Source organism: Pseudophryne corroboree, unplaced genomic scaffold, assembly GCF_028390025.1.
Source record: "Pseudophryne corroboree isolate aPseCor3 unplaced genomic scaffold, aPseCor3.hap2 scaffold_937, whole genome shotgun sequence".
Classification (NCBI taxonomy): domain Eukaryota; kingdom Metazoa; phylum Chordata; class Amphibia; order Anura; family Myobatrachidae; genus Pseudophryne; species Pseudophryne corroboree.
Window position 1 is genome coordinate 130,654 of NW_026970517.1, and position 107,365 is coordinate 238,018.

Consider the following 107,365-nt stretch of genomic DNA (forward strand, 5'->3'; position numbering starts at 1 on the left):
GGTGTAGCCCCTCAAACACCATGCCCCCATCTCAGAAGTTCCCTATGGGAGAATTCCGTTTGTTCGATTCAGCCTTAATATAAGGGCACGACCGTGCCCTTATAATATATCACAAACATATATGATTCATACATATATCACACACACATACATGATACATACATGAGAAAGACCTGGGATGGTGATGAGGCCCGGGCCCCCTGCTGATGTTGCGTTGAGGAAGGCAGTGTTCCAGGGCGGATGCCAGTCAGGGAGAGCGCCGCGCAGCCCGGGAAAAATACTGCTGAGGAGCTACATCTGGAAGAGCCCCAGGGAGGGAGAGTGTCACATGCCCCATCCTGCGCGGCACACTCTGCAGGCCTGCACATGGGAAGGGAGGTCTCTGGCCACACATACTCACCCTGCTGCTGAAGCCCCGCTGCTGTCCTCATCAGCGCTCTCCAGCGGGGAGCGGGGCCAAGATGAACCTCAACCTGTGAGAACTATCTTCATGATCAAGAGATCTCATATGCAAGATAAGTATGTGTTGGGAAAGGGCTGGGGAGGGCGGCTGCTCGGGCACACCCTCGTCAAGTTAAGGAGATTTAACTGAGGAAGCACAAGGGAACTCTCGTCTGGGGACAACAACTGCAGGGAGACCACATCTTTTCAGATGAACATGGGAGGGCGGAAGGCTGCCTAATACTGAAGCACCCTCAGACATTAAACCATATGCAACAACTATTGCAAGCATTCCTGGGGGAAGGTCTGCAGCAGACGGATTTGCATTCGGTGATGTCATCCAAGCAGTGGGCCAAAGTTGGCTGGAACCCTCATCTGTATATGAAAAGAGAAAAGTGGCATGCGGGGCATGGCGGTCTTTTGCGGCGCTTGGATAACCCCAAGTTTGCATTAAACACCCCCACCCTCCTTCGGTGTGGGGCTCATGTTGGCCATGCCCAAGCCCCTGAAGCATTCAAGCTGATTTCTTGCAGCAGCTGGGCACTGTAACAGCTTCAGAGCTGCTCTACAAGACAAGTAAAAGGGTGTGGGCCCTGCAGCACCACCGGTAGTTTGCATACACACATATATAGGACAGCATCTCTTATATGCCCCAGGGTCAATAAAATAGTATCCTTGTCTAGGCTATCCATCCCCTCAGATAAGGCATTTGTCCATGCCGCTACAGCACTACACACCCAGGTCGACGCAATTGCCGGTCTGAGTAAGGTACCTGAATGTGTATAAATGGACTTCAGGGTAATCTCCTGTTTGCGGTCAGCACACTCTTTGAGGGTAGCCGTATCCTGGGACGGGAGGGCTACCTTCTTGGATAAGCGTGTTAATGCTTTGTCCACCCTAGGGGAGGATTCCCATCGTAACCTATCCGTTGATGGGAAAGGATACGCCATAAGAATCCTTTTGGAAATCTGCAGTCTTTTATCTGGAGATTTCCAAGCTTTTTCACATAACTCGTTCAGCTCGCGTGAGGGGGGAAAGGTTACCTCAGGCTTCTTTCCCTTGTACATATGTACCCTCTTGTCAGCGACAGGGGGTTACTCTGTGATGTGCAAAACATCTTTTATTGCCATAATCATAAATCGAATGGATTTTGCCAATTTTGGCTGTAACTTTGCATCATCGTAATCGACACTGGAGTCAGAATCCGTGTCGGTATCTGTGTCAACAAACTGGGATAGTGGGCGCTTATGAGACCCTGACAGTCCCTGCAACATAGGATCAGGCATGGGTTGAGACCCTGACTGTCCCAAAGCTTCTGCCTTGTCTAATCTTTTGTGCAATGAGTTTACACTAGCATTTAAAACATTCCACATATCCATCCAATCAGCTGTCGGCGGAGACACCACATTCATTTGCTCCCGCTCCTCTCTAATATAGCCTTCTTCCTCAGACATGTCGACACACGTGTACCGACACACCACACACACAGGGAATGCTTTTTCTGAAGACAGTTTCCCCACAAGGCCCTTTGGAGAGACAGAGAGGGAGTATGCCAGCACACACCCCAGCGCTATATAACCCAGGAATAAAACAGTAACTTAATGTTTGCCCAGTAGTGCTGCTGTATGTAATTTGCGAATTATGTGCCCCCCCCCCCTCTTTTCAACCCTCTTGTCTAACGTGGTATAAGCAGGGTAGAGTCCGGGGAGCTTCCTCTCAGCGGTGCTGTGGAGAAAAAATGGCGCTGGTGAGTGCTGAGGGAGAAGCCCCGCCCCCTCGGAGGCGGGCTTCTGTCCCGCTTAAACTGTAAAATTGGTGGGGGCTCATACATATATACAGTGCCCAGCTGTATATATGTTATATTTTTGCGAAAAAGGTTTATATTGCTGCCCAGGGCGCCCCCCCTGCGCCCTGCACCCTTACAGTGACCGGAGTATGTGAGGTGTATGGGAGCAAAGGCACACAGCTGCAGTGCTGTGCGTTACCTCAGTGAAGATCATGAAGTCTTCTGCCGCCTCTTAAGTCTTCTTTTCTTCTCATACTCACCCGGCTTCTATCTTCCGGCTCTGCGAGGGGGACGGAGGCGCGGCTCTGGGACGGACGGCGAGGGTGAGATCCTGCGTACCAATCCCTCTGGAGCTAATGGTGTCCAGTAGCCTAAGAAGCAGGACCTTGCAACTCAGAGAGTAGGGCTGCTTCTCTCCCCTCAGTCCCTCGATGAGGGAGTCTGTTGCCAGCAGTGCTCCCTGAAAATTAAAAACCTAACAAAATACTTTCTGTCAGAAAGCTCAGGAGAGCTCCTGAAAAGCACCCAGTCTCCACTGGGCACAGTATCAAACTGAGGTCTGGAGGAGGGGCATAGAGGGAGGAGCCAGTGCACACCCAGAACTAAAGTCTTTCTTAAAGTGCCCATGTCTCCTGCGGAGCCCGTCTATCCCCATGGTCCTTACGGAGTCCCCAGCATCCTCTAGGACTTTAGAGAAAATAGGATTTTAATACCTACTGGTAAATCCTTTTCTCTTAGTCCGTAGAGGATGCTGGGCACCCATCCCAGTGCGTACTGTGTCTGCAGTTATGAAATGGCCCTTAACTCCAGAACATTTATGTGGAGACAACTTTCCTGACTTGACCATCTTCCTTGGATGTTTTCCCCCTGTGTGACTGCTCCCCAGCCTCGGAGGGTTGCATCCGTGGTCCCTAGGATCCCGTCCTGGATCCCAAACCATCGCCCCTCTAGGTGGTGAGAACTGTGCAGCCACCAATGGAGTGAGATTCTGGTCTTGGAAGACAGGATTATCCTCCGGTGCATGTGTAGGTGGGATCCGGACCACTTGTCCAACAGGTCCCACTGGAACACTCTGGCATGGAGCCTGCCAAACTGAATGGCCTCGTAGGCCGCAACCATCTTCCCCAGCAACCGAATGCATTGATGGATTAACACTCTTGCTGGTTTCAGAATTTGTTTGACCAGACTCTGGATCTCCAGAGCCATTCCACTAGAAGAAAACCTCTTCTGTGTCCAGTATCACTCCCAAAAACAACAACCGCGTCATTAGGACCAACTGCGATTTTGGCAAGTTTAGGAGCCAACCATGTTGTTAAAGAACTGTCAGGGAGAGTAGATGTTTTGCACCAACTGGTACCTGGATCTCGCCTTTATCAGGAGATCATCCAAGTACTGGATAATTGTGACTCCTTGCTTGCGAAGGAGAACCATCATTTCCGCCATCACCCTGGTGAAAATCCTCGGAGCCGTGGACAGACCAAACGGCAACGTCTGAAATTGGTAATGACAATCCTGAATTGCAAACCTCAGGTAGCTTGATGCAGTGGCTAAATGGGAACATGTAAGTAGGCATCCTTTATGTCTACCAAAACCATGAAATCTCCTTTATCCCCCGGACTGGAGATCACTACCCTGAGAGATTCCATCTTGAAATTGAATTTCTTTAGGTAGAAATTAAGGGATTTCAGATTTAAGATTGGTCTGACTGAGCCGTCCGGCTTCGGGACCACGAAGAGGCTTGAATAAAAACCTTCTCCCTGCTGACTAAGGCTGATTTGAACAATCGGTGAGGGGGAACTTCTTGAAACCCCAGTTTGTACCCTTGGGACACTATTTGTAAAACCCACAAGTCCAGGTCCGAATGAATCCAGAACTGACTGAAGAGTTTTAGACGTGCCCCCCAGTGGCGGAACTAGCGAGCAATGGGCCCATGTGCGACAAAATGGCTTGGGCCCCCCCCCCATCCCATCCCATCCAAGTCCACCCCCTCACCCCTGGAGAGGATCTGGTGAGGGGGGCCTGCTCAGGGAAGTGGATACCTAGCAACAGTGCCGTAACTAGACATTTTAGCAGTGTGTGCAAGAAACGGCATTGGAGCCCCACCCCTGCATGCAAAACAGGGGCAGTGCGCGCCGTAGGCGCGCGCAAAAAAACATAGTGGCGTGGCTTCGTGGTTAAGGGGTGTGGCCACAAAATAATACCAATTCATAAAACGGTGCACAGTAGTCTCCATTATTCAAATTATGCCGCACAGTAGCACCACTACACCAGGTAGAGACCCTTTTACACCTTACGGCGGACAGATTCCTCTTTTTACACATTACAGCAGACAGCGTCCTCTTTTTACACATTACAGCAGACAGCGTCCCCTTTTTACACATTACGGCAGACAGCATCCCCCTTTTTTACACAACGGCAGACAACGTGCCCTTGTTACACATAGCGGCAGACAGCGTACATTTTTTTCACATAACGGCAGATAGCCTGCCCTTGTTACACATTACGGCAGACATCGTACACTTTTTACACATTACAGCAGACAGCTTGCCCTTGTTACACATTACAGCAGACAGCTTGCCCTTGTTACACATTATGGCAGACAGCGTGCCCTTGTTACACATAGCGGCAGACAGCGTACACTTTTTACACATAACGGCAGACAGCCTGCCCTTGTTAAACATAGCGGCAGACAGCGTACACTTTTTTCACATAACAGCAGTCAGCCTGCCCTTGTTACACATAATGGCAGACATCGTACACTTTTTACACATTACAGCAGACAGCTTGCCCTTGTTACACATTACAGCAGACAGCTTGCCCTTGTTACACATTATGGCAGACAGCGTGCCCTTGTTACACATTACGGCAGACAGCATCCCCCTTGTTACACATTACGGCAGGCAGATTCCCCCTTGTTACACATTGCGGCAAGCAGATTCCCCCTTTTTACACATTGCGGCAAGCAGCTTCCCCCTTTTTACACATTGCGGCAGGCAGATTCCCCCTTTTTACACATTGCGGCAGGCAGTCCCCCTTTTTACACATAGCTGCAGGCAGATTCCCCCTTTTTACACATAGCGGCAGGCAGATTCCCCCTTTTTACACATTGCGGCAGGCAGTCCCCCTTTTTACACATAGCTGCAGGCAGATTCCCCCTTTTAACACATAGCTGCAGGCAGATTCCCCCCTTTTACACATAGCTGCAGGCAGATTCCCCCTTTTTACACATAGCGGCAGGCAGATTCCCCCTTTTTACACATAGCGGCAGGCAGATTCCCCCTTTTTACACATAGCGGCAGGCAGATTCCCCCTTTTTACACATAGCGGCAGGCAGTCCCAACAAAGAAAGAAAGAGACGAAAGAAAGAAAGAAAGAAAGAAAGAAAGAAAGAAAGAAAGAAAGAAAGAAAGAAAGAAAGAAAGAAGAATTATACTTACCCTCTCCGCTGGCTCAGGCTCCTCGTGCAGCTTGACGATTCCCGGGCAGTAGAGAAGGAGGAGGAGGGAGGTGGAGGAGGGAGCCGCAGCAGCGCTGTGTTATTGGTGGAGGCGCTGCTGCTGCTGCCCCTCTGCTTCACTATAGGCTGTTCTCGGAAGACAGCCTATAGTGAAGCAGAGGGGCAGCAGCAGCGCCTCCACCAGTAACAAAGCGCTGCTGCGGCTCCTTCCTTCACCTCCCTCCTCCTCCTCCTCCCCCCCCGTGCCGCTGCTCCTCTCATCTCCAAGCGACCCTCCTCCCTCTTCGTGTGTTACAGAGGCGGCAGCGTGTCTGGTGCTGCGGCTGCTGCCCGTAGTGCCCTGGCCTGATCTGTTCGTTACGACGGGCGGGCGGGCGGCGGGAGTCGCAGGACGCAGACCCGACGGGAGCGCTGGTGTGCGGCTGCGGCATGATACAATGAGTCATTGTGACTCATTGTAATGCCGGCGGCTGTGGGCCCTTGAGTGCGGCGGGGCCCCAGTGCAATGCACTGCCTGCCCTGCCAGTAGTTCCGCCCCTGGTGCCCCCCACTGGTGTGGGCTCCTGCAAGAGAGCCCCAGCGTCATGCAGTGGATTTGGCAGAAGCAGAGGACTCTGCTCCTGCGATCTTGAAGAGGCTTCTTGGAGTCAGCATCAGCATTCCCTTGGTGAATCCACAATGCCCTCCTATCCGAGACTGCCATGAAATTGGCCCGTGAGCACTTGTGCCCGGTGTAGGATTTTTAAATATGTGTAGTTTACTGTATGCAAGGGTTTAAAACCTTTTAGGAACTGAGATCTAAGGTGTATTACATGTAGTTTAAAAAAAAACAAAAAAGGTTTATTTTATGGCAGTAGTTTCCAAACTGGGGTTCTTGCACTGGTAGCATAGTTTGGTGGTCCAGGACCAATTAAAATTATTTATACTTTATTAAATTGGCAAAACCATTCCCTCACAACATAACTGAACCTGAGGATGACATGCTATAAACACAATTTACTTAATTTTATATTTTTTTCTGAATTTCTCAATAAAAAAAACTTTGGCCTAGGGGTGCCGTGAAACAAATTTTGATACTATTTATTTATATAGTGCTCTTTCTCCAACAGGACTCAAGGCGCTTGAGATATGGCTTCTGGAACTGAACACAGGATTCTAAATGTGGCTGTACCAAGGACCTATACAGTGGCATTACAGGTTGAGTATCCCTTATCCAAAATGCTTGGGACCAGAGGAATTTTGGATATCGGATTTTTCTGTATTTTGGAATAATTGCATACCATAACGAGATATTATGGTGATGGGACCTAAATCTAAGCACAGAATGCATTTATGTTTCATATATACCATATACACACAGCCTGAAGGTCATTTTAGCCAATATTTTTTATAACTTTGTGCATTAAACAAAGTGTGTGTACATTCACAGAATTCATTTATGTGTCATATACACCTTATACACACAGTCTGAAGTTCATTTAATACAATATTTTTAATAACTTTTTGAGTATTAAACAAAGTTTGTGTACACTGAGCCATCAAAAAACAAAGGTTTCACTATCTCAGTCTCACTCAAAAAAGTCCGTATTTCGGAATATTCCGTATTTCGGAATATTTGGATATGGGATACTCAACCTGTATTACTTTTTTCTGCTACTGGTTCTTTACCTATGCAAACAAGCATCTGACTTGCCTTTCCTATTGCTTTGTTACATTGCTCACCTGAAATAGTAATACTTAGATAGCTTTCCTCTTGCCATTATAATGCCCTTAATATTATAGTTAGCCTTTGTATTTTTGAGACGTGTATGATTTTGCATTTTTTGGCATTAAATGTTGCCATGTTCTTGACCATTCCTCTAGTCCAGGGGCGGAACTGCCAGAGACAACGGAGTCAGTTGCCGCCGGGCTCCAGCCCTAAAGGGGCTTCCTCCATTGCCCTCCGGCTGTTACGTGCCCTTCCTACTAAATAGACAAAGGCGCTACCAGCAGGGTCTCGCAGTTTGTACATTCCATGCCGTAACACCCTTCTTTCCACCTTTTTCAAGACCCAGCCCAGCAGCCTCGCCGCTGCCACCACCGCTAGCTGCAGCACTGCCAGCGGTGGGGTGCCCCTGCTTCTTCTCACACCACAGATAGCTGGGCAGCACTGCAACTGCCTGCCTGATTGCTCCGCCCCCTTCCGGCTCCCAAGCACCTCTGCTGCCCAGTGATCCAGGAGCCTGCTGCTAGGAAGAAGTGGCCGAGCTTCAGCAAGCGAGTCTGGACACTGGCGGAGGAAGCCATGATAACCAGATAATGGGGAGTGGAGAGCCAGTTCCAAGGTAATACTTTATACAGCTGGTTGAGATCCTGGTCGGTGGATATGGATTCCAAGAAAACCCTGGAGGTGCTTCCTTTCAAGGGAGACACTCTCTTTGGAGAAGACCTCAATAAGATTGTAGTTGATCTGGCTACTGCTAAAACAGCTTGCCTACCTAGTATGACTCCTACCACGCAGAAGGCTAAAAGTACTTTCCCTTGGCCCTTTCATCCTCAAGGTAAAGCGTACCCAAGGTCAGGCATACCCAAAGCAAGCTCATGCTTCCAGACCTGCCAAGCCCAGACTGAAGCAAGCCTGGGCTGCCCATCAGCCTGCTTCCAAAACAGACAAGCCTGCCGCATGACGGTGCAGGCCTCCCTCTGGGGGATCCCAGGGTGGGGGGCCCGACTTCTAGGTTTGGCATAATTCTAAGCTAGAGAATTCTGTTTGGAGCTCACCTTGTACTTTGTGAAGAAATAATCAGCATTGTGGCTGAGCAGATACATGTAGTGTGTGGCTGCAAACTGCATGGATCTGCTGCGTTGTAATGCTGATACTTTTTTTTTCAAAGTACCAATAGCTTTATATAATGTTCACAATTTTTACGCAGGATCAAATAGCTCAATAGGTAGGGGGTTTGATTAGAATTCAACAGGTTATAGGTTTGAATCCTGGGTATGGTAGTTTGAGATGTGTTATTTAATAAAGTATGTTGTTCTGACTGCTGGCATCCTATCACCTGGGATATCATACTAAATAAATGGAGTTGATCAATTTTTTTTTAATTTTTTTTTAAACTAGGGACAATTTCCAGATACTTTTCTTTATAACTGAGATTGCCCCCTGGAACTTCACATCAGTTGACAACTATGCATGAGTGGGCAGTGCTTGCTCTGGATCTGCCCACCCATTTATGTGCCGTCATAAAAGAAAGCACAACTGACAGTTATCCTGGGCGTACACTACACAATTATCTGTTAGGCTATCTATCCAGTCTGGATGGATGGAATGAAAATCTGGTAATGTATAGGAGCAAATGTCAATTAACCATTTGCTCCCAAACACTAGAAAAGTGGTCAAAAATGGTCATTACACAAATTGGTTAAACCCAAAATTTAACCAATTTGTTTAGGGGACCATTTTTGTCCATTTTCTAGTGTTTGAGAGTAAATCGTTGATGGTCATTTGCTCACATAGATAACCGGATTTCTATTCCAACCAGCCAGTGTTGGAGATATGGTCTGCCAGATTACATAATGCATACCAGAGCCATAACTAGACTTTTTGGTGCCCTGTGACAGATAATTATATGCCCCCCCCCTCCCCATTTTTGCAATATGGACAAAAGGCGCATGCCTTGTGGGGAAGGGGCATAACAAGATTGGTCTCAGAGAAAGCACATGAGATATGAAGATATATCTAGTATACTTGACACTCAATGGTTTGTGGTATTGCCGGGGTGCCCTCCTTAAATGCATATACAGTCACACATGGCGTGTTTGTGCAAATGGCATATCAGCAGTCAGCACTAACTGGTGACATGCCATTTGTACAAGTAAGCCATGTGTGACTAATATATAAACATACTTTATTAAATAACACCTCAAACTATCATACCCAGGATTCAAACCTATAACCTGTTGAATTCTAATCAAATACCCTACCCATTGAGCTACTTGATCCTGCATCTATTCTAACCTCCAAAAACAGATTCAGTTGCATTTTCCAGCGTGTTTTGTTTGCGCCTTTGCAAATGTCTTACATCGACAAACTTATTTAGTACTATTTTGCAAATAGGGTTACATTGTCGCAACATTGTGTTCCCTAATTGCTTGATTTTTTTAAATGCAACAATTGATAAAGACACCTGATAATTGCTCTGTGGCGTCTTATTTTGTGTCTACTTCTTATCTACATTTAATTCCCTACCTCTAATCAAGGCATTTTTAAATGCTGGGGGCTGCCAGGACGTGAGGCCTACCTAGACTTTAGATCTGAATTTGAATGTACTTGTGAACTAACTTAATTTCCTACTTCTAAATTCATTCCTAAATTCACTACTTACATTAATCCTGTAGTTGGGCATTTTGAGCCTTCAATTGTGGGCATTGTTTTGTGTCCAGACCAGCAGCTGGTGGTGTGCATTTGCTGGAAAGGCATCGAAGACCTCCGATATGCTGCATCTCCTGATGTGTGTCTCCCTCAAGTGGCTGTCAGCAAATGCATGCTAGACACCCCATTCCAAGCTGATTGTGACATCACGGAACATGCATCATAGAACAGGCATGCTAGAATATGGGTCTTCAACCTGCGACCCTCCAGCTGCTGTGGAACTACATATACCAGCACGCCCTGCCTCAGTTTTAGCATACCTTAATAGCAAAACTGTGGCAGGGCATGCTGGGATGTGTAGTTTCACAGCAGCTGGAGGGCCACAGGATGAAGACCCATGTGCTAGAGCCAAGCCGCAGCTACATTGAATGCTAGCAAGCTGAATGTTTAAATCATTTTTGTTCCGCAGCATTCCAATGCGGAAGATTCCATGGAACCAGAGATTATTCCATTGAGAAGGACATGCTGCCTGGATGACTGCACTGTGCAAATTAAATCACGGAGCCAGTTGGCTTGTGGGTGGCTCTGGTGACTGGGTGGTTGGGTGGGCGGTGTGTCGGAGGTGAAGCACATGCAAATGTATGTGTATCATCCAGCTAGTGAGAGTGAAAACTCATGCAGGAGTGTGCCTGCTTGTCAGTGGGTTATGCACCTTGCCAGGCGTCAAATCTACATGGAGCAGCTGGAGGGGACAAGAGCAGGTTTGCAAAATATAGATAGAAGAGCATATATGCTGGCGCATTCTCCATGATTGTGTCAGCTTATGTTTTGGTGCACTGCACTTTCCTTCACTAAGTTTTAGCCATTTTGGTTAAACGCAAGTGTAGTGGCTTCTCGCCCTTTTGGCTGTGATCTTGTATCGTGGTTGAAGAGTCTGCTGGAGGGATTGTTTTCTTCATTGGCGAGAGACTGAAGATATTCCAGGATGGAAGGCTTGGGAACACTATCCGTTTTTCAGTTGTGGAAGAGTTGAAAGACCGGATTGGACTACATTCTATAGTAAAGGATATCTTTGTATTTATTAATCCTCCCTTTATATGTGTCTGTCTTTCAATAAAGCTTTGGGCTTGTGATTCCCTCACCCTCTTACACTCCACACCCATAGCCTTATTAACTGTTGTATTATTGTATTGTTTAAATGTATAGTGCAGTTCATGATTTATAGTGTAGGCTGGCCTGTGCTGTAGTTCTTGAACTGTACTATACCGACAGCATTTGTATTGTGTTTTGGCTGTGCTGCAACACGGTACTTATGTGTGTAATGTTTATGTATGTTTTTTTGCTTCTTTATGTCAATAAAGACTGCTTTTTCAATCCAATATCTGAAAACAATTAATGTTTATCTTTGATGGCAATAGAAGTGGTATGATATTTGCTGCTTTTGAAAGGCAATATCTGATATGTCCCCTATCTGGGAACCATATATTAAATGGCTTTTCTGAAAAGGGAGATGGGAGAAGAGCTTTCAGTACTTGTAGGACCGATGCTCATTTCCTATTCTAGCCTCCAAAAACAGATTCAGTTGCATTTTCCAGCGTGTTTTGGATGCGCCTTTGCAAATGTCTTACATCGACAAACTTATTTAGTACTATTTTGCAAATAGGGTTACATTGTTGCAACATTGTGTTCCCTAATTGCTTGATTTTTTAAATGCAACAATTGATAAAGACACCTGATAACTGCTCTGTGGAGTCTTATTTTGTGTCTACTTCTTATCTACATTTAATTCTCTACCTCTAATCAAGGCATTTTTAAATGCTGGGGGCTGCCAGGACGTGAGGCCTACCTAGACTTTAGATCTGAATTTGAATGTACTTGTGAACTAACTTAATTTCCTACTTCTAAATTCATTCCTAAATTCACTACTTACATGAATCCTGTAGTTGGGCATTTTGGGACTTCGATTGTGGGCATTGTTTTGTGTCCAGACCAGCAGCAGGTGGTGTGCATTTGCTGGAAAGGCATCGAAGACCTCCGATATGCTGCATCTCCTGATGTGTGTCTCCCTCAAGTGTCTGTCAGCAAATGCCTGCTAGACACCCCATTCCAAGCTGATTGTGACATCACGGTACATGCATCATAGAACAGGCATGCTAGAACATGGGTCTTCAACCTGCGACCCTCCAGCTGCTGTGGAACTACACATCCCAGCATGCCCTGCCTCAGTTTTAGCATACCTTAATAGCAAAACTGTGGCAGGGCATGCTGGGATGTGTAGTTTCACAGCAGCTGGAGGGCCACAGGATGAAGACCCATGTGCTAAAGCCAAGCCGCAGGTACATTGAATGCTAGCAAGCTGAATATTTAAATCCTTTTTGTTCCGCAGCATTCCAATGTGGAAGATTCCATGGAACCAGAGATCCTTCCATTGAGAAGGACATGCTGCCTGGATGACTACACTGTGCAAATTAAATCACGGAGCCAGTTGGTTTGTGGGTGGCTCTGGTGACTGGGTGGTTGGGTGGGTGGTGTGTCGGAGGTGGAGCACATGCAAATGATTGCGTATCATCCAGCTAGTGAGAGAGAAAACTCATGCAGGAGTGTGCCTGCTTGTCAGTGGGTTATGCACCTTGCCAGACGTCAAATCTACATAGAGCAGCTGGAGGGGACAAGAGCAGGTTTGCAAAATATAGATAGAAGAGCATATATGCTGGCACATTCTCCATGATTGTGACAGCTTATGTTTTGGTGCACTGCACTTTCCTCCACTAAGTTTTAGCCATTTTTGTTAAGCTCAAGTGTAGTTGCTTCTCTGCCTTTTGGCTGTGATCTTGTATCGTGGTTGAAGGGTCTGCTGGAGGGAGGGATTGTTTTCTTCATTGGCGAAAGACCAAAGATATTCCAGGATGGAAGGCTTGGGAACACTATCCGTTTTTCAGTTGTGGAAGAGCACAGAGGTCGGATTGGACTACATTCTATAGTAAAGGATACCTTTCTATTTATTGCCCCTCCCCTTATATGTGTCTGTGTTACAATAAAGCTTCGGTCTTGTGATTCCCTCACCCTCTTACACTCCACACACATAGCCTTATTAACTGTTGTATTATTGTATAGTTTAAATGTATAGTGCAGTTCATGATTTATAGTGTAGGCCATAGTTGCCAATTCAGTTTATAACAAGCGGAATTGGGCTTGTTTTTTCTTCTGGTTGCTTATTTTTTGGGGTGGTTGCTTGTTGCTTGTTTTTGGGCTTATAATTTTTTTTGCTGCTTGTTTTTGGGCTTCTTTTGTTTTTAGGTATCACTGATACCGACTTCCAGAGATAATTAGTCATTCATCCATATAACACAGATCCTCACACAGACATACTGTAGGTGAGACGTTGTGGATGAATAGAGTCTTAAAGAAATGATGAGTCATTCATTATGTCTATTGTTGCCGACTGCCGGTTGTGTGTATTCAGTAGGGCTAATTTGTTTTTAACAATGACAACAACAAAGACACTGACCAGACACACAACAGTGAAGCAATTTAGGACCACTTTATGTGGTATTCTTTATGTCAGATATGGTTTAAGACGCTTGGGTATTTGTTGCAAGGATTTTTAAACCAACTACCAATATGCTTCAGTGCTTCAACTCAGGAATATATAACATGGAAGCTTCTATAGACGATGGAGACAGCTCAGATGAATTTGCTTATATCCATTTTACATAAAACCTTTGTAATTCAGTGTGCTATGTACTTTACCTCGCAGTATGCCATCTGCAATGCACTTTACTTCACACAGTGTGCCATGCACTTTACCTCACACAGTGGGGGTCATTCCGAGTTCACTCGCTAGCTGCTTTTAGCAGCATTGCACACGCTAGACCGCCGCCCTCTGGGAGTGTATCTTCGCTTAGCAGAATTGCGAACGAAAGATTAGCAGAATTGCGAATAAATAATTATTTTCAGTTTCTGAGTAGCTCGAGACTTACTCCTACACTGCGATCAGCTCAGCCCGTTTCGTTCCTGGTTTGAAGTCACAAACACGCCCTGCGTTCGGACAGCCACTCCCCCGTTTCTCCAGACACTCCTGCGTTTTATCCTGCACACTCCCAGAAAACGGTAAATTTCCGCCCAGAAACACCCACTTCCTGTCAATCACACTCCGATCACTTCAATGATGAAAATTCTTCGTTCGGACGTGAGTAAATCTACTAAGTTTTGTTCTAAATTACTTAGCGCATGCGCACTGCGTACCATACGCATGCGCATTTTTGCCTTAATCGTTCCGTTGCAAAAATCGGCAACGAGCGAACAACTCGGAATGACCCCCAGTGTGCTATCTGCAATACACTATACTTCACACAGTGTGCCATGCACTTTACCTCACATAGTATGCCATCTGCAATGCACTTTACTTCACACAGTGTACCATGCACTTTACCTCACAGTGTGCCATCTGCAATGCACTTTACCTCTCAGTAATTCCTTTGTTATTTATTGAATTGAGTTACTATTTAATATTTATATATGCATTTATTATTTTGAATTGTCTTAATAATCTTTTGTTTTGTTACCTTGATTTGGCCTCTTAATTTATTTAATAGAAGTACAAAGTTGGATGTTGTAAGATTATTTGTTTTATCTTTCCATAGAATAAATATTTCACAGTGAATACAAATGACCACAGATACAGTATATACAGTTGGCAATTTTCACTTGAGATTTTTCTTTAGAGGAAACATGAAAGCATAGTATCTTAAATTCACAACTCTAACTATAATATTTATAAAAATTCCAGTATTCTTTAAAAGCCAGTTTTGTGCTGATAAATATCATTGTAAAGACCTTAAAGGCAGATTATATAAATAATTATATGTATTTTAATAAGACAAACAATAATGTCTGTTTATATATATATATATATATATATATATATATATAAAAAAACAACAACCTTGAGTTGGGCTTTTTTTGGGGCTTTTTAGGATTGGTTTGGGCTTGTTTTGGGCTTATTTTTCAGTCATCGGTTGCTTGTTTTCCATTTCAGAGTTGGCAACACTGGTGTAGGCTTGCCTGTGCTGTAGTTCTTGAACTGTACTATACCGACAGCATTTGTATTGTGTTTTGGCTGTGCTGCGTGTTGCACACAGTACTTATGTGTGTAATGTTTATGTATGTTTTTTTGCTTCTTTATGTCAATAAAGACTGCTTTTTCAATCCAATATCTGAAAACAATCAATGTTTATCTTTGATGGCAATAGAAGTGGTATGATATTTGCTGCTTTTGAAAGGCAATATCTGATATGTCCCCTATCTGGGAACCATATATTAAATGGCTTTTCAGAAAAGGAAGATGGTAGAAGAGCTTTCAGTACTCGTTGGACCGATGCACATTTCCTATTCTAGCCTCCAAAAACAGATTCAGTTGCATTTTCCAGTGTGTTTTAAATGCGCCTTTGCAAATGTCTTACATCGACAAACTTATTTAGTACTATTTTGCAAATAGGGTTACATTGTTGCAACATTGTGTTCCCTAATTGCTTGATTTTTTAAATGCAACAATTGATAAAGACACCTGATAACTGCTCTGTGGAGTCTTATTTTGCGTCTACTTCTTATCTACATTTAATTCCCTACCTCTAATCAAGGCATTTTTAAATGCTGGGGGCTGCCAGGACGTGAGGCCTACCTAGACTTTAGATCTGAATTTGAATGTACTTGTGTACTAACTTAATTTCCTACTTCTAAATTCATTCCTAAATTCACTACTTACATGAATCCTGTAGTTGGGCATTTTGGGACTTCGATTGTGGGCATTGTTTTGTGTCCAGACCAGCAGCAGGTGGTGTGCATTTGCTGGAAAGGCATCGAAGACCTCCGATATGCTGCATCTCCTGATGTGTGTCTCCCTCAAGTGGCTGTCAGCAAATGCCTGCTAGATACCCCATTCCAAGCTGATTGTGACTTCACGGAACATGCATCATAGAACAGGCATGCTAGAACATGGGTCTTCAACCTGCGACCCTCCAGCTGCTGTGGAACTACACATCCCAGCATGCCCTGCCTCAGTTTTAGCATACCTTAATAGCAAAACTGTGGCAGGGCATGCTGGGATGTGTAGTTTCACAGCAGCTGGAGGGCCACAGGATGAAGACCCATGTGCTAGAGCCAAGCCGCAGGTACATTGAATGCTAGCAAGCTGAATGTTTAAATCCTTTTTGTTCCGCAGCATTCCAATGCGGAAGATTCCATGGAACCAGAGATTATTCCATTGAGAAGGACATGCTGCCTGGATGACTGCACGGTGCAAATTAAGTTACGGAGCCAGTTGGCTTGTGGGTAGCTCTGGTGACTGGGTGGTTGGGTGGGCGGTGTGTCGGAGGTGGAGCACATGCAAATGAATGTGTATCATCCAGCTAGTGAGAGTGAAAACTCATGCAGGAGTGTGCCTGCTTGTCAGTGGGTTATGCACCTTGCCAGATGTCAAATCTACATGGAGCAGCTGGAGGGGACAAGAGCAGGTTTGCAAAATATAGATAGAAGAGCATATATGCTGGCGCATTCTCCATGATTGTGTCAGCTTATGTTTTGGTGCACTGCACTTTCCTCCACTAAGTTTTAGCTGTTTTGGTTAAACGCAAGTGTAGTTGCTTCTCGCCCTTTTGGCTGTGATCTTGTATCGTGGTTGAAGAGTCTGCTGGAGGGATTGTTTTCTTCATTGGCGAGAGACTGAAGATATTCCAGGATGGAAGGCTTGGGAACACTATCCGTTTTTAAGTTGTGGAAGAGTTGAAAGACCGGATTGGACTACATTCTATAGTAAAGGATATCTTTGTATTTATTAATCCTCCCTTTATATGTGTCTGTCTTTCAATAAAGCTTCGGGCTTGTGATTCCCTCACCCTCTTACACTCCACACCCATAGCCTTATTAACTGTTGTATTATTGTATTGTTTAAATGTATAGTGCAGTTCATGATTTATAGTGTAGGCTGGCCTGTGCTGTAGTTCTTGAACTGTACTATACCGACAGCATTTGTATTGTGTTTTATCTGTGCTGCAACACAGTACTTATGTGTGTAATGTTTATGTATGTTTTTTTGCTTCTTTATGTCAATAAAGACTGCTTTTTCAATCCAATATCTGAAAACAATCAATGTTTATCTTTGATGGCAATAGAAGTGGTATGATATTTGCTGTTTTGAAAGGCAATATCTGATATGTCCCCTATCTGGGAACCATATATTAAATGGCTTTTCAGAAAAGGGAGATGGTAGAAGAGCTTTCAGTACTTGTAGGACCGATGCACATTTCCTATTCTAGCCTCCAAAAACAGATTCAGTTGCATTTTCCAGCGTGTTTTGGATGCGCCTTTGCAAATGTCTTACATTGACAAACTTATTTAGTACTATTTTGCAAATAGGGTTACATTGTTGCAACATTGTGTTCCCTAATTGCTTGATTTTTTAAATGCAACAATTGATAAAGACACCTGATAACTGCTCTGTGGAGTCTTATTTTGTGTCTACTTTTTATCTACATTTAATTCTCTACCTCTAATCAAGGCATTTATAAGTGCTGGGGGCTGCCAGGACGTGAGGCCTACCTAGACTTTAGATCTGAATTTGAATGTACTTGTGAACTAACTTCATTTCCTACTTCTAAATTCATTCCTAAATTCACTACTTACATGAATCCTGTAGTTGGGCATTTTGGGACTTCGATTGTGGGCATTGTTTTGTGTCCAGACCAGCAGCAGGTGGTGTGCATTTGCTGGAAAGGCATCGAAGACCTCCGATATGCTGCATCTCCTGATGTGTGTCTCCCTCAAGTGGCTGTCAGCAAATGCCTGCTAGACACCCCATTCCAAGCTGATTGTGACACCACAGTACATGCATCATAGAACAGGCATGCTAGAACATGGGTCTTCAACCTGCGACCCTCCAGCTGCTGTGGAACTACACATCCCAGCATGCCCTGCCTCAGTTTTAGCATACCTTAATAGCAAAACTGTGGCAGGGCATGCTGGGATGTGTAGTTTCACAGCAGCTGGAGGGCAACAGGATGAAGACCCATGTGCTAAAGCCAAGCCGCAGGTACATTGAATGCTAGCAAGCTGAATATTTAAATCCTTTTTATTCCGCAGCATTCCAATGTGGAAGATTCCATGGAACCAGAGATCCTTCCATTGAGAAGGACATGCTGCCTGGATGACTACACTGTGCAAATTAAATCAAGGAGCCAGTTGGCTTGTGGGTGGCTCTGGTCACTGGGTGGTTGGGTGGGTGGTGTGTCGGAGGTGGAGCACATGCAAATGATTGTGTATCATCCAGCTAGTGAGAGAGAAAACTCATGCAGGAGTGTGCCTGCTTGTCAGTGGGTTATGCACCTTTCCAGACGTCAAATCTACATGGAGCAGCTGGAGAGGACAAGAGCAGGTTTGCAAAATATAGACAGAAGAGCTCTCCAGCCTAGTTTGCTGTCTGTTTCCACTTCTCTTTTCTTGAGCCGCTCCCTTCTATGCCCTTGCGCACTATCCTGACTTCTCCCATCTGCTTACTTTGTGCCTTCCAACGCACAATGCGAACTACAGGTAGTGCTGCAGGGCCCACACCCTTTTACTTGCCATACAGAGCAGCTCTGGAGCTGTTACAGTGCCCAGCTTCTGCAAGAAATCAGCTTGAATGCTTCAGGGGCTGGGGCATAGCCAACATGAGCCCCACACCGAAGGAGGGTGGAGGTGTTTAATGCGAACTAGGGGTCATCCAAGCGCCGCAAAAGGCCGCCATGCCCTGCACGCCCCTTTTCTCTTTTCATATGCAGACGAGGGTTGAAGCCAAATTTGACCCACTGCTTGGATGACATCACCATATGCAAATCCATCTGCTGCAGGCCTTCCCCCAGGAATGCTTGCACTAGTTGTTGCATTTGGTTTGTTGTTTGGGGGTGCTTCAGTATTAGGCAGCCTTCTGCCCTCCCATGTTCATCTGAAAATATGTGTTCTCCCTGCAGTTGTTGTCCCCAGATGAGAGTTCCCTTGTGCTGCCTCAGTTGAATCTTCTTTACTTGACAGAGATGTGCCTGAGCAGCGGCCCTCCCCAGCCCTATCCCAAATCATACTTATTTTGCATAGGAGATACCATGGTCATGAAGATCGTTCTCCCAGGGTGAGGTTCATTCATTGCATTCTGGGTATGCTGACCCCTGTGATTTCCCCAAATGTGGGAAACTTGACTGCATTATTTGTGGTAGTGGGGGACTGTGTTTGTGCTTTCCTCTGGTCAGCTCTGGTAAAAGTCAGATTTCTTTATCTCAGATCTTCCTCTAGCCTTGTTCTTCTTTCGAGAGTACCCTTGTGCTGCCTCAGTTGGATCTCCTTTACTTGACAGGGGGGTGCCCAAGCAGCGACCCTCCCCAGCTCTAGCCCAACTCCTACTTACCTGCCAGGTGAGATACTATGATCATGAAGGTGCTTCTCCCAGGGCAAGGCTCACCCATTGCACTCTGGGTGTGCTGCCCCTGTGATTTCCCCAAATATGGGAAACTTGACTGCATAATTTGTGTTTCCACTGGTCGGCTTTTATATAATTCAGATCTCTTTGTCTCAGGTCTCTCTCCAGCCTAGTTTGCAGTCTGTTTCCACTTCTTCTTTTTTTGAGCCCCTCCCTTCTATACCCTTGTGCACTATCCTGACTTCTCCTCCTGTCTGCTTACTTTGTGCCTTCCAATGCACAATGCAAACTACAGGTAGTGCTGCAGGGCCCACAAACTTTTACTTGCATTACAGAGCAGCTCTGGAGCTGTTACAGTGCCAAGCTGCTGCAAGAAATCAGCTTGAATGCTTCAGGGGCTGGGGCATTGCCAACATGAGCCCCACACCGAAGGAGGGTGGGGGTGTTTAATGCGAACTAAGGGTCATCCAAGCACCGCAAAAGGCCGCCATTCCCTGCATACCCCTTTTCTCTTTTCATATGCAGATGAGGGTTCCAGCCAACTTTGGCCCACTGCTTGGATGACATCACTGTATGCAAATCCGTCTTCTGCTGACCTTCCCCCAGGAATGCTTGCACTAGTTGTTGCATTTGGTTTGTTGTTTGGGGGTGCTTCAGTATTAGGCAGCCTTCTGCCCTCCCATGTTCATCTGAAAATATGTGTTCTCCCTGCAGTTGTTGTCCCCAGATGAGAGTTCCCTTGTGCTGCCTCAGTTGAATCTCCTTTACTTGACAGAGATGTGCCTGAGCAGCGGCCCTCCCCAGCCCTATCCCAAATCATACTTATTTTGCATAGGAGATATCATGGTAATGAAGACTGTTATCCCAGGGTGAGGTTCATTCATTGCATTTTGGGTATGCTGACCCCTGTGATTTCCCCAAATGTGGGAAACTCGACTTCATTATTTGTGGTAGTGGGGGACTGTGTTTGTGCTTTCCTCTGGTCAGCTCTGGTAAAAGTCAGATTTATTTGTCTCAGATCTTCCTCTAGCCTTGTTCTTCTTTCGAGAGTTCCCTTGTGCTGACTCACTTGGATCTCCTTCACTTGACAGGGAAGTGCCCGAGCAGTGACCCTACCCAGCTCTAGCCCAACTCCTACTTACCTGCCAGGTGAGATACTATGATCATGAAGGTGCTTCTCCCAGGGCAAGGCTCACCCATTGCACTCTGGGTGTGCTGCTCTTGCGATTTCCCCAAATGTGGGAAACTTGACTGCATAATTTGTGTTTCCCCTGGTCGGCTCTCGTATAATTCAGATCTCTTTGTCTCAGGTCTCTCTCCAGCCTAGTTTGCTGTCTGTTTCCACTTCTCTTTTCTTGAGCCGCTCCCTTCTATGCCCTTGCGCACTATTATGACCTCTCCTGTCTGCTTACTTTGTGCCTTCCAACGTCAATGCAAACTACAGGTAGTGCTGCAGGGCCCTCACCCTTTTACATGCTTTACAGAGCAGCTCTGGAGCTGTTACAGTGCCCAGCTGCTGCAAGAAATCAGCTTGAATGCTTCAGGGGCTGGGGCATAGCCAACATGAGCCCCACACCGAAGGAGGGTGGAGGTGTTTAATGTGAATTAGGGGTCATCCAAGCGCCGCAAAAGGCCGCCATGCCCAGCACATACCTTTTTTCTTTTCATATGCAGACGAGGGTTGAAGCCAACTTTGACCCACTGCTTGGATGACATCACCATATGCAAATCCATCTGCTGCAGGCCTTCCCCCAGGAATGCTTGCACTAGTTGTTGCATTTGGTTTATTGTTTGGGGGTGCTTCAGTATTAGGCAGCCTTCTGCCCTCCCATGTTCATCTGAAAATATGTGTTCTCCCTGCAGTTGTTGTCCCCAGATGAGAGTTCCCTTGTGCTGCCTCAGTTGAATCTCCTTTACTTGACAGAGATGTGCCTGAGCAGCGGCCCTCCCCAGCTCTATCCCAAATCATACTTATTTTGCATAGGAGATACCATGCTCATGAAGATTGTTCTCCCAGGTTGAGGTTCATTCATTGCATTCTGGGTATGCTGACCCCTGTGATTTCCCCAAATGTGGGAAACTTGACTGCATTATTTGTGGTAGTGGGGGACTGTGTTTGTGCTTTCCTCTGGTCAGCTCTGGTAAAAGTCAGATTTCTTTGTCTCAGATCTTCCTCTAGCCTTGTTCTTCTTTCGAGAGTTCCCTTGTGCTGCCTCAGTTGGATCTCCTTCACTTGACAGGGGGGTGCCCGAGCTGCGACCCTCCCCAGCTCTAGCCCAACTCCTACTTACCTGCCAGGTGAGATACTATGATCATGTAGGTGCTTCTCCCAGGGCAAGGCTCACCCATTGCACTCTGGGTGTGCTGCCCCTGTGATTTCCCCAAATGTGGGAAACTTGACTGCATAATTTGTGTTTCCCCTGGTCGGCTCTCGTATAATTCAGATCTCTTTGTCTCAGGTCTCTCTCCAGCCTAGTTTGCTGTCTGTTTCCACTTCTCTTTTCTTGAGCCGCTCCCTTCTATGCCCTTGCGCACTATTCTGACCTCTCCTGTCTGTATACTTTGTGCCTTCCAACGCACAATGCAAACTACAGGTAGTGCTGCAGAGCCCACACCCTTTTACATGCTTTACAGAGCAGCTCTGGAGCTGTTACAGTGCCCAGCTGCTGCAAGAAATCAGCTTGAATGCTTCAGGGGCTGGGGCATAGCCATCATGAGCCCCACACCGAAGGAGGGTGGAGATGTTTAATGCGAATTAGGGGTCATCCAAGCGCCGCAAAAGGCCGCCATTCCCTGCACATCCCTTTTTTCTTTTCATATGCAGACGAGGGTTGAAGCCAACTTTGACCCACTGCTTGGATGACATCACCATATGCAAATCCATCTGCTGCAGGCCTTCCCCAGGAATGCTTGCACTAGTTGTTGCATTTGGTTTGTTGTTTGGGGGTGCTTCAGTATTAGGCAGCCTTCTGCCCTCCCATGTTCATCTGAAAATATGTGTTCTCCCTGCAGTTGTTGTCCCAAGATGAGAGTTCCCTTGTGCTGCCTCAGTTGAATCGCCTTTACTTGACAGAGATGTGCCTGAGCAGCGGCCCTCCCCAGCCCTATCCCAAATCATACTTATTTTGCATAGGAGATACCATGGTCATGAAGATTGTTCTCCCATGGTGAGGTTCATTCATTGCATTCTGTTTATGCTGACCCCTGTGATTTCCCCAAATGTTGGAAACTCGACTGCATTATTTGTGGTAGTGGGGGGCTGTGTTTGTGCTTTCCTCTGGTCAGCTCTGGTAAAAGTCAGATTTCTTTGTCTCAGATCTTCCTCTAGCCTTGTTCTTCTTTCGAGAGTTCCCTTGTGCTGCCTCAGTTGGATCTCCTTCACTTGACAGGGGGGTGCCCGAGCAGCGACCCTCCCCAGCTCTAGCCCAACTCCTACTTACCTGCCAGGTGAGATCCTATGATCATGTAGGTGCTTCTCCCAGGGCAAGGCTCACCCATCGCACTCTGTGTGTGCTGCCCCTGTGATTTCCCCAAATGTGGGAAACTTGACTGCATAATTTGTGTTTCCCCTGGTCGGCTCTCGTATAATTCAGATGTATTTGTCTCAGGTCTCTCTCCAGCCTAGTTTGCTGTCTGTTTCCACTTCTCTTTTCTTGAGCCGCTCCCTTCTATGCCCTTGCGCACTATCCTGACTTCTCCCGTCTGCTAACTTTGTGCCTTCCAACGCACAATGCGAACTACAGGTAGTGCTGCAGGGCCCACACCCTTTTACTTGCCTTACAGAGCAGCTCTGGAGCTGTTACAGTGCCCAGCTGCTGCAAGAAATCAGCTTGAATGCTTCAGGGGCTGGGGCATAGCCAACATGAGCCCCACACCGAAGGAGGGTGGAGGTGTTTAATGCGAACTAGGGGTCATCCAAGCGCCGCAAAAGGCCGCCATGCCCTGCACGCCCCTCTTCTCTATTCATATGCAGATGAGTGTTGAAGCCAACTTTGACCCACTGCTTGGATGACATCACCATATGCAAATCCATCTGCTGCAGGCCTTCCCCCAGGAATGCTAGCACTAGTTGTTGCATTTGGTTTGTTGTTTGGGGGTGCTTCAGTATTAGGCAGCCTTCTGCCCTCCCATGTTCATCTGAAAATATGTGTTCTCCCTGCAGTTGTTGTCCCCCGATGAGAGTTCCCTTGTGCTGCCTCAGTTGAATCTCCTTTACTTGACAGAGATGTGCCTGAGCAGCGGCCCTCCCCAGCTCTATCCCAAATCATACTTATTTTGCATAGGAGATACCATGGTCATGAAGATTGTTTTCCCAGGGTGAGGTTCATTCATTGCATTCTGGGTATGCTGACCCCTGTGATTTCCCCAAATGTGGGAAACTGGACTGCATTATTTGTGGTAGTGAGGGACTGTGTTTGTGCTTTCCTCTGGTCAGCTCTGGTAAAAGTCAGATTTCTTTGTCTCAGATCTTCCTCTAGCCTTGTTCTTCTTTTGAGAGTTCCCTTGTGCTGCCTCAGTTGGATCTCCTTCACTTGACAGGGGGGTGCCCGAGCAGCGACCCTCCCCAGCTCTAGCCCAGCTCCTACTTACCTGCCAGGTGAGATACTATGATCATGAAGGTGCTTCTCCCAGGGCAAGGCTCACCCATTGCACTCTGGGTGTGCTACTCCTGCGGTTTCCCCAAATGTTGGACACTTGACTGCATAATTTGTGTTTCACCTGGTCGGCTCTCGTATAATTCAGATCTCTTTGTCTCAGGTCTCTCTCCAGCCTAATTTGCAGTCTGTTTCCACTTCTCTTTTCTTGAGTTGCTCCCTTCTATGCCCTTGCGCACTATCCTGACTTCTCCCGTCTGCTTACTTTGTGCCTTCCAACACACAATGCAAACTACAGGTAGTGCTGCAGGGCCCACACCCTTTTACTTGCCTTACAGAGCAGCTCTGGAGCTGTTACAGTGCCCAGCTGCTGCAAGAAATCAGCTTGAATGCTTCAGGGGCTGGGGCATAGCCATCATGAGCCCCACACCGAAGGAGGGTGGAGGTGTTTAATGCGAACTAGGGGTCATCCAAGCACCGCAAAAGGCCGCCATGCCCTGCATGCCAATTTTATCTTTTCATATGCAGACGAGGGTTGAAGCCAACTTTGACCCACTGTTTGGATGACATCACCATATGCAAATCCATATGCTGCAGGCCTTCCCCCAGGAATGCTTGCACTAGTTGTTGCATTTGGTTTGTTGTTTGGGGGTGCTTCAGTATTAGGCAGCCTTCTGCCCTCCCATGTTCATCTGAAAATATGTGTACCTCCTGCAGTTGTTGTCCCCAGATGAGAGTTCCCTTGTGCTGCCTCAGTTGAATCTCCTTTACTTGACAGAGATGTGCCTGAGCAGCGGCCCTCTCCAGCCCTATCCCAAATCATACTTATTTTGCATAGGAGATACCATGGTCATGAAGATTGTTCTCCCAGGGTGAGGTTCATTCATTGCATTCTGGGTATGCTGACCCCTGTTATTTTCCCAAATGTGGTAAACTTGACAGCATTATTTGTGGTAGTGGGGGACTGTGTTTGTGCTTTCCTCTGGTCAGCTCTGGTAAAAGTCAGATTTCTTTGTCTCAGATCTTCCTCTAGCCTTGTTCTTCTTTCGAGAGTTCCCTTGTGCTGCCTCAGTTGGATCTCCTTCACTTGACAGGGGGGTGCCCGAGCAGCGACCCTCCCCAGCTCTAGCCTACTTACCTGCTAGGTGAGATACTATGATCATGAAGGTGCTTCTCCCAGGGCAAGGCTCACCAATTGCACTCTGGGTGTGCTGCTCCTGCGATATCCCCAAATGTGGGAAACTTGACTGCATAATTTGTGTTTCCCCTGGTCGGCTCTCGTATAATTCAGATCTCTTTGTCTCATGTCTTTCTCCAGCCTAGTTTGCTGTCTGTTTACACTTCTCTTTTCTTGAGCCACTCCCTTCTATGCCCTTGCGCACTATCTTGACTTCTCCCGTCTGCTTACTTTGTGCCTTCCAACGCACAATGCGAACTACAGGTAGTGCTGCAGGGCCCACACCCTTTTAGTTGCCTTACAGAGCAGCTCTGGAGCTATTACAGTGCCCAGCTGCTGCAAGTAATCAGCTTTTTACACTTTCTCTTGGTTCTATATATATATTTTTTTATTTTTATTTTATTTTTTCCCCCTCCTTCTCCCAAAAGGCCCCCCTCCCTCCCCCCCCTCCCTGTTTTAAATTTTAAAATCTTTAAATATTTAAATCTTCGAATCCTTAAATTGTCTGTTTAATATTTATTTTTTCTTCAATTCTTTTTGTTGTTTAAACAGCAATGTAGTTATTCCAGGGGTTAAAATAATGAAATATAGAAATAATATTAACAAAAATTAAAGGTAAAAATGAATTGATAGAATGATCCCATTAAAAGTAAATAAATAATATGGATGTTAAGCTGAGCGGGTTGGATTCGAACATGGGACTAGCTGCATAGAGTGCATTTGATGTTTCCCCTGCGCCACAAGAACTGCTTTAGTAGTGGCATGGATTTATGTTACCCTAAAAGGTTTTATATAAGTAAATGGGGATCCTTAGTGCTGAGTCTCTGAATTATGTATATGTGATTATAGATATGAGGTATTGATTGAAAGATTATAGGTTAATCTGTATATAGATTATATATTTTCTGTTATTTTTTAAACCACCTTGTTGCTTATTTTATTATTATTTTTAATCACCATGTTGCTTATTTTTATATTATGAAATGCCTTTATATGTGCAATTGCAATTAGAAAGTTGTTCCATATGTGAGTCATTACATGTATGCATCCAATTAGTACATGTATGTATCCAATCAACTAATTAGTAATGCTATTGGTCCGGTGCATTTTAAAAAGAGCCTGCTAGGCTGCTGATGTATCCTCTGACGAAACCGCTCTTGGATAACAGCGGAGAAACGCGTAAGAAAGGTGATTACCGGACACTCTGATTGCTGAGATATAAGCCCGTTCATGAACGAGCTACATCACGGCGGACGTCTGATGTAAAGACAGCGGTGAAGGGGAAAAAGCAATTTGAGACCGAGCAAAAGGAGGTCTCTACCCCACGGCAGGGAGAAATATCCCGACCGCGAGTGCCAATAAGATCCAGCCACGGTTAACGGGGGTCGTAGCATACCGCTGTGTTTCACCAACCATCACAGCGCTCTCCCCCTGTTTTCTTTCATTACTCACGTGAGTTACATATGAACTTTAACTGCAGTAAATAATAAGAATTTACTTACCGATAATTCTATTTCTCATAGTCCGTAGTGGATGCTGGGGACTCCGTAAGGACCATGGGGAATAGCGGCTCCGCAGGAGACTGGGCACATCTAAAGAAAGCTTTAGGACTATGTGGTGTGCACTGGCTCCTCCCCCTATGACCCTCCTCCAAGCCTCAGTTAGGATACTTTGCCCGGACGAGCGTACACAATAAGGAAGGATTTTGAATCCCGGGTAAGACTCATACCAGCCACACCAATCACACCGTACAACCTGTGATCTGAACCCAGTTAACAGCATGATAACAGAGGAGCCTCTGAAAAGATGGCTCCCAACAATAATAACCCGATTTTTGTAACAATAACTATGTACAAGTATTGCAGACAATCCGCACTTGGGATGGGCGCCCAGCATCCACTACGGACTATGAGAAATAGAATTATCGGTAAGTAAATTCTTATTTTCTCTGACGTCCTAAGTGGATGCTGGGGACTCCGTAAGGACCATGGGGATTATACCAAAGCTCCCAAACGGGCGGGAGAGTGCGGATGACTCTGCAGCACCGAATGAGAGAACTCCAGGTCCTCCTCAGCCAGGGTATCAAATTTGTAGAATTTAGCAAACGTGTTTGCCCCTGACCAAGTAGCTGCTCGGCAAAGTTGTAAAGCCGAGACCCCTCGGGCAGCCGCCCAAGATGAGCCCACTTTCCTTGTGGAACGGGCTTTTACAGATTTTAGCTGTGGCAGGCCTGCCACAGAATGTGCAAGCTGAATTGTACTACAAATCCAACGAGCAATAGTCTGCTTAGAAGCAGGAGCACCCAGCTTGTTGGGTGCATACAGGATAAACAGCGAGTCAGATTTCCTGACTCCAGCCGTCCTGGAAACATATTTTCAGGGCCCTGACAACATCCAGCAACTTGGATTCCTCCAAGTCCCTAGTAGCCGCAGGCACCACAATAGGTTGGTTCAGGTGAAAACGCTGGAACCACCTTAGGGAGAAACTGAGGACGAGTCCTCAATTCCGCCCTGTCCGAATGGAAAATCAGATAAGGGCTTTTACAGGATAAAGCCGCCAATTCTGACACGCGCCTGGCCCAGGCCAGGGCCAACAGCATGACCACTTTCCATGTGAGATATTTTAACTCCACAGATTTAAGTGGTTCAAACCAATGTGACTTTTGGAACCCAAACTACATTGAGATCCCAAATTGCCACTGGAGGCACAAAAGGAGGCTGTATATGCAGTACCCCTTTTACAAACGTCTAAACTTCAGGGACTGAAGCTAGTTCTTTTTTGGAAGAAAATTGACAGGGCCGAAATCTGAACCTTAATGGACCCCAATTTCAGGCCCATAGACACTCCTGTTTGCAGGAAATGTAGGAATCGACCCAGTTGAATTTCCTCCATCGGGCCTTACTGGCCTCGCACTACGCAACATATTTTCGCCAATTGCGGTGATAATGTTTTTGCGGTTACATCCTTCCTGGCTTTAGATCAGGATATGGATGACTTCATCCGGAATGCCTTTTTTCCTTCAGGATCCGGTGTTCAACCGGCATGCCGTCAAACGCAGCCGCGGTAAGTCTTGGAACAGACAGGGTCCTTGCTGGAGCAGGTCCCTTCTTAGAGGTAGAGGCCACGGATCCTCCGTGAGCATCTCTTGAAGTTCCGGTTACCAAGTCCTTCTTGGCCAATCCGGAGCCACGAATATAGTGCTTTCTCCTCTCCATCTTATCAATCTCAGTACCTTGGGTATGAGAGGCAGAGGAGGGAACACATACACTGACTGGTACACCCACGGTGTTACCAGAGCGTCTACAACTATTGCCTGAGGGTCTCTTGACCTGGCGCAATACCTGTCGAGTTTTTTAATCATGTGGACGACTTCTGGGTGAAGTCCCCACTCTCCCGGGTGGAGGTCGTGCTGAGGAAGTCTGCTTCCCAGTTGTCCACTCCCGGAATGAATACTGTTGACAGTGCTATCACATGATTTTCCGCCCAGCGAAGAATCCCTGCAGCTTCTGCCATTGCCCTCCTGCTTCTTGTGCCACCCTGTCTGTTTACGTGGGTGACTGCCATGATGTTGTCCGACTGGATCAACACCGGCTGACCTTGAAGCAGAGGTCTTGCTAAGCTTAGAGCATTGTAAATGGCCCTTAGCTTCAGGATATTTATGTGAAGTGATGTATCCAGGCTTGACCCTAAGCCCTGGATATTCCTTCCCTGTGTGACTGCTCACCAGCCTCGCAGGCTGGCATCCGTGGTCACCAGGACCCAGTTCTGAATGCCGAATCTGCGGCCCTCTAGAAGATGAGCACTCTGCAACCACCACAGGATGGATACCCTTGTCCTTGGTGACAGGGTTATCCGCTGATGCATCTGAAAATGCGACCCGGACCATTTGTCCAGTAGGTTCCACTGGAAAGTTCTTGCGTGGAATCTAACGAATGGGATTGCTTCGTAGGAAGCCACCATTTTTACCCAGAACCCTTGTGCATTGATGCACTGAGACTTGGTTCGGTTTTAGGAGGTTCCTGACTAGCTCGGATAACTCCCTGGCTTTCTCTTCCGGGAGAAACACCTTTTTTCTGGACTGTGTCCAGGAACATCCCTAGGAAACAGAAGACAAGTCGTCGGAACCAGCTGCGATTTTGGAATATTGAGAATCCAATCGTGCTGCCGCAACACTACCTGAGATAGTGCTACACCGACTTCCAACTGTTCCCTGGATCTTACCCTTATCAGGGAATCGTCCAAGTAAGGGATAACTAAAATTCCCTTCCTTCGAAGGGATATCATTTCGGCCATTACCTTGGTAAAGACCCGGGGTGCCGTAGACCATCCCTACGGCAGCGTCTGAACTGATAGTGACAGTTCTGTACCATAACCTGAGGTACCCTTGGTGAGAAGGGTAAATTTTGACATGAAGGTAAGCATCCTTGATGTCCCGAGACATCATGTAGTCCCCTTCTTCCAGGTTCGCAATCACTGCTCTGAGTGACTCAATCTTGAATTTGAACCTCTGTATGTAAGTGTTCAAAGATTTTAGATTTTAGATTTAGAATCGGTCTCACCGAGCCGTCTGGCTTCGGTACCACAATAGTGTGGAATAATACCCCGTTCCCTGTTGCAGGAGGGGTACCTTGATTATCACCTGCTGGGAATACAGCTTGTGAATGGCTTCCAAAACTGCCTCCCTGTCAGAGGGAGACGTCGGTAAAGCCGACTTTTGGAAACGGCGAGGGGGAGACGTCTCGAATTCCAATATGTACCCTTGAGATATTACCTGAAGGATCCAGGGGTCTACTTGCGAGTGAGCCCACTGCGCACTGAAATTCATTGAGAACGGGCCCCCACCGTGCCTGAGCTTGTAAGGCCCTAGCGTCATACTGAGGGCTTGGCAGAGGCGGGAAAGGGTTTCTGTTCCTGGGAACTGGCTAATCTCTTCAGCCTTTTTCCTCTCCCTCTGTCACGAGCAGAAAAGAGGAACCTTTTGTCCGCTTGCCAACAAAGGACTGCGCCTGATAATACGGCGTCTTATTTTGAGAGGCGACCTGGGGTACAAACGTGGATTTCCCAGTTGTTGCCGTGGCCACCAGGTCTAAAATACCGACCCCAAATGTCCCCTTTCAAAGGCAATACTTCCAAATGCCGTTTGGAATCCGCATCACCTGACCATTTTACTGGTAGAATTGGACAACGCACTTATACTTGATGCCAGTCGGCAAATATTCCGCTGTGCATCATGCATATATAGAAATGCATCTTTTAAATGCTCTATAGGCAATAATATACTATCCTTATCTAGGATATCAATATTTCCAGTCAGGGAATCCGACCATGCCAACCCAGCACTGCACCTCCAGGCTGAGGCGATTGCTGGTCGCAGTATAACACCAGTATGTGTGTGAATACATTTTTGGATACCCTCCTGCTTTCTATCAGCAGGATCCTTAAGGGCGGCCATCTCATGAGAGGGTAGAGCCCTTGTTCTTACAAGCGTGTGAGCGCCTTATCCCCCCTAGGGGGTGTTTCCCAACGCACCCTAACCTCTGGCGGGAAAGGGTATACAGCCAATACTTTTTAAGAAATTATCAATTGTTATCGGGGGGAAACCCACGCATCATCACACACCTCATTTTATTTCTCAGATTCAGGAAAACTACAGGTAGTTTTTCCCTCACCGAACATAATACCCCTTTTTGGTGGTACTCGTATTATCAGAAATGTATAAAACATTTTCCATTGTCTCAATCATGTAACGTGTGGCCCTACTGGAAATCATGGTTGTCTCTTCACCGTCGACACAGGAGTCAGTATCCGTGTCGGCGTCTGTATCTGCCATCTGAGGTAACGGGCGCTTTAGAGCCCCTGACGGCCTATGAGACGTCTGGACAGGCACAAGCTGAGTAGCCGGCTGTCTCATGTCAACCACTGTTTTTTTTTTTGTTTTTTTATACAGAGCTGACACTGTCATGTAATTTTCAACAGTACATCCACTCAGGTGTCGACCCCCTAGGTGGTGACATCACTGTTACAGACACTCTGCTCCGTCTCCACATCATTTTTCTCCTCATACATGTCGACACAAACGTACCGACACACAGCACACACACAGTGAATGCTCTGATAGAGGACAGGACCCCACTAGCCCTTTGGGGAGACAGAGGGAGAGTATGCCAGCACACACCAGAGCGCTATATATATATATACAGGGATAACCTTATATAAGTGTTTTTCCCCTTATAGCTGCTGTATGTTTTAATACTGCGCCTAATTAGTGCCCCCCTCTCTTTTTTTAACCCTTTCTGTAGTGTAGTGACTGCAGGGAAGAGCCAGGGAGCTTCCGTCCAACTGAGCTGTGAGGGAAAATGGCGCCAGTGTGCTGAGGAGATAGTCTTCGCCCCCTTTTCGGCGGCCTTATCTCCCGTTTTTCTGTATATTCTGGCAGGGGTTAAATGCATCCATATAGCCCAGGAGCTATATGTGATGTATTTTTTGCCATGTAAGGTATTTTTATCATGTTTTATTGCGTCTCAGGGCGCCCCCCCCAGCGCCCTGCACCCTCAGTGACCGGAGTATGAAGTGTGCTGAGAGCAATGGCGCACAGCTGTGCGCTACCTTATTGAAGACAGGAACGTCTTCTGCCGCCGATTTTTCCGGACCTCTTCGCTCTTCTGGCTCTGTAAGGGGGCCGGCGGCGAGGCTCCGGGACCCATCCAGGCTGGGCCTGTGATCGTCCCTCTGGAGCTAATGTCCAGTAGCCAAGAAGCCCAATCCACTCTGCACGCAGGTGAGTTCGCTTCTTCTCCCCTTAGTCCCTCGATGCAGTGAGCCTGTTGCCAGCAGGTCTCACTGAAAATAACAAACCTAAACTAAAACTTTCACTAAGAAGCTCAGGAGAGCCCCTAGTGTGCACCCTTCTCGTCGGGCACAGAAATCTAACTGAGGCTTGGAGGAGGGTCATAGGGGGAGGAGCCAGTGCACACCACATAGTCCTAAAGCTTTCTTTAGATGTGCCCAGTCTCCTGCGGAGCCGCTATTCCCCATGGTCCTTACGGAGTCCCCAGCATCCACTTAGGACGTTAGAGAAAAGAGGCGTTGGTTACAACTGTTGCTGTTCATCCACAAGAAGGAATTTAATGTATCAATTACAATTGGAAAGTAACGTGTAACCCTGATTTAGGGTTTAAACAACACTTATACTGAGGTAGTTATAATATGGTGACTAAAATGGAGTATAAGCATATATATTATTCATATAAAAGTTAATGGATGTTGTAATACTGTATGCATGTTGTGAGGTAAATAATACAGTTCACATATATGTAATTGTATGTACATTGATGTAAATGTAGTGGTGAATACAATGAAGGCTTATTTTATGGTTTCACAGTGTATCTAAAGGGTTAATGTCCTTGTGCTCCTAACTGTCAATCACCTAGTGAGGTGATTGCCAGTGGGCGGGGCATCACCTCAGAGTGGGTCATGTGACTACTAGAGAGGAGTGGAGAGGTGCTGTGAGTGTAGCTGAGAGAGAGACTGCATATCCCTTGGTGAGAGGACATAGTTTTTTGCTGCTCCGGCCGTCGCCCGCATTAGAGCTGAGCGGTATACATTGCGGCGGCCGGAGGGGGCTTAGTGTGTGAAGCCAGAACAGGGCTTCCTTACTGTAAAGGTGGTGACAGCAGCATTGAGACTCAGAACTGTTCATAGAACCCAAGATCAGCGCTAGTCAACTCACCCAGCAGTATTGGAAGGGCACATCTGTGACAGGGACACAGAGAGGGTTCCTTCCTACCTATTACCGGCACAGACTCTGACAGCCACAACAAAGAAGCCAGGACCAGCAGCAGAGGCTCCATTCTGTGTGGCTGTAAGTGTAAGGGAGGAGTCGGGGGAGCATCCTGCAGCAGCATCACTAGATGGTAGAAGTGTGAGTGCATAATCCAGCCATTTATATTACCCCTACACTAAGCACAGCAAGCCATAGGTGACTATTGTACATAGTCAATTTCATATTGGGACTAAGTACTCCAGGGCTAGGCCGCAATAATGGCTATTAAGCAGGAGGATAGTAATGGGTCACAGTAGTCAGAGTGACCTATAATTACAGTTCCATGTATGGCTTAATCATAGTGCTAAGGAGAAGGTAGAAAGCACTGGGTATATATATGTAACAGGAGGAGTGGAGTGAAACTTGAACTGTTTAACGCTTCATAAATAGTTTTAAAACTCCCCCATATATCAGCATCACATCAGTCAAAGGAGAGCCAGAGACATTGTTCCGCAGCGCTAAATAGAAAGTAACACCCTAAAGCTGCCACCTAATGTGTGTATTTATGCCCCTGAATTAGCAGAATTAGAGTCAAGGACATTAAAGGTAGCCATACTACAGTGACATTGGATGGATGTTAAAGCCTCTTAGCCACAAAGGATTAGAATATCATCCCGATTCAAGGACTAGCTTGTGGCACTTTAATACAACTGTGTTATATGTATATTCGTGAACCCGTAAGAAGGACTGACACGTAAGAGACTATTAGTTATAAAGTTAAAGGATTTGAGCTCGCTGTGACTATGATAAGAGAAACCATCTCTTGCAGATATATTTAATATAGACTCATCCTAAGAGACAACAATAATTTGAGGCATACAGGAATCGAAAAGCTATATATGCTCTGAAATATAGAAAGCATCAGCTACTTCAAATGGACACAAGGACGCAGCATAACAAAGGTTTATCATACCAGCTTCTTAGGAGTTTAGTTTAATACTGGACAACTACAGTAACATTTTTACTGAGGAAAGGATACAGATTCCTTGGTAATCAACTGTTGATGTTACTATCTATGAGCTAAATAGATACTTTCTGTTATCTGCCAAGGAGGAACTATAAGTAACCTTATAGGAGAAAGTAATCGCTACCATAAGTAGACTGAGCCAAACATCTTTCTCTTTAACTGAAGGGAAAACTGATAGTTGATACTAAAACATAGTGTCAGACATTCTGTATTAACTGCTGTTATTTTTAGGAAGTTTATGGGCCCTTATAGTGCACTATCATATTAAGAGTACCCGGGTCACTCTAACACCTAAGGGTGTCTTGAAAAGAAAAAGGATTTGTTGTATTGCATGCAGGTACTGTGTATAGGCCTAATTGACAGGCTGTTAGCATGGATTAATGACTTAAAGGGGAATGTGTAATTGATGAAATGTTAATGTATACTTAATCCATTTGGTACTGGTCATTAAAGTGTTATACTTTCCATGTGTGTCTGGTCCGTCTGGAAGTTGATCTGAAGATCCTGGAAGAAAGAGACAGGTATATTAGATAATATATCTATGATATAAGGGAATCATCCCCTAAGGATAGAGATCAGGCTTACTCAAGCAAGCCTTAACGGTAGTTAAATACTACACATAGCTTGAGTGGAGGCACAGCTATTAGGTAACCATCCCTTAATAGAATACATAGACAGCTCTCGTTCAAGGTAATGAGGGTAGGGTTACATTTGGAGGCACCGCGTGAGATAGAAGTTACACTCAGGCCCTGTTACACCACAGGTGTCAGCTGCCATTAATTATTATTGATAAAGTCCTCACATCCCTAAAAATAAAATACAAATATGGGAAAGAAGCAAAGGAACAGGGAGAAGGTTGGACATAAAGCCATTGCTGTATCAGTTGGGAGAGTTGAAGCCATTAGAGAATGTAAAAGTATGGACAAACAAGAGTACCGTAAGGGACCAGGCTTAAAGGAAGAGGTGACATGCAAGTTTGTGGGAACTTTTGTAAATAACCTAGGTGTGAAAAATGAAAAAATATTAGATATCCCTGTAGAGTTGGAGAAGAGAAAGAAAAAATCAAAGGACAAGAAAGTCAAACTTGATCCCCACCTAAAGGATAGTGAGGGAGGTGTTAGTGACAACCTTGCTCATACTTTGGTCGCTAACATGGATTATGGAATGAAAGGAGATAAGAATGTTCTACCACTGAAAGAGAGAGTTCCAGGGGAAGTGAAGATAGATGTAGGTATACAGAGATTAGAAACTGTGCTAAAGCAAATAGCTGAGGATTATAAGAAACATGGACAATTAGTATTAGCTCTTCCAAAAGATCAACAGAAGGACCTGCTTTCCCGGTTTCCAACTTCCATTGAGGAACCAACAAGAAGAGATAGCCCAGTGGATCTACAGACCCCAATAGAGGTGATAAGACATATAGCACTGGACAGGTCTAAACATCAGTTGTTGGAGGTTCTAGATGAAACCCAATGGAAGCTAAAAGAAGAACAGATGTTTAACACCAAAATTGATGAGAGGAACAAAGAGCTTGAGAGAGAACTTTGGTTTATACAGAGAGAGATGGAAACCATGGCATCTGATGAAAGACAAACCAGAGTGGATCAGGAGCAACAAAAGTTGATAATGTACCAGCAGCAGGAAGACAATATTCATTCTCTGGAATCAAAAATAACTGAGTTGTCTGAATTATTGGAAGTGGGTAAAGAAACTGAAAAGGAGGATCATATTTGTCTGAATGAAATGAAAGAAAGACTGTCTCAGCTAGAATCTGAGAATAAAATACTCAAGGATGCCAACTTCCTAAACAACTGTCCTGAAGACCGTATCCATGAATTTTCTATGCGACCGGATACTAAGGACATAGCATTACAGACTGAGGTAGTGGATGGTATATTGCTGAGACAATCTTCTATGAATAAAGTTGATAGTAAAGGGACACAGTATATGTCTCTTAAAATGACTGGCACAGTAATATGGTTCCATGTGAAGAAAGGCTATGGCTTCATTAAAAGGCATGACACCGGAGAAGACATATTTGTACATTGGACATCCATAACGAAGAATAACCCCCTAAAACTGTTGTACAGTGTAGGAGATGGAGAGAAAGTAGAATTTGAAGTGTTGGAAGGGGAAAAGGGTGTACATGAAGCAAATGTGACTGGCATAGGTGGAGTACCAGTGAAAGGGAGTCGATTTGCTCCAAACCGACGAGGATCATACAGTTATTGTTATCAACCACGAGAAAAAGTGGTTGATGAAGGAAGTGCATATTCAGAACAAAGGCAAGGGAGAGATCCAGCTCCATGTCATCCTTCTACAACCTTACATTACCGACCTCTCTCGAGATTCAATGGTAGAGTAAATCAGTCCCAGGATCAAGAAACGGAAAATTCAGATGCTAAAGACTTGATAACTTTAGAAGCTTCGTCAGAGAAAGAAACTAGTCTCAGTGAAAATCGTAGTGAGGTACATGATAACTTTACCCTAGCACAATCTCTTAAATCTTCCATCCGAAGTCCAGTACTAAAAGAAGTCAATAAATCAGGTGTAGAAGAGCAAGGGAAACCAGCACGATCAGAGAACACTATCCCTGGGAGGCATGAAGGCTATGTAGTTCCATCCCTCCCTATTTGGCCAACAGTTAAAATGGTTGAGATGAGGTGGCTTGCTAATGGATGTGAATGAATATATACTATTTTAGCATAGTGAGTAAGGTAGATGGTGCATTGGCACCTAAAGATGTTAAACAGTGACAATGCACCAGGGGGAGAAATGTAACCCTGATTTAGGGTTTAAACAACACTTATACTGAGGTAGTTATAATATGGTGACTAAAATGGAGTATAAGCATATATATTATTCATATAAAAGTTAATGGATGTTGTAATACTGTATGCATGTTGTGAGGTAAATAATACAGTTCACATATATGTAATTGTATGTACATTGATGTAAATGTAGTGGTGAATACAATGAAGGCTTATTTTATGGTTTCACAGTGTATCTAAAGGGTTAATGTCCTTGTGCTCCTAACTGTCAATCACCTAGTGAGGTGATTGCCAGTGGGCGGGGCATCACCTCAGAGTGGGTCATGTGACTACTAGAGAGGAGTGGAGAGGTGCTGTGAGTGTAGCTGAGATAGAGACTGCATATCCCTTGGTGAGAGGACATAGTTTTTTGCTGCTCCGGCCGTCGCCCGCATTAGAGCTGAGCGGTATACATTGCGGCGGCCGGAGGGGGCTTAGTGTGTGAAGCCAGAACAGGGCTTCCTTACTGTAAAGGTGGTGACAGCAGCATTGAGACTCAGAACTGTTCATAGAACCCAAGATCAGCGCTAGTCAACTCACCCAGCAGTATTGGAAGGGCACATCTGTGACAGGGACACAGAGAGGGTTCCTTCCTACCTATTACCGGCACAGACTCTGACAGCCACAACAAAGAAGCCAGGACCAGCAGCAGAGGCTCCATTCTGTGTGGCTGTAAGTGTAAGGGAGGAGTCGGGGGAGCATCCGGCAGCAGCATCACTAGATGGTAGAAGTGTGAGTGCATAATCCAGCCATTTATATTACCCCTACACTAAGCACAGCAAGCCATAGGTGACTATTGTACATAGTCAATTTCATATTGGGACTAAGTACTCCAGGGCTAGGCCGCAATAATGGCTATTAAGCAGGAGGATAGTAATGGGTCACAGTAGTCAGAGTGACCTATAATTACAGTTCCATGTATGGCTTAATCATAGTGCTAAGGAGAAGGTAGAAAGCACTGGGTATATATATGTAACAGGAGGAGTGGAGTGAAACTTGAACTGTTTAACGCTTCATAAATAGTTTTAAAACTCCCCCATATATCAGCATCACATCAGTCAAAGGAGAGCCAGAGACATTGTTCCGCAGCGCTAAATAGAAAGTAACACCCTAAAGCTGCCACCTAATGTGTGTATTTATGCCCCTGAATTAGCAGAATTAGAGTCAAGGACATTAAAGGTAGCCATACTACAGTGACATTGGATGGATGTTAAAGCCTCTTAGCCACAAAGGATTAGAATATCATCCCGATTCAAGGACTAGCTTGTGGCACTTTAATACAACTGTGTTATATGTATATTCGTGAACCCGTAAGAAGGACTGACACGTAAGAGACTATTAGTTATAAAGTTAAAGGATTTGAGCTCGCTGTGACTATGATAAGAGAAACCATCTCTTGCAGATATATTTAATATAGACTCATCCTAAGAGACAACAATAATTTGAGGCATACAGGAATCGAAAAGCTATATATGCTCTGAAATATAGAAAGCATCAGCTACTTCAAATGGACACAAGGACGCAGCATAACAAAGGTTTATCATACCAGCTTCTTAGGAGTTTAGTTTAATACTGGACAACTACAGTAACATTTTTACTGAGGAAAGGATACAGATTCCTTGGTAATCAACTGTTGATGTTACTATCTATGAGCTAAATAGATACTTTCTGTTATCTGCCAAGGAGGAACTATAAGTAACCTTATAGGAGAAAGTAATCGCTACCATAAGTAGACTGAGCCAAACATCTTTCTCTTTAACTGAAGGGAGAACTGATAGTTGATACTAAAACATAGTGTCAGACATTCTGTATTAACTGCTGTTATTTTTAGGAAGTTTATGGGCCCTTATAGTGCACTATCATATTAAGAGTACCCGGGTCACTCTAACACCTAAGGGTGTCTTGAAAAGAAAAAGGATTTGTTGTATTGCATGCAGGTACTGTGTATAGGCCTAATTGACAGGGGGTTAGCATGGATTAATGACTTAAAGGGGAATGTGTAATTGATGAAATGTTAATGTATACTTAATCCATTTGGTACTGGTCATTAAAGTGTTATACTTTCCATGTGTGTCTGGTCCGTCTGGAAGTTGATCTGAAGATCCTGGAAGAAAGAGACAGGTATATTAGATAATATATCTATGATATAAGGGAATCATCCCCTAAGGATAGAGATCAGGCTTACTCAAGCAAGCCTTAACGGTAGTTAAATACTACACATAGCTTGAGTGGAGGCACAGCTATTAGGTAACCATCCCTTAATAGAATACATAGACAGCTCTCGTTCAAGGTAGGGTTACAAACGATTAAATTACAACAGCTGTATCCAGTAGGATTTTTTGGACCCTTTAATAAACATTCCGTTGTCATCAAGGGCAATATGAAATAGATCCTGATTACATTTAGATATGGATAGTGGTGCCTATATATGTTGACTCCATTGTATTTTATTGAATGTGGGTTTCTTCTGTCTATATATATTTTTTAAAAATAAGGAGCTTGTATATTTTATTTTTTGCGCTCCCTTGATAACAAGTGTGATTATCTTTAAAATTTGGTTTATTATTGGTAGAACAGTACTACCTATGGGAGCAGCATTTTATAATATATGGTGAAAATTAATAGATGTATAAAGATTAAATAAGCAACAAATTGGTGAAATAGATAAGTTTTGATAGGAGCACTGGGTTCTATATATATATATTGACATTTGGTTATATATATGTATAGACTTTATAAATTCTTGACAGAGATGTGCCTGAGCAGCGGCCCTCCCCAGCCCTATCCCAAATCATACTTATTTTGCATAGGAGATACCATGGTCATGAAGATTGTTCTCCCAGGGTGAGGTTCATTCATTGCATTCTGGGTATGCTGACCCCTGTGATTTCCCCAAATGTGGGAAACTCGACTGCATTATTTGTGGTAGTGGGGGACTGTGTTTGTGCTTTCCTCTGGTCAGCTCTGGTAAAAGTCAGATTTATTTGTCTCAGATCTTCCTCTAGCCTTGTTCTTCTTTCGAGAGTTTCCATGTGCTGCCTCAGTTGGATCTCCTTCACTTGACAGGGGGGTGCCCGAGCAGCGACCCTCCCCAGCTCTAGCCCAACTCCTACTTACCTGCCAGGTGAGATACTATGATCATGAAGATGCTTCTCCCAGGGCAAGGCTCACCCATTGCACTCTGGGTGTGCTGCTCCTGCGGTTTCCCCAAATGTTGGACACTTGACTGCATAATTTGTGTTTCCCCTGGTCGGCTCTCGTATAATTCAGATCTCTTTGTCTCAGGTCTCTCTCCAGCCTAGTTTGCTGTCTGTTTCCACTTCTCTTTTCTTGAGTTGCTCCCTTCTATGCCCTTGCGCATTATCCTGACTTCTCCCGTCTGCTTACTTTGTGCCTTCCAACGCACAATGCAAACTACAGGTAGTGCTGCAGGGCCCACACCCTTTTACTTGCCTTACAGAGCAGCTCTGGAGCTGTTACAGTGCCCAGCTGCTGCAAGAAATCAGCTTGAATGCTTCAGGGGCTGGGGCATAGCCCCACACCGAAGTAGGGTGGAGGTGTTTAATGCGAACTAGGGGTCATCCAAGCGCCGCAAAAGGCCGCCATGCCCTGCACGCCCCTTTTCTCTTTTCATATGCAGACGAGGGTTGAAGCCAACTTTGACCCACTGCTTGGATGACATCACCATATGCAAATCCATCTGCTGCAGGCCTTCCCCCAGGAATGCTTGCACTAGTTGTTGCATTTGGTTTGTTGTTTGGGGGTGCTTCAGTATTAGGCAGCCTTCTGCCCTCCCATGTTCATCTGAAAATATGTGTTCTCCCTGCAGTTGTTGTCCCCAGATGAGAGTTCCCTTGTGCTGCCTCAGTTGAATCTCCTTTACTTGACAGAGATGTGCCTTAGCAGCGGCCCTCCCCAGCCCTATCCTAAGTCATACTTATTTTGCATAGGAGATACCATGGTCATGAAGATTGTTCTCCCAGGGTGAGGTTCATTCATTGCATTCTGGGTATGCTGACCCCTATGATTTCCCCAAATGTGGGAAACTCGACTGCATTATTTGTGGTAGTGGGGGACTGTGTTTGTTCTTTCCTCTGGTCAGCTCTGGTAAAAGTCAGATTTATTTGTCTCAGATCTTCCTCTAGCCTTGTTCTTCTATCGAGAGTTTCCTTGTGCTGCCTCAGTTGGATCTACTTCACTTGACAGCCCGAGCAGCGACCCTCCCCAGAACTATCCCAAATCCTACTTACCTGCCAGGTGAGATACTATGATCATGAATGTGCTTCTCCCAGGGCAAGTCTCACCCATTGCACTCTGGGTGTGCTGCTCCTGCGATTTCCCCAAATGTGGGAAACTTGACTGCATAATTTGTGTTTCCCCTGGTCGGCTCTCGTATAATTCAGATCTCTTTGTCTCAGGTCTCTCTCCAGCCTAGTTTGCTGTCTATTTCCACTTCTTTTTTCTTGAGCCGCTCCCTTCTATGCCCTTGCGCACTATCCTGACTTCTCCCGTCTGCTTAATTTGTGCCTTCCAACGCACAATGCGAACTACAGGTAGTGCTGCAGGGCCCACGCCCTTTTACTTGCCTTACAGAGCAGCTCTGGAGCTGTTACAGTGCCTAGCTGCTGCAAGAAATCAGCTTGAATGCTTCAGGGGCTGGGGCATAGCCAACATGAGCCCCACACCGAAGGAGGGTGGATGTGTTTAATGCGAACTAGGGGTCATCCAATCGCCGCAAAAGGCCGCCATGCCCTGCACGCCCCTTTTCTCTTTTCATATGCAGACGAGGGTTGAAGCCAACTTTGACCCACTGCTTGGATGACATCACCATATGCAAATCCATCTGCTGCAGCCTTCCCCCAGGAATGCTTGCACTAGTTGTTGCATTTGGTTTGTTGTTTGGGGGTGCTTCAGTATTAGGCAGCCTTCTGCCCTCCCATGTTCATCTGAAAATATGTGTTCTCCCTGCAGTTGTTGTCCCCAGATGAGAGTTCCCTTGTGCTGCCTCAGTTGAATCTTCTTTACTTGACAGAGATGTGCCTGAGCAGCGGCCCTCCCCAGCCCTGTTAGGCCATCATCTACACGGCATAGCCCTGAATTTTCCAATGCGCAGCTCTTTGCAAAAGAGAGATATTGGCAAGGAAAAGCTGTCTTGTACCTTTGCATTTTTCTCCCAAACGAAGGACACTAGAACATTTTTTTTAAAGCCTCCTGTTAGGCCATCATCTACACGGCATAGCCCTGAATTTTCCAATGCGCAGCTCTTTGCAAAAGAGAGATATTGGCAAGGAAAAGCTGTCTTGTACCTTTGCATTTTTCTCCCAAACGAAGGACACTAGAATGAAAATTTTAAAGCCTCCTGTTAGTGCTTCATCTACACGGTATAGCCCTGAATTTTCCAATGCGTAGCTCTTTGCAAAAGAGAGATATTGGCAAGGAAAAGCTGTCTTGTACCTTTGCATTTTTCTCCCAAACGAAGGACACGGCTGTGGCTACCTCTGTGTCGGCACTCGGCAGCCCGTCCATAATTGTATATACCACCTAACCGTGGTTTTTTTTTCTTTCTTTATACATACATACTAGTTACGAGTATACTATCTCTTTATCAACCAGTCTATATATTAGCAGCAGACACAGTACAGTGCGGTAGTTCACGGCTGTGGCTACCTCTGTGTCGGCACTCGGCAGCCCGTCCATAATTGTATATACCACCTAACCGTGGTTTTTTTTTCTTTCTTTATACATACATACTAGTTACGAGTATACTATCTCTTTATCAACCAGTCTATATATTAGCAGCAGACACAGTACAGTGCGGTAGTTCACGGCTGTGGCTACCTCTGTGTCGGCACTCGGCAGCCCGTCCATAATTGTATATACCACCTAACCGTGGTTTTTTTTTCTTTCTTTATACATACATACTAGTTACGAGTATACTATCTCTTTATCAACCAGTCTATATATTAGCAGCAGACACAGTACAGTGCGGTAGTTCACGGCTGTGGCTACCTCTGTGTCGGCACTCGGCAGCCCGTCCATAATTGTATAAACCACCTAACCGTGGTTTTTTTTTCTTTCTTTATACATACATACTAGTTACGAGTATACTATCTCTTTATCAACCAGTCTATATATTAGCAGCAGACACAGTACAGTGCGGTAGTTCACGGCTGTGGCTACCTCTGTGTCGGCACTCGGCAGCCCGTCCATAATTGTATATACCACCTAACCGTGGTTTTTTTTTCTTTCTTTATACATACATACTAGTTACGAGTATACTATCTCTTTATCAACCAGTCTATATATTAGCAGCAGACACAGTACAGTGCGGTAGTTCACGGCTGTGGCTACCTCTGTGTCGGCACTCGGCAGCCCGTCCATAATTGTATATACCACCTAACCGTGGTTTTTTTTTCTTTCTTTATACATACATACTAGTTACGAGTATACTATCTCTTTATCAACCAGTCTATATATTAGCAGCAGACACAGTACAGTGCGGTAGTTCACGGCTGTGGCTACCTCTGTGTCGGCACTCGGCAGCCCGTCCATAATTGTATATACCACCTAACCGTGGTTTTTTTTTCTTTCTTTATACATACATACTAGTTACGAGTATACTATCTCTTTATCAACCAGTCTATATATTAGCAGCAGACACAGTACAGTGCGGTAGTTCACGGCTGTGGCTACCTCTGTGTCGGCACTCGGCAGCCCGTCCATAATTGTATATACCACCTAACCGTGGTTTTTTTTCTTTCTTTATACATACATACTAGTTACGAGTATACTATCTCTTTATCAACCAGTCTATATATTAGCAGCAGACACAGTACAGTGCGGTAGTTCACGGCTGTGGCTACCTCTGTGTCGGCACTCGGCAGCCCGTCCATAATTGTATACTAGTATCCAATCCATCCATCTCCATTGTTTACCTGAGGTGCCTTTTAGTTGTGCCTATTAAAATATGGAGAACAAAAATGTTGAGGTTCCAAAATTAGGGAAAGATCAAGATCCACTTCCACCTCGTGCTGAAGCTGCTGCCACTAGTCATGGCCGAGACGATGAAATGCCAGCAACGTCGTCTGCCAAGGCCGATGCCCAATGGCATAGTACAGAGCATGTCAAAACCAAAACACCAAATATCAGTAAAAAAAGGACTCCAAAACCTAAAATAAAATTGTCGGAGGAGAAGCGTAAACTTGCCAATATGCCATTTACCACTCGGAGTGGCAAGGAACGGCTGAGGCCCTGGCCTATGTTCATGGCTAGTGGTTCAGCTTCACATGAGGATGGAAGCACTCAGCCTCTCGCTAGAAAAATGAAAAGACTCAAGCTGGCAAAAGCAGCACAGCAAAGAACTGTGCATTCTTCGAAATCCCAAATCCACAAGGAGAGTCCAATTGTGTCGGTTGCGATGCCTGACCTTCCCAACACTGGACGTGAAGAGCATGCGCCTTCCACCATTTGCACGCCCCCTGCAAGTGCTGGAAGGAGCACCCGCAGTCCAGTTCCTGATAGTCAGATTGAAGATGTCAGTGTTGAAGTACACCTGGATGAGGAGGATATGGGTGTTGCTGGCGCTGGGGAGGAAATTGACCAGGAGGATTCTGATGGTGAGGTGGTTTGTTTAAGTCAGGCACCCGGGGAGACACCTGTTGTCCGTGGGAGTCATATGGCCGTTGACATGCCAGGTGAAAATACCAAAAAAATCAGCTCTTCGGTGTGGAGGTATTTCACCAGAAATGCGGACAACAGGTGTCAAGCCGTGTGTTCCCTTTGTCAAGCTGTAATAAGTAGGGGTAAGGACGTTAACCACCTCGGAACATCCTCCCTTATACGTCACCTGCAGCGCATTCATAATAAGTCAGTGACAAGTTCAAAAACTTTGGGTGACAGCGGAAGCAGTCCACTGACCAGTAAATCCCTTCCTCTTGTAACCAAGCTCACGCAAACCACCCCACCAACTCCCTCAGTGTCAATTTCCTCCTTCCCCAGGAATGCCAATAGTCCTGCAGGCCATGTCACTGGCAAGTCTGACGAGTCCTCTCCTGCCTGGGATTCCTCCGATGCATCCTTGCGTGTAACGCCTACTGCTGCTGGCGCTGCTGTTGTTGCCGCTGGGAGTCGATGGTCATCCCAGAGGGGAAGTCGTAAGCCCACTTGTACTACTTCCAGTAAGCAATTGACTGTTCAACAGTCCTTTGCGAGGAAGATGAAATATCACAGCAGTCATCCTACTGCAAAGCGGATAACTGAGTCCTTGACAACTATGTTGGTGTTAGACGTGCGTCCGGTATCCGCCGTTAGTTTACAGGGAACTAGACAATTTATTGAGGCAGTGTGCCCCCGTTACCAAATACCATCTAGGTTCCACTTCTCTAGGCAGGCGATACCGAGAATGTACACGGACGTCAGAAAAAGACTCACCAGTCTCCTAAAAAATGCAGTTGTACCCAATGTCCACTTAACCACGGACATGTGGACAAGTGGAGCAGGGCAGGGTCAGGACTATATGACTGTGACAGCCCACTGGGTAGATGTTTGGACTCCCGCCGCAAGAACAGCAGCGGCGGCACCAGTAGCAGCATCTCGCAAACGCCAACTCTTTCCTAGGCAGGCTACGCTTTGTATCACCGCTTTCCAGAATACGCACACAGCTGAAAACCTCTTACGGCAACTGAGGAAGATCATCGCGGAATGGCTTACCCCAATTGGACTCTCCTGTGGATTTGTGGCATCGGACAACGCCAGCAATATTGTGTGTGCATTAAATATGGGCAAATTCCAGCACGTCCCATGTTTTGCACATACCTTGAATTTGGTGGTGCAGAATTTTTTAAAAAACGACAGGGGCGTGCAAGAGATGCTGTCGGTGGCCAGAAAAATTGCGGGACACTTTCGGCGTACAGGCACCACGTACAGAAGACTGGAGCACCACCAAAAACTACTGAACCTGCCCTGCCATCATCTGAAGCAAGAAGTGGTAACGAGGTGGAATTCAACCCTCTATATGCTTCAGAGGTTGGAGGAGCAGCAAAAGGCCATTCAAGCCTATACAATTGAGCACGATATAGGAGATGGAATGCACCTGTCTCAAGTGCAGTGGAGAATGATTTCAACGTTGTGCAAGGTTCTGATGCCCTTTGAACTTGCCACACGTGAAGTCAGTTCAGACACTGCCAGCCTGAGTCAGGTCATTCCCCTCATCAGGCTTTTGCAGAAGAAGCTGGAGGCATTGAAGAAGGAGCTAAAAGGGAGCGATTCCGCTAGGCATGTGGGACTTGTGGATGCAGCCCTTAATTCGCTTAACAAGGATTCACGGGTGGTCAATCTGTTGAAATCAGAGCACTACATTTTGGCCACCGTGCTCGATCCTAGATTTAAAGCCTACCTTGGATCTCTCTTTCCGGCAGACACAGGTCTGCTGGGGTTGAAAGACCTGCTGGTGACAAAATTGTCAAGTCAAGCGGAACGCGACCTGTCAACATCTCCTCCTTCACATTCTCCCGCAACTGGGGGTGCGAGGAAAAGGCTCAGAATTCCGAGCCCACCCGCTGGCGGTGATGCAGGGCAGTCTGGAGTGACTGCTGATGCTGACATCTGGTCCGGACTGAAGGACCTGACAACGATTACGGACATGTCGTCTACTGTCACTGCATATGATTCTCTCAACATTGATAGAATGGTGGAGGATTATATGAGTGACCGCATCCAAGTAGGCACGTCACACAGTCCGTACTTATACTGGCAGGAAAAAGAGGCAATTTGGAGGCCCTTGCACAAACTGGCTTTATTCTACCTAAGTTGCCCTCCCACAAGTGTGTACTCCGAAAGAGTGTTTAGTGCCGCCGCTCACCTTGTCAGCAATCGGCGTACGAGGTTACATCCAGAAAATGTGGAGAAGATGATGTTCATTAAAATGAATTATAATCAATTCCTCCGCGGAGACATTGACCAGCAGCAATTGCCTCCACAAAGTACACAGGGAGCTGAGATGGTGGATTCCAGTGGGGACGAATTGATAATCTGTGAGGAGGGGGATGTACACGGTGATATATCGGAGGGTGAAGATGAGGTGGACATCTTGCCTCTGTAGAGCCAGTTTGTGCAAGGAGAGATTAATTGCTTCTTTTTTGGGGGGGGTCCAAACCAACCCGTCATATCAGTCACAGTCGTGTGGCAGACCCTGTCACTGAAATGATGGGTTGGTTAAAGTGTGCATGTCCTGTTTTGTTTATACAACATAAGGGTGGGTGGGAGGGCCCAAGGACAATTCCATCTTGCACCTCTTTTTTCTTTTCTTTTTCTTTGCATCATGTGCTGATTGGGGAGGGTTTTTTTGGAAGGGACATCCTGCGTGACACTGCAGTGCCACTCCTAGATGGGCCCGGTGTTTGTGTCGGCCACTAGGGTCGCTAATCTTACTCACACAGTCAGCTACCTCATTGCGCCTCTTTTTTTCTTTGCGTCATGTGCTGTTTGGGGAGGGTTTTTTGGAAGGGACATCCTGCGTGACACTGCAGTGCCACTCCTAGATGGGCCCGGTGTTTGTGTCGGCCACTAGGGTCGCTAATCTTACTCACACAGCTACCTCATTGCGCCTCTTTTTTTCTTTGCGTCATGTGCTGTTTGGGGAGGGTTTTTTGGAAGGGACATCCTGCGTGACACTGCAGTGCCACTCCTAGATGGGCCCGGTGTTTGTGTCGGCCACTAGGGTCGCTAATCTTACTCACACAGCTACCTCATTGCGCCTCTTTTTTTCTTTGCGTCATGTGCTGTTTGGGGAGGGTTTTTTGGAAGGGACATCCTGCGTGACACTGCAGTGCCACTCCTAGATGGGCCCGGTGTTTGTGTTGGCCACTAGGGTCGCTAATCTTACTCACACAGCTACCTCATTGCGCCTCTTTTTTTCTTTGCGTCATGTGCTGTTTGGGGAGGGTTTTTTGGAAGGGCCATCCTGCGTGACACTGCAGTGCCACTCCTAGATGGGCCCGGTGTTTGTATCGGCCACTAGGGTCGCTAATCTTACTCACACAGCTACCTCATTGCGCCTCTTTTTTTCTTTGCGTCATGTGCTGTTTGGGGAGGGTTTTTTGGAAGGGCCATCCTGCGTGACACTGCAGTGCCACTCCTAGATGGGCCCGGTGTTTGTGTCGGCCACTAGGGTCGCTAATCTTACTCACACAGCTACCTCATTGCGCCTCTTTTTTTCTTTGCGTCATGTGCTGTTTGGGGAGGGTTTTTTGGAAGGGACATCCTGCGTGACACTGCAGTGCCACTCCTAGATGGGCCCGGTGTTTGTGTCGGCCACTAGGGTCGCTTATCTTACTCACACAGCGACCTCGGTGCAAATTTTAGGACTAAAAATAATATTGTGAGGTATTCAGAATAGACTGAAAATGAGTGTAAATTATGGTTTTTGAGGTTAATAATACTTTGGGATCAAAATGACCCCCAAATTCTATGATTTAAGCTGTTTTTTAGTGTTTTTTGAAAAAAACACCCGAATCCAAAACACACCCGAATCCGACAAAAAAAATTCGGTGAGGTTTTGCCAAAACGCGTTCGAACCCAAAACACGGCCGCGGAACCGAACCCAAAACCAAAACACAAAACCCGAAAAATTTCAGGCGCTCATCTCTAGTGTATACACTACTATAATAAGAATTTACTCACCGGTAATTCTATTTCTCGTAGTCCGTAGTGGATGCTGGGAACTCCGTAAGGACCATGGGGAATAGCGGGCTCCGAAGGAGGCTGGGCACTCTAGAAAGATCTTAGACTACCTGGTGTGCACTGGCTCCTCCCACTATGACCCTCCTCCAAGCCTCAGTTAGGTACTGTGCCCGGACGAGCGTACACAATAAGGAAGGATTTTGAATCCCGGGTAAGACTCATACCAGCCACACCAATCACACCGTACAACTCGTGATATGAAACACAGTTAACAGTATGAAACAATAGAGCCTCTCAACAGATGGCTCAACAATAACCCGATTTAGTTAACAATAACTATGTACAAGTATTGCAGATAAACCGCACTTGGGATGGGCGCCCAGCATCCACTACGGACTACGAGAAATAGAATTACCGGTGAGTAAATTCTTATTTTCTCTAACGTCCTAGTGGATGCTGGGAACTCCGTAAGGACCATGGGGATTATACCAAAGCTCCCAAACGGGCGGGAGAGTGCGGATGACTCTGCAGCACTGAATGAGAGAACTCCAGGTCCTCCTCAGCCAGGGTATCAAATTTGTAGAATTTTGCAAACGTGTTTGCCCCTGACCAAGTAGCTGCTCGGCAAAGTTGTAAAGCCGAGACCCCTCGGGCAGCCGCCCAAGATGAGCCCACCTTCCTTGTGGAATGGGCATTGACAGATTTTGGCTGTGGCAGGCCTGCCACAGTATGTGCAAGCTGAATTGTACTACAAATCCAACGAGCAATAGTCTGCTTAGAAGCAGGAGCACCCAGCTTGTTAGGTGCATATAGGATAAACAGCGAGTCAGATTTTCTGACTCTAGCCATTCTGGAAACATATATTTTCAGTGCCCTGACAACGTCTAGCAACTTGGAGTCCTCCAAGTCCCTAGTAGCCTAGGCACCACAATAGGCTGGTTCAGGTGAAACGCTGACACCACCTTTGGGAGAAACTGGGGACGAGTCCTCAATTCTGCCCTATCCATATGGAAAATCAAATAAGGGCTATTACAAGACAAAGCCGCCAACTTTGATACTCGCCTGGCAGAAGCCAAGGCCAATAACATAACCACCTTCCACGTGAGATATTTCAGATCCACGGTTTTTAGTGGTTCAAACCAATGTGATTTTAAGAAACTCAACACCACGTTGAGATCCCAAGGTGCCACAGGAGGCACAAACGGGGGCTGACTCTGCAGCACTCCTTTTATAAATGTCTGAACTTCAGGTACTGAAGCTAGTTCTTTTTGAAAGAAAATCGACAGAGCCGAGATCTGTACCTTAATGGAACCCAATTTAAGGCCCATAGTCACTCCTGCTTGCAGGAAATGCAGAAATCGACCTAGTTGAAATTCCTCTGTTGGGGCCCTTTCGGCCTCTCACCATGCAACATATTTTCGCCATATGCGGTGATAATGAGTTGCTGTAACCTCTTTCCTGGCTTTAGTAAGCGTAGGAATGACTTCCTCCGGAATGCCCTTTTCCTTCAGGATCCGGCGTTCAACCGCCATGCCGACAAACGCAGCCGCGGTAAGTCTTGGAACAGACAGGGCCCCTGCTGCCGCAGGTCCTGTCTGAGTGGCAGAGGCCATGGGTCCTCCGATATAAATTCTTGAAGTTCTGGGTACCAAGCTCTTCTTGGCCATCCACGAGAGAAGGCTGGTTACTGATAGTCTGGTGTGATGTGATGTCCTGACGTATGGAGTCAATTTTGGATGTGAAGTAAGTGGCAAAGTCAAGAGCAGAGAGTGAGGAAGGGAGACGAGGTGGAGGTGGGCAGAGGAGTGAGTTGAGAGTGGCAAAGAGGCGCCGGGGGTTGGAAGACTGGGAGGAGATGAGGTTCTTGAAGTATGACTGTTTAGCAAGAGAAAGGGCAGCACTGAAGGATGAGAGCATAAGTTTGAAATGGAGGAAGTCTGCCTTAGAGCGTGATTTCCTCCAGTGTCGCTCAGCCGTACGTGAGCATTTTTGCAGATATCTGGTGCATTTGGTGTGCCAGGGTTGAGGTGTTAATTTGTGAGGGTGAATAGTGGTTGGTGGAGCAACAGAGTCAAGAGCAGAAGTAAGGGAAGCATTGTATGTGGAAGTGGCTTGTTCACGGCATGAGAGAGAGAGAATAGGAGAGAGAAGTGAGTCAAACAGGGAGGAAAGGAATGTGGTGTCAATAGCTTCAATGTTACGCTTAGTGATGGTAGCCTTAGGAGGTAGAGATGGGGAAGTCGAGAGAGATAGGTTGAAGGAGAGCAGGTGGTGGTCAGAGAGGGGAAATGGGGAGTTGGAAAAATCAGAAATATCACAGCGGTGAGTGAAGACCAGATCCAGTGAGCTCCCATTCACATGGGAGGGTGAGGAGGTCCACTGGGAGAGACCAAGTGAAGAGGTGAGGTTAAGGAGTTTAGAGGCAGGGGATTGTGTGGGGATGTCAATAGGGATGTTGAAATCGCCTAGGATAATGGTGGGAATGTCAGAAGAGAGGAAGTGAGGAAGCCAGGAAGCAAAGTTGTCGATTAATTTGGAAGCAGTGCCAGGGGGGCGGTAAATGACAGCTACTCTAAGATGGACTGGTTGGAAGAGGCATATGGCGTGGACCTCAAATGTAGAGAATATAAGGGATGGTTCTGGTGGTATGAGTTGGTAGGAGTAACTAGAAGGTAAAAGGACCCCAACACCACCCCCATGGCGACCCCCAGGTCGGGGTGTGTGTGTGAATGTAAGGCCCCCAGCAGAGAGAGCAGCAGCAGAAGTAGTGTCAGAGGGCGTAATCCAAGTTTCAGTAATGGCTAGTAGGTGTAGGGAGTGGGAAATGAAAAGGTCATGAGTAGGGACCAGTTTGTTATAAACAGATCTGGCATTCCAGAGGGCACAGGATAGGGGGTATGAGTTTGTGGGAGAGATGTGAATTAGATTTTCAGGGTTGCTGTAGCGATGAGGTGGGATTAAGTTTGAGGGCAGGGATGATGAGAGAGTAGTGATGGTACGGGTGCCGGAGCTAGGAGGGGAAACTGCAGGAGGTGGGCAGGGAGGGAGGTCAGTGTGATGTGGATGGGGGTGTGGGGAGGTGACAGGGAAGGGAGAGAGGGAGCAGGGCTGAGTTGTGGGGTAGCAGGACCATGGGGCAGAGGTGAATGAAAGTGGGGTAACAGGAAAGGTGGGGGAAGGAAACAGAGGGATGGAGGGGAGACAGAGGAGGGGAGAGAGGAGGAGGTGGAGGAGACTAGGGGGGAAGGCTAAAGATACATTATTAGGTAGACACTGAGTGATGTGGGGAGTATAAGAAAACCTTGACATAGTGTTAAGTAGGTAAATAGGTTGAGGGAAAGTGGAAGTAGGAGAGGAGACTGTAAGGCAATCCGAGCAGAAGAATTGCAGAAATGCAGGTGAGAAAAGCAGTGTAGGCTCAAGGGGTGTAGATTTAGTATGAAATGAGTCAAAAGCGTAGATAAAGTGGGTGCAGAAAAGTATTTGGAGTGTAAGAAATGAAAGGATTGTGAGAGGTTTAAGAAGCAATGGTAATTATGTTAGATGTTTTAAGTGTTTGCAGGTAAAATTGCATTGGTGCAGCTGTGCTTAAAAAACAAAATTACAATAATACAGATACAGGCATTTGTAGGTGAAATGGATGGTTTATGAAATGTCCAAGTAAGGTAGTTCTGTGCTATGTAATCAGATGCAACAATCAGGAGGTGAGTGATCTGAGGAGTAAGTGACTCACATTTGTTATTAGTTCTTCAGTTTTCTTTGTTTTGTTAGATTGGTGTGCTTCTGTTTTCCTTCTTTTTCACTTCGATTGAACGCTGATTGAACACTGCTGTTATGTGTCAATTTTATCACGCTTTGATAAAAATGCACGCTTAGATCAATAAATGCACAGCCAAATGGCTTTGCACAGCCTACACCATTGGACTTAAGTAGAAGACTATTACAAGTGAAACCAATAATTGAAATCTGTAACCACACCCCACCCCCTCAAATGCCAGGCAATAACTTACCTTAAAAACAACAACCAGGCATTCCACAAAGATTAAACTGGGTCTATATCATTCAAAACTTTAAAAAAGTACTTCAAAATCACATACTATGCAATAATGTTTCAATTTGCATTACCCAGCAGAATTAGCTTCGCATATATAGATATAGTGCAGCAGAATATATTGGTGGTTGTAGTCAATTGTAATTACTCAGCAGAATTAGCTTTGCATATATAGATATAGTGCAGCAGAATATATTGGTGGTTGTAGTCAATTGTAATTACCCAGCAGAATTAGCTTTGCAAATATATAGTGCAGCAGAATATATTGGTGGTTGTAGTCAGTTGTAATTACCCAGCAGAATTAGCTTTGCATATATATAGTGCAGCAGAATATATTGGTGGTTGTAGTCAATTGTAATTACCCAGCAGCAGCTCTACTGCACTCAACATCACCAGTGCTCACAATATATATAATGCTATATACTATGCCATAGTGGTGCTTACTATATAACACCTCCTACTGCGTTCCCCCTGGCAATGAGCATGACACCCAGAGAGTGAAACCCCTGGCAATGAGCATGACACCCAGCACGTGAAACTCTTGGCATTGAGCAGTTTTTGTAAAAGTAATTAGAAGCTTTACTGTAGGGCATAGTGTATCACAGATATTGTGGTGAGTGACATAATATGTTCCAAAGGGCATTAATGTGTGGGGCTTAACATGGTGGAAATTACTGTACTTTTTTCCCTGTGGTGGCCGAGGTCAGTTGGTGCAGGGTCAAGAACTGGGGTGTAAGGTAGTCTTTGCCTGCAAGGCTACGCCCATTTTATGGAGACCATACCCATTTTTGCGTGGTCACGCCCCCCCCATCCCGTCCGGAGCGCTCACGCAAATATAGTTTTTTTTATATATATATATATATATATATATATATATATATATATATGGGGGAGGGGCACAATTTTTAATGCCAATGGTGGCGGGGGGCACGCATTTGAAGCCAAATTGTTTAGAAACACCCCTGCAAGAAAATATCTGTAAATCCAATGTTACCATAAGTGTGGCATATACCTGCGCTTGCTCGCGGGGTGAGAACATCTCCCTAATTGAATTCAGCGATATGAATAGAGGTTGTGCAGCAGCCACAGAAAGGGTTAATCTCTGCAGCTTGTCACTAAATTACATTGTTGCAATTTTAGCTGGGAGCTGCAATAATTACTCTAATATATAACACAGCCAACACTTCTATATTCACACAATATACTGCATGGTGAATATAGAAGTGGTGCTTACTAAACAGCACCTCCTACTGCATTCCACATCACCGCTGGTCACACTCATATCAGGCCCATAATGCTGTATACTATGCCATAGTGGTGCTTACTATATAACACCAGGTGCTGTGCAGTGGTCAAAACACACTAACTGGTCCCATGCTGTTGTTGAACTAAAGGCCTATACACACGATGAGATTCGGTCTATGCTAATAGGTTTAAAAAGGTTACATAAAAGCTACTTTATGTATTTATTCATTAAAGTTTTTAAGTTGTATTTTACAACCATACAATGATATGATATATAATGTATCGTATAATCATTACATAATGTTGATGGCATTGAATTGTCTCTGCCTTGACTAGTGGCAGCAGCTTCAGCACTAGGTGGAAGTGGATCTTGATCTTTCCCTATTTTACCCTCCACCTTTTTGTTCTCCATTTTTTAATGTGTGGAATTATATGCCAGTAATATATCTGGAATTAGACGGTGGTAATGTCTGGAATTAGATACCACTAGATAGATACCAGATATCACTGCATACCCTCCAACATTTTACACACAAAAATTGGTACAAATTAGAAAAAGGGGCGTGGTCATGGGTAAAGGGGGCGTGGTCACGCCCCTTTTCCTATACTTTCAATGGAAGTTTGGAGAGCCAAAAATAGGTACAGACCATGAAAAAAAGGTACTGTACCTATTAAAAAGGTACAGTTGGAGGGTATGTCACTGTGACTGGAATGATGACATATGCACAGTGACAGGACACTACCACAGCACCCTACAGCAGCCATATGCGGCACAAGACACTGGAGTATTAGTAATGTACTGTAGTATACTGAGCACCACAAGACAATGAGCAGTGATACGGAGCACTGATGAGATTACTAGAACTGACACTGAGCAGCCAGATGCAGCACTGGACTATTAGTAATGTTCTGTAGTATACTGAGCACCACAATGCAGCACAAAACAATGAGCAGTGATACTGAGCACTGATGAGGATACTAGAACTGACACTGAGCAGCAAGATGCAGCACTGGACTATTAGTAATGTACTCTAGTATACTGAGCACCACAATGCAGCACAAGACAATGAGCAGTGATACTGAGCACTGATGAGGATACTACTGAGAACTGACACTGAGCAGGAGAGACACACTACAATTTCATCTTGCGCCTCTTTTTTTATTTATCTTTGCATCATGTGCTGTTTGGGGCTATTTTTTTAAGTGCCATCCTGTCTGACACTGCAGTGCCACTCCTAGATGGGCCAGGTGTTTGTGCTGCCCACTTGGGTCGCTTAGCTTAGTCATCCAGGGACCTTGGTGCAAATTTTAGGACTAAAAATAATATTGAGAGGTGTGAGGTGTTCAGAATAGACTGGAAAGGAGTAGAAATTATGGTTATTGAGCTTAATACTATAGGATCAAAATTACCCCGAAATTCTATGATTTTAGCTGTTTGAGGTTTTAAAAAAAAATCACCCGAATCCAAAACCCAAAAGGGTGGTTTTGCCAAAACGCGTCCGTATCCAAAACACAACTGTGGATCCGAAACCAAAACCAAAACATGAAACACGAAAAATGCCCGCTGCACATCTCTAGTTAGGGGAGAAGCATGTAGCCTTGTAGACTATGCACAGCTATATCTAGAAAAATATACGATCTAATCTTTAACCAACCAATGCAAGAAAGTATTTAATGTGAAAATACGAAACACTAGACTAATTGGAGGTGCGCCCTAAAGCAAATTACAATGTTAGGATTAGGGGGTTCGGAAAGACCTCTAGTGTATACACTACTATAATAAGAATTTACTCACCGGTAATTCTATTTCTCGTAGTCCGTAGTGGATGCTGGGAACTCCGTAAGGACCATGGGGAATAGCGGGCTCCGAAGGAGGCTGGGCACTCTAGAAAGATCTTAGACTACCTGGTGTGCACTGGCTCCTCCCACTATGACCCTCCTCCAAGCCTCAGTTAGGTACTGTGCCCGGACGAGCGTACACAATAAGGAAGGATTTTGAATCCCGGGTAAGACTCATACCAGCCACACCAATCACACCGTACAACTCGTGATATGAAACACAGTTAACAGTATGAAACAATAGAGCCTCTCAACAGATGGCTCAACAATAACCCGATTTAGTTAACAATAACTATGTACAAGTATTGCAGATAAACCGCACTTGGGATGGGCGCCCAGCATCCACTACGGACTACGAGAAATAGAATTACCGGTGAGTAAATTCTTATTTTCTCTAACGTCCTAGTGGATGCTGGGAACTCCGTAAGGACCATGGGGATTATACCAAAGCTCCCAAACGGGCGGGAGAGTGCGGATGACTCTGCAGCACTGAATGAGAGAACTCCAGGTCCTCCTCAGCCAGGGTATCAAATTTGTAGAATTTTGCAAACGTGTTTGCCCCTGACCAAGTAGCTGCTTGGCAAAGTTGTAAAGCCGAGACCCCTCGGGCAGCCGCCCAAGATGAGCCCACCTTCCTTGTGGAATGGGCATTGACAGATTTTGGCTGTGGCAGGCCTGCCACAGTATGTGCAAGCTGAATTGTACTACAAATCCAACGAGCAATAGTCTGCTTAGAAGCAGGAGCACCCAGCTTGTTAGGTGCATATAGGATAAACAGCGAGTCAGATTTTCTGACTCTAGCCATTCTGGAAACATATATTTTCAGTGCCCTGACAACGTCTAGCAACTTGGAGTCCTCCAAGTCCCTAGTAGCCTAGGCACCACAATAGGCTGGTTCAGGTGAAACGCTGACACCACCTTTGGGAGAAACTGGGGACGAGTCCTCAATTCTGCCCTATCCATATGGAAAATCAAATAAGGGCTTTTACAAGACAAAGCCGCCAACTTTGATACTCGCCTGGCAGAAGCCAAGGCCAATAACATAACCACCTTCCACGTGAGATATTTCAGATCCACGGTTTTTAGTGGTTTAAACCAATGTGATTTTAAGAAACTCAACACCACGTTGAGATCCCAAGGTGCCACAGGAGGCACAAACGGGGGCTGACTCTGCAGCACTCCTTTTATAAATGTCTGAACTTCAGGTACTGAAGCTAGTTCTTTTTGAAAGAAAATCGACAGAGCCGAGATCTGTACCTTAATGGAACCCAATTTAAGGCCCATAGTCACTCCTGCTTGCAGGAAATGCAGAAATCGACCTAGTTGAAATTCCTCTGTTGGGGCCCTTTCGGCCTCACACCATGCAACATATTTTCGCCATATGCGGTGATAATGAGTTGCTGTAACCTCTTTCCTGGCTTTAGTAAGCGTAGGAATGACTTCCTCCGGAATGCCCTTTTCCTTCAGGATCCGGCGTTCAACCGCCATGCCGACAAACGCAGCCGCGGTAAGTCTTGGAACAGACAGGGCCCCTGCTGCCGCAGGTCCTGTCTGAGTGGCAGAGGCCATGGGTCCTCCGATATAAATTCTTGAAGTTCTGGGTACCAAGCTCTTCTTGGCCATCCACGAGTATCGTTCTTACTCCTCGCCTTCTTATTATTCTCAGTACCTTTGGTATGAGAGGCAGAGGGGAGAACACATAAACCGACTGGTACACCCACGGTGTTACCAGAGCGTCCATAGCTATCGCCTGAGGGTCCCTTGACCCGGTGCAATATCTTTTATAGCTTTTTGTTGAGGCGGGACGCCATCATGTCCACCTGTGGCCTTTCCCAATGGTGTACAATCCTATTGGAAGACTTCTGGAGGAAGTCCCCATTCTCCCGGGTGGAGGTCGTGTCTGTTGAGAAGATCTGCTTCCCAGTTGTCCACTCCGGGAATGAACACTGCTGACAGTGCTAACACATGATTTTCCGCCTATCGGAGAATCCTTGTGGCTTCTGCCATCGCCATCCTGCTTCTTGTGCCGCCCTGTTGGTTTACATGGGCGACTGCCGTGATGTTGTCTGATTGGATCAGTACCGGCTGGTTTTGAAGCAGAGGACTTGCCGGCCTCAGGGCATTGTAAATGGCCCTCAGGTCCAGAATATTTATGTGTAGGGAAATAACCTGACTTGACCAAAGTCCCTGGAAATTTCTTCCCTGTGTGACTGCCTCCCAGCCTCAAAGGCTGGAATCCATGGTCACTAGGACCTAGTCCTGTATGCCGAACCTGCGGCCCTCTTGAAGATGGGCACTCTGCAGCCACCACAGTAGAGATACCCTGGTCCTTGGAGACAGGGTTATCAGCCTATGCATCGGAAGATGCGATCCGGACCACTTGTCCAACAGGTCCCTCTGAAAAGTTCTTGTATGGAACCTGCCTAATGGGATTGCTTCGTAGGAAGCTACCATTTTTCCCAGGACTCGCGTGCAATGATGCACCGCTACCTATTTTGGCTTCAGGAGGTCTCTGACTAGAGATGACAACTCCTTGGCTTTCTCCTCCGGGAGAAACACTATTTCTGGTTTATGTCCAGAACCATCCCCAGGAACAGTAGACGTGTCATAGGAACCAGCTGTGACTTTGGACTGTTTAGAATCCAACCATGCTGTTGTAGCACTTTCCAAAATAGTGCTACCCCGACTACCAACTGCTCCTTGGACCTCGCCCTTATAACGAGATTGTCCAAGTACGGGATAATTACAACTCCCTTTTTTTTGAAGGAGTATCAACATTTCGGCCATTACCTTAATAAAACACCCTCGGTGCAATGTACAGTCCAAACGGCAGTGTCTGGACTTGGTAATGGTAATCCTGTACCACAAATCTGAGGTACTCCTGGCGAGGATGGTAAATGGGGACATGCAGGTAAGCATCCTTGATGTCCCAGGATACCATGTAATCCCCCTCGTCCAGGCTTGGAATAACCGCCCTGAGCGATTCCATCTTGAACTTGAATTTTTTTGTTCAAGGATTTTAAATATAAAATGGGTCACACCGAACCATGCGGTTTCGGTACCCCAACCCGTGTGGAATAGTAACCCCGTCCTTATTGAAGTAGGGGCACCTTGAGTATTACCTGCTGGGAATACCGCTTATTAATTGCCTCTAGCACAGCCTCCCTGCCTGAGGGAGTTGTCAGCAAGGCATATTTTAGGAAACGGCTGGGGGGAGACATCTCGAATTCCAGCTTGTACCCCTGGGCGTGCAGGGCATGGCGGCCTTTTGCGGCAATTGGATGTCCCCTAGTTCGCATTAAACACCTCCACCCTCCTTCGGTGTGGGGCTCATGTTGGCTATGCCCCAGCCCCTGAAGAATTCAAGCTGATTTCTTGCAGCAGCTAGGCACTGTAACAGCTCCAGAGCTGCTCTGTAAGGCAAGTAAAAGGGCTTGGGCCCTGCAGCACTACCTGTAGTTCGCATTGTGCGCTGGAAGGCACAAATTAAGCAGACGAGAGAAGTCAGGATAGTGCGCAAGGGCATAGAAGGGAGCGGCTCAAGAAAAAAGAAGTGTAAACAGACAGCAAACTAGGCTGGAGAGAGACATGAGACAAAGAGATCTGAATTATACGAGAGCCGACCAGGGGAAACACAAATTATGCAGTCAAGTTTCCCACATTTGGGGGAATCGCAGGAGCAGCACACCCAGAGTGCAATTGGTGAGCCTTGCCCTGGGAGAAGCACATTCATGATCATAGTATCTTACCTAGCAGGTAAGAAGGAGTTGGGCTAGAGCTGGGGAGGGTCGCTGCTCGGGCACCCCCCTGTCAAGTGAAGGAGATCCAACTGAGGCAGCACAAGGGAACTCTCGAAAGAAGAACAAGGCTAGAGGAAGATCTGAGACAAAGAAATCTGACTTTTACCAGAGCTGACCAGAGGAAAGCACAAACACAGTCCCCCACTACCACAAATAATGCTGTCAAGTTTACAACATTTGGGGAAATAACAGGGGTCAGCATACCCAGAATGCAATGAATGAACCTCACCCTGGGAGAACAATCTTCATGACCATGGTATCTCCTATGCAAAATAAGTATGATTTGGGATAGGGCTGGGGAGGGCCGCTGCTCAGGCACATCTCTGTCAAGTAAAGGAGATTCAACTGAGGCAGCACAAGGGAACTTTCATCTGGGGACAACAACTGCAGGAGGTACACATATTTTCAGATGAACATGGGAGGGCAGAAGGCTGCCTAATACTGAAGCACCCCCAAACAACAAACCAAATGCAACAACTAGTGCAAGCATTCCTGGGGGAAGGCCTGCAGCAGATAGATTTGCATATGGTGATGTCATCCAAGCAGTGGGTCAAAGTTGGCTTCAACCCTCGTCTGCATATGAAAAGAGAAAATTGGCATGCAGGGCATGGCGGCCTTTTGCGGTGCTTGGATGACCCCTAGTTCGCATTAAACACCTCCACCCTCCTTCGGTGTGGGGCTCATGATGGCTATGCCCCAGCCCCTGAAGCATTCAAGCTGATTTCTTGCAGCAGCTGGGCACTGTAACAGCTCCAGAGCTGCTCTGTAAGGCAAGTAAAAGGGTGTGGGCCCTGCAGCACTACCTGTAGTTTGCATTGTGCGTTGGAAGGCACAAAGTAAGCAGACGGGAGAAGTCAGGATAGTGCGCAAGGGCATAGAAGGGAGCAACTCAAGAAAAGAGAAGTGGAAACAGACTGCAAATTAGGCTGGAGAGTGACCTGAGACAAAGAGATCTGAATTATACGAGAGCCGACCAGGTGAAACACAAATTATGCAGTCAAGTGTCCAACATTTGGGGAAACCGCAGGAGTAGCACACCCAGAGTGCAATGGGTGAGCCTTGCCCTGGGAGAAGCACCTTCATGATCATAGTATCTCACCTGGCAGGTAAGTAGGAGCTGGGCTAGAGCTGGGGAGGGTCGCTGCTCGGGCACCCCCCTGTCAAGTGAAGGAAATCAAACTGAGGCAGCACAAGGGAACTCTTGAAAGAAGAACAAGGCTAGAGGAAGATCTGAGACAAAGAAATCTGACTTTTACCAGAGCTGACCAGAGGAAAGCACAAACACAGTCCCTCACTACCACAAATAATGCAGTCCAGTTTCCCACATTTGGGGAAATCACAGGGGTCAGCATACCCAGAATGCAATGAATGAACCTCACCCTGGGAAAACAATCTTCATGACCATGGTATCTCCTATGCAAAATAAGTATGATTTGGGATAGAGCTCGGGAGGGCCGCTGCTCAGGCACATCTCTGTCAAGTAAAGAAGATTAAACTGAGGCAGCACAAGGGAACTCTCATCTGGGGACAACAACTGCAGGGAGAACACATATTTTCAGATGAACATGGGAGGGCAGAGGCTGCCTAATACTGAAGCACCCCCAAACAACAAACTAAATGCAACAACTAGTGCAAGCATTCCTGGGGGAAGGCCTGCAGCAGATGGATTTGCATATGGTGATGTCATCCAAGCAGTGGGTCAAAGTTGGCTTCAACCCTCATCTGCATATGAATAGAGAAGAGGGGCGTGCAGGGCATGGCGGCCTTTTGCGGCGCTTGGATGACCCCTAGTTCGCATTAAACACCTCCACCCTCCTTCGGTGTGGGGCTCATGTTGGCTATGCCCCAGCCCCTGAAGCATTCAAGCTGATTTCTTGCAGCAGCTGGGTACTGTAACAGCTCCAGAGCTGCTCTGTAAGGCAAGTAAAAGGGTGTGGGCCCTGCAGCACTACCTGTAGTTTGCATTGTGCATTGTAAGGCACTAAGTAAGCAGACGGGAGGAGAAGTCAGGATAGTGCACTAGGGTATAGAAGGGAGGGGCTCAAGAAAAAAGAAGTGGAAACAGACAGCAAACTAGGCTGGAGAGAGACCTGAGACAAAGAGATCTGAATTATATGAGAGCTGACCAGGGGAAACACAAATTATGCAGTCAAGTTTCCCACATTTGGGAAAATCGCAGGAGCAGCACACCCAGAGTGCAATGGGTGATCCTTGTCCTGGGAGAAGCAACTTCATGATCATAGTATCTCACCTGGCAGGTAAGTGGAGTTGGGCTAGAGCTGGGGAGGGTCGCTGCTCGGGCACCCCCCTGTCAAGTGAAGTAGATCCAACTGAGGCAGCACAAGGAAACTCTCGATAGAAGAACAAGGCTAGAGGAAGATCTAAGACAAATAAATCTGACTTTTACCAGAGCTGACCAGAGGAAAGAACAAACACAGTCCCCCACTACCACAAATAATGCAGTCGAGTTTCCCACATTTGTGGAAATCACAGGGGTCAGCAAACCCAGAATGCAATGAATGAACCTCACCCTGGGAGAACAATCTTCATGACCATGGTATCTCCTATGCAAAATAAGTATGATTTGGGATAGGGCTGGGGAGGGCCGCTGCTCAGGCACATCTCTGTCAAGAATTTATAAAGTCTATACATATATATAACCAAATGTCAATATATATATAGAACCCAGTGCTCCTATCAAAACTTATCTATTTCACCAATTTGTTGCTTATTTAATCTTTATACATCTATTAATTTTCACCATATATTATAAAATGGTGCTCCCATAGGTAGTACTGTTCTACTAATAATAAACCAAATTTTAAAGATAATCACACTTGTTATCAAGGGAGCGCAAAAAATAAAATATACAAGCTCTTTATTTTTAAAAAATATATATAGACAGAAGAAACCCACATTCAATAAAATACAATGGAGTCAACATATATAGGCACCACTATCCATATCTAAATGTAATCAGGATCTATTTCATATTGCCCTTGATGACAACGGAATGTTTATTAAAGTGTCCAAAAAATCCTCCTGGATACAGCTGTTGTAATTTAATCGTTACTTTCCAATTGTAATTGATACATTAAATTCCTTCTTGTGGATGAACAGCAACAGTTGTAACCAACGCCTCTTATTTACTGCAGTTAAAGTTCATATGTAACTCACGTGAGTAATGAAAGAAAACAGGGGGAGAGCGCTGTGATGGTTGGTGAAACACAGCGGTATGCTACGACCCCCGTTAACCGTGGCTGGATCTTATTGGCACTCGCGGTCGGGATATTTCTTCCTGCCGTGGGTAGAGACCTCCTTTTGCTCGGTCTCAAATTGCTTTTTCCCCTTCACCGCTGTCTTTACATCAGACGTCCGCCGTGATGTAGCTCGTTCATGAACGGGCTTATATCTCAGCAATCAGAGTGTCCGGTAATCACCTTCCTTACGCGTTTCTCCGCTGTTATCCAAGAGCGGTTTCGTCAGAGGATACATCAGCAGCCTAGCAGGCTCTTTTTAAAATGCACCGGACCAATAGTATTACTAATTAGTTGATTGGATACATACATGTACTAATTGGATGCATACATGTAATGACTCACATATGGAACAACTTTCTAATTGCATTTGCACATATAAAGGCATTTCATAATATAAAAATAAGCAACATGGTGATTAAAAATAATAATAAAATAAGCAACAAGGTGGTTTAAAAAATAACAGAAAATATATAATCTATATACAGATTAACCTATAATCTTTCAATCAATACCTCATATCTATAATCACATATACATAATTCAGAGACTCAGCACTAAGGATCCCCATTTACTTATATAAAACCTTTTAGGGTAACATAAATCCAGGCCACTACTAAAGCAGTTCTTGTGGCGCAGGGGAAACATCACCTGCATTCTATGCAGCTAGTCCCATGTTTGAATCCAACCCGCTCAGCTTAACATCAATATTATTTATTTACTTTTAATGGGATCATTCTATCAATTCATTTTTACCTTTAATTTTTGTTAATATTATTTCTATATTTCATTATTTTAACCCCTGGAATAATTACATTGCTGTTTAAACAACAAAAAGAATTGAAGAAAAAATAAATATTAAACAGACAATTTAAGGATTCGAAGATTTAAATATTTAAAGATTTTAAAATTTAAAACAGGGAGGGGGGGGAGGGAGGGGGGCCTTTTGGGAGAAGGAGGGGAAAATAATAAAAATAGAAAAAAAAATATATATATAGAACCAAGAGAAAGTGTAAAAAGAGGATGGAGGAAGAAATCTGATGTTCATCATTACTAGTGGATTTTACTAAGGAACTTTAAAGAAATACACACAACAGGGTTATACAGTTTCATCCTAAGAGGAAAGCTGTTTCAAAAATAGCTACTTCTAATAATTTTGTTTATTTATTAAACATACAATAAATGGATATTCAATAAATAATATATTAGGTAAATCAATAGATAAAATCTTCAGAGACTGCCAATGTTGTTCTGTTCGATGCTCTCATTCAGACCATCAGGTGTAAGGGTACCCAAAGAAAAAATCCAAAATGCCTCCCTTGTCAAGTAAAGGAGATTCAACTGAGGCAGCACAAGGGAACTCTCATCTGGGGACAACAACTGCAGGGAGAACACATATTTTCAGATGAACATGGGAGGGCAGAAGGCTGCCTAATACTGAAGCACCCCCAAACAACAAACCAAATGCAACAACTAGTACAAGCATTCCTGGGGGAAGGCCTGCAGCAGATGGATTTGCATATGGTGATGTCATCCAAGCAGTGGGTCAAAGTTGGCTTCAACCCTCGTCTGCATATGAAAAGAGAAAAGGGGCGTGCAGGGCATGGCGGCCTTTTGCGGCGCTTGGATGACCCCTAGTTCGCATTAAACACCTCCACCCTACTTCGGTGTGGGGCTCATGTTGGCTATGCCCCAGCCCCTGAAGCATTCAAGCTGATTACTTGCAGCAGCTGGGCACTGTAATAGCTCCAGAGCTGCTCTGTAAGGCAACTAAAAGGGTGTGGGCCCTGCAGCACTACCTGTAGTTCGCATTGTGCGTTGGAAGGCACAAAGTAAGCAGACGGGAGAAGTCAAGATAGTGCGCAAGGGCATAGAAGGGAGTGGCTCAAGAAAAGAGAAGTGTAAACAGACAGCAAACTAGGCTGGAGAGAGACATGAGACAAAGAGATCTGAATTATACGAGAGCCAACCAGGGGAAACACAAATTATGCAGTCAAGTTTCCCACATTTGGGGAAATCGCAGGAGCAGCACACCCAGAGTGCAATTGGTGAGCCTTGCCCTGGGAGAAGCACCTTCATGATCATAGTATCTTACCTAGCAGGTAAGAAGGAGTTGGGCTAGAGCTGGGGAGGGTCGCTGCTCGGGCACCCCCCTGTCAAGTGAAGGAGATCCAACTGAGGCAGCACAAGGGAACTCTCGAAAGAAGAACAAGGCTAGAGGAAGATCTGAGACAAAGAAATCTGACTTTTACCAGAGCTGACCAGAGGAAAGCACAAACACAGTCCCCCACTACCACAAATAATGCTGTCAAGTTTACCACATTTGGGGAAATAACAGGGGTCAGCATACCCAGAATGCAATGAATGAACCTCACCCTGGGAGAACAATCTTCATGACCATGGTATCTCCTATGCAAAATAAGTATGATTTGGGATAGGGCTGGGGAGGACCGCTGCTCAGGCACTTCTCTGTCAAGTAAAGGAGATTCAACTGAGGCAGCACAAGGGAACTCTCATCTGGGGACAACAACTGCAGGAGGTACACATATTTTCAGATGAACATGGGAGGGCAGAAGGCTGCCTAATACTGAAGCAACCCCAAACAACAAACCAAATGCAACAACTAGTGCAAGCATTCCTGGGGGAAGGCCTGCAGCAGATGGATTTGCATATGGTGATGTCATCCAAGCAGTGGGTCAAAGTTGGCTTCAACCCTCGTCTGCATATGAAAAGAGAAAATTGGCATGCAGGGCATGGCGGCCTTTTGCGGTGCTTGGATGACCCCTAGTTCGCATTAAACACCTCCACCCTCCTTCGGTGTGGGGCTCATGATGGCTATGCCCCAGCCCCTGAAGCATTCAAGCTGATTTCTTGCAGCAGCTGGGCACTGTAACAGCTCCAGAGCTGCTCTGTAAGGCAAGTAATAGGGTGTGGGCCCTGCAGCACTACCTGTAGTTTGCATTGTGCGTTGGAAGGCACAAAGTAAGCAGACGGGAGGAGAAGTCAGGATAGTGCACAAGGGTATAGAAGGGAGGGGCTCAAGAAAAAAGAAGTGGAAACAGACAGCAAACTAGGCTGGAGAGAGACCTGAGACAAAGAGATCTGAATTATATGAGAGCCGACCAGAGGAAACACAAATTATGCAGTCAAGTTTCCCACATTTGGGGAAATCGCAGGGGCAGCACACCCAGAGTGCAATGGGTGAGCCTTGCCCTGGGAGAAGCAACTTCATGATCATAGTATCTCACCTGGCAGGTAAGTAGGAGTTGGGCTAGAGCTGGGGAGGGTCGCTGCTCGGGCACCCCCCTGTCAAGTGAAGGAGATCCAACTGAGGCAGCACAAGGGAACTCTCGAAAGAAGAACAAGGCTAGAGGAAGATCTGAGACAAAGAAATCTGACTTTTACCAGAGCTGACCAGAGGAAAGCACAAACACAGTCCCCCACTACCACAAATAATGCAGTCGAGTTTCCCACATTTGGGGAAATCACAGGGGTCAGCATACCCAGAATGCAATGAATGAACCTAACCCTGGGAGAACAATCTTCATGACCATGGTATCTCCTATGCAAAATAAGTATGATTTGGGATAGGGCTGGGGAGGGCCGCTGCTCAGGCACATCTCTGTCAAGTAAAGGAGATTCAACTGAGGCAGCACAAGGGAACTCTCATCTGGGGACAACAACTGCAGGGAGAACACATATTTTCAGATGAACATGGGAGGGCAGAAGGCTGCCTAATACTGAAGCACCCCCAAACAACAAACCAAATGCAACAACTAGTGCAAGCATTTCTGGGGGAAGGCCTGCCGCAGATGGATTTGCATATGGTGATGTCATCCAATCAGTGGGTCAAAGTTGACTTCAACCCTTGTCTGCATATCAAAAGAGAAAAGGGGCGTGCAGGGCATGGCGGCCTTTTGCGGCGCTTGGCTGACCCCTAGTTTGCATTAAACACCTCCACCCTCCTTCGGTGTGGGGCTCATGTTGGCTATGCCCCAGCCCCTGAAGCATTTAAGCTGATTTCTTGCAGCAGCTGGGCACTGTAACAGCTCCAGAGCTGCTCTGTAAGGCAAGTAAAAGGGTATGGGACCTGCAGCACTACCTGTAGTTTGCATTGTGCGTTGGAAGGCACAAAGTAAGCAGACGGGAGAAGTCAGGATAGTGCACAAGGGCATAGAAGGGAGCGGCTCAAGAAAAGAGAAGTGGATCAGACAGTTAACTAGGCTGGAGAGAGACCTGAGACAAAGAGATCTGAATTATACGAGAGCCGACCAGGTGAAACACAAATTATGCAGTCAAGTGTCCCACATTTGGGGAAATCGCAGGGACAGCACACCCAGAGTGCAATGGGTGAGCCTTGCACTGGGAGAAGCAACTAAGTAGGAGTTGGGCTAGAGCTGGGGAGGGTCGCTGCTCGAGCAGCCCCCTGTCAAGTGAAGGAGATCCAACTGAGGCAGCACAAGGGAACTCTCGAAAGAAGAACAAGGCTAGAGGAAGATCTGAGACAAAGAAATCTGACTTTTACCAGAGCTGACCAGAGGAAAGCACAAACACAGTCCCCCACTACCACAAATAATGCAGTCGAGTTTCCCACATTTGGGGAAATCACAGGGGTCAGCATACCCAGAATGCAATGAATGCACCTAACCCTGGGAGAACAATCTTCATGACCATGGTATCTCCTATGCAAAATAAGTATGATTTGGGATAGGGCTGGGGAGGGCCGCTGCTCAGGCACATCTCTGTCAAGTAAAGGAGATTCAACTGAGGCAGCACAAGGGAACTCTCATCTGGGGACAACAACTGCAGGGAGAACACATATTTTCAGATGAACATGGGAGGGCAGAAGGCTGCCTAATACTGAAGCACCCCCAAACAACAAACCAAATGCAACAACTAGTGCAAGCATTCCTGGGGGAAGGCCTGCCGCAGATGGATTTGCATATGGTGATGTCATCCAAGCAGTGGGCCAAAGTTGGCTGGAACCCTCATCTGCATATGAAAAGAGAAAAGGGTTATGCAGGGCATGGCGGCCTTTTGCGGCGCTTGGATGACCCCTAGTTTGCATTAAACACCTCCACCCTCCTTCGGTGTGGGGCTCATGTTGGCTATGCCCCAGCCCCTGAAGCATTTAAGCTGATTTCTTGCAGCAGCTGGGCACTGTAACAGCTCCAGAGCTGCTCTGTAAGGCAAGTAAAAGGGTATGGGCCCTGCAGCACTACCTGTAGTTTGCATTGTGCGTTGGAAGGCACAAAGTAAGCAGACGGGAGAAGTCAGGATAGTGCACAAGGGCATAGAAGGGAGCGGCTCAAGAAAAGAGAAGTGGATCAGACAGCAAACTAGGCTGGAGAGAGACCTGAGACAAAGAGATCTGAATTATACGAGAGCCGACCAGGTGAAACACAAATTATGCAGTCAAGTGTCCCACATTTGGGGAAATCGCAGGGACAGCACACCCAGAGTGCAATGGGTGAGCCTTGCCCTGGGAGAAGCAACTAAGTAGGAGTTGGGCTAGAGCTGGGGAGGGTCGCTGCTCGAGCAGCCCCCTGTCAAGTGAAGGAGATCCAACTGAGGCAGCACAAGGGAACTCTCGAAAGAAGAACAAGGCTAGAGGAAGATCTGAGACAAAGAAATCTGACTTTTACCAGAGCTGACCAGAGGAAAGCACAAACACAGTCCCCCACTACCACAAATAATGCAGTCGAGTTTCCCACATTTGGGGAAATCACAGGGGTCAGCATACCCAGAATGCAATGAATGCACCTAACCCTGGGAGAACAATCTTCATGACCATGGTATCTCCTATGCAAAATAAGTATGATTTGGGATAGGGCTGGGGAGGGCCGCTGCTCAGGCACATCTCTGTCAAGTAAAGGAGATTCAACTGAGGCAGCACAAGGGAACTCTCATCTGGGGACAACAACTGCAGGGAGAACACATATTTTCAGATGAACATGGGAGGGCAGAAGGCTGCCTAATACTGAAGCACCCCCAAACAACAAACCAAATGCAACAACTAGTGCAAGCATTCCTGGGGGAAGGCCTGCCGCAGATGGATTTGCATATGGTGATGTCATCCAAGCAGTGGGCCAAAGTTGGCTGGAACCCTCATCTGCATATGAAAAGAGAAAAGGGTTATGCAGGGCATGGCGGCCTTTTGCGGCGCTTGGATGACCCCTAGTTCGCATTAAACACCTCCACCCTCCTTCGGTGTGGGGCTCATGTTGGCTATGCCCCAGCCCCTGAAGCATTCAAGCTGATTTCTTGCAGCAGCTGGGCACTGTAACAGCTCCAGAGCTGCTCTGTAAGGCAAGTAAAAAGGTGTGGGCCCTGCAGCACTACCTGTAGTTCGCATTGTGCGTTGGAAGGCACAAAGTAAGCAGACGGGAGAAGTTAGGATAGTGCGCAAGGGCATAGAAGGGAGCGGCTCAAGAAAAGAGAAGTGGAAACAGACAGCAAACTAGGCTGGAGAGAGACCTGAGACAAAGAGATCTGAATTATACGAGAGCCGACCAGGGGAAACACAAATTATGCAGTCAAGTGTCCCACATTTGGGGAAATCGCAGGAGCAGCACACACAGAGTGCAATGGGTGAGCCTTGCCCTGGGAGAAGCACCTTCATAATCATAGTATCTCACCTGGCAGGTAAGTAGGAGTTGGGCTAGAGCTGGGGAGGGTCGCTGCTCGGGTACCCCCCTGTCAAATGAAGGAGATCCAACTGAGGCAGCACAAGGGAACTCTCGAAAAAAGAACAAGGCTAGAGGAAGATCTGAGACAAAGAAATCTGACTTTTACCAGAGCTGACCAGAGGAAAGCACAAACACAGTCCCCCACTACCACAAATAATGCAGTCGAGTTTCCCACATTTGGGGAAATCACAGGGGTCAGCATACCCAGAATGCAATGAATGAACCTCACCCTGGGAGAACAATCTTCATGACCATGGTATCTCCTATGCAAAATAAGTATGATTTGGGATATGGCTGGGGAGGGCCGCTGCTCAGGCACATCTCTGTCAAGTAAAGGAGATTCAACTGAGGCAGCACAAGGGAACTCTCATCTGGGGACAACAACTGCAGGGAGAACACATTTTCAGATGAACATGGGAGGGCAGAAGGCTGCCTAATACTGAAGCACCCCCAAACAAAAAACCAAATGCAACAACTAGTACAAGCATTCCTGGGGGAAGGTCTGCAGAAGACGGATTTGCATACGGTGATGTCATCCAAGCAGTGGGCCAAAGTTGGCTGGAACCCTCATCTGCATATGAAAAGAGAAAAGGGGTATGCAGGGCATGGCGGCCTTTTGCGGCGCTTGGATGACCCTTAGTTCGCATTAAACACCCCCACCCTCCTTCGGTGTGGGGCTCATGTTGGCCATGCCCCAGCCCCTGAAGCATTCAAGCAGATTTCTTGCAGCAGCTTGGCACTGTAACAGCTCCAGAGCTGCTCTGTAAGGCAAGTAAAAGGGTGTGGGCCCTGCAGCACTACCTGTAGTTTGCATTGTGCATTGTAAGGTACAAAGTAAGCGGATGGGAGGAGAAGTCAGGATAGTGCACAAGGGTATAGAAGGGAGGGGCTCAAGAAAAAAGAAGTGGAAACAGACAGCAAACTAGGCTGGAGAGAGACCTGAGACAAAGAGATCTTAATTATATGAGAACCGACCAGGGGAAACACAAATTATGCAGTCAAGTTTCCCACATTTGGGGAAATCGCAGGGGCAGCACACCCAGAGTGCAATGGGTGAGCCTTGCCCTGGGAGAAGCAACTTCATGATCATAGTATCTCACCTGGCAGGTAAGTAGGAGTTGGGCTAGAGCTGGGGAGGGTCGCTGCTCGGGCACCCCCCTGTCAAGTGAAGGAGATCCAACTGAGGCAGCACAAGGGAACTCTCGAAAGAAGAACAAGGCTAGAGGAAGATCTGAGACAAAGAAATCTGACTTTTACCAGAGCTGACCAGAGGAAAGCACAAACACAGTCCCCCACTACCACAAATAATGCAGTCGAGTTTCCCACATTTGGGGAAATCACAGGGGTCAGCATACCCAGAATGCAATGAATGAACCTAACCCTGGGAGATCAATCTTCATGACCATGGTATCTCCTATGCAAAATAAGTATGATTTGGGATAGGGCTGGGGAGGGCCGCTGCTCAGGCACATCTCTGTCAAGTAAAGGAGATTCAACTGAGGCAGCACAAGGGAACTCTCATCTGGGGACAACAACTGCAGGGAGAACACATATTTTCAGATGAACATGGGAGGGCAGAAGGCTGCCTAATACTGAAGCACCCCCAAACAACAAACCAAATGCAACAACTAGTGCAAGCATTTCTGGGGGAAGGCCTGCCGCAGATGGATTTGCATATGGTGATGTCATCCAAGCAGTGGGTCAAAGTTGACTTCAACCCTTGTCTGCATATCAAAAGAGAAAAGGGGCGTGCAGGGCATGGCGGCCTTTTGCGGCGCTTGGCTGACCCCTAGTTTGCATTAAACACCTCCACCCTCCTTCGGTGTGGGGCTCATGTTGGCTATGCCCCAGCCCCTGAAGCATTTAAGCTGATTTCTTGCAGCAGCTGGGCACTGTAACAGCTCCAGAGCTGCTCTGTAAGGCAAGTAAAAGGGTATGGGCCCTGCAGCACTACCTGTAGTTTGCATTGTGCGTTGGAAGGCACAAAGTAAGCAGACGGGAGAAGTCAGGATAGTGCACAAGGGCATAGAAGGGAGCGGCTCAAGAAAAAAGAAGTGGAAACAGACAGCAAACTAGGCTGGAGAGAGACCTGAGACAAAGAGATCTGAATTATACGAGAGCCGACCAGGTGAAACACAAATTATGCAGTCAAGTGTCCCACATTTGGGGAAATCGCAGGGGCAGCACACCCAGAGTGCAATGGGTGAGCCTTGCCCTGGGAGAAGCAACTTCATGATCATAGTATCTCACCTGGCAGGTAAGTAGGAGTTGGGCTAGAGCTGGGGAGGAGTCGCTGCTCGAGCAGCCCCCTGTCAAGTGAAGGAGATCCAACTGAGGCAGCACAAGGGAACTCTCGAAAGAAGAACAAGGCTAGAGGAAGATCTGAGACAAAGAAATCTGACTTTTACCAGAGCTGACCAGAGGAAAGCACAAACACAGTCCCCCACTACCACAAATAATGCAGTCGAGTTTCCCACATTTGGGGAAATCACAGGGGTCAGCATACCCAGAATGCAATGAATGCACCTAACCCTGGGAGAACAATCTTCATGACCATGGTATCTCCTATGCAAAATAAGTATGATTTGGGATAGGGCTGGGGAGGGCCGCTGCTCAGGCACATCTCTGTCAAGTAAAGGAGATTCAACTGAGGCAGCACAAGGGAACTCTCATCTGGGGACAACAACTGCAGGGAGAACACATATTTTCAGATGAACATGGGAGGGCAGAAGGCTGCCTAATACTGAAGCACCCCCAAACAACAAACCAAATGCAACAACTAGTGCAAGCATTCCTGGGGGAAGGCCTGCCGCAGATGGATTTGCATATGGTGATGTCATCCAAGCAGTGGGCCAAAGTTGGCTGGAACCCTCATCTGCATATGAAAAGAGGAAAGGGTTTTGCAGGGCATGGCGGCCTTTTGCGGCGCTTGGATGACCCCTAGTTCGCATTAAACACCTCCACCCTCCTTCGGTGTGGGGCTCATGTTGGCTATGCCCCAGCCCCTGAAGCATTCAAGCTGATTTCTTGCAGCAGCTGGGCACTGTAACAGCTCCAGAGCTGCTCTGTAAGGCAAGTAAAAAGGTGTGGGCCCTGCAGCACTACCTGTAGTTCGCATTGTGCGTTGGAAGGCACAAAGTAAGCAGACGGGAGAAGTTAGGATAGTGCGAAAGGGCATAGAAGGGAGCTGCTCAAGAAAAGAGAAGTGGAAACAGACAGCAAACTAGGCTGGAGAGAGACCTGAGACAAAGAGATCTGAATTATACGAGAGCCGACCAGGGGAAACACAAATTATGCCGTCAAGTGTCCCACATTTGGGGAAATCGCAGGAGCAGCACACCCAGAGTGCAATGGGTGAGCCTTTCCCTGGGAGAAGCACCTTCATAATCATAGTATCTCACCTGGCAGGTAAGTAGGAGTTGGGCTAGAGCTGGGGAGGGTCGCTGCTCGGGTACCCCCCTGTCAAATGAAGGAGATCCAACTGAGGCAGCACAAGGGAACTCTCGAAAAAAGAACAAGGCTAGAGGAAGATCTGAGACAAAGAAATCTGACTTTTACCAGAGCTGACCAGAGGAAAGCACAAACACAGTCCCCCACTACCACAAATAATGCAGTCGAGTTTCCCACATTTGGGGAAATCACAGGGGTCAGCATACCCAGAATGCAATGAATGAACCTCACCCTGGGAGAACAATCTTCATGACCATGGTATCTCCTATGCAAAATAAGTATGATTTGGGATAGGGCTGGGGAGGGCCGCTGCTCAGGCACATCTCTGTCAAGTAAAGGAGATTCAACTGAGGCAGCACAAGGGAACTCTCATCTGGGGACAACAACTGCAGGGAGAACACATATTTTCAGATGAATATGGGAGGGCAGAAGGCTGCCTAATACTGAAGCACCCCCAAACAACAAACCAAATGCAACAACTAGTACAAGCATTCCTGGGGGAAGGTCTGCAGAAGACGGATTTGCATACGGTGATGTCATCCAAGCAGTGGGCCAAAGTTGGCTGGAACCCTCATCTGCATATGAAAAGAGAAAAGGGGTATGCAGGGCATGGCGGCCTTTTGCGGCGCTTGGATGACCCTTAGTTCGCATTAAACACCCCCACCCTCCTTCGGTGTGGGGCTCATGTTGGCCATGCCCCAGCCCCTGAAGCATTCAAGCTGATTTCTTGCAGCAGCTTGGCACTGTAACAGCTCCAGAGCTGCTCTGTAAGGGAAGTAAAAGGGTGTGGGCCCTGCAGCACTACCTGTAGTTTGCATTGTGCATTGTAAGGTACAAAGTAAGCGGATGGGAGGAGAAGTCAGGATAGTGCACAAGGGTATAGAAGGGAGGGGCTCAAGAAAAAAGAAGTGGAAACAGACAGCAAACTAGGCTGGAGAGAGACCTGAGACAAAGAGATCTGAATTATATGAGAACCGACCAGGGGAAACACAAATTATGCAGTCAAGTTTCCCACATTTGGGGAAATCGCAGGGGCAGCACACCCAGAGTGCAATGGGTGAGCCTTGCCCTGGGAGAAGCAACTTCATGATCATAGTATCTCACCTGGCAGGTAAGTAGGAGTTGGGCTAGAGCTGGGGAGGGTCGCTGCTCGGGCACCCCCCTGTCAAGAGAAGGAGATCCAACTGAGGCAGCACAAGGGAACTCTCGAAAGAAGAACAAGGCTAGAGGAAGATCTGAAACAAAGAAATCTGACTTTTACCAGAGCTGACCAGAGGAAAGCACAAACACAGGCCCCCACTACCACAAATAATGCAGTCAAGTTTCCCACATTTGGGGAAATCACAGGGGTCAGCATACCCAGAATGCAATGAATGAACCTAACCCTGGGAGAACAATCTTCATGACCATGGTATCTCCTATGCAAAATAAGTATGATTTGGGATAGGGCTGGGGAGGGCCGCTGCTCAGGCACATCTCTGTCAAGTAAAGGAGATTCAACTGAGGCAGCACAAGGGAACTCTCACCTGGGGACAACAACTGCAGGGAAAACACATATTTTCAGATGAACATGGGAGGGCAGAAGGCTGCCTAATACTGAAGCACCCCCAAACAACAAACCAAATGCAACAACTAGTGCAAGCATTCCTGGGGGAAGGCCTGCCGCAGATGGATTTGCATATGGTGATGTCATCCAAGCAGTTGGTCAAAGTTGGCTTCAACCCTCGTCTGCATATGAAAAGAGAAAAGGGGCGTGCATGGCATGGCGGCCTTTTGCGGAGCTTGGCTGACCCCTAGTTTGCATTGAACACCTCCACCCTCCTTCGGTGTGGGGCTCATGTTGGCAATGCCCCAGCCCCTGAAGCATTCAAGCTGATTTCTTGCTGCAGCTCGGCACTGTAACAGCTCCAGAGCTGCTCTGTAAGGCAAGTAAAAGGGTGTGGGTCCTGCAGCACTACCTGTAGTTTGCATTGTGCATTGGAAGGCACAAAGTAAGCAGACGGGAGGAGAAGTCAGGATAGTGTACAAGGGTATAAAAGGGAGGGGCTCAAGAAAAAAGAAGTGGAAACAGACAGCAAACTAGGCTGGAGAGAGACCTGAGACAAAGAGATCTGAATTATACGAGAGCCGACCAGGTGAAACACAAATTATGCAGTCAAGTGTCCCACATTTGGGGAAATCGCAGGGGCAGCACACCCAGAGTGCAATGGGTGAGCCTTGCCCTGGGAGAAGCAACTTCATGATCATAGTATCTCACCTGGCAGGTAAGTAGGAGTTGGGCTAGAGCTGGGGAGGGTCGCTGCTCGAGCAGCCTCCTGTCAAGTGAAGGAGATCCAACTGAGGCAGCACAAGGGAACTCTCGAAAGAAGAACAGGGCTAGAGGAAGATCTGAGACAAAGAAATCTGACTTTTACCAGAGCTGACCAGAGGAAAGCACAAACACAGTCCCCCACTACCACAAATAATGCAGTTGAGTTTCCCACATTTGGGGAAATCACAGGGGTCAGCATACCCAGAATGCAATGAATGAACCTAACCCTGGGAGAACAATCTTCATGACCATGGTATCTCCTATGCAAAATAAGTATGATTTGGGATAGGGCTGGGGAGGGCCGCTGCTCAGGCACATCTCTGTCAAGTAAAGGAGATTCAACTGAGGCAGCACAAGGGAACTCTCATCTGGGGACAACAACTGCAGGGAGAACACATATTTTCAGATGAACATGGGAAGGCAGAAGGCTGCCTAATACTGAAGCACCCCCAAACAACAAACCAAATGCAACAACTAGTGCAAGCATTCCTGGGGGATGGCCTGCCGCAGATGGATTTGCATATGGTGATGTCATCCAAGCAGTGGGTCAAAGTTGGCTTCAACCCTCGTCTGCATATGAAAAGAGAAAAGGGTTATGCAGGGCATGGCGGCCTTTTGCGGCGCTTGGCTGACCCCTAGTTTGCATTAAACACCTCCACCCTCCTTTGGTGTGGGGCTCATGTTGGCTATGCCCCAGCCCCTGAAGCCTTCAAGCTGATTTCTTGCAGCAGCTGGGCACTGTAACAGCTCCAGAGCTGCTCTGTAAGGCAAGTAAAAGGGTGTGGGCCCTGCAGCACTACCTGTAGTTTGCATTGTGCGTTGGAAGGCACAAAGTAAGCAGACGGGAGAAGTCAGGATAGTGCGCAAGGGCATAGAAGGGAGCGGCTCAAGAAAAGAGAAGTGGAAACGGACAGCAAACTAGGCTGGAGAGAGACCTGAGACAAAGAGATCTGAATTATACGAGAGCCGACCAGGGGAAACACAAATTATGCAGTCAAGTTTCCCACATTTGGGGAAATCGCAGGAGCAGCACACCCAGAGTGCAATGGGTGAGCCTTGCCCTGGGAGAAGCACCTTCATGATCATAGTATCTCACCTGGCAGGTAAGTAGGAGTTGGGCTAGAGCTGGGGAGGGTCGCTGCTCGGGCACCCCCCTGTCAAGTGAAGGAGATCCAACTGAGGCAGCACAAGGGAACTCTCGAAAGAAAAACAAGGCTAGAGGAAGATCTGAGACAAAGAAATCTGACTTTTACCAGAGCTGACCAGAGGAAAGCACAAACACAGTCCCCCACTACCACAAATAATGCTGTCGAGTTTCCCCCATTTGGGGAAATCACAGAGGTCAGCATACCCAGAATGCAATGAATGAACCTCACCCTGGGAGAACAATCTTCATGACCATGGTATCTCCTATGCAAAATAAGTATGATTTGGGATAGGGCTGGGGAGGGCCGCTGCTCAGGCACATCTCTGTCAAGTAAAGGAGATTCAACTGAGGCAGCACAAGGGAACTCTCATCTGGGGACAACAACTGCAGGGAGAACACATATTTTCAGATGAACATGGGAGGGCAGAAGGCTGCCTAATACTGAAGCACCCCCAAACAACAAACCAAATGCAACAACTAGTGCAAGCATTCCTGGGGGAAGGCCTGCAGCAGATGGGTTTGCATATGGTGATGTCATCCAAGCAGTGGGTCAAAGTTGGCTTCAACCCTCATCTGCATATGAAAAGAGAAAAGGGGCGTGCAGGGCATGGCGGCCTTTTGCGGCGCTTGGCTGACCCCTAGTTTGCATTAAACACCTCCACCCTCCTTCGGTGTGGGGCTCATGTTGGCTATGCCCCAGCCCCTGAAGCATTCAAGCTGATTTCTTGCAGTAGCTGGGCACTGTAACAGCTCCAGAGCTGCTCTGTACGGCAAGTAAAAGGGTGTGGGCCCTGCAGCACTACCTGTAGTTTGCATTGTGCATTGGAAGGCACAAAGTAAGCAGACGGGAGAAGTCAGGATCGTGCGCAAGGGCATAGAAGGGAACGGCTCAAGAAAAGAGAAGTGGAAACAGACAGCAAACTAGGCTGGAGAGAGACCTGAGACAAAGAGATCTGAATTATACGAGATCCGACCACGGGAAACACAAATTATGCAGTCAAGTTTCCCACATTTGGGGAAATCGCAGGAGCAGCACACCCAGAGTGCAATGGGTGAGCCTTGCCCTGGGAGAAGCACCTTCATGATCATAGTATCTCACCTGGCAGGTAAGTAGGAGTTGGGCTAGAGCTGGGGAGGGTCGCTGCTCGGGCACCCCCCTGTCAAGTGAAGGAGATCCAACTGAGGCAGCACAAGGGAACTCTCGAAAGAAAAACAAGGCTAGAGGAAGATCTGAGACAAAGAAATCTGACTTTTACCAGAGCTGACCAGAGGAAAGCACAAACACAGTCCCCCACTACCACAAATAATGCAGTCGAGTTTCCCCCATTTGGGGAAATCACAGGAGTCAGCATACCCAGAATGCAATGAATGAACCTCACCCTGGGAGAACAATCTTCATGACCATGGTATCTCCTATGCAAAATAAGTATGATTTGGGATAGGGCTGGGGAGGGCCGCTGCTCAGGCACATCTCTGTCAAGTAAAGGAGATTCAACTGAGGCAGCACAAGGGAACTCTCATCTGGGGACAACAACTGCAGGGAGAACACATCTTTTTTAGATGAACATGGGAGGGCAGAAGGCTGCCTAATACTGAAGCACCCCCAAACTAAAATTCTAGTTTCTCTAATGTCCTAGAGTATGCTGGGGACTCCGTAAGGACCATGGGGATAGACGGGCTCCGCAGGAGACATGGGCACTTTAAGAAAGACTTTAGTTCTGGGTGTGCACTGGCTCCTCCCTCTATGCCCCTCCTCCATACCTCAGTTTGATACTGTGCCCATTTGAAACTGGGTGCTTTTCAGGAGCTCTCCTGAGCTTTCTGACAGAAAGTATTTTGTTAGGTTTTTAATTTTCAGGGAGCACTGCTGGCAACAAACTCCCTGCATCGAGGGACTGAGGGGAGAGAAGCAGCCCTACTCTCTGAGTTGCAAGGTCCTGCTTCTTAGGCTACTGGACACAATTAGCTCCAGAGGGATTGGTACGCAGGATCTCACCCTCGCCGTCCGTCCCAGAGCCGCGCCGCCGTCCCCCTTGCAGATTCAGAAGATAGAAGCCGGGTGAGTATGAGAAGAAAAGAAGACTTCAGAGGCGGCAGAAGAGTTCATGATCTTCACTGAGGTAACGCACAGCACTGCAGCTGTGCACCATTGCTCCCATACACCTCACATACTCCGGTCACTGTAAGGGTGCAGGGCGCAGGGGGGGCGCCCTGGGCAGCAATATAAACCTCTTTTTGGCAAAAATATAACATATATACAGCTGGGCACTGTATATGTATGAGCCCCTGCCAATTTTACAGTTTAAGCGGGACAGAAGCCCGCCGCCGAGGGGGCGGGGCTTCTCCCTCAGCACTCACCAGCGCCATTTTTTCTCCACAGCACCGCAGAGAGGAAGCTGCCCGGACTCTCCCCTGCTTATACCATGGTAGACAAGAGGGTTGAAAAGAGAGGGGGGGCACATAATTCGGCGCAAATGACATACAGCAGCGCTACTGGACAAACATTAAGTTACTGTGTTATTCCTGGGTTATATAGCGCTGGGGTGTGTGCTGGCATGCTCTCTCTCTCTGTCTCTCCAATGGGCCTTGTGGGGAAACTGTCTTCAGAAAAGCATTCCCTGTGTGTGTGTGGTGTGTCGGTACACGTATGTCGACATGTCTGAGGAAGATGGCTATATTAGAGAGGAGCGGGAGCAAATGAATGTGGTGTCTCCGCCGACACCTGATTGGATGGATATGTGGAATGTTTTAAATGCTAGTGTAAACTCATTGCACAAAAGATTAGACAAGGCTGAAGCTTTGGGACAGTCAGGGTCTCAACCCATGCCTGATCATATGTCGCAGGGACTGTCAGGGTCTCATAAGTGCCCACTATCCCAGATTGTTGACACAGATACCGACACGGATTCTGACTCCAGTGTCGATTACGTTGATGCAAAGTTACAGCCAAAATTGGCAAAATCCATTCGATATAGGATTATGGCAATAAAAGATGTTTTGCACATCACAGAGGAACCCCCTGTCCCTGACAAGAGGGTACATATGTACAAGGGAAAGAAGCCTGAGGTAACCTTTCCCCCCTCACACGAGCTGAACGAGTTATGTGAAAAAGCTTGGGAATCTCCAGATAAAAGACTGCAGATTTCCAGAAGGATTCTTATGGCGTATCCTTTCCCATCAACGGATAGGTTACGATGGGAATCCTCCCCTAGGATGGACAAAGCATTAACACGCACAGCTACAGCTGGAAAATCAAATTTTTTACCTTATGTTCCCTCACAGCATAAGAAAGCTCTGCATTATCAAATGCAGTCCTTTCGGTCACAAAGAAACAAGAAAGTGTGAGGTGCGTCCTTTCTTGCCAGAGGTAGGGGCAGAGGAAAAAAGATGCACAACACAGCTAGCTCCCAGGAACAGAAGTCCTCCCCGGCCTCTACAAAATCTACTGCATGACGCTGGGGCTCCACTGGCGGAGTCCGGCCCATGAGATGTCATGCAGCCGCTCTGACCACGCCTCCTGTTTCTCCGTTGCCGACCCAATATTGAAACCCTGCCCCCGCACCGCTCCATCTCTGACTTGGGAATGGAGTGTTGTTGACCCCCCTCCCCCCCCCCTGCACCGATTGACTGGCAGAGGCGATCGCATTATCTGCAGGCGGATGCGTATGCTCTTAGCAATTTTTGCAGTTGGATTGCTTATTGCGATTGCAATCCAACCCGAATCAGGCCCTATTACCTATCACAATGCACTGCGGGTAGTACAATATGGGGTTAATATAGGAGAAAAACCCCCAGAGCTGTGCTCCTTAACTGTCCCTGGTGGCTAGTGGAGCAGCTGCCCAGTAATCAGTGTCCACGCCAGTGCGCACACGGCCCGCCCCCTACAGCCACGCTGGATCACAGTATAAAGCGGGCACAGAAGACCCTTACCACCCTTTCATCAGCGGCCTCGTGATCCCGGAGGGCGGTGTGTGTGTGACTGACCTTAGGAAGAAACCGGAGCCTCCGCTGCAGTGACCCAGCAACCGGGGCACTGGAGTATACTGTGCCGCTGGGAGTGATGGAGCTGCAGTAAATATGTCTATTAGACCTAGCCTGCTGCAGCCCTTGTAGATTCTTATTAAAAAAGTTCTTCTTTTCTTGTCAAAATTAATAGCTAAGAATAGGATGCCTGAGGCAGCCCCCTGTTAAGTGGCCTGCTACTGAAGGCACCAACTACAAACTGAGCTCCCTGTTCATGGAAGCGAGGTTATAGAGGAGGGGGCGCTGAGTATCTTGTGAACAGTCAAAAGCTTTGAGCTTGTTGGTGCCTCAGATCAAGATCCTACTCTACACCCCAATATGAATCCTTGTGGAGTCCAGTGTACCCCACAGAAGAAAAAAATGTGTCACAACCATTGGCAGCAACATAAGAATAGCTGCTGATGGGCACAATTGAGAAAGGAAGGGGGAAAACATTTGAATCCAGCACATATATGTAATTCGAATATGTAATTTGTACCTTCCTACTTTAAAATGTAATGGATGAACCTCACCCTGTGAGAACTATCTTCATGATCAAGAGATCTCATATGCAAGATAAGTATGTGTTGGGATAGGGCTGTGGAGGGCGGCTGCTCGGGCACACCCCCGTCAAGTTAAGGAGATTCAACTGAGGAAGCACAAGGGAACTCTCATCTGGGGACAACAACTGCAGGGAGAACACATTTTCAGATGAATGTGGGAGGGCAGAAGGCTGCCTAATACTGAAGCACCCCCAAACAACAAACCAAATGCAACAACTAGTGCAAGCATTCCTGGGGGAAGGCCTGCAGCAGATGGATCCAATAACAGCTCCAGAGTTGCTCTACAAGACAAGTAAAAGGGTGTGAGCCCTGCAGCACCACCTGTACTTTGCATACACACATATAGGACAGCATCTCTTATATGCCCCAGGGTCAATAAAATAGTATCCTTATCTAGGGTATCCATCCCCTCAGATAAGGTATCCGTCCATGCTGCTACAGCACTACACACCCAGGCCGACGCAATTGCCGGTCTGAGTAAGGTACCCGAATGTGTATAAATGGACTTCAGGGTTATCTCCTGTTTGCGGTCAGCAGACTCTTTGAGGGTAGCCGTATCCTGGGACGGGAGGGCTACCTTCTTGGATAAGCGTGTTAATGCTTTGTCCACCCTAGGGGAGGATTCCCATCTTAACCTATCCATTGATGGGAAAGGATACGCCATAAGAATCCTTCTGGAAATCTGCAGTCTTTTATCTGGAGATTCCCAAGCTTTTTCACATAACTCGTTCAGCTCGTGTGAGGGGGGAAAGGTTACCTCAGGCTTCTTTCCCTTGTACTTATGTACCCTCTTGTCAGGGACAGGGGGTTCCTCTGTGATGTGCAAAACATCTTTTATTGCCATAATCCTATATCGAATGGATTTTGCCAATTTTGGCTGTAACTTTGCATCATCGTAATCGACACTGGAGTCAGAATCCGTGTCAGTATCTGTGTCAACAATCTGGGATAGTGGGCGCTTATGAGACCCTGACAGTCCCTGCGACATAGGATCAGGCATGGGTTGAGACCCTGACTGTCCCGAAGCTTCAGCCTTGTCTAATCTTTTGTGAACTGAGTTTACACTAGCATTTAAAACATTCCACATATCCATCCAATCAGCTGTCGCAGAGACACCACATTAATTTGCTCCCGCTCCTCTCTAATATAGCCTTCTTCCTCAGACATGTCGACACACGTGTACCGACACACCACACACACAGGGAATGCTTTTTCTGAAAACAGTTTCCCCACAAGGCCCTTTGGAGAGACAGAGAGAGAGAGTATGCCAGCACACACCCCAGCGCTATATAACCCAGGAATAACACAGTAACTTAATGTTTGCCCAGTAGTGCTGCTGTATGTAATTTGCGCCGAATTATGTGCCCCCCCCCTCTTTTCAACCCTCTTGTCTACCGTGGTTTCAGCAGGCGAGAGTCTGGGGAGCTGCCTCAGCGGTGCTGTGGAGAAAAAATGGCGCTGGTGAGTGCTGAGGGAGAAGCCCCGCCCCCTCGGCGGCGGGCTTCTGTCCCGCTTAAACTGTAAAATTGGCGGGGGCTCATACATATATACAGTGCTCAGCTGTATATATGTTATATTTTTGGCAAAAAGAGGTTTATATTGCTGCCCAAGGTGCCCTGCACCCTTACAGTGACCAGAGTATGTGAGGTGTATGGGAGCAATGGCGCACAGCTGCAGTGCTGTGCGTTACTTCAGTGAAGATCATGAAGTCTTCTGCCACCGCTGAAGTCTCTTTTCTTCTCATACTCACCCGGCTTCTATCTTCCGGCTCTGCGAGGGGGACGGCGGCGCGGCTCTGGGACGGACGGTGAGGGTGAGATCCTGCGTACCAATCCCGCTGGAGCTAATGGTGTCCAGTAGCCTAAGAAGCAGGACCTTGCAACTCAGAGAGTAGGGCTGCTTCTCTCCCCTCAGTCCCTCGATGCAGGGAGTTTGTTGCCAGCAGTGCTCCCTGAAAATTAAAAACCTAACAAAATACTTTCTGTCAGAAAGCTCAGGAGAGCTCCTGAAAAGCACACAGTTTCCACTGGGCACAGTATCAAACTGAGGTATGGAGTAGGGGCATAGAGGGAGGAGCCTCTGCACACCCAGAACTAAAGTCTTTCTTAAAGTGCCCATGTCTCCTGCGGAGCCCGTCTATCCCCATGGTCCTTACAGAGTCCCCAGCATCCTCTAGGACGTTAGAGAAAATAGGATTTTAATACCTACCGGTAAATCCTTTTCTCTTAGTCCGTAGAGGATGCTTGGCACCCGTCCCAGTGCGTACTGTGTCTGCAGTTATTAAATGGCCCTTAACTCCAGAACATTTATGTGGAGACAACTTTCCCGACTTGACCATCTTCCTTGGATGTTTTCCCCCTGTGTGACTGCTCCCCAGCCTCGGAGGGTTGCATCCGTGGTCCCTAGGATCCAGTCCTGGATCCCGAACCATCGCCCCTCTAGGAGGTGAGAACTGTGCAGCCGCCAATGGAGTGATATTCTGGTCTTGGAAGACAGGATTATCCTCCGGTGCATGTGTAGGTGGGATCCGGACAACTTGTCCAACAGGTCCCACTGGAACACTCTAGCATGGAACCTGCCAAACTGAATGGCCTCGTAGGCCGCAACCATCTTCCCCAGCAACCGAATGCATTGATGGATTAACACTCTTGCTGGTTTCAGAATTTGTTTGACCAGACTCTGGATCTCCATAGCCTTTCCACTGGAAGAAAACCTCTTCTGTGTCCAGTATCACTCCCAAAAACAACAACCGCGTCATTGGGACCAACTGCGATTTTGGCAAGTTTAGGAGCCAACCATGTTGTTGAAGAACGGTCAGGGAGAGTGCAATGTTTTGCAACAACTGGTCCCTGGGTCTCGCCTTTATCAAGAGATCATCCAAGTATGGGATAATTGTGACTCCTTGCTTGCGAAGGAGAACCATCATTTCCGCCATCACCCTGGTGAAAATCCTCGGAGCCGTGGACAGACCAAACGGCAACGTCTGAAATTGGTTTTGACAATACTGAATTGCAAACCTCAGGTAGCTTGATGCAGTGGCTAAACGGAACATGTAAGTAGGCATCCTTATGTCTACCAAAACCATGAAATCTCCTTCCTCCGGACTGGAGATCCCTACCCTGAGAGATTCCATCTTGAAATTGAATTTCTTTAGGTAGAAATTGAGGGATTTCAGATTTCAGATTGGTCTGACTGAGCCTTCCGGCTTCGGGACCACGAAGAGGCTTGAATAAAAGCCTTCTCCCTGCTGACTAAGGCCGATTTGAACAATCGGTGAGGGGGAACGTCTTGAAACCCCAGTTTGTACCCTTGGGACACTATTTGTAAAACCCACGAGTCCAGGTCCAAATTAATCCAGAACTGACTGAAGTGTTTTAGACGTGCCCCCACTGGTGTGGGCTCCTGCAAGAGAGCCCCAGCGTCATGCAGTGGATTTGGCAGAAGCAGAGGACGATCTCTGCTCCTGCGATCTTGAAGAGGCTACAGACCTCTTCCCTCTTCTCCTTCCTCTACCTGCAAAGAAAGGGGAATCTTAACTTCTTGCATATCTATTGGGCCAAAATGACTGCGTTAGATAATGATGCGTCTTCATCCGTTGAGAGGGAACATAGGGCAAGAAGGTTGACTTACCTGCGGGAGCTGCCGAGATCAAATTAACTAGGCCGTCGCCAAACAAGGCTTCACCTTCATAGGGAAGAAACTCCCTTTCTTCTTGGAGTCAGCATCAGCATTCCCTTGGTGAATCCACAATGCCCTCCTATCCGAGACTGCCATGAAATTGGCCCGTGAACTCAAGAGTCCAATATCCCTTGCAGTCTCACACTGGTTGAGAAATCCCCTGCAGAATCTTGGAGATCCGTCAAATTTTGCTGGCGTTGGAAGATGAAGACGTGGAGCAGAAATGGGTAAGGTGGGTGGGGTTATAGCTGGAGTCACTGTGGTTGACGCACCAGACGCGCCTGATCCACGGAGAGTTGTCTGAATCCCATCCAGCCGAGTAGAGAGATCCTGGAGACAGCGGATGATGTGGCCCTGTGCAGCCTCCTGATGTTCTAGTCGGGCTGCCAGTTCTTGCATCAGCCTGGCAATGGGTGAGCCTTGCCCTGGGAGAAGCAACTTCATGATCATAGTATCTCACCTGGCAGGTGAGATGAACATGGGAGGGTAGAAGGCTGCCTAATACTGAAGCACCCCCAAACAACAAACCAAATGCAACAACTAGTAAAAGCATTCCTGGGAGAAGGTCTGCAGAAGACGGATTTGCATACGGTGATGTCATCCAAGCAGTGGGCCAAAGTTGGCTGGAACCCTCATCTGCATATGAAAAGAGAAAAGGGTTATGCAGGGCATGGCGGCCTTTTGCGGCGCTTGGATGACCCCTAGTTCGCATTAAACACCTCCACCCTCCTTCGGTGTGGGGCTCATGTTGGCTATGCCCCAGCCCCTGAAGCATTCAAGCTGATTTCTTGCAGCAGCTGGGCACTGTAACAGCTCCAGAGCTGCTCTGTAAGGCAAGTAAAAAGGTGTGGGCCCTGCAGCACTACCTGTAGTTCGCATTGTGCGTTGGAAGGCACAAAGTAAGCAGACGGGAGAAGTTAGGATAGTGCGCAAGGGCATAGAAGGGAGCGGCTCAAGAAAAGAGAAGTGGAAACAGACAGCAAACTATTATCCAAGTACGGGATAATTGTGACTCCTTGCTTGCGAAGGAGAACCATCATTTCCGCCATCACCCTGGTGAAAATCCTCGGAGCCGTGGACAGACCAAATGGCAACGTCTGAAATTAGTAATGACAATCCTGAATTGCAAACCTCAGGTAGCTTGATGCAGTGGCTAAATGGGAACATGTAAGTAGGCATCCTTTAAGTTTACCAAAACCATGAAATCTCCTTCCTCCGGACTGGAGATCACTACCGTGAGAGATTCCATCTTGAAATTGAATTTCTTTAGGTAGAAATTGAGGGATTTCAGATTTCAGATTGGTCTGACTGAGCCGTCCGGCTTCGGGACCACGAAGTGGCTTGAATAAAAACCTTCTCCCTGCTGTCTAAGGCTGATTTGAACAATCGGTGAGGGGGAACGTCTTGAAACCCCAGTTTGTACCCTTGGGACACTATTTATAAAACCCACGAGTCCAGGTCCGAATGAATCCAGAACTGACTGAAGAGTTTTAGACGTGCCCCCACTGGTGCGGGCTCCTGCAAGAAAGCCCTAGCGTCATGCAGTTGATTTGGCAGAAGCAGAGGACAATCTCTGCTCCTGCAATCTTGAAGAGGCTACAGACCTCTTCCCTCTTCTTCTTCCTCTACCTGCAAAGAAAGGGGAATCTTAACTTCTTGCATATCTATTGGGCCGAAATGACTGCATCAGATAATGATGCGTCTTTATCCGTTGAGAGGGAACATAGTGCAAGAAGGTTGACTTACCTGCGGGAGCTGCCGAGATCAAATTAACTAGGCCGTCGCCAAACAAGGCTTCACCTTCATAGGGAAGAGACTCCCTTTCTTCTTGGAGTCAGTATCAGCATTTCCTTGGTGAATCCAGATATACAGGGAATGGGGGGAAGGGGATGTGTTCTGCACCAGCTATTAAATTCTAAATATTTGTATGAAGAGGCCCCAATAAATGTCCATCAGTTATATTAAATATTAATTGTAGGACGTTCGGGGGTGCTACCAGAGACAAGTAATGTTATGCAGGAAAGGAGAAGAGAAAAGAATGTCTCTTTTGCTGGCGCACAAATGATGATTTAAAAATTTACTTTTAATAAATTCGTTAAAATTGTCTAAACACGAGATAAAGTACAATAAGTTTGTATAATGTAATTACCATATATAATAAATGGAAATACATTTATTAATATCAAGGTTCGCTACCTGTGTTGTGTCTTTATTATTGATCCAAATTGACTTTATCAATTAGTCTGATACTGAATTACTGGACACTATGTAATATTAGTTGAATGTATATTAGTAATTCACTTGACAAATGTCAGAACCTGGCAATAGTTCTACATATCATACACTTACAGCACTCTTTCCACAATATTTTCCCTTTATTCCAGATCAAATGGTATAATCCCCCACAGTAATTATTCCTGTTGTAGTATAGTACAGTATGGTTGCTGGGGACGTCTTTAATGAAAAGAGAGGGAACATCTAATGTGTCTTCTTATGGGTAAAATACTTGCAAGCTAAGTGCTATGAATAGCATCAGCATGTAGATAAATGCTGAGTGTTAGGTGAGTAATGCAGATAAATAGGGATATCTAATAATTCTATAGAATAGTGGGTGAATTATTAGATATCCCTATTTATCTGCACCTCTAAGCACACTATTTGACTGTCCACACCCTGCTGTGCCTATTACCCATCTCCTCCACCACCCTCAACACTGACCCACACATCATTCACCCACAAAGATACAATAAAGGTAGTTTGGATAAATTAGCTAAATGAAATGGATTTAACCAATTTATCTAAATGACCATTTTTGGATGTTTTCCAGTGTTTGGGAGCAAATGGTCAATTGTCATTTGCTGCCACATATTAGCATAATTTTGTTTCAACTAGAAAAAAAAATTGGACAGATAATCTAAGTGTGGATCCAGTTTAATGCTGATTTCAGAGCCAACTATAGACTTGATTGAGGTACTGTGTCCCCGGTACCAAATACCAATTAAAATAATATTGTGAGGTGTGAGGTGTTCAAAAAAGACTGAAAATTAGAGGAAATTATGGTTATTGAGGTTAATAATACTATGTGATCAAAATGACCCCCAAATTCTATGATTTAAGCTGTTTTTTAGGGTTTTTTGAAAAAAACACCCGAATCCAAAACACACCCGAATCCGACAAAAAAATTTCGGTGAGGTTTTGCCAAAACGCGTCCGAACCCAAAACACGGCCGCGGAACCGAACCCAAAACCCGAAAAATTTCCGGTGCACATCACTACTTAATTAGAACTTCGGTCAATGTGAATTAATTATTGGACTCAACCATGGTTATCCTTAAAACCCAGGGGTCTATTTAAGATCGATCTTAATCGATGTTGGGCTTCCAGGTTGAAAAAAACACACATTTACTAACATTTTAAAATTTATATAAAAAATCATCTGTTCGTAAATGCAGTGCACATGGTTTTGCCCAACTGCTAACAAAATTCCTGCTGCGATCAACTTGGAATTACCCCCATCGATTGATGTTTTCACACTGCTCGTTCCAACCCCAAAAACTATGAAGAGGATGGGGGCATATACGCAGGGTCCATCCTGTGCATGTGCCTACATTTTCTCCGGGTGCTCCGCAGAAAATGCGAATGCCTCTGCCTGTCAATCAATAGAGGGCGTACCTTCGCAGGTATATCGCGATCATGAGCCATGTCTCCCATTTTTGTCATTATAGGTGCTCTGTGAGCTGCTGACCATACCCCAGCCCCTCTGTCTCCCGTGAATAGACATTGGGGCTTATTCAGACCAGATCGCTTCAATTTATTTTCACCCAGCGGGCAATCAGGTCTGCACTGCACATGCGTATGCGCCACAATGCGTAGGTGCGACGGTCCGGAGATCACAAGAAGATTGACAAGAAGAGGGTGTTTGTGTGGGTGGCAACTGAATGTTTCTAGGGAGTGTCCGGAAAAACACTGGAGGGACCCGGCGTTTTGTGGGAGGATTTGTGACGTCACCTCAATGGCTGAGTAAGTGCTGAGCTGTGCAGCTCTTGTGCACATGTGATCACACACCTGCACAGCAAATTTTCCCTTCCGCTGTAGGCGGCAACCACCTGATCACAGGGATGCAAAAAACACACCCTAGCGATCAGGTCTGAATTACCCACAATGTGCATATTTGCAGAGCAACAAGCTACAGGGAGCCTTCCACCCCCCCCTTCCCCATGACTATGGGACACTGGGGGGGGGGGGTTATTTGGGTTAGCTGGACATTCCCAAAAAAAGTGACTGTCCTGCAAAAATTGGGTTAGTTTGGAGGTATGTGCAAATACATTTATTGTTTTGCATGCAGGGTAAATACTGGCTTCTTTGACATTTAGCCACAAATGCTGCACAGTTGAATTACAGTATTACACTGCAATTAACAGTTATGCTAGGACATTCCTTCTCCCAAAATCTACCTCTCTCTGCATGTTACATCTGTCCCACAGTGGCGTGCGGTGAGGTCAGTGGCTAGTGAGGCACTACAGCCATAATGTCCGCCGAATCCTGCCGATGACCCTTAGCCAATGCCCGCTACTGCCTCTGAGCCGATACCCACTGCCACCGCCAATGGCTTACAAACTCTCCCACAATCAACTGACCCAGCCCTCCACCACTAATTTCTATATCAGTCCGATGCCGCCAATGCCCGCTGCCTGCCTGCTCATTGTTCTTGTTATATATTATACATTTTTAAAGAAAAAAAAATGAGTGTTTGGGACTGGGAAGGGTGAGGGAGGAGGACATGAATGCAATTTTGTTGTCCAGGGCTTCCATTAACTTAAAGGAGAAGGGTCTGAATGGGTTAAAAAAAATGTGTGCGGTCCCCCCTCCTTAGTATAACCAGCCTCTTTGAGCCGGTCCTGGTTATTTAAATACTTGGGGAAAAATTGGACAGAGGTTCCCCGTATTTAGACAACCAGCACCGGGCTCTTAGACGGGTCCTGGTTCCAAAAAATACGTGGGACAAAAGATGTAGGGGTCTCCCATATTTTTAAAACCAGCACCGGGCTCCACTAGCCAGAGAGATAATGCCACAGCCAGGGGACACTTTTATGTAGGTCCCTGCGGCCCTGGCATTACCCCTCCAACTAGTCACCCCTGGCCGGGGTTCCCTGGAGGAGTGGGGATCCCTTAAATCAAGAGGTTCCTCCCCTCGAGGCACCCAAGGGCCAGGGGTGAAGCCCGAGGCTGTCCCCAGCACCCCTGTGTGGTGGGTGCCGGGCTGATAGCCATATGTGTAAAAAAAGAATATTGTTTTTTTGTTGTGGAACTACAAGGCCCAGCAAGCCTCCCCCACTTGCTGGTACTTGGAGAACCTCAAGTACCAGCAGGCGGGGAAATAACGGGCTCGCTGGTACCTGTAGTTCTACAACAACAAAAAATACCCAAATAAAAACACAAACACACACACCGTGACAGTAAAATTATTGAGACAGGCTGTAGCATGTGGATGCATGTAACCCTATAAAAGTGATGGATTGGGTGACTATTACAATACCCACTGTTGCTGTCTGAAAAATGATGGATATATAGATTGCTCTGCCGAGATATGTTTTTTTTCTAAAATGCACCACAGGTATGGATGGATAGTATACTTGACGACACATAGGTAGGTAGAGCAGTGGCCTACTGTACCGTACTGCTATATAATATATTATTTATTATTATTATCCTTTATTTATATGGCGCCACAAGGGTTCCGCAGCACCAAATTACAGAGTACATAAACAAATAATCAAACAGGAAAACAGCAACTTACAGTTGATGACAATATAGGACAAGTACAGGGTAAATAAACATAGCTACATCAGCAGATGACACTGGAATAAGTATCAGGTGGCAGAAGACTGCTGGATTTGGTGCAGCTGAAGATTATTAAAGTAAGAAAAGAGTAAGCACATGAGGGAAGAGGGCCCTGCTCATGAGAGCTTACATTCTAAAGGGGAGGGGTAGACAGACAGGGGTGAGACAGATGGGGTACATAGAGAGCGTGGAACAGAGGTTTAGGATGAGATTTGGCTGGGTTTGGTGAAGAAGTGGGTCTTGAGAGCCCATTTGAAGTTTTGTAGAGAGGTGGAGAGTCTGAGGGGGAGAGGTAGGGAATTCCAGAGAAGTGGTGCAGCACGTGAAAAATCTTGGAGGTAGGAGTGGGAGGAAGTAATCCGTAGGCAGGAGAGTCGGCGTGCATTAGCAGAGCGAAGAGGACGGGTGGGAGTGTAAAGCGAGATAAGATCAGAGATGTAGATGGGAGAGGAGTGGGTGAGGGTTTTGTAAGCAAGTGTGAGAAGCTTGAAATGGATTCTGAAAGGGAAGGGGAGCCAGTGAAGGACTAGTAAGAGAGGAGAGGTGGACGTAGTGCATTTGGTGAGGAAAATTAGCCGGGCAGCAGCATTGAGGATAGATTGGAGTGGAGAGAGGTATTTGTCAGGAATGCCAGTCAGGAGGAGATTACAGTAGTCCAGTCTGGAGATGACCAGTGAGTGGATAAGAGTCTTAGTAGCATCCTGGGTCAGAAAGGGTCTGATCCTGGAAATATTTTTTAGATGAAAACGGCAGGTTTGTGAGAGGTGCTGAATGTGTGGTTTGAAGGAGAGGGAGGAGTCAAGGATTACTCCAAGACAGCGCACTTGGGGGGTAGAGGAGATAGTAGTGCCATCAATAGATAATGAGATTGTAGGAGGTGAGGTTATGCGGGAGGGAGGGAAGATGATCAGCTCGGTCTTAGACATGTTAAGTTTAAGAAAGAGCTGGGACATCCAGGAAGAGATAGCAGAGACAGTTGGAGATACGAGTGAGGAGAGTAGGGGAGAGGTCTGGAGAGGAAAGATAGATTTGAGTGTCATCAGCATAGAGATGATATTGGAAACCAAAAGAACTAATGAGCTTACCTAGTGAGGACGTATAGAGAGAGAAGAGGACCAAGGACAGAACCTTGGGGTACCCCTACAGTTAGTGGAAGTGAGGGGGAGGTGGAGTCATGAGAGGAGACAGAGAATGAACGGTCAGAAAGGTAGGACGACAACCAAGAGAGGGCAGTGTTACGCAGACCAATGGAGTGAAGGATTTGCAGTAGGAGAGGATGGTCCACAGTGTCAAAAGCAGCAGAGAGATCAAGTAGAATAAGTAGAGAGTAGTGTCCCTTAGATTTAGCAGCATGGAGGTCATTGCATACTTTTGTAAGGGCAGTTTCAGTGGAGTGGAGAGGACGGAAGCCAGACTGGAATGGGTCAAGCAGTGAGTGTGAGGAAAGAAAGGAAGTAAGGCGGTTGTAGACAATACGCTCAAGGAGTTTGGAGGCAAAAGGGAGAAGAGAGATGGGTCGGTAGTTAAAGAGAGAGTTTGGATCAAGGGTAGGTTTTTTAAGAATAGGAGAGATGAGAGCGTGCTTGAAGGCAGAGGGGACAGTGCCTGATGAGAGGGAGAGATTGAGAAGGTGGGAAAGATGTGAACAAGCAGAAGAAGAGATGTGGCAGAGGAGGCGGGGGGGTTAGGGTCAAGTGGGGAGGTGGTGAGGGAACAGGAACGAATGAGGGCCATGACTTCCTCTCCAGATGCATGGGAGAAAGATGACAGAGTTGGTGCGAGGGATGGGGAGGGTTGGTAAGGGATGGGAGAAGGCTGGTTTCTGATAGTCTGGTGTGATGTGATGTCCTGACGTATGGAGTCAATTTTGGATGTGAAGTAAGTGGCAAAGTCAAGAGCAGAGAGTGAGGAAGGGAGATGAGGTGGAGGTGGGCAGAGGAGTGAGTTGAGAGTGGCAAAGAGGCGCCGGGGGTTGGAAGACTGGGAGGAGATGAGGTTCTTGAAGTATGACTGTTTAGCAAGAGAAAGGGCAGCACTGAAGGATGAGAGCATAAGTTTGAAATGGAGGAAGTCTGCCTTAGAGCGTGATTTCCTCCAGTGTCGCTCAGCAGTACGTGAGCATTTTTGCAGATATCTGGTGCATTTGGTGTGCCAGGGTTGAGGTGTTAATTTGCGAGGGTGAACAGTGGTTGGTGGAGCAACAGAGTCAAGAGCAGAAGTAAGGGAAGCATTGTATGTGGAAGTGGCTTGTTCAGGGCATGAGAGAGAGAGAGAATAGGAGAGAGAAGTGAGTCAAACAGGGAGGAAAGGAATGTGGTGTCAATAGCTTCAATGTTACGCTTAGTGATGGTAGCCTTAGGAGGTTGAGATGGGGAAGTCGAGAGAGATAGGTTGAAGGAGAGCAGGTGGTGGTCAGAGAGGGGAAATGGGGAGTTGGAAAAATCAGAAATATCACAGCGGTGAGTGAAGACCAGATCCAGTGAGCTCCCATTCACATGGGAGGGTGAGGAGGTCCACTGGGAGAGACCAAGTGAAGAGGTGAGGTTAAGGAGTTTAGAGGCAGGGGATTGTGTGGGGATGTCAATAGGGATGTTGAAATCGCCTAGGATAATGGTGGGAATGTCAGAAGAGAGGAAGTGAGGAAGCCAGGAAGCAAAGTTGTCGATGAATTTGGAAGCAGTGCCAGGGGGGCGGTAAATGACAGCTACTCTAAGATGGACTGGTTGGAAGAGACATATGGAGTGGACCTCAAATGTAGATAATATAAGGGATGGTTCTGGTGGTATGAGTTGGTAGGAGTAACTAGAAGGTAAAAGGACCCCAACACCACCCCCATGGCGACCCCCAGGTCGGGGGGTGTGTGTGAATGTAAGGCCCCCAGCAGAGAGAGCAGCAGCAGAAGTAGTGTCAGAGGGCGTAATCCAAGTTTCAGTAATGGCTAGTAGGTGTAGGGAGTTGGAAATGAAAAGGTCATGAGTGGGGACCAGTTTGTTACAAACGGATCTGGCATTCCAGAGGGCACAGGATAGGGGGTATGAGTTTGTGGGAGAGATGTGAATTAGATTTTCAGGGTTGCTGTAGCGATGAGGTGGGATTAACTTTGAGGGCAGGGATGAGAGAGTAGTGATGGTACGGGTGCCTGAGATAGGAGGGGAAACTGCAGGAGGTGGGCAGGGAGGGAGGTCAGTGTGATGTGGATGGGGTGTGGGGAGGTGACAGGGAAGGGAGAGAGGGAGCAGGGCTGAGTTGTGGGGTAGCAGGACCATGGGGCAGAGGTGAATGAAAGTGGGGTAACAGGAAAGGTGGGGGAAGGAAACAGAGGGATGGAGGGGAGACAGAGGAGGAGGTGGAGGAGACTAGGGGGGAAGGATAAAGATACATTATTAGGTAGACACTGAGTGATGTGGGGAGTATAAGAAAGCATTCACATAGTGTTAAGTAGGTAAATAGGTTGAGGGAAAGTGGAAGTAGGAGAGGAGACTGTAAGGGAATCCGAGCAGAAGAATTGTAGAAATGCAGGTGAGAAAAGCAGTGTAGGCTCAAGGGGTGTAGATTTAGTATGAAATGAGTCAAAAGCGTAGATAAAGTGGGTGCAGAAATGTATTTGGAGTGTAAGAAATGAAAGGATTGTGAGAGGTTTAAGAAGCAATGGTAATTATGTTAGATGTTTTAAGTGTTTGCAGGTAAAATTGCATTGGTGCAGCTGTGCTTAAAAAACAAAATTACAATAATACAGATACAGGCATTTGTAGGTGAAATGGATGGTTTATGAAATGTCCAAGTAAGGTAGTTCTGTGCTATGTAATCAGATGCAACAATCAGGAGGTGAGTGATCTGAGGAGTAAGTGACTCACATTTGTTATTAGTTCTTCAGTTTTCTTTGTTTTGTTAGATTGGTGTGCTTCTGTTTTCCTTCTTTTTTCACTTCGATTGAACGCTAATTGAACACTGCTGTTATGTGTCAATTTTATCACGCTTTTATAAAAATGCACGCTTAGATCAATAAATGCACAGCCAAATGGCTTTGCACAGCCTACACCATTGGACTTTAGTAGAAGACTATTACAAGTGAAACCAATAATTGAAATCTGTAACCACACCCCACCCCCTCAAATGCCAGGCAATAAATTACCTTAAAAACAACAACCAGGCATTCCACAAAGATTAAACTGGGTCTATATCATTCAAAACTTTAAAAAAGTACTTCAAAATAACATACTATGCAATAATGTTTCAATTTGCATTACCCAGCAGAATTAGCTTTGCATATATAGATATAGTGCAGCAGAATAGATTGGTGGTTGTAGTCAATTGTAATTACCCAGCAGAATTAGCTTTGCATATATAGATATAGTGCAGCAGAATAGATTGGTGGTTGTAGTCAATTGTAATTACCTGTAGGTGACAAGAAGAGAAGAAACGTCAATTCACAATCGATATCAGCTGAAGATAAATTAACGCTGATTGTGTCAATTTTATCACGCTTTGATAAAAATGCATGCTTAGATCAATAAATGCACAGCCAAACAGCTTTGCACATCCTACACCATTGGACTTAAGTAGAAGTCTGGTGGTCAGCAAAATTTTGCACTGTCCTCCTACTATATATAGTGCGCACAACTACTAAAATACACCACAGGTATGGATGGATAGTATACTTGACGACAGAGGTAGGTAGAGCAGTGGCCTACTGTACCGTATTGCTATATATTATATACTGGTGGTCAGCAAAATTCTGCCCTGTCCTCCTACTATATATACTGCGCACAACTACTAAAATACACCACAGGTATGGATGGATAGTATACTTGACGACACAGAGGTAGGTAGAGCAGTGGCCTACTGTACCGTACTGCTATATATTATATACTGGTGGTCAGCAAAATTCTGCCCTGTCCTCATACTATATAATACAATGCAGCACAGATATGGAGCATTTTTCAGGCAGAGAACGTAGATATTTTCAGCACACTGAGCACAGATATTTGCAAGCACACTGAGCACAGATATTTGCAGCACACTGAACACAGAAACTGAGAAAACGCTGCACGTCCTCTCCCTATCATCTCCAATGCACAAGTGAAAATGGTGGCGACTCGTGGCTCCTTATATAGAATAGAATAGCTGCTGACGGGCACGATTGAGGGAGGAAAGGGACATTTGAATCCAGCCCATAGATGCAATGTGAATATGTAATTTGTACCTTCCTATCTTAAAATGTATATACAGTGTATATGTCACAACTGAGGGCCTGAGCTGACTGGAGGCAGCCTCAGTTGTAGGGGCTGAGGTGTAGTGGAACCTGGGAGGTTGTATCAGACCCCTGGACATGTAAGTTAAATGTAGAAGAATTGCCCGAAGGCGTGCCCACGACAACCAGGATAAAAGTCAATGATGTTTATTTTGACAAACTCCATGCATCACAGCAGTAATAAAAGAGAAACATAAAATCAGCAGAGAAATAATACAGTTCCTGGGTACTACAGGAGGACAAGGACCACAGGGCTCTGGTAGTATGAGACAGTTCTTATTATCTTCTAGTTGGAAAGTCCTTACCAGGCCCGACTGTAGCAATGGAGATAGCCCAGGATCATACTAGCTGGTGTTCCAGGAAAAGCTGGGCTGCTGTGGATAAAATGGCTGCTGTGGGTACTGGCTGAAACCAAACTGATGTAAGCACGGAGTGGATTGCTGGATGGAACCAGCCAAATAATAAATGAAGCTTGAGAGCGATGAAATATGATTGATATATGGCGTTTGAGAGCGGTGAAATAATAGTGCCGGTGGTGAGTGGTAATCTGCGGAAATGATACCGGCACTTTAAGAAGAGCTGATCTCTGCTGGAAGCTAGGCTGGAAGCAGGTAAATCTGTAACTGGAAACAGATGAGTCCCAGAGGACTGGAGAGTCAGGCTGCACCGCAGGTGGTAGACTAGAGCGGGTCTCTTTAGTGGAGGTTTGGAGATGGTAACTGGAACCTGGAAAACAACCACGGGAGAGAGACAAACTGGAACTAGGTTTGACAACCAAATCACTGACGCCTTCCTTGCTCAGGCACAGAATACTTATACCTGCAGCAAGGAAGGGATTGGCTAGGCAATTATGCAGATTACAATGGAAACAGCGGATTGGTGGAAATGAACAGGTGACAGAATCCAACATGGCTGCGCCCATGCAGACACTTGGAGGGAAGATTGGTTTGATAATCCATGTGGGAACTTTAACAGCAATGGCGGCGCCGGCCACAGTAAACAGGAGACGCCAGACTGATGAGTGCACATTTGAACCACGCGGGCAACAGCGGAGGCCGCGGCTGACATAAGCGCCACTCTGACATCCTGCATGCAGAAACTCAGGGATGGCGGCGGAGGCCGCGGGAGATGCCATTCAAGATGTAACATGGCGCCGCTGTGACAGCGTCTCAGAGTGACAGGAGAGGAGGCAGGAATGGGGACATCAGAATAACAGATGGGATCCGGTCCTGGAGCGCTGAGCCAGCCTTAGGAGGCATCTGAAAGGTAAGTTATGGCGTCCAGATACCCGGATCGTGACAGTATACACTAGAGGTCTTTCCGAACCCCCTAATCCTAACATTGTAATTTGCTTTAGGGCGCACCTCCAATTAGTCTAGTGTTTCTTGCTGCCTTTCCAATGAAGCAAGTTTAATTTAGTAATAGGTGAAAAACCATCCCTACAAAGGTGTTAATCAGAGACTTGGCTTTGTGGACACTTTTCAGAGAACAACTTTGTTAGCATAAAAGTAAAGCCAGAAAATGAAGAGCTGTTTAATCACTCAATTGGATTTTTTTGCCAGCATATTTCTTTTTCTCTGCAACCCACTGCTAAATTGTGCTTCCTAGCTGTTTTTATAAAATCACTGAATCAAATCTAACTCTGATTACATCAGAGAAGGCCAGGTACCCTACACCATAACAGGGGGTTTGAAATTTTGACTTGTCTACTTAAAGATCACCAAAATCTGATCACAAGGTCAATTACGTCCCTGGGTGGGATTGAACCACCAACCTTTTGGTTAATAGCCGAACACACTAACCGATTGCGCCACAGAGACACTTTGCAAAAAGTACATACTGACAAAGGCTAATAAGCATTTATCTAGAACGTTTCCTAGAAAAACTTTAAAAAGTCAATAATCTGGAGAGTTTTTGTAAGATGTTTCTTCCATCAACCAACGAAGAAACACATTGGTACTTTTCCATGATGAGTGAGTGCTTCAGGTTCTCTTGCACTTACATGTGCAGCAGAGTACTGCAATGGAAGCATGCTGGGCCCATAACCCAGAGGTAGGCAGATTGAAACTATCCTCTGCTATATGCATTTTTTTTTTGTTAATTAAAGTAATCCAAAACTGGGATTGATATTTTGGTTCTTTTATTTTTACTTAAAGTAATATAACTTTTACCATTTTAATTTGTTTTAATAGTATATTGACAGTATTGTTTTCTTTCAAAAATCCACTTAATTTTCTTTACCCTATTAGTAAAATGGTAATTGACAAAAAACAAACTACATTGTCACCAGAAGAGCAATACAAAATGTACAAGTGATATATTAAAATCATCTTTCCAGCTTGAATTTCAATGATGCATTGGGGCAACGATTTTGTTAGCAACATCTTCACCCTTAAATAAAGATTTTCTTAATTCCTTACCTGTGTGCTAATTAGATATCACCTTGTTTTCACATTAAACAGACTTCCACATGAGAAAGCAGCAAGGATGCAGTGGCGTTAATGTTTCCTGGTGTCAACCCGTATTATTTCAGTAGACATTGAAATGAGGATGCATCTTGCTGCCTTTCCAATGAAGCAAATTTAATTTAGTAATAGGTGAAAAACCATCCTTACAAAGGTGTTAATCAGAGACTTGGCTTTGTGGACACTTTTCAGAGAACAAATTTGTTAGCATAAAAATAAAGCCAGAAAATTAAGAGCTGTTTAATCACTCAATTGGATTTTTTTGCCAGCATATTTCTTTTTCTCTGCAACCCACTGCTAAATTGTGCTTCCTAGCTGTTTTTATAAAATCACTGAATCAAATCTAACTCTGATTACATCAGAGAAGGCCAGGTACCCTACACCATAAGAGGGGGTTTAAAATTTTGACTTGTCTACTTAAAGATTACCAAAATCTGATAACAAGGTCAATTACGTCCCTGGGTGGGATTGAACCACCAACCTTTTGGTTTATAGCCGTACACACTAACTGATTTCGCCACAGAGACACTTTGCAAAAGTCCATACTGACAAAGGCTAATAAGCATTCATCTAAAACGTTTCCTAGAAAAACTTTAAAAAGTCAATAATCTGGAGAGTTTTTGTAAGATGTTTCTTCCATCAACCAACGAAGAAACACATTGGTACTTTCCCATGATGAGTGAGTGCTTCAGGATCTATTGCACTTACATGTGCAGCAGAGTACAGCAATGGAAGCATGCTGGGCACATAACCCAGAGGTAGGCAGATTGAAACTATCCTCTGCTATATGCATTTTTTTTTGTTAATTTAAGTAATCAAAACTGGGATTGATATTTTTGCTCTTTTATTTTTACTTAAAGTACAATAACTTTTACCATTTTAATTTGTTTTAATAGTATATTGACAGTATAGTTTTCTTTAAAAAATCCACTTAATTTTCTTTACCCTATTATTAAAAGGGTAATTGACAAAAACAAACTACATTGTCACCAGAAGAGCAATACAAAATGTACAAGTGATATATTAAAATCATCTTTCCAGCTTGAATTTCAATGATGCATTGGGGCAACGATTTTGTGAGAAACATCTTCACCCTTAAATAAAGATTTTCTTAATTCCTTACCTGTGTGCTAATTAGATATCACCTTGCAGGCCTGTTCAAGTACAATCGGACAACGCCACCACGGTAGTGTACACAAATCATCAAGGCGGCACTCGAAATTGCATAGCAAAGCTGGAAGTATCAAAAATCCTCAGTTGGGTAGAACGTCATCTGCCAGCAATATCGGCAGTGTTCATTCCCGGAGTCCTCAACTGGGAAGCGGATTTCCTCAGTCGTCAGGACGTTCACGCTGGAGAGTGGAGAGGCCGCAGCAGAAATGTCTGCACTGGTGTCAGTAGGTGACTGAGGCAGGGATGACTGGGAGATAGTGGGTGACTGAAGCATGTATGAGTGGGAGATAGTGGGTGACTGAGGCCGGGGTGACTGGGAGATAGTCAGTGACTAAGGCAGGGGTGATAGGGATATAGTGGATGACTGTGGCAGGGGTGACAGGGACAGTAGGAGACTGAGGCAGGGGTGACAGGGATAGTGGGTGACTGAGGCAGGGGTGATATGGAGATAGTGGTTGACTGAGGCAGGGGTGACTGGTATAGTGGGTGACTGAGGCAGGGGTCGCAGGTATAGTCGTTAACTGAGGCAGCGGTGACTGGGAGATAGTGGGTAACTGGGGCAGGGGGGACAGGGAAAGTGTGTGACTCAGGCAGGGGTGATAGGGAGATAGTGGGCAGCAGATCACTGCCTTGCTGACAGCAGCACATCCCTGCTTCACTGACAGCAGCACATCCCTGCCTCATTGACAGCAGCACATACCTGCCTCATTGACAGCAGCACATACCTGCCTCATTGACAGCAGCACATACCTGCCTCACTTATAGAAGCACATCCCTGCCTTACTGACAGCAGCAGATCACTGCCTCACTGACAGCAGCAGATCACTGCTTCACTGACAGCAGCAGATCCCTGCCTCACTGGCAGCAGCAGATCCCTGCCTCACTGGCAGCAGCAGATCCCTGCCTCACTGGCAGCAGCAGATCCCTGCCTCACTGGCAGCAGCAGATCCCTGCCTCACTGGCAGCAGCAGATCCCTGCCTCACTGGCAGCTGTATATAGGGCCTAATTCAGACCTGATCTCTGCTGTGCATATTCACACAACAGGAGATCAGGTCTGAAGTGTGTGTGTGTGCTGGTGCCGCAGTGCACCGGCACATGCCAGAGATGCGATCAGCATCTCTGCCCAGTGAGCGCCTCTGCCAACACATACTTATCTTGCATATGAGATCTCTTGATCATAAAGATAGTTCTCACAGGGTGAGGTTCATCCATTACATTTTAAAGTAGGAAGGTACAAATTACATATTCAAATTACATATATGTGCTGGATTCAAATGTTTTCCCCCCTTCCTTTCTCAATTGTGCCCATCAGCAGCTATTCTAATGTTGCTGCCAATGGGTGTGACACATTCATTTCTTCTGTGGGGTACACTGGACTCCACAAGGATTCACATTGGGGTGTAGAGTAGGATCTTGATCTGAGGCACCAACAGGCTCAAAGCTTTTGACTGTTCCCAAGATGCTCAGCGCCCCCTGCTCTATAACCTCGCTTCCATGAACAGGGAGCTCAGTTTGTAGTTGGTGCCTTCAGTAGCAGGCCACTTAACAGGGGGCTGCCTCAGGCAGCCTATTCTTAGCTATTAATTTTGACAAGAAAAGAAGAACTTTTTTTATAAGAATCAACAAGGGCTGCAGCAGGCTAGGTCTAATAGACATCTTTACTGCAGCTCCATCACTCCCAGCGGCGCAGTATACTCCCGTGCCCTGGTTGCTGGGTCACTGCAGCGGAGGCTCCGGTTTCTTCCTAAGGTCAGTCACACACACACCGCCCTCCGGGATCACGAGGCCGCTGATGAAAGGGAGGTAAGGGGCTTCTGTGCCCACACTATACCGAGATCCAGCGTGGCTGTAGGGGGCGGGCTGTGTGCGCACTGGCGTGGACACTGATTACTGGGCAGCTGCTCCACTAGCCACCAGGGACAGTTAAGGAGCACAGCTCTGGGGGTTTTTCTCCTATATTAACCCCATTTTGTACTACCTGCAGTGCATTGTGATAGGTAATAGAGCCTGATTCAGGTTGGATTGTAATCGCAATAAGCAATCCAACTGCAAAAATTGCTAAGAGCATACGCATGCGCCTGCATTTTCTGTGGCACCCCGCAGATAATGCGATCACCTCTGACTGTCAATCGGTGCAGGGGGGGGGTCAGCAACAATCCATTTAAAAGTCGGAGATGGAGCGGTGCAGGGGCAGGGCTACAAAATGGGGTCGGCAACGGAGAAACAGGAGGCGTGGTCAGAGCGGCTGCATGACATCACATGCAGCCGCTGCGATCACAAAAATGGTGGCGGCTTCCTGCGCACACGTACAGTCTGCACTAACAGGAGGCTAACCCATTTTTTATGATCACGCTGAACTGCACTGAGACTGCAATTTCAGCGTGGTCAAGAAGGGAGGCGGCATGCTGGGTGGCCATGCCCTGTGATGGGTGGCCCCAGCATGCGAACCAAAGGATTGCAAATTCTGTTACTTAGCAGAATTTGCAATCCTTACTGAATTAGGCCCATTGATTACAAAATTGTAAACAATATTTGAAGTTTTTCTTCAGGGACTAACACAAAAGATGCTTGGGGCTACTAACACATGGGTAAGCCACGTAAAGCTTCCCATGGGTCAGTGGCATCACAACAGGGTTGCGGCACACACCCGAGTGTCACCCGCCAAGGGCGGTGACACCAAAGTGCCGGCTCTTCTTCAGTGACAGAATATGGGTGTTTCATTGTGACATTACGTGCAACACCCAGTTTCTGTCACTGTGCAGGAGCCAGCACCACTCACACACTAGTCCCCGGGTGCAGCCCCCAACCCCCGGGATACCCGGAGCAACAAAATGGTGATTCAGGCCACGCCCCTACCTATGAGACCATGCCTCCTTTTTACCATTGCGCTGCTTATCTGCGCGCACTGCATTACAATCTCCTTCGCCACCTCTCTGGGTGTCACCAGTGATAGTGACACCTCTGCCATGCTTGTAGCAGCTGGTCCTAAGATCTACGCCTCCAGCCCTGAGTGTTTGCCCATGTGACTTGTTGATCATCATAGCGAAGCAGATGCTTACAGAAAACTGCAGGGGCTTAGATTGAAAAGAAAAACATTGATGAACCCATCATTTCAGCGACAGGGTCTGCCACACGACTGACTGAAATGACTGGTTGGTTTGTGCCCCCACCAAAAAAGAATCAATCAATCAATCTCTCCTTGCACAAACTGGCTCTACAGAGGCAAGATGTCCACCTCATCATCCTCCGATTCCTCACCCCTTTCACTGTGTACATCCCCCTCCTCACAGATTATTAATTCGTCCCCACTGGAATCCACCATCTCAGATCCCTGTGTACTTTCTGGAGGCAATTGCTGGTCAATGTCTCCACGGAGGAATTGATTATAATTCATTTTGATGATCATTATCTTCTCCACATTTTCTGGAAGTAACCTCGTACGCCGATTGCTGACAAGGTGAGCGGCTGCACTAAACACTCTTTTGGAGTACACACTGGAGGGAGGGCAACTTAGGTAGAATAAAGCCAGTTTGTGCAAGGGCCTCCAAATTGCCTCTTTTTCCTGCCAGTATACATACTGACGTGCCTACCTGGATGCAGTCACTCATATAATTCTCCACCATTCTTTCAAAGGTGACAGAATCATATGCAGTGACAGTAGATGACATGTCAGTAATCGTTGCCAGGTCCTTCAGTCCGGACCAGATGTCAGCACTCACTCCAGACTGCCCTGCATCACCGCCAGCGGGTGGGCTCGGAATTCTTAGCCTTTTCCTCGAACCCCCACTTGCGGGAGAATGTGAAGGAGGAGCTGTTGACGGGTCACGTTCCGCTTGACTTGACAATTTTCTCACCAGCAGGTCTTTGAACCTCTGCAGACTTGTGTCTGCCGGAAAGAGAGATACAATGTAGGTTTTAAATCTAGGATCGAGCACGGTGGCCAAAATGTAGTGCTCTGATTTCAACAGATTGAATCCTGGTTAAGTGAATTAAGGGCTCCATCCACAAGTCCCACATGCCTAGTGGAATCGCTCTGTTTTAGCTCCTCCTTCAATGTCTCCAGCTTCTTCTGCAAAAGCCTGATGAGGGGAATGACCTGACTCAGGCTGGCAGTGTCTGAACTGACTTCACGTGTGGCAAGTTCAAAGGGTTGCAGAACCTTGCACAACGTTGAAATCATTCTCCACTGAGCTTGAGTCAGGTGCATTCCCCCTCCTTTGCCTATTTAGTGGGCAGATGTATAGGCTTGAATGGCCTTTTGCTGCTCCTCCATCCTCTGAAGCATATAGAGGGTTGAATTCCACCTCGTTACCACCTCTTGCTTCAGATGATGGCAGGACAGGTTCAGGAATGTTTGGTGGTGCTCCAGTCTTCGACATGCGGTGGCTGAAGGCAGAAAGTGGCCCGCAATTCTTCGGGCCACCGACAGCATCTCTTGCACGCCCCTGTCGTTTTTTAAATAATTCTGCACCACCAAATTAAATGTATGTGCAAAACATGGGACGTGCTGGAATTTACCCAGATGTAATGCACGCACAATATTGGTGGCGTTGTCCGATGTCACAAATCCCCAGGAGAGTCCAATTGGGGTAAGCCATTCTGCGATGATGTTCCTCAGTTTCCGTAAGAGGTTGTCAGCTGTGTGCCTCTTATGGAAAGCGGTGATACAAAGCGTAGCCTGCCTAGGAACGAGTTGGCAATTGCGAGATGCTGCTACTGGTGCCGCCGCTGCTGTTCTTGCTGCGGGGGGCAATACATCTACCCAGTGGGCTGTCACAGTCATATAGTCCTGAGTCTGCCCTGCTCCACTTAACCACAGACAAGTGGACATTGGGTACAACTGCATTTTTTAGGACACTGGTGACTCTTTTTCTGAGGTCTGTGTACATTTTCGGTATCGCCTGCCTAGAGAAATGGAACCTAGAGGGTATTTGGTACCGGGGACACAGTACCTCAATCAAGTCTCTAGTTGCCTGTAAATTAACGATGGATACCGGAACCACGTTTCTCACCACCCAGGCTGACAAGACCCGAGTTATCCGCTTTGCAGCAGGATGACTGCTGTGATATTTCATCTTCCTCGCAAAGGACTGTTGGACAGTCAATTGCTTACTGGAAGTAGTACAAGTGGTCTTCCGACTTCCCCTCTGGGATGACGATCGACTCCCAGCAGCAACAACAGCAGCGCCAGCAGCAGTAGGCGTTACACTCAAGGATGCATCGGAGGAATCCCAGGCAGGAGAGGACTCGTCAGACTTGCCAGTGACATGGCCTGCAGGACTATTGGCTCTCCTGTCTAAGGAGGAAATTGACACTGAGGGAGTTGGTGGTGTGGTTTGCAGGAGCTTGGTTACAAGAGGAAGGGATTTAGTGGTCAGTGGACTGCTTCCGCTGTCATCCAAAGTTTTTGAACTTGTCACTGACTTATGATGAATGCGCTGCAGGTGTCGTATAAGGGAGGATGTTCCGAGGTGGTTAACGTCCTTATCCCTACTTATTACAGCTTGACAAAGGCAACACACGGCTTGACACCTGTTGTCCGCATTTGTGTACAGGATGCATACCTTCATGTCCCCATTTATCCACCTCATCATGCGTACCTCAGATTTGCGGTACAGGACTGTCATTGCCAATTTCAGACGTTGCTGTTTGGTCTCTCCATGGCCCTGAGAATTTTCACCAAGGTAATGGCGGAAATGATGGTGCTCCTGTGCAAGCAAGGTGTCACAATTATCCCGTACTTGGGCGATCTCATAAAAGCGAGATCAAGAGAGCAGTTGCTGAACAGCGTATCACTTTCACTGAAAGTGTTACAGCAACACGGCTGGATTCTCAATATCCCGAAGTCGCAGTTGATTCCTCCTACTCGTCTGTCTTTCTTGGGCATGATTCTGGACACGGACCAGAAGAGGGTTTATCTCCCGATAGGAAAGGCCCAGGAACTCATGACTCTTGTCAGGAACCTATTGAAACCAAAACTTGTGTCAGTGCATCACTGCACTCGAGTCCTGGGAAAGATGGTGGCATCATACGAGGCCATTCCATTCGGCAGGTTCCATGCGAGGACTTTCCAATGGGACCTACTGGACAAGTGGTCCGGGTCACATTTACAGATGCATTGGTTGATCACCCTGTCCCCCAGGGTCAGGGTATCACTCCTGTGGTGGCTGCAGAGTGCTCACCTTCTCGAGGGACGCAGATTCAGCATTCAGGGCTGGATCCTGGTGACCACAGATGCAAGCCTCCAAGGTTGGGGAGCAGTCACACAGGGAAGAAATTTCCAAGGTCTTTGGTCAAGTCAAGAGACTTGTCTTCACATCAACATATACAATGCCCTACGTCAAGCGGAGACCTTACTTTGCGACCAACCGGTTCTGATCCAGTCAGACGTCACCGCAGTGGCTCATGTAAACCGCCAAGGCAGCACAAGGAGCAGAGTGGCGATGGCACAAGCCACCAGAATTCTTTGCTGGGTGGAGAATCACGCAAGCGCACTGTCAGCAGTGTTCATTCCGGGAGTGGACAACTAGGAAGCAGACTTCCTCAGCAGACACGACCTACATCCGGGAGAGTGGGGACTTCATCAGGAAGTCTTTGCACAGATTACAAGTCGGTGGGAACTGCCACAGATAGACATGATGCCGTCCCGGCTCAACAAAAAGCTACAGAGGTATTGCGCAAGGTCAAGAGACCCTCAGGCAGTAGCTGTAGACGCCCTAGTGACACCGTGGGTGTTCCGGTCGGTCTATGTATTTCCTCCTCTTCCTCTCATACCCAAGGTGTTGAGGATAATAAGACAAAGAAAAGTGAGAACAATCCTCATTGTTCCAGATTGGCCACGGAGGACCTGGTATCCGGATCTGCAGGAAATGCTCACAGAAGATCTGTGGCCTCTCCCTCTAAGACAGGACCTGTTGCATCAGGGGCCCTGTCTGTTCCAAGACTTACCGCGGCTGCGTTTGACGGCATGGCGGTTGAATGCCGGATCCTAGCATTCCGGTTGAGGTCATCCCTACGCTAATAAAGGCTAGGAAGGATGTAACGTTAAAACATTACACCGTATATGGCAAAATTATGTTTCTTGGTGTGAGGCCAGGAATGCTCCTACGGAAGAATGCCATCTGGGCCGTTTCCTTCACTTCCTACAAACTGGAGTGAATTTGGGCCTACAATTAGGCTCTATTAAGGTCCAGATTTCGGCCTTATCCATTTTCTTTCAAAAAGAATTGGCTTCTCCTCCAGAAGTTCAGACTTTTGTAAAAGGAGTGCTGCATCTTCAGCCTCCTTTTGTGCCTCCGGTGGCACCTTGGGACCTTAACGTGGTGTTAAGTTTTCTAAAATCACACTGGTTTGAACCACTTAAAACAGTGGAGTTAAATTATCTCACGTGGAAGGTGGTCATGTTATTAACCTTGGCTTCGGCTAGGCGAGTGTCGGAATTAGCGGCTTTGTCACATAAAAGCCCATATTTGGTATTCCATGTGGATAGAGCGGAATTGCGGACCCGTCCTCAATTCCTACCAAAAGTGGTCTCATCTTTTCATATGAACCAACCTATTGTGGTGCCTGTGGCTACGCGTGACTTGGAGGATTCCGAGTTACTTGATGTGGTCAGGGCTTTGAAAATTTACGTGGCCAGGACGGCTAGAGTCAGGAAAACTGAAGCGCTGTTTGTCCTGTATGCAACCAACAAGATTGGTGCCCCTGCTTCAAAGCAGGCTATTGCTCGCCGGATTTGTAACACGATTCAGCAAGCGCATTCTATGGCTGGATTGCAGTTACTGAAATCGGTCAAGGCCCATTCCACGAGGAAAGTGGGCTCTTCTTGGGCGGCTGCCCGAGGGGTCTCGGAACTACAGCTGTGTCAAGCTGCTACTTGGTCGGGTTCAAACACCTATGCAAAATACTATAAGTTTGATACCCTGGCTGAGGAGGAACTCATGTTTGCTCAATCGGTGCTGCAGAGTCATCCGCACTCTCCCGCCCGTTTTGGAGCATTGGTATAATCCCCATGGTCCTTACGGAGTCCCCAGCATCCTCTAGGACGTTAGAGAAAATAAGATTTTAAACCTA

The 107,365-nt window shown here is 46.6% G+C and overlaps 41 non-coding genes and 3 pseudogenes across 41 annotated transcripts; 16 read left to right on the forward strand and 28 right to left on the reverse strand.

Moving 5' to 3' along the window:
* Nucleotides 1–19,144: 19,144 nt before the first annotated feature.
* LOC135047607 (U1 spliceosomal RNA) lies at nt 19,145–19,308 on the forward strand. The gene has a single exon (XR_010239613.1). It is a non-coding gene; the product is annotated as a U1 spliceosomal RNA (small nuclear RNA).
* A 152-nt stretch (nt 19,309–19,460) lies between these two features.
* LOC135047635 (U1 spliceosomal RNA) lies at nt 19,461–19,623 on the forward strand. The gene has a single exon (XR_010239639.1). It is a non-coding gene; the product is annotated as a U1 spliceosomal RNA (small nuclear RNA).
* A 675-nt stretch (nt 19,624–20,298) lies between these two features.
* On the forward strand, nt 20,299–20,462 carry LOC135047625 (U1 spliceosomal RNA). The gene has a single exon (XR_010239631.1). It is a non-coding gene; the product is annotated as a U1 spliceosomal RNA (small nuclear RNA).
* Nucleotides 20,463–20,614: 152 nt separating this feature from the next.
* Nucleotides 20,615–20,777, forward strand: LOC135047631 (U1 spliceosomal RNA). Its single transcript, XR_010239636.1, has one exon. It is a non-coding gene; the product is annotated as a U1 spliceosomal RNA (small nuclear RNA).
* Nucleotides 20,778–21,447: 670 nt separating this feature from the next.
* On the forward strand, nt 21,448–21,611 carry LOC135047618 (U1 spliceosomal RNA). The gene has a single exon (XR_010239624.1). It is a non-coding gene; the product is annotated as a U1 spliceosomal RNA (small nuclear RNA).
* Nucleotides 21,612–21,763: 152 nt separating this feature from the next.
* LOC135047636 (U1 spliceosomal RNA) lies at nt 21,764–21,926 on the forward strand. Its single transcript, XR_010239640.1, has one exon. It is a non-coding gene; the product is annotated as a U1 spliceosomal RNA (small nuclear RNA).
* Nucleotides 21,927–22,596: 670 nt separating this feature from the next.
* Nucleotides 22,597–22,760, forward strand: LOC135047623 (U1 spliceosomal RNA). The gene has a single exon (XR_010239629.1). It is a non-coding gene; the product is annotated as a U1 spliceosomal RNA (small nuclear RNA).
* A 152-nt stretch (nt 22,761–22,912) lies between these two features.
* Nucleotides 22,913–23,075, forward strand: LOC135047646 (U1 spliceosomal RNA). Its single transcript, XR_010239649.1, has one exon. It is a non-coding gene; the product is annotated as a U1 spliceosomal RNA (small nuclear RNA).
* Nucleotides 23,076–23,746: 671 nt separating this feature from the next.
* On the forward strand, nt 23,747–23,910 carry LOC135047621 (U1 spliceosomal RNA). The gene has a single exon (XR_010239627.1). It is a non-coding gene; the product is annotated as a U1 spliceosomal RNA (small nuclear RNA).
* Nucleotides 23,911–24,062: 152 nt separating this feature from the next.
* Nucleotides 24,063–24,225, forward strand: LOC135047642 (U1 spliceosomal RNA). Its single transcript, XR_010239646.1, has one exon. It is a non-coding gene; the product is annotated as a U1 spliceosomal RNA (small nuclear RNA).
* A 671-nt stretch (nt 24,226–24,896) lies between these two features.
* Nucleotides 24,897–25,060, forward strand: LOC135047620 (U1 spliceosomal RNA). The gene has a single exon (XR_010239626.1). It is a non-coding gene; the product is annotated as a U1 spliceosomal RNA (small nuclear RNA).
* Nucleotides 25,061–25,205: 145 nt separating this feature from the next.
* On the forward strand, nt 25,206–25,368 carry LOC135047645 (U1 spliceosomal RNA). Its single transcript, XR_010239648.1, has one exon. It is a non-coding gene; the product is annotated as a U1 spliceosomal RNA (small nuclear RNA).
* Nucleotides 25,369–39,644: 14,276 nt separating this feature from the next.
* On the forward strand, nt 39,645–39,808 carry LOC135047616 (U1 spliceosomal RNA). The gene has a single exon (XR_010239622.1). It is a non-coding gene; the product is annotated as a U1 spliceosomal RNA (small nuclear RNA).
* Nucleotides 39,809–39,960: 152 nt separating this feature from the next.
* LOC135047641 (U1 spliceosomal RNA) lies at nt 39,961–40,123 on the forward strand. The gene has a single exon (XR_010239645.1). It is a non-coding gene; the product is annotated as a U1 spliceosomal RNA (small nuclear RNA).
* A 661-nt stretch (nt 40,124–40,784) lies between these two features.
* On the forward strand, nt 40,785–40,948 carry LOC135047608 (U1 spliceosomal RNA). The gene has a single exon (XR_010239614.1). It is a non-coding gene; the product is annotated as a U1 spliceosomal RNA (small nuclear RNA).
* Nucleotides 40,949–41,093: 145 nt separating this feature from the next.
* On the forward strand, nt 41,094–41,256 carry LOC135047637 (U1 spliceosomal RNA). The gene has a single exon (XR_010239641.1). It is a non-coding gene; the product is annotated as a U1 spliceosomal RNA (small nuclear RNA).
* An 18,010-nt stretch (nt 41,257–59,266) lies between these two features.
* On the reverse strand, nt 59,267–59,429 carry LOC135047648 (U1 spliceosomal RNA). The gene has a single exon (XR_010239651.1). It is a non-coding gene; the product is annotated as a U1 spliceosomal RNA (small nuclear RNA).
* A 152-nt stretch (nt 59,430–59,581) lies between these two features.
* Nucleotides 59,582–59,745, reverse strand: LOC135047624 (U1 spliceosomal RNA). The gene has a single exon (XR_010239630.1). It is a non-coding gene; the product is annotated as a U1 spliceosomal RNA (small nuclear RNA).
* Nucleotides 59,746–60,416: 671 nt separating this feature from the next.
* On the reverse strand, nt 60,417–60,579 carry LOC135047643 (U1 spliceosomal RNA). Its single transcript, XR_010239647.1, has one exon. It is a non-coding gene; the product is annotated as a U1 spliceosomal RNA (small nuclear RNA).
* Nucleotides 60,580–60,731: 152 nt separating this feature from the next.
* On the reverse strand, nt 60,732–60,895 carry LOC135047622 (U1 spliceosomal RNA). Its single transcript, XR_010239628.1, has one exon. It is a non-coding gene; the product is annotated as a U1 spliceosomal RNA (small nuclear RNA).
* A 694-nt stretch (nt 60,896–61,589) lies between these two features.
* LOC135047644 (U1 spliceosomal RNA) lies at nt 61,590–61,731 on the reverse strand (annotated as a pseudogene).
* A 151-nt stretch (nt 61,732–61,882) lies between these two features.
* Nucleotides 61,883–62,046, reverse strand: LOC135047614 (U1 spliceosomal RNA). The gene has a single exon (XR_010239620.1). It is a non-coding gene; the product is annotated as a U1 spliceosomal RNA (small nuclear RNA).
* Nucleotides 62,047–64,669: 2,623 nt separating this feature from the next.
* On the reverse strand, nt 64,670–64,832 carry LOC135047647 (U1 spliceosomal RNA). The gene has a single exon (XR_010239650.1). It is a non-coding gene; the product is annotated as a U1 spliceosomal RNA (small nuclear RNA).
* Nucleotides 64,833–64,984: 152 nt separating this feature from the next.
* LOC135047619 (U1 spliceosomal RNA) lies at nt 64,985–65,148 on the reverse strand. Its single transcript, XR_010239625.1, has one exon. It is a non-coding gene; the product is annotated as a U1 spliceosomal RNA (small nuclear RNA).
* A 674-nt stretch (nt 65,149–65,822) lies between these two features.
* On the reverse strand, nt 65,823–65,985 carry LOC135047630 (U1 spliceosomal RNA). The gene has a single exon (XR_010239635.1). It is a non-coding gene; the product is annotated as a U1 spliceosomal RNA (small nuclear RNA).
* Nucleotides 65,986–66,137: 152 nt separating this feature from the next.
* On the reverse strand, nt 66,138–66,301 carry LOC135047606 (U1 spliceosomal RNA). Its single transcript, XR_010239612.1, has one exon. It is a non-coding gene; the product is annotated as a U1 spliceosomal RNA (small nuclear RNA).
* A 956-nt stretch (nt 66,302–67,257) lies between these two features.
* LOC135047609 (U1 spliceosomal RNA) lies at nt 67,258–67,421 on the reverse strand. Its single transcript, XR_010239615.1, has one exon. It is a non-coding gene; the product is annotated as a U1 spliceosomal RNA (small nuclear RNA).
* A 956-nt stretch (nt 67,422–68,377) lies between these two features.
* LOC135047610 (U1 spliceosomal RNA) lies at nt 68,378–68,541 on the reverse strand. The gene has a single exon (XR_010239616.1). It is a non-coding gene; the product is annotated as a U1 spliceosomal RNA (small nuclear RNA).
* A 671-nt stretch (nt 68,542–69,212) lies between these two features.
* LOC135047639 (U1 spliceosomal RNA) lies at nt 69,213–69,375 on the reverse strand. The gene has a single exon (XR_010239643.1). It is a non-coding gene; the product is annotated as a U1 spliceosomal RNA (small nuclear RNA).
* A 152-nt stretch (nt 69,376–69,527) lies between these two features.
* LOC135047627 (U1 spliceosomal RNA) lies at nt 69,528–69,691 on the reverse strand. Its single transcript, XR_010239632.1, has one exon. It is a non-coding gene; the product is annotated as a U1 spliceosomal RNA (small nuclear RNA).
* A 657-nt stretch (nt 69,692–70,348) lies between these two features.
* On the reverse strand, nt 70,349–70,526 carry LOC135047632 (U1 spliceosomal RNA; annotated as a pseudogene).
* A 152-nt stretch (nt 70,527–70,678) lies between these two features.
* On the reverse strand, nt 70,679–70,842 carry LOC135047613 (U1 spliceosomal RNA). Its single transcript, XR_010239619.1, has one exon. It is a non-coding gene; the product is annotated as a U1 spliceosomal RNA (small nuclear RNA).
* Nucleotides 70,843–71,513: 671 nt separating this feature from the next.
* On the reverse strand, nt 71,514–71,676 carry LOC135047633 (U1 spliceosomal RNA). Its single transcript, XR_010239637.1, has one exon. It is a non-coding gene; the product is annotated as a U1 spliceosomal RNA (small nuclear RNA).
* A 153-nt stretch (nt 71,677–71,829) lies between these two features.
* Nucleotides 71,830–71,993, reverse strand: LOC135047611 (U1 spliceosomal RNA). The gene has a single exon (XR_010239617.1). It is a non-coding gene; the product is annotated as a U1 spliceosomal RNA (small nuclear RNA).
* A 671-nt stretch (nt 71,994–72,664) lies between these two features.
* Nucleotides 72,665–72,827, reverse strand: LOC135047640 (U1 spliceosomal RNA). Its single transcript, XR_010239644.1, has one exon. It is a non-coding gene; the product is annotated as a U1 spliceosomal RNA (small nuclear RNA).
* Nucleotides 72,828–72,979: 152 nt separating this feature from the next.
* LOC135047638 (U1 spliceosomal RNA) lies at nt 72,980–73,143 on the reverse strand. Its single transcript, XR_010239642.1, has one exon. It is a non-coding gene; the product is annotated as a U1 spliceosomal RNA (small nuclear RNA).
* Nucleotides 73,144–73,817: 674 nt separating this feature from the next.
* On the reverse strand, nt 73,818–73,980 carry LOC135047629 (U1 spliceosomal RNA). The gene has a single exon (XR_010239634.1). It is a non-coding gene; the product is annotated as a U1 spliceosomal RNA (small nuclear RNA).
* Nucleotides 73,981–74,132: 152 nt separating this feature from the next.
* Nucleotides 74,133–74,296, reverse strand: LOC135047617 (U1 spliceosomal RNA). The gene has a single exon (XR_010239623.1). It is a non-coding gene; the product is annotated as a U1 spliceosomal RNA (small nuclear RNA).
* Nucleotides 74,297–74,970: 674 nt separating this feature from the next.
* Nucleotides 74,971–75,133, reverse strand: LOC135047634 (U1 spliceosomal RNA). The gene has a single exon (XR_010239638.1). It is a non-coding gene; the product is annotated as a U1 spliceosomal RNA (small nuclear RNA).
* A 152-nt stretch (nt 75,134–75,285) lies between these two features.
* Nucleotides 75,286–75,449, reverse strand: LOC135047649 (U1 spliceosomal RNA). Its single transcript, XR_010239652.1, has one exon. It is a non-coding gene; the product is annotated as a U1 spliceosomal RNA (small nuclear RNA).
* A 671-nt stretch (nt 75,450–76,120) lies between these two features.
* Nucleotides 76,121–76,283, reverse strand: LOC135047628 (U1 spliceosomal RNA). The gene has a single exon (XR_010239633.1). It is a non-coding gene; the product is annotated as a U1 spliceosomal RNA (small nuclear RNA).
* A 152-nt stretch (nt 76,284–76,435) lies between these two features.
* On the reverse strand, nt 76,436–76,599 carry LOC135047615 (U1 spliceosomal RNA). The gene has a single exon (XR_010239621.1). It is a non-coding gene; the product is annotated as a U1 spliceosomal RNA (small nuclear RNA).
* Nucleotides 76,600–77,281: 682 nt separating this feature from the next.
* Nucleotides 77,282–77,433, reverse strand: LOC135047626 (U1 spliceosomal RNA; annotated as a pseudogene).
* A 152-nt stretch (nt 77,434–77,585) lies between these two features.
* Nucleotides 77,586–77,749, reverse strand: LOC135047612 (U1 spliceosomal RNA). The gene has a single exon (XR_010239618.1). It is a non-coding gene; the product is annotated as a U1 spliceosomal RNA (small nuclear RNA).
* Between the last annotated feature and the right edge of the window lie 29,616 nt (nt 77,750–107,365).